General features: G+C 36.3%; 4 protein-coding genes, 1 long non-coding RNA gene, 2 other non-coding genes and 1 pseudogene across 8 annotated transcripts; 4 read left to right on the plus strand and 4 right to left on the minus strand.

Moving 5' to 3' along the window:
* Window positions 1–7,939: 7,939 nt before the first annotated feature.
* On the minus strand, window positions 7,940–8,047 carry LOC112788258 (small nucleolar RNA R71). Its single transcript, XR_003195630.1, has one exon. It is a non-coding gene; the product is annotated as a small nucleolar RNA R71 (small nucleolar RNA).
* Window positions 8,048–19,001: 10,954 nt separating this feature from the next.
* LOC112783224 (protein NRT1/ PTR FAMILY 1.2) lies at window positions 19,002–31,957 on the plus strand. The gene is made up of 5 exons (XM_025826049.3): window positions 19,002–19,302; window positions 28,333–28,447; window positions 28,805–29,022; window positions 29,899–30,434; window positions 30,947–31,957. Exons 1-5 carry the CDS (start codon window positions 19,264–19,266, stop codon window positions 31,797–31,799), a joined length of 1,761 nt encoding a protein of 586 aa, XP_025681834.1. The 5' UTR covers window positions 19,002–19,263; the 3' UTR covers window positions 31,800–31,957.
* Window positions 31,958–32,254: 297 nt separating this feature from the next.
* On the plus strand, window positions 32,255–32,327 carry TRNAA-UGC (transfer RNA alanine (anticodon UGC)). The gene has a single exon. It is a non-coding gene; the product is annotated as a tRNA-Ala (tRNA).
* A 7,534-nt stretch (window positions 32,328–39,861) lies between these two features.
* Window positions 39,862–44,116, minus strand: LOC112783509 (bark storage protein A). Its single transcript, XM_025826482.2, has 5 exons — window positions 43,769–44,116; window positions 43,603–43,670; window positions 43,356–43,511; window positions 41,722–41,973; window positions 39,862–40,419 (listed from the first exon to the last, which is right to left on the minus strand). Exons 1-5 carry the CDS (start codon window positions 43,995–43,997, stop codon window positions 40,042–40,044), a joined length of 1,083 nt encoding a protein of 360 aa, XP_025682267.1. The 5' UTR covers window positions 43,998–44,116; the 3' UTR covers window positions 39,862–40,041.
* A 25,810-nt stretch (window positions 44,117–69,926) lies between these two features.
* On the minus strand, window positions 69,927–73,645 carry LOC112783510 (bark storage protein A). Its single transcript, XM_025826483.3, has 5 exons — window positions 73,355–73,645; window positions 73,129–73,196; window positions 72,617–72,772; window positions 72,001–72,252; window positions 69,927–70,432 (listed from the first exon to the last, which is right to left on the minus strand). The coding sequence occupies exons 1-5, from the start codon at window positions 73,584–73,586 to the stop codon at window positions 70,067–70,069; spliced, it is 1,074 nt and encodes a 357-aa protein (XP_025682268.1). The 5' UTR covers window positions 73,587–73,645; the 3' UTR covers window positions 69,927–70,066.
* Window positions 73,646–82,489: 8,844 nt separating this feature from the next.
* Window positions 82,490–85,648, minus strand: LOC112784780 (tocopherol cyclase, chloroplastic). Of its 2 annotated transcripts, XR_011878787.1 has the most exons (7): window positions 84,575–85,648; window positions 84,266–84,469; window positions 84,120–84,199; window positions 83,649–83,725; window positions 83,415–83,575; window positions 82,875–82,972; window positions 82,490–82,716 (listed from the first exon to the last, which is right to left on the minus strand). XR_011878787.1 is itself a non-coding variant. In XM_025828106.3 (5 exons), the coding sequence occupies exons 1-5, from the start codon at window positions 84,714–84,716 to the stop codon at window positions 83,566–83,568; spliced, it is 513 nt and encodes a 170-aa protein (XP_025683891.1). In that variant the 5' UTR covers window positions 84,717–85,648; the 3' UTR covers window positions 83,293–83,565. The 2 variants fall into 2 exon arrangements, 1 of the variants encoding a protein (XP_025683891.1); XM_025828106.3 differs by lacking the exons at window positions 82,490–82,716; window positions 82,875–82,972 and having other exon boundaries at window positions 83,293–83,575.
* Window positions 84,881–86,320, plus strand: LOC140182725 (uncharacterized). The gene is made up of 2 exons (XR_011878788.1): window positions 84,881–85,271; window positions 85,728–86,320. It is a non-coding gene; the product is annotated as an uncharacterized lncRNA (long non-coding RNA).
* Window positions 86,321–130,420: 44,100 nt separating this feature from the next.
* On the plus strand, window positions 130,421–139,097 carry LOC112784764 (pentatricopeptide repeat-containing protein At1g74900, mitochondrial-like; annotated as a pseudogene).
* Window positions 139,098–144,179: the final 5,082 nt, after the last annotated feature.

Below are 144,179 nucleotides of genomic sequence, written 5' to 3' on the forward strand. Positions count from 1 at the left end.
AATTGAATTGAGAATGGATGGAATTAAGGGATTAGGTGAAATTGGTAAAAATAAGACTTTTAGCCAACTTCGACGGGCCATAACTTGGCACTCAGAGTTTGGATTTGAATGAGATATGTCTTAATTAAAGCTAGTGGAAAGATCTTTAAAACCATCTAAGAATGAAAAAAAACAAAATTTTGTAAGAAAAGTTATGAGAGTTTGAATTTGTGGGTTTACAACTGAATTCTACAGAAGTTGCAGAAAACTGAGGTCATGCGTATGCATGTACATGATGGGTATAACAAAAGAGAAATGATTTTGTGCGAGTTTCATGTGCATGCACAAAAATGAAGTTGCACGTACGCACGAGGCATGCGTACGCACAACCCGCATTTCTATAATTGAATGTTTTTTGTGCGCATTCTACGCGTATGTGCAAAGGGGGACTTGTGCGTACGCATGAGGCATGCGTACGCACAACTGTCCTATTTTTCAAAGATGATAATTTTTAACTGTTTTTGCCTATCTAATCCATTGTTTCACTTCTGTAACTCCTATTTGAGATTCGATAACTAGTTTCTAGGATTTGGAACGAATCTTATGCCTTTAAACCATTTCCTTAACATTTCAAGCTTTCGTAAATCTTATAACGGGTATAGAACCGCTGAATGAGAAGGTCGAGAGTGTTGGGAAGGAAAATATTGAGTTGAAGTGAGTTGAAAGTGATTGCAGGAATAAGTTGATATGATTGAATGATAAGAATGAGTTGATATGATTGGATAATGAGAATGAGATGATATGATTGAATGATGAGATTGAGTTGATTCGAGATGATAACTAGAATGAGAATATATGATTGAATGATAAGATTGAGTTTATTCGAGAGGATAATGAGAATGAGTTTGATTGATAATTGAGCTTCTGGTGTAGATGCAAGGATTGTGATTTTGTCCCACTTGCTCCCAGTCGGTATTTGAGCTTCTGGGATAGATGCAAGGATTGTGGTTTTGTCCCGCTTCTTTCCAGTTGGTATTTGAGCTTCCGGGGTAATTTGCAAGGATGATGGTTTTGTCCCGCTTGCTCCCTGTCAAAATTGAGACTTTGTTGACCCTCCGTCACAAAATGTGACTGGAAACTTATACCTTCCCAAATGTTTTCCCTATGAACATTGATCAATGAATATGAGTTTGAGCTTGGGGATGCGCACACTGAGGAACTGTCCAAGATTAGCTACCGGACATGTCGGGTTTGGCTGTATAACCGACAGATGAGCTCATTGGCCGTTGGGCAGGCATATATCATTTGCATTTGTGTTTTATTTGGGTGTGCATCTTATATTTGACTTGCCTATTTGAACAATTGTACCTATATGATAATTATTTTATCTGTTCTCTCTATTTGTGTATTCTTTGTATTGTCTTGTATGTGTTTACATAGCTGAGAGATCCCTTATAATGACGGTGGTGAAGTTGAGGGTTATTCTTGATAAGAGGTGATGATTGAGAATTATGGAAAAAGAAAAAGAAAAAAACTGAGAATGAATTGATAATATTGAAACTAAATTTTAATATTGAATTATTAAATGAGTTAGGAATCTATGATATTAAGAGAGATGATGATTTGTATAAGGAGAAATTGAGATCTAAAGGTCACTAATATAGTTGAGATTTAGTGTATCTACCTTGATCGGATTAGTAAGAACCTTAGACTTGAACTTTGTGTGATTGGAGATTAGGATTGCCTAGCGAGTTCATGTGGATTTACATAGTCTCTATTTGGAATTATTGCCTTACTAAGAACCCCGTCTCATCCATTTTGGGAATTATTACGTTTCAAACGTAGGTCCCGGCGCTTCTCAGTAAGCGGGAGGTTTATCTAGAAAGACAGCGAAGAAGACCTTTTATTCTACTTTAATTTTAGACTCTCTCATTCTTTTGGAAACACTTATATTATGCACTTGTTTTGAAGAATTGCCTTTAGAGGCCTATGATGTATTTTGGAGAAATAGGTTATGTCTATCCAACTGTTTTACTGTTGTAACTCTAGCCCCTAATCTTCGCGGGCCGAAACTAGTTGATACTTATATATACTTATATATATCTCTTTACTCTTATTCTTCCTTCTAGCTTTTAATTATCTACCTTTCTTCCGACGCGTTTATATATATACCTTATCGAGTGTGAGCGATCGACGAATTGTCTTTTCCTCGAGTTTTAAATCCTTTCACAGTTGTTGTTGTTCACGTCGCCATCACTTTCACCGCTGTCACCCCCATGTTAAAGAGACCCTACAACCACTATCATCAGATTCATTGTTAGTATGGTTATTTTATTTTTCATATATTTTGTGTGTTTAGCATTTTGTTAGAGTTTTTGTTAAATTTGTTTAATGAAGTGTGTGATTAGGAGTTGTTGTATTAATTTAATGTAAGCAAAATTAAATAATGTTAGAGTAGGTTAAGTAAGGTGAGATTAAGAGTACTTGAGTTTTGGAAGATTTTAGTTGAGTTTAGTGAACGAGTTTCTTTCAATTGCATTAAACTTATGTTGCTTATTTTTGTCATGCCTCTTGTTAGTTTGGTAAAATTAGAATTAGGTTTTAATTAATTGGAATAATGAGTTTTACTTATTCTTTTAAATTAGTTTTTGTATAAGTTTCAGCTTGTGAATTTAATACGTTGTCTTTTTTATTAGGACGGTGCTATTTTCTCTGAGATCAGTTGAAATTTGCTTTTTTTGTTGTTTGTGCAGTAATATTCTAGGTTGGTTTTCTATCTTTGAATATAATGAATTGTTTAAATTTTATGTTGGACTTACTTTTCCTAGGATAGAGTTTTAGGACGGAAGTGGGAGAAGGTCGCATAGTGGCGCCTTCTAGAAATCCTTGTTTACTAGAAAATTGTGGAGTTATAAGGGATTGCGCACAAGAACAATTAGGATTTGATGTGTTATTGAATGCGTGTATGTTATAATTTATGCCTGTAGCTGTTTTCTCTGTGAAAATTGTTATATTATTTGATGGATGTCTCTGAATTAAGGAGAAGTTCTACCGAATTATTATTTAAATTGTTTAAAACATGTTTGGTTGTTAGGTGATAATTATATTTGGCAAGAGATTCTAACTATAGGGTACACTCTGCCGAATTTTTTAAAAATTTTAATAAGTAATATGTTGGTTGAATTTTAGGGTGTGTGTTGCAATATGATTCTAAGTCATCATCTATAGATGTATGATAGGGATAACGGTGGATGAGAGGGGTTTAAAACTTGAATTTTTTGAAGGGGTTGACGCGTTTGTTGTGCATATCTTTAGCATGGAACCATTTAAGTCTGAAGGGGTATCTAGGTGTCCGTGTCATAAGTGTCGGGTGACTAAGTGGTTAGGACCTGCGGACATAATGTTTTACCTCTACCGTAATGGATTCAAGGATAGGTATTGGATGTGAACAGAACATGGAAATGTGGACGGGCAGGGAATTAACCAGTCTTCCTTGAATTTGAATAGGTTCGATGGTCGATCAACGAGGGTTCGAGTGGTGAGAGAACTAAACATGGAAGAAATAAATTGGGAGGGTAACCAAAAAAGATACAACGATATGGTGTTTGATGCAACAGGTGTTATGGAATTGGAAGAGGCTGAACAAGAACCTAACCCGGAGGTAAAGAGATTTTATCATCTGTTAGAATCTACCACGAAACCTTTGTTCGAGGGGTACGTTCATTCGAAGTTGTCTGCATGATCTCACAGTCATGGACAAGAACATTTCCATCATACTCTGTAAGCTAGAGAGGATATTTCCTTCATCCTTTTTTGACGTTATGGAATACTTAGCAATCCACCTACCGTACGAAGTAATACTATGCAAGCCGGTCTAATTTAGGTGGATGTACCTGATGAGCGGATAATTTATACGCTTTTTGACATTGTTTTTAGTATGTTTTTAGTAGGATCTAGTTACTTTTAGGGATGTTTTCATTAGTTTTTATGTTAAATTCACATTTCTGGACTTTACTATGAGTTTGTGTGTTTTTCTGTGATTTCAGGTATTTTCTGGCTGAAATTGAGGGACTTGAGCAGAAATCAGATTCAGAGGTTGAAAAAGGACTGCTGATGCTGTTGGATTCTGACCTCCCTGCACTCAAAGTGGATTTTCTGGAGCTACAGAACTCGAAATGGCGCACTTCCAATTGCGTTGGAAAGTAGACATCCAGGGCTTTCCAGAAATATATAATAGTCCATACTTTGGCCTAGAATTGACGACGTAAACTGGCGTTCAACGCCAGCCTTCTGCCCAAATCTGGCGTCCAGCGCCAGAAAAGGATCCAAAACCAGAGTTGAACGCCCAAACTGGCACAGAAACTGGCGTTCAACTCCACAAATGGCCTCTGCACGTGCTACACTTAAGCTCAGCCCAAACACACACCAAGTGGGCCCCGAAAGTGGATTTATACATCAAATACTTACTCATGTAAACCCTAGTAGCTAGTTTATTATAAATAGGACCTCTTACTATTGTATTAGGCATCTTTGGACGCCTGGTTCTTAGATCAGAAGGGCTGGCCATCTCGGCCATGCCAGGACCTTCACTTATGTATTTTCAACGGTAGAGTTTCTACACTCCATAGATTAAGGTGTGGAGCTCTGCTGTTCCTCAAAGATTAATGCAATTACTACTGTTTTCTATTCAAATTCTTCTTATTTCCATTCTAAGATATCCGTTCGCACCCAAGAACATGATGAAGGTGATGATTATGTGTGACGCTCATCATCCTTCTCCCCTATGAACGCGTGCCTGACAAACACTTCCGTTCTACATGAAATAAGCTAGAATGAGTATCTCTTAGATCTCCTAACCAGAATCTTCGTGGCGTAAGCTAGAATGATGGTGGCATTCAAGAGAATCCGGAAGGTCTAAACCTTGTCTGTGGTATTCTGAGTAGGATTCAATGATTGAATGACTGTGACGAGCTTCAAACTCGCGAGTGTTGGGCGTTAGTGACAGACGCAAAAGGAGGGTGAATCCTATTCCAGCATGATCGAGAACCGACAGATGAATAGCCGTGCCGTGACAGGGTGCGTGAGCATATGATTCACTGAGAGGAGGGGATGTAGCCACTGACAACGGTGATGCCCTTGCATACAGCCAGCCATGGAAAGGAGTAAGACTGATTGGATGAAGATAGCAAGAAAGCAGAGGTTCAGAGGAACGAAAAGCATCTCCATTTGCTTATCTGAAATCCCTGCCAATGAATCTACATAAGTATCTCTATCCCTTTTATTGTTTATTTTAATCTAATAAAATATCATGTTTAAATCCGCCTGACTGAGATTTGCAAGGTGACCATAGCTTGCTTCAAGCCAACAATCTCTGTGGGATCGACCCTTACTCACGTAAGGTTTATTACTTGGACGACCCAGTACACTTGCTGGTTAATTGAACGGAGTTGTGTCCACACATAGTAGAGAGCCATAATAATGATTCCATACAATAACAAAGAGTACTACATTAATGTGATCACAATTTCATCCACCAAGTTTTTGGCGCCGTTGTCGGGGATTGTTCGTGTTTGGACAACTGACAGTTCATCTTGTTGCTCAGATTAGGTAATTTTCTTTTCGTTTTGTTTTCAAAAATCTTTCAAAAATATTTTCAAAAATCTCTCATCTGTTTTCGAAAAAAAAAATAAAAATGTTTTCAAAAATATATTTTTCTTCAAAATTTTTGAGAATGGATTCTAGTGTCTCATATAACATGTTTTAGCTTGGCTGGCTATTAAGTCATGTCTAATTCCCAGGATTTTGATTGAGGACTATGAATTCATTGCTTCCTTTTTCCCAAATATTTTCGAAAAAATAAAATAAAAATCCAAAAAAAAATTAGAAAATCATAAAAATCAAAAATATTTTCTGTTCCTTGTTTGAGTCTTGAGTCACATTATAAGTTTGGTGTCACTTGCATATGCATCTAGCATTTTTCGAAAATATCATGCATTCATAGTGTTTTTCATGATCTTCAAGTTGTTCTTGGTAAGTCTTCTTGTTTGATCTTGATGATTTTTGTGTTTTGTGTCTTTTCATGTTTATCATATGCATTCTTGAATTCTTAGTGTCTAAGCATTAAAGAATTCTAAGTTTGGTGTCTTGCATGTTTTCTTTGCATTAAAAATTTTTCAAAAATATGTTCTTGATGTTCATCATGACATTCAAAGTGTTCTTGGTGTTCATCTTGACATTCATAGCATTCTTGCATGCATTCATTGTTTTGATCTAAAAATTTCATGCATTGCATAATTTTCATGTTTTTCATAAAAATTTCAAAAATAAAAAAAAATATCTTTCCTTTTTTCTCTCATCAAATTCAAAAATTTGAGTTGACTTTTTCAAAAGTTTTTAAAATCAAATTGTTTCTCATGAGTCAAATCAAATTTTCAATTTGAAAATCTTATCTTTTTCAAAATCTTTTTCAAAAATCAAATCTTTTTCAAATTTCTTAGTTATTTTCGAAAATTTCAAAAAAATATTTTTCAAAAATATTTTTCTTATTTTTAAATCAAATTTTCGAAAATAACATAAGCAATTAATGTTTTGATTCAAAAATTTGAAGTTTGTTACTTGCTTGTTAAGAAAGATTCAAACTTTAAGTTCTAGAATCATATCTTGTGACTTCTTATGAATCAAGTCATTAATTGTGAATTTAAAAATCAAATCTTTTTTTCAAAACTAATTCCTATCATATCTTTTCAAAAATATCTTCTTATCTTATCTTTTTCAAAAATTTGATTTCAAAATATCTTCTCTAACTTCCTAACTTCCTATCTTTTCAAAATTTGTTTCAACTAACTAACTAACTTTTTGTTTGTTTCTTAACTTTTTCAAAACCACCTAACTAACTCTCTCTCTCTAATTTTCGAAAATATCCTCCCTCTTTTTTAAAAATATCTTTTCAAAATATCTCTTCTAACTTCCTAACTCCTTATCTTTTCAAAATTTGTTTCAACTAACTAACTAACTTTTTGTTTGTTTCTTAACTTTTTCAAAACTACCTAACTAACTCTCTCTCTCTCTCAATTTTCGAAAATATCTCCCCCCTTTTTCAAAATTTCTTTTTAATTAACTATTATTTTAAATTTTAAATTCTAATTTTCGAAAAAAAAAATTTCGAAAAAAAAATACTAACAATTTTCAAAAATCACTAACTCTTTTTCAAAATAATTTTCGAAAATTATTCCTCCCCCATCTCATTCTATTTATTCATTCATGTCCTAACATCTCATCTCACATTCCAATCCTCACAGTTGTGTTTCTTCCTTTACATCACATCCTTTATCTCCCCCTCTTCTTCTACTTACAAAGGGATCCCTATACTGTGGTATAAAGGATCTCTATTATTATTATCATTTTTCTGGCCATTCTTCCTTGTCATATGAGCAGGAGCAAGGATAAGAACATTCTTGTGGGAGCAGATCCAGAACCTGAAAGGACTCTGAAGAGAAAATTAAGAGAAGCTAAAATACAACAATCCAGAGATAACCTTTCAGAAATTTTCGAACAGGCAGAGGAGATGGCAGCCGAAAATAATAATAATGAAAGGAGGATGCTTGGTGACTTTACTGCACCTAATTCCAATTTACATGGAAGAAGCATCTCCATTCCTGCCATTGGAGCAAACAACTTTGAGCTGAAACCTCAATTAGTTTCTCTGATGCAGCAGAACTGCAAGTTTCATGGACTTCCATCTGAAGATCCTTTTCAGTTCTTAACTGAATTCTTGCAGATATGTGATACTGTAAAGACTAATGGAATAGATCCTGAAGTCTACAGGCTCATGCTTTTCCCTTTTGCTGTAAGAGACAGAGCTAGATTATGGTTGGATTCTCAACCTAAAGACAGCCTGAACTCTTGGGATAAGCTGGTCACGGCTTTCTTAGCCAAGTACTTTCCTCCTCAAAAGCTGAGCAAGCTTAGAGCTGATGTTCAAACCTTCAGACAGAAAGAAGGTGAATCTCTCTATGAAGCTTGGGAAAGATACAAACAGTTGACCAAAAAGTGTCCTTCTGACATGCTTTCAGAATGGACCATCCTGGATATATTCTATGATGGTTTATTTGAGTTATCAAAGATGTCATTGGACACTTCTGTAGGTGGATCCATTCACCTAAAGAAAACGCCTGCAGAAGCTCAAGAACTCATTGACATGGTTGCTAATAACCAGTTCATGTACACTTCTGAAAGGAATCCTGTGAGTAATGGGACGCCTATGAAGAAGGGAGTTCTTGAAGTTGATACTCTGAATGCCATATTGGCTCAGAACAAAATATTGACTCAGCAAGTCAATATAATTTCTCAGAGTCTGCATGGAATGCAAGCTGCATCCAACAGTACTCAAGAGGCATCTTCTGAAGAAGAAGCCTATGATCCTGAGAACCCTGCAATAGCAGAGGTTAATTACTTAGGTGAACCTTATGGAAACACCTATAACTCAACATGGAGAAATCATCCAAATTTCTCATGGAAGGATCAAAAGCCTCAACAAGGCTTTAATAATGGTGGAAGAAACAGGTTTAGCAATAGCAAGCCTTTTCCATCATCAACTCAGCAACAGACAGAGAACTCTGAACAAAATGCTTCTAATTTAGCAAATCTAGTCTCTGATCTATCTAAGGCCACTGTAAGTTTCATGAATGAAACAAGGTCTTCCATTAGAAATCTGGAAGCACAAGTGGGCCAGCTGAGTAAAAGGATCACTGAAATCCCTCCTAGTACTCTCCCAAGCAATACAGAAGAGAACCCAAAAGGAGAGTGCAAGGCCATTGACATAAGCGCCATGGCCGAACCTGTGAAGAGAGGAGAGGACGTGAATCCCAAGGAGGAAGACCCCCTGGGACGTCCAGTGGTCAATAAGGAGCTTCCCTCTGAGGAACCAAAGGACTCTGAGGCTCATCTAGAGACCATAGAGATTCCATTGAACCTCCTTATGCCCTTCATGAGCTCTGATGAGTATTCCTCTTCTGAAGAGAATGAGGATGTCATTGAAGAGCAAACTGCCAAGTTTCTTGGTGCAATCATGAAGCTGAATGCCAAATTGTTTGGCATTGATGCTTGGGAAGTTGAACCTCCCTTGTTCATCAATGAACTAAGTGATCTGGATCAACTGACATTGCCTCAGAAGAGACAGGATCCTGGAAAGTTCATAATACCCTGTACCATAGGCACCATGATCTTTAAGGCTCTATGTGACCTTGGTTCAGGGATAAACCTCATGCCCCTCTCTATAATGGAGAAACTGGGAATCTATGAGGTGCAAGCTGCTAAAATCTCACTAGAGATGGCAGACAGCTCAAGAAGACAGGCTTATGGACACGTAGAAGATGTATTGGTAAAAGTTGAGGGCCTTTACATCCCTGCTGATTTCATAGTCCTGGATACTGGAAAGGAAGAGGATGAATCCATCATCCTAGGAAGACCTTTCCTGGCCACAGCAAGAGCTGTGATTGATGTTGACAGAGGTGAAATAGTCCTTCAATGGAATGAGAACTCCCTTGTATTCAAAACTCAAGGATCTCCCTCTGCAACCATGGAGATGAAGCTTGAAAAACTTCTCTCAAAGCAGAGTCAACCAGAGCCCCCACAGTCAAACTCTAAGTTTGGTGTTGGGAGGCCACAACCAAACTCTAAGTTTGGTATTGAACTCCCATATCCAAACTCTAAGTTTGGTGTTGGAGAGTTTCAACAAAGCTCTGCACATCTGTGAGGCTCCATGAGAGCCCACTGTCAAGCTATTGACATTAAAGAAGCGCTTGTTGGGAGGCAACCCAATGTTTATCTAATTCTTATTTTTATTGTTTTTCATGTTTTCTTAGGTTCATGATCATGTGGAGTCACAAAATAAATATAAAAATTGAAAACGGAATCAAAAACAGCAGAAGAAAAATCACACCCTGGAGGAGCATCTGTCTGGCGTTCAAACGCCAGAACAGAGCATAGTTCTGGCGCTGAACGCCCAGAATGGGAGCATCCTGGCGCTGAACGCCCAGAACAAGCATGGTTCTGGTGTTCAACGCCAGAAATGGCAGCAAAGGGGCGTTGAACGCCCAAAATGAGCACCAACCTGGCGCTGAACGCCCAGAGTTGTGTGCAAGGGCATTTTGCATGCCTAAATTGGTGCAGGGATGTAATTGCCCTGACACCTCAAGATCTGTGGACCTCACAGGATCCCCACCTACCTCCACTCACTCTCCTCTCTCTTCTCAATCATCCTCTATTCCCAATAAACACTCTTCCCTAACATCTCTTTCCCACCCAATCCCACCCATATGGCCGAATACACACTCCCATCCATCTCCTCCATATCTTCTTCAGTCTTTCTTCTTTTGCTCGAGGGCGAGCAACATTCTAAGTTTGGTGTGGTAAAAAGCATAGCTTTTTTGTTTTTTTTCCATAACCATTGATGGCACCTAAGGCCAGAGAAGCCTCTAGAAAGAAGAAAAGGGAAGACAAAAGCTTCCATCAAGGGTCTATAGCTCAGTGGTAGAACATTTGACTGCAAATCAAGAGATCCCTGAGATACCTCAGGGGATACATCTTCTTCCACACAATTATTGGAAGCAACTAAGGGTGGAACATCAAGAGCACTCCATCATCCTTCATGAAATCAGAGAAGATCTAAAAGCAATGAAGGAGGAGCAGCAAAGACAAGGAAGAGACATAGAAGAGCTCAAGGACATCACCAAGGTGGACTCATTCCTTGTTCTTACTTTCTCTGTTTTTTCGTTTTCTATGTTATGTGCTTATCTGTGTTTGTGTCTTCATTACATGATCATTAGTAGTTAGTAACTTTGTCTTAAAGTTATGAATGTCCTATGAATCCATCACCTCTCTTAAATAAAAAATGTTTTAATTCAAAAGAACAAGAAGTACATGAGTTTCGAATTTATCCTTGAACTTAGCTTAATTATATTGATGTGGTGACAATGCTTCTTGTTTTCTGAATGTATGCTTGAACAGTGCATATGTCTTTTGAAGTTGTTGTTTAAGAATGTTAAATATGTTGGCTCTTGAAAGAATGATGACTAGGAGACATGTTATTTGATAATCTGAAAAATCATAAAAATGATTCTTGAAGCAAGAAAAAGCAGCAAAGAACAAAGCTTGCAGAAAAAAAAAAGAAAGAAAAAAATAGGCGAAAAAAAAAATAGAAAGAAAATAGAAAGAAAAAGAAAAAGCAAGCAGAAAAAGCCAATAACCCTTAAAACCAAAAGGCAAGGGCAAATAAAAAGGATCCCAAGGCTTTGAGCATCAGTGGATAGGAGGACCTAAAGGAATAAAATCCTGGTCTAAGCGGCTAAACCAAGCTGTCCCTAACCATGTGCTTGTGGCGTGAAGGTGTCAAGTGAAAACTTGAGACTGAGCGGTTAAAGTCAAGGTCCAAAGCAAAAGAAGAGTGTGCTTAAGAACCCTGGACACCTCTAATCGGGGACTTTAGCAAAGCTGAGTCACAATCTGAAAAGGTTCACCCGATTATGTGTCTGTGGCATTTATGTATCCGGTGGTAATACTGGAAAACAAAGTGCTTAGGGCCACGGCCAAGACTCATAAAGAAGCTGTGTTCAAGAATCATCATACTGAACTAGGAGAATCAATAACACTATCTGAACTCTGAGTTCCTATAGATGCCAATCATTCTGAACCTCAATGGATAGAGTGAGATGCCAAAACTATTCAAGAAGCAAAAAGCTATAAGTCCCGCTCATCTGATTGGAGCTATGTTTCATTGATAGTTTGGAATTTATAGTATATTCTATCCTACTTGATTTTCAGTTGCTTGGGGACAAGCAACAATTTAAGTTTGGTGTTGTGATGAGCGGATAATTTATACGCTTTTTGACATTGTTTTTTAGTATGTTTTTAGTAGGATCTAGTTACTTTTAGGGATGTTTTCATTAGTTTTTATGTTAAATTCACATTTCTGGAATTTACTATGAGTTTGTGTGTTTTTCTATGATTTCAGGTATTTTCTGGCTGAAATTGAGGGACTTGAGCAGAAATCAGATTCAGAGGTTGAAAAAGGACTGCTGATGCTGTTGGATTCTGACCTCCCTGCACTCAAAGTGGATTTTCTGGAGCTACAGAACTCGAAATGGCGCGCTTCCAATTGCGTTGGAAAGTAGACATCCAGGGCTTTCCAGCAATATATAATAGTCCATACTTTGGCCTAGAATTGACGACGTAAACTGGCATTCAACGCCAGCCTTCTGCCCAAATCTGGCGTCCAGCGCCAGAAAAGGATCCAAAACCAGAGTTGAACGCCCAAACTGGCACAGAAACTGGCGTTCAACTCCACAAATGGCCTCTGCACGTGCTACACTTAAGCTCAGCCCAAACACACACCAAGTGGGCCCCGGAAGTGGATTTATACATCAAATACTTACTCATGTAAACCCTAGTAGCTAGTTTATTATAAATAGGACCTCTTACTATTGTATTAGGCATCTTTGGACGCCTGGTTCTTAGATCAGAAGGGCTGGCCATCTCGGCCATGCCAGGACCTTCACTTATGTATTTTCAACGGTAGAGTTTCTACACTCCATAGATTAAGGTGTGGAGCTCTGCTGTTCCTCAAAGATTAATGCAATTACTACTGTTTTCTATTCAAATTCTTCTTATTTCCATTCTAAGATATCCGTTCGCACCCAAGAACATGATGAAGGTGATGATTATGTGTGACGCTCATCATCCTTCTCCCCTATGAACGCGTGCCTGACAAACACTTCCGTTCTACATGAAATAAGCTAGAATGAGTATCTCTTAGATCTCCTAACCAGAATCTTCGTGGCGTAAGCTAGAATGATGGCGGCATTCAAGAGAATCCGGAAGGTCTAAACCTTGTCTGTGGTATTCTGAGTAGGATTCAATGATTGAATGACTGTGACGAGCTTCAAACTCGCGAGTGTTGGGCGTTAGTGACAGACGCAAAAGGAGGGTGAATCCTATTCCAGCATGATCGAGAACCGACAGATGAATAGCCGTGCCGTGACAGGGTGCGTGAGCATATGATTCACTGAGAGGAGGGGATGTAGCCACTGACAACGGTGATGCCCTTGCATACAGCCAGCCATGGAAAGGAGTAAGACTGATTGGATGAAGATAGCAAGAAAGCAGAGGTTCAGAGGAACGAAAAGCATCTCCATTCGCTTATCTGAAATCCCTGCCAATGAATCTACATAAGTATCTCTATCCCTTTTATTGTTTATTTTAATCTAATAAAATATCATGTTTAAATCCGCCTGACTGAGATTTGCAAGGTGACCATAGCTTGCTTCAAGCCAACAATCTCTGTGGGATCGACCCTTACTCACGTAAGGTTTATTACTTGGACGACCCAGTACACTTGCTGGTTAGTTGAACGGAGTTGTGTCCACACATAGTAGAGAGCCATAATAATGATTCCATACAATAACAAAGAGTACTACATTAATGTGATCACAATTTCGTCCACCAGTACCCATTTGAGAGGATGATTATTTCATTCAAGTGCACCGTGAAGAATAGAGCTCGGATTGAGGGTAGCATCTGCGAAGCATTCCTAGCTAAGGAAACATTCATATTTTGCTTATTCTATTTTTAGCCTCATGTTGAGTCACGTAGAATAAGGGTTCGAGGGAACGATGAGAGGGGAGAATCCTCATCAAGTAGAATAACATATCCAATCTTTGCTCCGAAATGAGCCGCAATGGGTGCGAGCAGTGACTACTGGTTAGAGCAGAAGAAAATCGATGCTGCACATCTGTATGTGTTCCTTAACTATGACCAGATTTCACCCTACCTCATGTGAGTTTTTTAAGTCTTCGTAAATATTACAATCAGTAAGATACTAACTTCTTAATCTAATCAAAAAAATTTTATCCTATTCTATCATATAGGTTATTCTAAGCGGCAAATTCCGATACCTCATTGAACAATTTTTCACATTGGTTCAGAGAATACGTCAACGTGCATCTAACTGACACAACAGATTGGGAACTAGTTGCACTTAGTTGGGCCCAATGAATAAGGACATTAGCTATCCGATATACAATGTTAATGGATATCAATTCCATTCTTTACAATGGTCAATTGAAAAAAAAATAGATAATCCTGGAGTCTAGGTTTGTGGGGATTTAGGCGGTGGTCATTTTGATTGCTTTGGTGTGTTGCACAACATAATTCAATTAGAGTATTTCTGTTGCACTACGTATAAGGTGTGCATGTTTAAATGTGAATAGTATGATCCAAGTTCGCGACAAGAAACACGAAAGCACAAGGACTACGATATCACTGAAGTTAATGTAACCAGAAAATATAGGCACTACAATCCTTTTATTCTACCTCAAAATATATGATAGGTATATTATTTGTCTTATCCGGGTTCATGCAAGTCTAGTTGAGTGGTTGTGTTTCTGCATCGAGTCTGATAGGACAGAGGGTCTGAAACCTTACTAGATTGATGACCCAACTCCTTCGAAAATGGTGGTTGATACCGATGATTCAATCATCCTTAGGTCGGCTATTATGGATGATGACACCATTGACCTTGGAATAGATGATAACACAATACGCCAGAGGATGATGATCTTTAAAAAGAAGACTAGATCGATGGTGACAAAGAAGAGGAAGACGAGTTCGATGATTAGGAAACTACCTCGAAAGAGGAGGATGGTGAACCAGAGGAAGATGATGAATCTGAATAGGGTTAATGCAAATATAGTTCTACCATACATATTTCTTTACCAAACTTTGAAAAGAATGTAATATAAGTAGCATTATTTCAGATATTTTAATTACCATCATTCCGTATTTTTAATTTGTATATTTGATATTTCATATCAGGTTTAAAGCATTATTTTTCAATTATTAATTATCAAGGTACATTATAGATGGACGAAAAAAGATTATTAAAAAAAATCTACCGTCGGAATTACCGTTGGAATATACCGACGGTAATAGCCCAACCAATTTTCCAAAAAAGATTTAAAAAAATACTTCCATCGGCATTACTGTTAGATTGATCCACCGGTAAGATGGCGCGAAACTTTGCTTTGGTGCCAATGTTACCCTCGGAAAATTTCCGACGGTAAGTTACAATAGATTTTGTTTTCTTGATAAACCATATTCCGTCGCTAAATTCGACACAAATTACCGTCAGATGCATAAATCCGACAGTAATTTGTTACCAGCGAGATTTATTCCATCGGATAAATATCGACGCAAAATACAACGGTAAACATTGTACCGTCATATTCATAGTCACTCCATGAAATATCACTCCCTGATCCATCACTATTAGGCTCATAATCATCATCATCCGAGTCATTCTCACTCCCTTCTTCATAGTCATTATCACTCCCCTCTTCATGGTCATTATCATTCACAGTAGTTTTTTTTATTTCAATGTGGACAATTTTGTTTTAGGCTTTATGAGCTTTTTTGCCCTGTTTTGAAGTTTGGGCCTTATGCCCAACAATGGGCCTTCTCCTAGGTCCAACAATTACCCCAATCCTAGGCCCAACAATTGCCTCACTTCCTTCAATAGATCCAACTATATCTTTCGCCACAATTTCCTTAATTGTACATGATTTGGTACATATATCACATTTGTGAACTACAAATAGCTCCACATATTCCTCCCTTGTATTAATTTTTGCCATCTCCATTGCATCCATATCAATTCTAACTATATTTAACTCTTCCTTTATACTTACTTTAAGAGATTTGATCCACACTGCTGCTATGACATTATCCAAGATCCCTTGTTTAATGACAATGTCAAGAGCCTCAATCTTACTCCACCGATCTTCATCACAATAATCAATAATTGTAGTCTCCCCACCCAAATAGTGCAGGAGTTCTCCATCAAAACCAAACTTACCATGGTAATGTATCTTCACACTAAAATAACTTATTCCACTGTCAACTTGTCAAATATTTCAGAACACAGTCATAACATGCATTAAACATTGTAAAGAAAGTTAGCAACAAACAGCATGCATCAACATTTTTCATCAAATGCGAGGTCACACAATATTAGGGAAGAAATAAAAAAACTCTTCAAAGGCCACTTCGAAAATCCTATCAACTAAGCGAAAGAACACCACCTTTTAAACAAAAACACCCAAAACAATTGTTCTTTAAGCACCAACGTAATGCATCCACATAAACGAAGTGAAGAAGCCTGCATACCTTCAAAGGTCACATTTTAGTGACCCGTAACTCTCGATTCTACTTAGAAGTTCAAATAATCCACCAACGAGCACTATGGTTCATGTAAAGTGACGACGATGATTGTGAAGTGATAATGATTTTAACTTAGGGCTGGGTTTTGTAATAGAGAGGGAAGAAGAAGTGTTTGCAAGCGTTAGTTTTTTCTCAGACACGAAAATGAGCATATGTGGCTTTAACTACAAACGTGGTTAAAGGACATGTTAGCTCCTCCGTTAAGTGTTAGTGTGGAATTTGATGACAGGACAATATTAATGTCATTTAAATTTTTTTGAGACAAAAATAAGATGATTTAAACGTTAGGGATCAAAATAGGATTCACCCTAAACCTTGAGGACTAAAACAATACTTTATCCTATATTAAAATAAAGAAATATCTATGTTCGACAAAATAAAAAAAAAGTATTACAATATTCAATGTCTTGGTTTAGATAAAAAGTTAGAAAAAAAAGAGACAAAAAAATACTATTTAATCAAAACAAATAAAAATAATAATTTATTTTACAAAATATATCTTTCACATGACTTATAGCAATACCAAACTATGAGTTATATATATTGCTCACAATAAAGAAGACCTAATAATGCTATTCCAAGTGAATTCTATAGCAAGTGAGTATTTTTTTCCTTAAATGAATAGACAAATTATTATTTTCTAAAACAAAAAATAACACTTTATTTATCAAAATTAATATTTTTTTTAAGTTAGACACATATCGGATGAATCAGACCTGATTTATTATACGTCATTAAAATTTAGTCCGATTTGCTATCAACTCAAAAAATCTCTAATACACTCTTATTTTGCTGATTTGTCAGTACTTCACATAGCTATAACAATCACATACACATTTGCAACATCAATTTAGTAGATCACTTTTTAAACATTCATAACCAATTATATTATATTTAAAAAAAAAAATAGTAATATCACTATTTAAACAAATATAAACAAACAAATCACTTGTAATTAAAATGTGAAGAATGAAGGTTATACTTTATCTATATATATATATATATATATATATATATATATATATATATATAGATGTCTATTTTTATTACTACTTGAGTCTTGCATTCTTTTTTAGTAAGTAATCTACTTTAAACTGCAATTCATTTGTATATGCTTGAAATAATATAATAAATAACAAAACAAAAAACAACAAAAAATAAAAACCTGAAGAAGGTAGGTAGTGCACCAAGATAATGAAGATGATGGAAATGATTATGATAATGGTAGTGGTGGTGGTTGTGATTAATAAGGCAGTGATGAAAATCAAAGATGAAAATCGAAAATGAGAATAGTGAGATTGCGGCTGTAGAAGAGAGGAAGAGCGAGAAGAAAAGGGAGAGGGAGAAGGAGAGGGGGTGAAGTAAGAGGAAGTGGGAGGGAGGATCATCGTTGTTGGTGATGTTAATGGTGAAAGGACAAGCGAATAAATCTTAGAAGATGATGACAAGGGAGCACCCAGATTGAGTGAAGGTTTCTTGAAATGCCGGCAAATCAGACTGGTTTGTAACGAAGCACAACATATCGATAAGGCCTGATCTATCCGACCCGGAAAAAATGTTGATTTTGATAAACAGTGTTATTTATTTTTAAGAAATAATATTTTTTCAACTTTGTTAGGTAACCAAATAGGAGTGCAACTAACTACAGTCAACTAGTGAAAAAAATGAGCTCATTAACGAAAAAAACAGTACTCGAACTCAAGAGTCACCCTAATTTTACTTTCACTCTCATTCACAATTAAAAAAATCACAAAAAACCGAAATGTAACAAAAAGAAACATTCAAAATCATTGTGAAAGACTATTCAAAACTCTTTCAATTATAATAAAGAAGAATACATCACTTTTAGATATAGAAACATCCAAAACCTAACAAAAGTATCCAAAATCATTTAAAAAAAAATCAAAACTTAACAAAATGAAACATCCAGAATTATTAGAAAAAGAACATCTAAAAACTAAGAAAAGAAATATTCAAAACTATTTAAAAAATCCAAAACCTAAAAAGAAGAAACATCCAAAATATAAGAAAAAAAAATCCAAAACATATAACAAAAACACCTTCGAAACCTAAGAAAAAGAAACATTCAAAAGTGGTAAAAAGAGGAGCAGGAGAAAAAGAGGGCACAGCATCGCGGGACGACAAGTTACAGGGAAAGGCGTCATGACACGAGAAATTACAGCGGAAGGTGCGCATATCGCAACAAGAGGGTTCAAAGAAGAAGAGTGCAGCGTCGTGAGATGATATGTTACATGGAGAGACATGATGATCTTGGAGGAGGAGGGGCTTGGTGCTGCGGAGAGAAGAGAGAGGGGGGGGGAGGGAGGGAGGACACAGCGGTGCACGAGAGGTGATGGACCTTGAGGGCGCTCGAGTGGAATTGCAAAGGGAGGTCACAGCGTCGCGAGAGAGAAAAATTGGAGAGGAATGTCACATTAAGAGTTGAGGTTTGATGACGCGTGTTTCTAAATCTAATCCTATTTTTTAAAAATTTCAAAATCAGAATTTTTTAAACATTTTTAAAAAATTGTTCAAATTGACTAATACATGGAGTTAATTACCTATAATTTTTACTTATTTATTTTATTCATTTCATAAAAAAATTCTACAGTGATGGCATGGAATACGTCATAGGGACATCAACTTATCAAGTTGTAAGTTGCAACCAATTTTTGCAATGACAAGTTTATCCTTTGAGAAGTAGTGAATTAAATCCTTAAAATAATTTGAAGGATCACCGCGTGATCCTCGAGTGGTATCATCAAACCTGAAATCAAATCAAATAAAATATCATTAAAATTGATGGTAAGTATTTAGAAACGCAGAAATCAATGGTCCTGAGTTCTTTGCATTCTCTCTGAACCCTTTAGCTTTAATTCCTTCAACACCGATCTTCATCCACATTACTCTTTGGATTTTTCATGGAAACCTCAACGCTTCATCATAGCCCTAATTTTGGGCTAATTATGTTACCAAATATGAATTTGAACATAGCCACAACCTACCTTCAATATGATGTTTATCGCTACTTTTGGTACACTATTCATACTGGTATGTATTCATAATTCTCCTCTCTTTTTGCACTTTCTCCAATTTTATATAGTATTGTATTTGATTTGTTGAGAAATTAATTATTCCACACTCATTATTATAACCAAGAAACCTTTCAAACAATTAACTTGTAAGTTTTAATTGGAATTCTTTTGTCGCACCTAATTATAATTAAAGACTATCACGTTCTTCATTTTTAGCTTATTATATATATATGGCGGGGCGCTCAGTACCAAACTCTTAACAATATTCTATTTCTTCCACTAAAAATTAAAAAAAAAAAATTCATCATATATAATCTATAAAAAAATAAAATTATACTATATTAACCAAATTTATATTCATAATTAATACACATATTTAACTTATAGAAATGTAGAATATTAATACACTAGTAAAAAAGTAAATTAGGTACCCTCCCATTGATCATGCAAGTGGTGTATGACTTCAAATTAACATAAGATTAGTGAGTATAAGAAAGAAAGAACCAGAGTTACAATCTAATTCAAGAATGTAAATAATAACATGAAAATAGAACAAAACTACTATTTTTTATCGCAAAAGATTTAAATGTCAATATTAATTATGACTATAAAAGATCCAAATTAACTTGATAGTAATTAAAGCTTGAATTGGTCACAAAAAAGATTGAATTATTGCGACAAAATTACTCAAAAATGATCAACGAAACTATTCAATGAGTTGCCCATTTTAGTTAGTTGTGTCGAATTAATCCAATATGTGATGATATCTTGTTATTTTATGTTTTTTACTGTTAAAATAGTTAACAATATGATCAGAAATAGCAGTTTATTTAAGGATAAAAGAAACAAAAAGAAAAAAATGAAAAAGCAATCTTATTCAGTCTTCTTGCATCAATCACGTAGTTTCTTCTAACAGTAGTAATAACATTTTTTTTAGACGTGTAACAGTAAAAAATTTTATTTTACTTAGATAGATTGAATAGATTGGATAGCCTCCAATTTTAGGTATTATATCACACACTTACACATACGTTTAAGAATTTTATTTACTATTTAGTCATAGCCAAAATTCAAACTCAAATATAGTATATTAAGAGGTAATCTAACCACTCAGTTAAGTATTTGTTTGTTTTATTAAGTTGATGATAAAATAAGATTTTTTTTAATGAAAAAAGACTTTTTTTTTATTTTTTAGTATGTTTAATAAATTTTAATAGTAAAATTAAAAATATTTAAAAAATAAAAAATATATCATTTTTGAGAAACTATAATTTACATCTTTTTTTTTTTTTAAATTTTCATGTAATAAATAAATAAAAAATTACTTTTATACGATTATACTTAAACATAATTGATAAATAAAAATATTTTTTTATATAAAATATCTAAATATAAAATTACTTTTATTTTTCTATAAGATCTTTTAAAAAAAAATAAGTTTTCGTAAAAACTTCCCAAAATAAACCTAAAGTCCCAATTGTATCACTTGCATGTAACAGTAAGAATTTATCCAACTCCCAAATCCTATTTTTCTTTAATTTTTTGGATGGATCCAATTCCAATATTCAAATAGTGTATTATATATAGTCACCAAAAAAAAAATAGTGTATTATATATTTGGGCTAGATTTTGGTATAGGCCTGCAAACAGGGACGGACCTATATATATTGTAGTGGGGCGCTTGCCCTCACTACAATTTAAAATTTTTTTTAGTAGTATATGATAATAATATTTATTTGTTCTATTAAATTATTGAATTTGACCCCACAATAATTTTTACTTAACTTTTGGTACTTAATAGTCAATTTAAAAATTTTATATTAGATGTTTATTAGAATGATCAATTTTTAATTTAAATAAGATTGATGTTCTTTCTTAGAAATGAACTCAAAAGATATTATTTATCTTTTCTTAAAATTAGTTTTAGTTTTTCCTGTAATAATTACATTATTTGAAAAAAAATTTTCAACTATGAATATCATTGAGAGTTGACTTTTGATTGTATGAAAAGTAAATTTTTAAATAATTATTTAATGATATATATAGAAAGAAGGATATTTTGATTGTATTGAAAAAAAAAGATTACTCAATTTTTTTTAAAAATATAAAACCTAATAAATAGAATTCTAAATTATATATTATTTTTTAAATGACTATTTTAGTGTTTTAATTTTTAAATTATATATTTTGAAGGTTAATAATATTTTTACAATAACAAAATATAATTATAACAATAATTATGCTATATGTACATAAAAAGTAACTATCCGTATAGAATACATATTAAAATACAAAATACACATTGAAAATGAATTAAACAATAAATATATTTATACCCAAATATATAATGGCTAATGAATAATTTAATAGCTAATTTTTATACACATATAATATTTTTATTATAAAAATTATTAAAATTTATCTATCTTGTATCCTAAAAACACATATTAAAATTACAAACTAAGAATATTTTTTATGAAAATATAAAAAAATTTAAGTTTTCAATGCATTTATTTTGTAATTATTAAATAAAAAATTTTAAATATTTCACTAATGATAAATTTGTCAAAAACACATATTAACTAAATCTAAATTATTATTATATTATATATATTTTCACTCCACTGTCAGGGCCTGCAAATTATGGATCTTACAATCATATACCACCAGCCCAACTAGGTTGTTCCATTCGGACCACACTTTTCATTACGTAGTTCCGCTGTGCTGTATCTTGCTAATTAAAATAAATAAAAAAAAATTGCAAGATGTAAATGATACATGTGTTAGTGTTCGTGATATAATGACTATAATTAGGGGTGGCAACGGGGCGGGTAGGGGCGGATTTTTGCTCTACCCGACTCCGCCCCGCCTGACAAAAAATTCGCATAAAACCCGTCCCGCCTTACCTGCGGGTAGTAAAATGTTAAACCCTAATCCGCCCCTGCGGGTACCCGTCCCGCCCCTACCCGCCCCTATAATTATTAAATCCAACAAATAAAATAAAATTTTAAAAATTATATAACCACCATTTACATACATAACATAAATTAAAGTAAAAATTTATATATGATATAATATTATTAATCATTTTACTAATTATTTTATATATGTTACATATATTATATATTAAAAATATATATATTTATATATATATTATATATACCGGGGCGGGTAGGGGCGGGTTTAACCTAAACCCGACCCCGCCCCGCCCCGCCCAAGAACCCGCCCCGTTAAAATCCGCCCCGGTGCGGGGGCGGGTAATTACCCGCCCCGAATGGGTAGGGGCGGGATGGGTACCCGCGGGTTCGGGTAGTGTTGCCACCCCTAACTATAATTGAGAGTTATTGATTCATTTGACAAAAAAAATAATGCATATTATTTATACCAAAATAAAAATAATAATAAATGTTATGATATCTATGTTATAGTAATTATAGTATCTAAAAAAATATTGTTAAAATTAAAGTAATACTTTTTATTATTTAATAATATTTTTAATTAAAAAATAAAAAAAATTAGCAAAATGTAAAAAAGAAATTAATTTCTAACAATACTTATATAATAATTATAACCACCGTAATTATTGGGCACCATAAACTTTACCTACATAAATAGATTAAAAATATGTGTTTTATATTGTTCTAAAGTCTCTTTTATTTGGCAATATGTAGCGGCTATGTGAACCTAGAGACATATTCTACTAGTCTTGGCTATGATTTTCTGATCAAGCAATTAGCACCGATTCACAATGCTAATCACACATAGGTGGATGATTTGTCACAAAGTTGGTCAGGTGGAACTAGATTGAATTTTAGAGAGGGCCAAAATTTAATTTTGCAATAAAAAGAAAAGTAAAATAATTTTTTTAAGAAAATTAAACTAAGATTTGTATACAATTTATAAAAAAAAATTAAAATTTGAGGGGCATTATCCTTTTTTTTGTTGCATGAGGTTTCGCCCTTAATTTAGAATAATTATCTTTATAAAATATATATTAAAATATAAAATATTTTAAATAATTATATATTTTTATATAAATATATAATAATTTGTTTGATGATTAATTTTTTATATATATAATAAGTTTTAAATAAAATTAAAAAAATTCTATTTAATTTATGCCATCAGTTTGATTTATTAAATATTAACTTAACAGGTTAAATATTGATATTTCGTGTCTTATCACATCAACCATTTACGTTGTTACTATAATACTTAATGTAGCAAATTAATGACAATAGTTAAAATAAAATAATGACAATAGTTAAAATAAAAATATTTTAACTTTTATTGAACTAATAAAACTAAAAGATATAACATTAAAAAATGGGCAAAGCACATTAATAAATTCTTTGAATCACAAAATTACATAGATCTCTTAAAATTAAAAACGTTACATACATATTTTTATAGACATTTTTATGTATATCAATCAAATTGATTAAAGTCGATTTAGTCATTGTAATAGTAAATCGAATCAATTAAATTCGAACTATTAGGATTATGCATAGATCGAATAGACTAGATTCGATTTAGTTGATTTTAAAGTCCATCCATAGTAAATCAAAATTATTCACTTCGAATTACACACGGTTTTTGCTCCTAATAATTCAAATTGAGTGGATTCGAATTAAGCACTAGTAAATCGAATGGACTTACTTCGATTTACATTGAATGAAAGCTAGTGGTAAATTGAATCTACTAGCTTCGATTTAGTGTTTATATACTTATATAAAGAATTCGAATCAACTTGCTTCGAATTACATTTCACCAAATCTCACCTCCTAAAAATAAATTTCAAAGAAAATTTGCGCCAAAAAATCGTAGGATTAAAATTGTGAAAATGGAAGACAATCCGAACCATATCTATCAGTTAGATGACGTCGCCCATATTGATGGTTCCATCCATGAAGAGGTTAGTTTCTGAAATTGAATATCTATAAAAAAAAATACGTAATAATTTGTGATGTTAAATCGCTTATAATTTTGTTATATGCACTACTGAGATTTTTAAACAACAAATGGTAGTTAGAGTAGTGGTTTAATATTTTGCTAGAATTTTAAAAGTACCAATGCACGATGAGATAGTGATTAACAATGCTTAGTTAGAGTAGTGATTAACAAGATTAGAAGTTTTTTAGGAGTTTAGGTAAATCTAATTTAGATTTCTAATGTTAGATTAAATATGCAGTAGAAGTGACGAGAATTCCTAGAGATCACGAGAATGCCCAGCTGAGGAGTGATATGCTACTGTAAGTAAGACAAGAAAAAAGATAATGACTCCGTATTTTCACCCTTCACTAGGAAAAATGCAATAGGAACGATATTAGAATTTCCATCCTGATCGGAACCAACAAAGTTCCCCCATATTTGCCGCACAAATGGGTCCTGTCAATACTGACCAACAGCTTACAATACTTGAATGTCTCGATGCACGGTGGGAACGACTAAAAAAGATAGTGAAAAAATGTTGACTCCTCGTCAACCTAGCCTCCAACTCGCATAAGACTCATCTTCAGAACTATGACACTGCCTGGCATCATTATTTGCACACTAAGCAGCCATCTTGGTAGCTCATTGTAGGCCTCCTCCAAATTTCCATATATTTGCGCGACGACCTTCTGCTTAGCCAACCACACTCTCCTGTACGTAGGTCTGAACCCAAAATATACCTCAGTCACATTCTGCAGAACCTTGATAGACACAGCCGCATCAGCTCTGATCATAGGAAGGATGAAGGCAAATATCACATGATAGTCAAGCTTCCTGTAATCACTTGAGATCGAGGTCGCCAAACATGTATGAGGTCCGTTATACCGTCTGACCTCCCAGATACCCTTCCACCGCCGTAGAGTGATCTGAATCAACTATCTGTAACTATTTCTGAACTCCTTGCACTTGCCATAGTACTTGTCATGGTCTAATTCTATTACTTTGTACTCAACCCCACGGCAAATGCTATAAGCCTTCACACATAAGACAAGTTTCTCTTTATTCTGAAACTGCTGCCCGACTTAAAACTCTGCTAGACTTGTGGTGTCCTGTGAATCTCTAGCGCCAAATCCGGATTCTACATCCAGTAACCCCTCCGGTCTCATCGCATATAAATCTAGAGCAGAAAAGTGCGGTGGATACTGCTGAGTTTCCGAACTCGATGCTCCACCAGCCCCAACAGAAATACTCCTTTCTAGTTGTCATCATCAATCGTGCTGGCTCGACATCATCGTCATTCCCAAGGACATATTTTACCGCATCCAGTTCTCCAACTGTCCCAAAAATCGAAATCATAACAGGGGTATTTATGTTTTAACAGGAGTATTAAATCTAATGTTTTTTATACGATAAAAACATAATTACAAAATTCAAAATTATGTAAGGATCAAATTAAAAGTTTTTAAATTATAAAATTTAATTACAAATTTGATAAAATTATAAAGATTTAAATAATTTAACCTATAGTAATGTTAGGAGAACGAGTTAAATCCTAAAGTGGTCCCTGAGACTCACGGAATGCACTGATTTTGTCCTTGACTTTTCAATTGCACTATTTATATCTCCGAGATTTAATAGAACGCACTTACTTGGGGGAGTAGATCCTCTCCAGTGAAAAAAAAAACTGGATGGTGTACAGTGTTTAATCTAACCATTCATTACTCTTTCTCTCTTATTTGTTTCTGGTCCCACTTATAGAATCAAAGGTGAGAGATCACATTAGATTCTGTCAAGTGTTAAAAAAACTGGAGAGGATCAATTTCCCTTAGTTGGTCCCTTGTCTATTTTCCAGCTAATTTGTTTGCCGTCGAGAATGACATGGCAAATGATTGCCACTGGACAACGTGAAATATTGTCGTATTGATTTTGGCGCTAAACCCCTAATGAAACGACATCGTTTTCAAGACTAAGAGAATTAAAACATTCAGATTTTCCATATCAAGATGTTAGGATTGAGTAAAATATTTTACTTTTGAAGAAGATGAAGACAAAATGATCACTTTGCTAGGGGGTTTGAATGTTTTAACTTTTTTAGTGTTGAAAACTATGTCATTTTATTAGAGGTTTAGCACCAAAATCAATACAATAACATTTTACATTTCTAACGTGGCCATTTGCCATGTCATTTTCGGTGGCAAGTAACTTGGCCGAAAAATAAGTAAGGACCAACTAAGTATATTTTATTTAATCTTAAAGATCTAAATAGTGCAATTAAAAAGTTAGGGTGTATTTTATAAATTTCAAAGACCACTTTAGAATTTAACTTTAGAAAAACTCATATAGAAGTTCTAAAATTAGAATTTGCAGTGAATTTTTTTAATTTTTTTAATTGTTTTATAAATTATGATCTTTTATCATTTATTTTTTTATATATTTTTTTATCTTACTTAAAAAATATAAAATAAAAAATTACACTTTACCAAATAATTAAAAAAAGAGAAATTTTGGGAACCAACTATAACATAAGCCAACTCGATTAACTCTTCTTTGTTTTTACTTTTAAAATTTTAGAAAATAGAAATAGTGAAAAGTTGTTTTATTTTTTTTATGTAACTAACATATTTTTCAGCTAGTTGACTATAATTGACTATATCCAAATTGATTCTCTAGTGAAATCCATAAAAAATAAATTAAAAGCATCCATTCTCATTAAAAAAACGTAATTGTTAACAGAAATTATTTTTAAAATAAAAATAAAGATGATATTTTGGTTGAATATTGATATTTAAAGAGTATTATAGTATTGTGAATGTATAAAAAATTTGTCAATTATCAAAATGATGATACTAGGGGTGGCAAGCGGGAAGCCCGCCCCGCCCCGCCCCGCCTAGTGAGGCGGTCCCAGAATCCCAGCCCGCCCTGCCTAACGGCGGGCTGGCGGGCTAAACCCGCCAAATATCCTCTTTTTTTTTTTAACTATTAAATAATATATATAAAGGTATAAAAAAATCTCTTCTGTTTTTTACTTTTAACTATTATAATTTCTAAAAGTATAAACAAATTATAATTTTTATATTCACAAACATTAAAGTCTTTGTAATTATAAATATCTAATAAACATAATTAAAAACCAAATTTTCATCCAAAAATAATTATAAATATTGTTCACAAAACAAAATAAACACAATCCAAAACATAATTATAAATATTATCTCTAAAACAAAATAAACATAATCCAAAACACTTAATTTTCATCTTTATTCTCTTGTAAGTTGGGTTGGGGGAAGTTGGATTTTGGCAAAAAAAATTGTAAAAATACCCCTTGCAAAAGAAACACTAAATCCGGCCGGGAAGCCCACCCCGCCCCGCCAAAGCCCGCGGTTTAAACGGTGCGAGTTAGGCGGGCTTTTACTATTTGGCGGTCTCAATTGTCCAGTCCAATCCGCCTTTTTTGGCGGACCGATCCGACAGATTTAGACCCGTTTACCACCCCTAAATGATACATGTCCAATAGATATCTTGCGTGTTGCAACATGTATAATTACACCAAATAATCTTATTTTCAAAAGAAAAAAAATAGCTGATTTTTAAATTATAGAAATTAAACGCCATCACATGGCACACGACGGAATCATTTTGCACCGAAAAACATGGTATTAATGAATGGTTGTTTGTTTCTCCATTTTGAGACTTAAACACACGTATCGATTGAAGGAAACTAAAGAAATCTTTTGGTGCAGTGAAGAAAACTATATATTTTAGTAAAGCGTGTATTAGTTATTATTTAAGAGAAGATTTAAAACAATGGAAAAGGGTAGCGTGTCCTGTTATCCGATGTAATGAAGCAGATAATAACCAATCATCTTACGAAATTAAGAGTGCACTCGGCAGTTACGGAAACCGTTTATATCATATTATATATACACGTGTATGTGTAAGATTCTGTTTATAGAAACAGGTGGAGGAACGAGGGTAACAATCTTTTTATGGAACTGTCCACATCCTGCGCCATACAATTATATGAAAGCACTCAATCTACTTAACTGTTTCAGTGTTTAGTCTTCAGTGATTCAGCACCACTCCAATCTCTTTCTTCTGAATTTGGCATTTGCAGATGGGAAGCTTCCCAGAGATAGAGCATGTGGTGGAAGTTCCACTTCTCTCCAAGGCCACTTCCACTACTTCCCACAACCACAAGGGTGGCTTCAGAACCTTGCCTTTCATCATAGGTAAACAATATCAATGGTGCTAAACTCCAAAGTAGTTAGTGAGATTGGATTCGATGCGTGCACTAAAATAGTCTTCCAAATCTCAATTATACTAATTATGTCTCGGAATTGACAAAAGTGTGTCATATTAGTCCTAACGGCAGGATGAGTCATTTGATGAAAAAAAAGGTTGAGAGAAGATGGTGCTTTTTTGTCGATCTAAAAAACGTAATTGGTGCAATTGAGATGTCAAAGACTATTTTACGTTACGCGATCAGTGCCATTTGGGGCTTAACTCTGGTGAATGATGTAGGAATTTCATGTTTGATATAGATGTAGTTGGGTCTAATAATTAATTGATGTGTGATTTTGTGGCAGCAAATGAGGCATTTGAGAGGCTGGCTAGCATTGGACTAATGCCTAACATGATATTGTACTTGACAAGAGAGTATGGGATGGAAACTGCTGCTGCCACCAATTTCCTCTTGTTATGGTCTGCTGCCACCAATTTCACACCCCTCATTGCTGCTTTACTTGCAGACTCTTGTGTCGGTCGATATTCCATGATTGCTTATGGTTCTGTTACTAGCCTGTTGGTAATTTCCGTTTCCTTTTCATCCGTTTACTACCCATCAAATATTAGGTTACTACTCAGTTTGTTGGATAGTTTTGTCGAACTAATCCAATCTAATCGAGTTAGATTGTATCTTTCATACGCAGCTATCAAAGTAAAAAATGACACTTTCCTTTAATTTGGAAAGTGAGTGATATTAAGTATATGAAAAAGTACTGGAAGCCAATTGTAAAATTAAAATTTAACCCTCATTTTTTTGGAAGATTTAGTATTTAGAGTTAGAATTTAGAATATAAAATTTAGGATATAAGTTTGAAATTTAGTGTTTAGAATTTAACGTTAAAAGGTGTTGGCTGATGTTGGCCGAAAAAAGGTGCCTATCTAGTTGAACTCGAGGTATATTTAGTAATTGCTGGCACTCATATGTTACTGAGTACTTAGTTTTGGAAAGTTTTCAAGTATACCGATATACTGGTGTTTCAGTGTTTTTAATCGTTGATCTTAATTATATATATTATATACATTTTTTATAATTAAAATCAACGGTTAAAAATCACTGAAACACCGGTGTACCGGTACACTTGAAAGTTTTCCCTTAGTTTTACTCATAAGAGTGTTAGCGTAATGGGCTAATGGCAGTGGTATGCTATGGCCTCTGAGAGAATCTGAGTTCTATTCTTAAATAGAACACCAGTTGGAGGGATTGTATCTTGGAATTTATTTTGCCAATTTTTGTGTCTTTAGTTTTTATTTACCAAAACCAACTTTTACCTTCAGAATCACTTTTACAGGAACTACTAAACATAATTCACTTTATTTTTAAAAAATCATTAATTCTATCATGAAGCAGTGATACAAAGTTAGAAGTTTAATTGTTTTTATCATCTGGATTGAGTAGGGAATGGTTCTTCTATGGTCAACAACCATGATTCCAAGGCAAATTTCTAACCAATTAACCAATGTCTATAACTCCACTTCAACAATGCAACTTTTGATCTTACATTCCTCTTTTGCCCTTATGGCCATTGGAGCTGGAGGCATAAGATCATCCTCTTTAGCCTTCGGTGTTGATCAGTTAAGCATGAAGGACAAAGATGGGAATGTTAAGGAAAGTTACTTCGGATGGTACTATGCTTCGGTCACATTGTCGATACTTCTTGGTCTAACTGGTGTTGTTTACATTCAAGAAACCATGGGATGGAAAGTGGGGTTCGGAATTCCTGTTATCTTAATGTTCATATCGACTATATCGTTTTTCTTAGCTTCTCCATTTTATGTCAAGCTAGAGACCAAAAAGAACATGGTGAGTGGGTTAGCTCAGGTCATTGTAGCCTCTTATAGAAATAGACTTGTTCAGTTGAATCAGGAATATGGAAATTTGACATACTACCACGAGAAGGATTCGATTCTCCTAGTGCCAAGTGAAAGTTTGAGGTATGATTTGGTTCCTTTTGTCTTATTTATCATCATGCATTGGATAAGATCAGATTGCTATGGACATAGTTACTAATTGCATCAAATCAGAAACTTTTTTTTAATCATGAAATTCTGAAATTGTTCGCTAGCCTCTTGATCTGACTTTATGGAAGATAAATTCATGGACTAAAATGAGCACATTTGAAATTTTAGGAAATTTTACACTGTACGGAAGCATCAAACTGAAAATGTTATATTATATAAGTAGAGGCTTATATAGGGAGTAATGAGGCTCGAATCAGTTAATATGGTTGCAACTGATCTAACAGACTTTGGTGACTTAGGGAACAAGTTGGAATTATAACGTGTTAGTCTGTGATCTCTAGGTAGTTATAAATACTCTTATGTTTTGAGTGATAGATACATTGAGATATACTCAAATACTAGTGTGAATCACAACTGTCGTCAATATTAAATATTCTTAGTTTTCTCTATGTTTTCATTCTTCTTTGCTGTACAATTCTGACTAGGTTTCTCAACAAAGCATGCATGATTAGAGATCCCTCACAAGATCTCAAACCAGATGGAAGGCCTTTGAATCCATGGAATCTTTGCACAGTGGATCAAGTGGAAGAACTAAAGGCACTTCTCAGGGTAATTCCAATTTGGACAGCAGGAATCATGCTCACTGTGAATGTTAGCCAAGGTTCTTTCCTGGTGCTCGAGGCATCGTCCATGGACCGCCACATCACTTCAAACTTTGAAATTCCTTCAGGCTCCTTTGGAACATTCATGATTATATCGGTAGTACTTTGGGTTATACTCTATGACCGTGTTTTAGTCCCGGCTGCATCGTTGATACTGGGACGGCCGGCATGCTTAGGATCAAAACAGAAAATAGGACTTGGCCTATTTTCATCTTGTGTTTCAATCGCATCATTAGCAATAGTAGAGAACATTAGGCGTGGGATTGCAATCGATCAAGGCTATTCGGAACAACCACAAGCCGTGGTGAACTTGTCCGCCCTATGGCTCCTGCCACGGCAAATCCTTGACGGATTGGCCGAGGCATCAGCCTGCATTGGACAAAACGAGTTCTTTCTGGCCGAGCTTCCCCAATCGATGTCTAGCTTGGCGTCCACGCTAGGTGGCCTGGGAATGTCTCTGGGGAATTTGGCAGCAAGTTTTGTTCTGAGTGGTGTTGATGGTGTTACTGGAGGAGGAGGAAATGAGAGTTGGCTTTCAAGCAACATAAACAAGGGTCATTATGATTACTATTATGCATTCATTTTTAGTTTGTGCTTTGCAAATTTTGTATATTTTATTTACTGTAGTAAAGCTTATGGCCCTTGTAAGGGTAATGGAAAGTATAATTTTAAGTAGATAAAGATAGATAGAGAGATATACAGGTGATTGCATCTTAAAGTTATCCATGGCCTGATGCTATTAGCTTAGATGAATATTATATCGTTAATGTACCAAAATTAGCTATAGTAAATATAAAAATAAAATAAGAAAATGGATGATATCCTTTCTACTAAGTTGATTTGTAGACTTGTAATCTTTCTAATCATGTTTAGTATATAAAGCCACACATATTGTTGCATTAGAAATATATTATCGGATAACATTTAATAGAGGGGAAAACAGCAATTTTATTAGGGAACTAATCTTATTAATTAATAACCCATGAGCAAAGATTAAGAGAGAAAATTGAAAAAAAAAAGAAAATTTTAAAAAGAAAAAAAAAATGTTTTTAAAAATAAATAAACAAACAAACCAGCTAGAAGGCATTTGAAATCATATAAAAATTATTTTAATTTTGAGTTGCCCAAAACGGGGATGTAGCTCAAATGGTAGAGCGCTCGCTTTGCATGCGAGAGGCACGGGGTTCGATCCCCCGCATCTCCACCGCAAGCTTTTTGTTTTCTTTTCTTTTTTCGGTCATGGTTTTCCTAGTTCAATAATCAATACTGCAACAAATTACTATTTTTGTTTATTATGTTTTTGGATGGTGCAGCAAATTCTTTCTTTTCTTTTTGGACTTTAGTTCAACCAATTAGGCAATTCTGTTCTAGAATCAATACTTGATGGGTTGGGCTTAGGGATCAGGAAATGGGCCTCGATGATATGCTATATTTCCCTGAAGGGGAAGGCATTATGACATTTTCATTATCTCTTTCTTTACACAACGTCTTAGATTAGTGGTCATCATTTATGCCTTATAATAAATATATTTAGATTCAAAATATAGCTGAAATCAAATAGTAGATAGAATTCATAAATATTGGATGTATGAGTGTAATGTAAGTAAGTTCGTAATGTATAAAATTGAGAGTTGTTTAATTTATTTGACAAAAAAATTTTTTTTATTATTTTTTTAAATAAGATTTTAACTTCTTACTTTTGTTCTTTTTTATTTGATGGTCTTATCTTTTTTTCTCAATTAATTGAGGAACTCGACCACAAATAAAGAGTAAAGTTCAAAGACTCAACGAAAGACATGATGAACCAACAAAGCAACATCTAGATAAAATAAACACAAACCAACACATCCAAACATGTAAATAAAACAGCATCCCTCCTAACCAACAAGACAAAAACAAAAGAGCAAACCACACCCAAAAAACAAAACAAACACGAGATCAAAACAACCATGAAGTATGTTATTGAGCTCCTCAAATATTAAACTTCATGCGCTCCATCAACTAAAAAGGTTTTGGTATCTAATGCTCTTCATCTTTTGTCGTTTTTTGAATTACACTATCCTCTGTTTTGATATTTTTTTTAAGTCTCCTTTCAACTCCCTCTTGTTGGGAAAAACTCAACACAGATTTAAAACAAAAACCTATTTAACAGCGGAAGCACCATAAATAATTTTTCCACAACCTGTGCGATTAAATAGGCAATACCAGAGATACTCAAAGCAGCAAATATAATGGCAGAAATTAAATAATCAGACACCAGAATTTTAATGTGGGAAAATCCCCAAAAGAGGGACAAAAAACCCACGGGACCTAGTCCAGAAAAATCTTCCACTATTAGAATAATGGGTACACAAACAGTCTTCCTAGTAACACTAGGGTATCTCAACAATCAACAAAATACATCATCAAAACTGATGGAATCAACATAAACCCTCCACAAAGTGGGTATCTCAAATCAGGCAAAAGAGAAGGCAATACAACTAACAAGTTATAACCTAATGTTCATCTCTACACCAGGAATAACATACTAAAATTTCATAAGAAATGGAGCAAGTTTACCGGTTTAATAGAATCAAAGTTGGCTTGCTCTTTTCCCCCAAATTCTTCTCCTCTTCGCTGAAACCCTACTGCTTCTTTTCTTTCATTCAAAAAAAATGAAGGAAGCCCCTGCATCTCTCTCTCTTTTTCTCGTGGCTTAAAGCCTTTCTTTCTTTTATTGTTTTATTTATTTATTTTGTTTCTTTTTTTTTTTGTTTTAATATGTGTGGGTCCCACTTGAGGTTGGGGACCCACCAACAAATCTCCCCCTCACCAACTCAAGTGGGGATAGGCTGCTCCACCAAGCCCGCCTTCTCTTTGCAGGAATCAAACTTCACTGCAAGTAAACTCTTAGTCATCATATCTGAACCATTATCATCAGTATGGATCTTCTCAAGTGCATATGACTTCATCTCAAGCGCTTGACGTATCCAATGATACCTCACCTCTATGTGCTTCGATCTGGAATGAAACATCGAATTTTTGCTGAGATGGATAGCACTCTGACTGTCACAAAATAACACAAACTTCTCTTGATTGATGCCTAACTCTTGTAGAAATTTCTTCATCCACAAGAGTTCCTTAGAAGCTTCAACAACAGCAATGTATTTTGCCTCTGTAGTAGACAAAGCAACACATTTCTGAAGTCGAGATTGCCACGACACAGCTCCCCCTGCAAAAGTCATCATATAACCAGAAGTAGACTTTCTTGAATCAAGATTCCCAGCCATATCTGCATCTGTGTAACCATCCAATACAGGTTGGCCACTCCCAAAGCATAAACAGACTCTGAAAGTACCATGAAGGTATCTGAGAATCCACTTCACTGCTTGCCAGTGTTCCTTGCCAGGATTAGAGAGAAACCGACTAACAACTTCAACAGCATGAGCAATATCCGGCCTGGTGCAAACCATAGCATACATCAAACTGCCAATTGCAGATGCATATGGAATCTTCTTCATTTCCGCTTTCTCTTTCTCACTTGTAGGACATTACTGCGAACTCAGCTTGAAATGACTAGCAAGTGGAGTACTAACAGGTTTGGAATTACTCATGCTAAACCTCTTTAAAACCTTCTCAATATACTTCTGCTGCGACAACCACAGTTTCCCATTCTTCCTGTCACGAGTGATACTCATGCCAAGGATTTTCTTTGCAGGACCCAAATCCTTCATAGCAAAGGATCTGTTCAAGTCTTTCTTAAGACTTTCAATCTTCTTAGTGTCATGACCAACAATCAACATGTCATCAACATAAAGCAAGAGAATTATAAAATCACCATCAGAGAATTTTTTAACATACACACAATTATCAGAAGAAAGTCTTACTATACCCATGACCTTCTATGAAGGAATCAAACTTTGTGTACCACTGCCTTGGCGCTTGCTTTAGCCCATATAAACTCTTCTTCAACTTGCATACAAGGTGCTCCTTTCCTTTAACCCCGAAACCCTCTGGTTGCTCCATGTAAATTTCTTTATCTATGTCACAGTGAAGGAATGCAGTCTTCACATCAAGCTGCTCAACCTCTAAATTCAAGCTAGCCGCCAATCCAAGCACAATTCGAATAGAGGACATCTTCATAACTGGAGAGAAAATCTCCTCAAAATCAATACCTTTCTTTTGCTCAAAGCCTTTCACAACCAATCGAGCTTTGTACCTTGGCCATGAGACATTTTCATCCGCTTTCAATTTGAACACCCATTTATTCTTGAATGCTCTCTTACCCTTCGGCAACTTCACCAATTCAAAAGTATGATTCTCATGCAAGGATTTCATTTCTTCTTGCATGGCCTTCAACCAATCTTCTTTATGCTCATCAGACATAGCTTCCTGGTAGCTCTCTGGCTCCCCAGTCTCAGTGTTCATCACATACTCATGAGGAGAGTATTTCTGAGAAGGAAGATGCTCTCTAGTAGATCTCCTCAATTCAGGCTCAACTGGTGGTTCAGGTGGAACTTCAACATCTGGCACCTCAGGTTGAGGTGTAGGTTCATCATGCAAATCATCACCATCATTATCAACTTGTACATCTCCCCCATCAACAGGAGGTCTAGTGGAAGGACCAGGTTCATCATCAACAGAACGTCTAATAGTTACTGTTGGCTTATCTGTCTTCTCAAGATCTTCAATAGTTTGCTCTTCAAGAAAAATCACATCTCGGCTTCTAATTATCTTCTTGCTCACCGGATCCCATAATCTGTAACCAAAGTCTTCGTGACCATAACCCATGAAGATACACTGCTTTGACTTTCCATCAAGTTTAGACCTTTCATCTCTTGGAATGTGAACAAAAGTCCTGCAGCCAAACACTCGCAAGTGACTATAGGAGACATCTTTTCCTCTCCAAACTTTCTCTGGAACATCACCATTAAGTGGAACTGAAGGAGAAAAGTTGATCAAATCTACTGCAATCCTCATTGCTTCACCCCAAAAGGATTTAGGCAACTTTGCATGAGAGAGCATACACCTGACTCTATCATTGATAGTGCGATTCATTCTCTCTGCAACTCCATTATGTTGAGGAGTCTTAGGAACCGTCTTCTCAAGCTTGATCCCATGTCCTTTACAATACTCTTCAAACGGACCCCTGTATTCACCACCATTATCTGCTCGAACACATTTTAATTTCCTTCCTGTTTCTCTTTCAACACTTGCATGAAAGTGTTTGAAGATTCCGAGCACCCGGTCTTTAGATTTCAAAATAAAAGCCCACACTTTTCGAGAATAATCATCAATAAAAGTAACAAAATATGATGCACCACCTAGTGTCTTAGCATCCATAGTGCAAACATCAGTGTGAACTAAATCTAGAACATGTGTTCTCCTATGAGGTCCAGAACTATGAAATGATACTCTAGCATACTTTCCAACAAAACAATGAGTGCAAGTATTTAAAGTTGCACCTTTCACTGGAAGTGAGTGCTTCTTGGCCAAGACGCTTAGTCCTTTCTCGCTCAAGTGACCAAGACGTATGTGCCACAAATCAGAAGAGGAATCATCAGCTACATTCACATCTTCTTTGCACAACTTTGCTTACAACCGGTAGAGAGTAGTGAGACTATTGTCTTCTCTAGCAACAATGAGAGCTCCTTTGGTAATCTTGCATTTTTCACTACCAAAGGAAGTGCAATACCCCTCTTGATCCAATGCCTTCACTGAAATGAGATTGAACCGCATATCTGGCGCATGCCTAACATTCTTCAACTGCAACTTGCATCCCATGTTGGTTTCAAGCCACATATCACCCATACCAATGATATCACACACTCCTTTATCTCCCAATTTGATCTTGCCAAAATTTCCAGCAATATAAGAAGTGAAAAATTCACGCTTCGGAGTGACATGACATGAGGCACCAGAGTCCATAATCTAAGTGGAATCATCACAGACAAGATTCACATAATTTTCATCATATGTGATAAGAACATCTTCATAAACAATAGCAGCAGTTTCTTTATCACTATCTTTACCTTTGTCTTCGTTTCTTCCTCTTGATTGTTCTCTTTTCAAGAACCTACAATACCTCTTGATATGTCCCGGCTTGCCACAATGGTGACAAATGAACTCTTTTCTTGGCTTGTACTTTCCTCTTGACTTGCTTCGACTCTCTGACCTGTCAAAACTGTGAGGTTTTCTACTTTGACTTCTCCCCCGTGACTCTGAAACAAGTGCTTCTGACTGGGAGGAGGCATTAGTCAAAACTCGCTCTCTTCTTCTGGCTTCTTAATTCAACATGCTCTCTTTAACCATTGCTAACGTCAACTTTTCTTTTGGAGCTGAGTTAGTCAGTGTCACAACCAGAACTTCCCAACTATCAAGCAAAGAGCTCAACAACAACAAGGCTTGCAACTCATCATTCAAAGTGATTTCATTATTTGTCAGTTGGTTCACCGTCTCTTGAAAAATGCTCAAGTGCTCCGGCATTGATTTACCTTCAACATACTTCATATTGACAAGCTTCCTGATCAAGAATGCTTTGTTTTGAACATTCTTCCTCTCATATAACTCCTTCAATTTCTTCCACATCTTCTCAGCATTCGTTTCAGTGTCAACATGTGGATACACACTAAGATCAAATCATTGCCTAATCAAAGCAACTGCCTTCCGATTCAGCTTCTTCCATTCAACATCGGATTTAGTACCTTTGGATTTATCTCCCTCCACAGGATCATACAAGTCCTTACTATACAACATATCTTTCATGAGGGTCTTTCAAATTAAATAATTTTGGGAATTCAATTTGACCATATTCGGTCCATGAGTATTTTTCTCTATTTAATCAGCACAGAAATAAACAACCAAAGCTCTGATACCACTTTGTTGGGAAAAACTCAACACAGGTTTAAAACAAGAACCTATCTAACAACGGAAGCACCAGAAATAATTTTCCCACAACCTGTGCGATTAAATAGGCAATACCAGAGATACTCCAAGCAGCAAATATAATGGCATAAATTAAATAATCAGACACTAGAATTTTAACGTGGAAAAACCCCCAAAAGAGGGACAAAAAACCCACGGGACCTAGTTCAGAAAAATCTTCCACTATCAGAATAATGGGTACACAAACAGTCTTCCTAGTAACACTAGGATATCTCAACAATCAACAAAATACATCATCAAAACTGATGGAATCAACATAAACCCTCCACAAAATGGGTATCTCAAATCAGGCAAAAAAGAAGGCAATACAACTAACAAGTTATATCCTAATGTTCATCTTTACACCAAGAATAACATACTAAAATTTCATAAGAAATGGAACAAATTTACCAATTTAATAAAATCAAAATTGGCTTGCTCTTTTCTCCCAAATTCTTCTCCTCTTCGCAGAAACCCTACTGCTTCTTTTCTTTCATTCAAAACAAATGAATGAAGCCCCTGCATCTCTCTCTCTTTTTCTCGTGGCTTAAAGCCTTTCTTTCTTTTATTTATTTATTTATTTATTTATTTATTTTTGTTTTAATATGTGTGGGTCCCACTTGAGGTTGGGACCCACCAACACCTCTTTATGTAAATATTTTCTCACTACTTTTTTATTACTACAATGTAAACCAAGATGAAATTTAAATTTTTTTTCTGAGTCTTTGATATCACTATTGTCATTTGTTTTTTGTCTAACATCCTCTTTTCTTCAAATTATCAATTGAATCTATAAATATTGGATGTATGAGTGTAATATAGGTGAGTTCGTAATGCATAGAATTGAGAGTTGTCCAATTCATTTGACAAAAAAAATTATTATCTCTTAAAATAAGATTTTAATTTCTTATTTTTGTTCTTTCTGATTTGATCCCTTATCTTTTTTTTTTTTCTCAATTAGTTGAGGAACTCGACCACAAATGAAGAGTAAAGTTCAAAGACTCAACAAAAACAGTCATGATGAACTAACAAAGCAACAACATCCAAACAAAATAAACACAAACCAACACATCCAAACATGCAAACAAAACAACATCCCTCTTAACCAACAAGACAAAACCAAAAGAGCAAACCACACCCAAAAAACAAAACAAAACATGAGATCAAAACAATCATGAAGTATGTTATTGAGCTCCTCAAATATTGAACTTCATTCGCTTCATCAACTAAAAAATTTTGGTATCTAATGCTCTTCACCTTTTATCGTTTTTTAAATTACGTTATTCTTTGTTTTAATATTTTCTTTCAGCCTCCTCTTAGCTTCCTCTTTATGTAAATATTTTACCACTATTTTTTCATTACTACAATGTAAACCAAATTGAAATTCAAATTTTCAAGTTTTTCTTATTTTCTCCTTTGAATTTTTGATATCACTATTGTCAGTTGTTCTCTGTCTAACCTCCTCTTTTCTTCAAATTATCTTTTAACTTTTTCTGCAGCCACCATTTTTTATCACATAATTCACCAACGAATACTGATGTAAACAAATGATGTGAAGTAAATGTGAATTTAGCCTAAATAATTACAGCAACGTTCTTTGACAAAAAATGACTACAGCAATGTAATAATATCATGTAATGTAACTAAAAAATATATATACTTGTTTGAACTGTGATTCACAAACATTTGATGAACTTTTTATACTAACAACTAGTTTCAAAGTTATGAAGTTTATATTCTTAAATTCATTTATTCCACTAATATAGGACATTAAAATCAAAATATTATAATTTATTTTAGACATCAAAAGTAAATTACTATAACACAAAGCATCATGCATCATGAATCTTTCTTTTTTTATTTTATATGTTTTTTCCCCCACAAATAACATACTCCAAAAGTTCTGTTTCTTATTCTTATTGACGAAATTAAAGATAAGAGGTCTACATTTGCATCACTCACATACATAACGGTTCATGAAATTAGACAACACTGACGCAGACACCCCAACATTATTACATGGGTGACCTCTTAATCTTAGAGCTTGATAATGATGATGGCAAGAGCTTGACAAACTCAACAACCACTTTCACCGAATTGGTGGCGGCGAGGGGCGCAAAGGTGTCAGCCTCGTTGGAATCTTCTGAGCTGCCGCCGGGCAAGTTGGAGAGAGCCCTAATGACAATAAAGGGAACATTTTGTTGACGGCATATAAGTGCGACGGATGCACTTTCCATGTCCACTTGTGTCACCTCAAATTGTTCACGAATGAAGCCTCTATATGCTGCATTGTCTAGGTAGATGCTTGCACTTGCTCCTTTTGACACAAATTTCAATTTTGGTGTATGTGATAAGCATTTTGTTGAGTTTAGACACTTCTCAAGCTTCATGTTCTGCCAACATATATATATGTATCAGTTATTTTCACTTAAAACAACATTGTTTTGAGGCAATAATGTTTTGAATTTAATTTGGATGCATTATGAGTGTAAAATATATGTATCTAATTATTATATAATGTCACACTAATAAAAATAACTATTTTTTATATTGATAGTATATATAAATGATCATCCAAAAAAATTGTTATAATTGTAAGATTGTATAAAATGTTTTATCTAAAAAAACTAAATATATATCACATAATGAATTATTAGATGTTATAGAAAAATAGACAAAAATTGAGATGATATTTGCTGGCATATAGTTGTTTTTATTAAAATTAATAGTTAGAAAATAATTAAATAATAATTTAATTAAATTTGTTAAATTATCTAACAATTATTAAATATCAACTGAAAATAAATTTTCACATATTTTCTTGTAATATTATTGACGGACACGGTGCAAAAAGTTGTTGAGTAGTACATATCACAAAAGCCTTTTTAAATGTAAAAATGGACGTAACATACAAGACAGGTTTCGTTCTATCTAAAGCAGCATGTACCATTGTACCTACATTATTTTTAAAATAAAAAATTTAAAAGTAAATAAAATTTAATTAAAATAATGCAATTTTAAACGAAAAAATCTAACTGTATATCTAATACATACTCAAAACATATCCAATTATCCATACAAGAAGACAAGTTTCGTTCTATCTAAAGCCTCGTAAAATTCAAATTAGATACAGATTAAATCTGCAAATTGAATTTTTTTTTTGTGCAATTCTACTTTAGAAGATGAACAAATACAAATATTTTCGGAAGATTCGAAGAAAAAATACTATAAAAGTAAGATTTCTTTAATATATTGAGTAAAAAAATTACTTTGGAAAACTTAGTCAATAATTTTCATAAGTATTTCTTAAGTGGTAAAAATTAATTATATGATATCATAAAATATTTATTTAAAAAATTTAAACTAGTAGGAGAAATTCTTTACTCAATTCTTTTTTTGAAATTTACGTTAAAATTGCATTAGTTTTTTTTGTTTTGAAATTAACAAGGATCAAATAATAAACTTTTTACCATAAAAAACTCTAATACCATTTTATAAAACTACTTATTAAAAATTAAATTAATAAAAGGAAGTATATAAATAATTATAAGTCGCTTAATTAAAAAATATTCACAATAAAACAAAACACATCAACATTATTTTTTTCCAAAATAATAATAATCCCTCCAACCATAAGTAAATATAATAAAATTAGAATGGGGGTGAGTAAATTATTAGACACTAAATTAAATTACCTTGAGTCTGCTAGCAGTGTTGTAGTAAGTGGTATCAACCTGAACCCAAAAAGCATGTTGCCTTTGTTCAGGAGTGCCATCAATGGGGAAAATCTCTTCTGGTTGGTAAAAAATATTGTTGAGAAGGTTGTCATATGAACTATCCGCAGTAACATTTGATGTGTAATCTGCAAATTTTAAGTGTCCATATTTTCTTGTGTAGTCTCCGTTTGGTTCTAAGGGTAGTTCATTCTCCGGCCCTAGCCCATACCTCTGTTATATATATATAATATAATATAACAAATTAATAAATCCATTTTTAACTAACTTTTAAATAGATTTCAATTGAAGAGGAAAAATTTTTATATTCTACCAAAATATGCATGGTAATTAAACAGCATCTATTATTATTCCATGCAGATAAGTAGTAATGATTAATATATATTTTCATTAGTTTTATAATTTGACCTTCAATTTTTTTTTATAAATGCCGAAAATAGTAAGATTTTAACAGACATAAATAAAGAAAAATGTTTATAAAAGAAAAAAGTAATTAATAAATACATTTCTCCAATGTATTTACTTGAGTCTTGTGTGGAAGAATTGAAGAAAATGTTATGAAAAAGTAGCAGAAGTAGTGGTAAAAAGTAAATTAAAATATAATAATTTTTTTTTTTTTTACCGTATCTTTAAATTCGGCTAGTAAAAGATTAATATGTTGTGAATTTAAGTTGGTGAATTATATGGTAAAGATGTAAGTTTACAGATTTTTCCTTTAATAGAATGAAGGTAGAAACTCAGGTGCAGTCGACTTCATGTGAAGTTGATAGCTGAGAGTCGTTAGATGATTTGACTGATTTGACTAAATTTTCATCTATCGATTATCATTTATCAACTTCACATGAAGTCGACTGCATCTGAGTTTTCACCTAGAATGAAAGGGAGATTAATAAAAGTACGACCTATATTTTGAATAATAATAAAATAATAAAAAATAACTATAAAAGGAATTATATTCTCTCTATACCATTCCAGTCTGTACAGTAAAGTGCCCAATTTAAGTTTTATTTAAGGGTTTGTTATTAGTCAATGAATTAATGCATACACAAAGTGAGATTCGAATTTTCAACCCTTATTTGAGTGAACGAGTGAGATTATCACTTGACTAATCCAAGTTGGTTATAATATTTCTTTTGTTTTTGAATCCTGCTAGGGAGCCAATGGAGTATCTGTACAATGTGTACGATGGGCTATTTATTTGGCCCAATATAAGTTAAAAATGAACATCTAAGGTAAAATACTACTAATTTATCAAACACAATACACCCATACTATCCAGAATAACCATCCGGGTATCAGGGATAATAAACATCTAATATCCTACTGAATCGAACACAATGCAGCCCATTGTACACATTGTACAGATACTCCATTAGCTCCCTATACTTCCTCTTTGGTTTTTCATGATATCTTCTAACTCTGTTGCTGGCCAATGAGTTGTTGAATGCACAATGTGAAATTCGTATCCCAACACATATAGATTTTTCTTTTTGGTTGTCCACAGTATCCCCCAACCTAATAGACAAAGAACTAATCCGTCCGCACATCAAAATTCCATTTAAGGGTCTACCGCCATGTCACATATAGATATATACCTGCCAACTCCAAAGGCCCAGATGACCCCAATAATGAGAAATAGCAACATCTCCAATATGAAGTTGTTCATTTGCATTTCCAGCTATGCCATAATGCACCACTCCTTCTATGTTGAAAAGGCTCAAAAGAAGCTGAGTAGTTATTCCTGCATTTATCTGCATATTCATACATGAGTATAATCAAAAGAAATTCCAATCAAAATAAAACACATTGCGAAACAATAGTAATTATTAATTAATTAATTACCATGCTTAATCCTGTCATGACCAATATAACAGGCTTGTCACCAATGGCTCCAAAGCGAAATCTCCTGCCTTCATTTAAAAAAAAAAAAAGGTTAATTATATATACGAATTATAATTACGAATAATTAATTAATTATGTCAAAATTTCTTTTAATTAATTATTTTACCTGAAACGTCTAGGACATAACCACTAGCAATGTAGTCTGAATTGCTAAGAAGAGGATCGAGTTCAAAGGAATTTGGTATGACCAAACCTATGTATGGCCCTTGTTCGTTGATTGCATTGATTTGTTCTTGCAATTCAGAACTCAAAGCACAACTTACTAATGCATTTTGGGCACTGAATAACATAAACAATGCTGCAACCAACATTTTGCACAACACTCTGCCACCCATGTTTATTGTTCTTCCCACACTCAAAATATAACAAGTGCAGGACCTCAGAAATGAACATCCCAAATACCTGTTTATATAGGCCGATGAGTCATGCCGCTTAAATCTTAAATATATAATTATGAGTTAACTACCAAAACTGTTCCAATTTTTAAATACGCCAACAAAAGTACCATTTATTTTTAATAATATTAAATATATATTCTCAACAAATATTTTAAAAATTAAATTTTGATGTAATTTTTTTAAGTATGATTTAAAAGATAAGACATTTTAATTCTTAAAATTTGATAATTTTATATCAAATATATTTTTTGCAATTTTTTAATGGTAAAAAATAATTTTAAAAAGTTAAAAAATATAAAGATCAAATTTTGATTGGTTTTTTTTATGTACTTTTTAAATAATTATCTAAATATTCTTATAAAATTTTTAATTAAATACATAAATACTTTGCTAAATATAAAAAATGAACAAAAAATAAAGATACTTTTGTTAGCATTTTTAAAAATTGAAAAGAATTATTTTAGTAGCCTACTCTATAATATTACTTGTGTTTTTATTTAATAATTTCAATTTTTAAAAAATAAACAATTTTATGATCATAATATAATATTAAAATTTTATGATAAAAAAAATCTAAATTTCGATTTTATCATGTATATAAAGAGAAAAAAATAACAAAATAAAAAGTATCACACTTCTTATTTAATAAAGAGTATATTTTAAGAAGAATTTTGGATGCCCTAATAAAATCATGTGCGGAAGTGCGTTTCGGTTTCATTTATTTTATTATTTATATACTAATTAAATATCTTATCTAACTATAATAATTTAATAAACAATTAATTTTAACCAAATTGGGTTGGTCTAGTGGTTAGCTCACTAGTCCGCTTAAGCAAGTGTCGGGAGTTCGAATCTCGCCTTGTGCATGCAGCAACCCATTGGCCAGCGGCAAACCCTTAAATGGAGCTCAGTACCGCGACGGATTAGTCCTTGACCTGCCGGGTTGGGGGATACCGTGGGAAACCAAAAAAAAAAAAAACTATAATAATACTGCTTATTTAAAATATATTTTATATTACCATATAATGCATATCTATAAGTATATTTCGAACCTAAATTATAAATAGCCATGCTACACATTCATGTAATTTTGTATTTAAGTTTATTTAAGTTGGTTCAATACAAAAAAAAAAAAAAATTCAATACCATTAAATAAACATGAAATGCACGCACTCAACATACACGAAACCGCTACTTCATTCGCACTTTATTATGAAAAACATTCCTTCTTCTTCAACACACATGAAACTGCTTGTTCTCTTCGAATCTATCTCAAAATCACTTGAACTTCACTCACGTTCTCTACGGAAATTACTACTAGAGAAGAATCGCGAGAAGATTTCAGAAGTAAGAAGCAAAAACGAACCACCACAGCAACAGAGATTGACGAAGGTATAAGAAAAACTACTGTTCATTTTAATAAATATTGCAATCTCGCGTTTCTCCTAGTTGCAGTTTAGGTTTACTGGATAGAGTTGCTTCGTTTAGTAGATCGACGTATTCTGATTCCATTTTTACAGCATAGCTAGGGCTTGAAATGAAATGTGTTCTTATTTTCATTCAGTTCAGTGGAGTTGCTATTTTTTATTCACTTGATTGTTAGTACATTCAGTTGACTTCTTTTGCATGCAAAAATACTATTCTTGATGAATGAATATTTATAACATTTTATTCAGCACATGCATGTTGCTTGGTTCAGTGGAGTTACTCATTTTCATTCACTTTATTGTTAATGTGTTTAGTTGAGTCCTTTTGCATGCAGAAATATTTTCTTGATCATTAAATGTCTATCACGTTTTATTCAGCACGTGAATGGTGTTCGGTCCAATGGAGTTGGTTATTTTCATTCACTTGGTTGTTAGTGTGTTCAGTTGAGTCCTTTTGCATTCAAAAATGCTTTTGTTGCTGATTGAATGCTTATAACGTTTTATTCACAACATGAATGGTGTTCAGTTCAGTAGAGTTGGTCATTTTCATTCACTTGATTGTTAGTGTGTTCAGTTGGTTCCTTTTATATGCAAAAATGATTCTGTTGCTGATTCAATGTCTATTACGTTTTATTCAACACAAGAATGCCGTTCGGTTCAGTGGGGTTGGCCATTTTCATTCACTTGATTGTTAGTGTGTTCAGTTTGGTCTTTTTGCATGCATGAATGATTTTCTTGATGATTGAATGTTTATCACTTTTCAATGGAGTTGATAATTTTGATTCACCTAGTTGTTAATATATTCAGGCAGCTTCTTTTGCATGCAGAAATGCTTTTCTAGCTGTTTCATCATTTATCATGTTTTATTCAGTGCATCAAGTGAGTTCGGTTCAGTGGGCTGGGATATTTTCATTCACTTAATTAAGATATGCATGCTTGTGCTTGTTGGTGTATTGAGTGAAGTATTGACCAAATTTTTTTGTCCTTACAGCAAAAATGAAGAAGACAATGGTGACAAAGAAGGAGATGCCGCGCTATAACGTAAGCACATTAAATACATTTATCCGCTTTGATTCGAATAAAATCTATTTTGTATTATAAATATATCGTAACATTCTGTTTCGAAACCTTGCAGAAAACTCACGATTGCAGATGCCAAACAAAGACAATAGCAATAGTGGTCAAGAATTTGAGTCAGGAAAAGAAAGATATAGTTGAAGAAATGGGATTCGGTGCCCTAGCACATGTCCCGGAAATGAACGTCTCTCATGCCCTCTTGAGAGAATTGATTGATTGCTATAATGAATACCTTGGATACCTGAAAACTCTCCATGGAAAAATATATATAACACCTCGCAAGATAGCAGCTGTGCTGCGCATAAACCACACATCGGTAATACACTTTCCACTTTCTGCTTATTTTCGGTTCATTGATTCCTTTGATTTCGGTTCAAAGAATTAAAATGAGCCTTTTTGGCTGATTTCTTGCTATTAAAATATTCTAGGGAATCATTTTTCTGAAAAGGTTGAGTATGGTAGACTGAATGAGGTAGACAAGACAATATTTGACAGCCTCAAATGTGTTACATTGGCGTCTTTGACAAAGTCTGTCCTGGATATGAGTGTTGAAGGGGAGGAGAACTGGCGAAAATTCCGGAGGACTTTTGTTGTCTTTGTACAGAAGTACTTTTTGCTGCCGACGACGGTAAGCATGGCCTCCCCGATCCATAAGCCGCCTATCTTTCATGTGGACAATATCCGACAGTGGGATTGGGCAAATCATATGCTCAGCTTCTTGAGGAAGGGAATCGAGAACAAAAGAAAGGGAAAGAAATAGTCTGTTGACGACTGTGTTTTTATTTTGATGCTTATTTATTTTCATGAAACCAAGTTCCCTCGCTTGGATGGACCTGATGCTCCCCTGCCACCGTGGGTGGCCCACTGAACAAAGAAGATGATGCTCGACTGGATTACTCAAGAAGCAACGGACACAATGGTAACTTAAACAAAAATTCCCCCTAGTTGCAGATGCTTCTAAAAATACTCTGCTAACTAAATACTCTGCTTATTTATTTTCCTAGTTGCATTTTAAGTTTATTAGATTGAGTTGCTTCATTTAGTAGATCGACTTATTTTGAAATGTGTTCTTATTTTCTTTCTGTCTAGTGGAGTTTCTAATTTTAATTCACTTGATTGTTAGTGTGTTCATTTGAATCATTGTATATATAGAAATATTTTTTTTATGATTAAATATTTATCACGTTTTATTCACCACATGAATGTTGTTCGATTCAGTGGGATTTGTGATTTTGATTCACCTGATTGTTAGTGTGTTTAGTTTAGTCCTGGTGCATGCAGAAATAATGTTTATCACATATTATTCATCACATGAATGGTGTTCGATTCAGTGTTGCTGCTCATTTTGGTTCATCACATGATTGATGCTTCTAAAATACTCTGTTAACTAAATAAATTTGTGTTTTAGGGACTTCTGTATAGAAAGAAAATAAAGGAGAAAAAACAAAAAGAAAGAGGGTGGAGAAGAAACAAACTTTTTTGAAGGGGAAAGAGAAAGGAAAAGGGAAGAAAGAAGAAAAGAAAATTGTTGATCTGAATTATTCTTCGGAAGAAGACACTTTTTCCGAATCTGAATCCGACAAAACATCTCCAGCCAAGAGAACAAGACAACAGAGGCTGGTTAAAAAACAAAAGATTGTTGAGACGAATTCAGAAACAAGAGAAACTGAAAGCAGTCCCACAGATTCAGAAAACATAAGTGAATCCGAAAACCAGTAAGTTTGATGTTCATATTGGTATTGTTCTTATGTGCTTGTTCTTATGTATTGCAGAGAAGAAGAAATTTAAAAAACAGCAACAAAGAAAAGAAAACAACCACAGAAGGTAGTTACAAAAGAAAGCAAAAAAAGGAAGCTTGGGCCGACAGATTTAGATAGCACAAGCCAATCTAAAAGCTAGTAAGTATCGGGTGATGTTCATTTATGTGATTGTATGATATTGAACTGGTTTAGTTTTGTTTTTCTTTGCTGAAAATTATTTATGTATGCTTGTTAAGTAAATTACAAATATAATATTATTCAGTGGAGTTGGTCAAGTTGATTCATTTGATTGTCAATTGTTTAGTTGAGTCCTTTTGCATCCAGAAATCTTTTCTCTTGATAATTGAATGTGTATCACATTTTATTCAGCACATGAATTGCGTTCGGCTCAGTGGACTTTGTAATTTTCATTCACTTGATTGTTAGTGTCTTCACTTGTCCTTTTATATGCAGAAATATTTTATTGATGATTGAATGTGTATCACATTTTATTCAGCACATGAATTGTGTTTGATTCAGTGGTATTGCTCATTTTCATTCACTTGATTGTTATTGTCTTCAGTTGAGTCCTTTTGCATTAGAAATGTTTTTCTTACTGATATTTGTCTCTGGTATAAATTCGATGTGTTTGTCTGTGTTGCAGAGAAAAAGAAATCGAAAAAACACCCATAGTGAAAAGAAAACAACCGAGGAGGGTGGCCAAAAAATAAAGCAAACCAAGAAAGCTTGTTTTCACAGATTCAGAGAGTAAAACTGAATCTGACAAAGAGTAAGTTTCTTGAATCATATTTTCGGTCATTAATGCTTTCGTTTTAGGTTCATTGATACTTATTTTATGAATTTTCAGAACTGAACAAGAAAAGGACAGCGCTACAGAAAGAAGAAGACATGCATTGTAGATGTTAAGAGAAAAGAGATCAAAGAGAAGAAATGATGGATCTCAGACAGCAAACATTGCTCTAGATAGGTTTGACTCCACAGAGGCACAAAATGATTTCTCTGAGACGTAAGATTCGGTTTCTTATATTGAGTTCTTTTTCTTTGTTTGCTAACATTTGCTAGAACCTCTTCTAATTTCTCTAGATTCATTGAGTAATATTTATTTATCTTGCTTAGACTACTGACTGTAAATCTGGGTAGCGAACCTATCTTACAGACTCAAACGAGCTCCACACCTTCTGTGAATGCCCCGGACAATACCAGGTAAATTCGTTCATTGTAGGCTTTACTTTCGGTTCAGTGGATTCTAGAAATGAATTTCATGTGTTTTTAGATCTCTACTTTTAATCTTGGTTGCTGATTTTAATTTGGTATCTTTTTTATTAGGAAAAATACTCTGGAAACCCCGGTAAAAGTTTTTTGAAGAAAGAAAATCCATTAAAAAAAGAGTTTTAAAACTCCACCAGTATAAGTTAAAAATATTTATGTTGCTCTTTTAGATTTAGGTAATAAATTTTGTTTAATTAATCACACAAAAATCGTGTTTAAATGTCAGTAGCACTACACCTGATTCTGACCTATAAATAATTGAGGTTCGAGAAGAAACTCGTTCTCAACCTTTGAAAATGTGAGTTTTTCAATGTACAAATTTCGGTTTCTCATAACCTATTCTAATTATTCAACATTAACTTCTTCCTTCTTTACATTCCTTAGAGATCCTATTGCGGTGTCTCTTCCGAGTTCTCTTAAGGAAGAGTTACTCAAAGATGACTATATCTATGTCCCTTCTGATAATGAGTAAGTTGCACATAAAATTATTTTTATTAATTTTAATGGTATAGAATAATAATTTGGGGTCATTATTGAACTGTTTTCTATTTAATGCAATAGCCCTCTAGAAACGCAACAGCAGCTCTGCAAAGAAAGTATGGTTCAATTGATGTGTAAGTTTTACTGCTTGTACAAATCTTGATAATTTCGGTTCACTACATGGTTTAATTATAGTTCAGTTGCATCCAAAAATGAATTCAATATGTTCTTATTTTTGGACTCTCTTTTGTCTCTTACAGCTGCCTTGCGGAACCCGAAAAGCAGGCCGCAGAGGAATCTTTCCCGAGAAAGACGGAGCCAGAACCTCCGTTGAATGTGTAAGTTTTAATTAATATCATTTTTTATAATCTTATGTCTTATATATTGCTTTTTCATTGTTCCTTTAAGTTGTAATTAAATTCTTTTTATTAGTTTTAATGATACAAGATAATAATTCTGGGTCGTTATTAAACTCTTTTTTGTTTAATGCAGTATCCCTGCCAAATAACAATAGCAACCTTGCCAAGAAGTTTCGACTGCACGGCAATTGGAAGAAGATGCACAGCCTGATTTGTAGGTTTTCTACTTGTTTAAATCTAGATAATTTTGCTTCACTGCTTTGTTTAATTTCGGTTCACTAATTCGTTTAATCCAGAAATCAATAACTCTCTTTGTCGTCTTGCAGTGCTGCTCGTCCTAGGCAATGGGAAGATGATGTGCCTTCCTTCAACTTTGGGATAAGTCCCCCAACATCTCAACCAATAACTCTCCCATCTCAAGTGACAGTGACTCAACAAACTCAGCCTTCTGAGCCGACGGTGTCAGACCTTGAAGTCCTGGCAGACGCGATGGTAGATGTTGGAGTGACGAAGGCACTGAAGTTTGCTGAAGCAACGACTGTCGAGCTGAGCTTTATAGCTGCTGAAGTTTACAAAACTCCAGAGAAAGAGTGAAGGTTGTGGTAGGCTTAGAGAAGGGGGGGTTGAATCTATGCCTTCCTTTAATTTGCAGTTATTACCCTTTTAAAACAGATTTGCAATTCTGATTCTGTTTTAACTTAGCAGCGGAAATTTATGAGACAATTTATTTTTGTCTCATGAATATCAGAAAACAGAACACAGCAGAGAAGAGAAAAGCTAACACCAGCATGTATCCTGGTTCGGTTGCCTTGTGCTATGCAACCTACATCCAGTCTCCTCCACAACTATGGAAGAATTTCACTATAGTTAACAGTATTACATACACCAATAACACAGGATTAACCCAATTCTTTCATACTCAAGTTCTAACCTAACTTGACATTGGCTATGCTAATACCTAACTATTCACTCTTAGTGCTAACCCAACTAAGAAAGGGATACCTCACAGGTACAAGATACAAGACATAAACACACCTAAAGAAATCTGAAATTAACTCTAGGCTTTTCTCTCAAGTGTTTCACTCAGCCTTTTTCCACTCATGGCTTTTACTTGAGCTTTCTCACAATGCCTTTTCTCACAAGAAATTACAGAAAGATAAACATAGAAAAGTACATTACAATCTGTAAAACATGAAGGAGATTGACTTCATCAACAGCCTCTGTGCTATGCGAAAAACCAGATTGGCAAGCCTCTGATTCAGTTCTTCATACTGGCGGAATGCACCTTTGATTAGGTTACACTGTCCAGTTAGTTGAACTTCTTCAAAGAGCTCTCTCAAAACAATAACCTCTATTCTCTGGTTTTCTCTCCTTGCCTTCTGAATGAACAGCAAGCTTCTTTTTATCTCCTTGCATGTTGCTTGGTTCTTCTTCCAAGGTCAACACCTTGAGCCTTGAGCTTCACCAACCCACAAGCTTACTTTTTCTTCTCAAGCATCAAAGTAGAATCTTTTCTTCTGACTTCTCCAACTTGACCGAAAGCCACAAAACATCAACCATGGAAATCTTCCAGAGGTCAACTTAATCTGAGCCCTTGAACACCAACTTGGTCCCTAAGTCTTGATTAAGACCGTAGATACACAGCAGAATAGGGCAGAGAACAACTTTTCCTTCAATGCCATTTTCGGGTAGTGCATAGAGTTGGGAAGAAGGGATGAAGATCTGATGCATGCAAGATGAGATGGATTACCTTTCTTAAGCTTGATTTGGTTTGGATTTTCTGTTCTTTGCTTCTGTGCCTCAAGCTTCAATTTTCTCTTTCTTGCTTCTTTGGTCACTGGCTTATAGAGGAAGCTTTTCTTCACTTTCTCTTTCTTACTTTACTGAAGTTTTGATGTGACTTGATTAGAGAGGAAAAGGACGTTGCTTTTGGTTAAGCAAAAGAGAGGGATTTGCATTTCTGAAACCAGATCGGGCTTGGATCGGGTGTTGGTATGCTTGGCCCGATTTAATTTCTTTGGTTTCTTTCTTTGCTTTTGCTTGGGCTCTTTATTTTGCTTTCAGCCCAATATTCTTTGCTGAATGCTTTTTATTCCATTTGGGCTATTAACATTTGGCCTGCAACAATAAATAATTAGTTAATAAGTAAATATAATTAATCAACACTAATTATTTATTTTGCTCAAAAATAATGTTTGTCATCACTAATTAATTTAGTTAATTTCTTAACTCAACAATCTCCCCCTTGATGACAAATATGATTTAAGCTATAATCAAAAGGAAATGAGTTTGAGTCAGGTTTAGAAAATTCCCTTTGATTTTTGTCATTTGCTTTTATGTTGCTCCCCCTTTCCTTTTCAAGGTTAGCTCCCCCTGAATTTATGCTCTTCTCTTCTTTCCTGTTTACATATACTTATATGGAACTAAACAGATGCTATGTACCAACCAAAAGTATAGCAAACAGTGATAGTTTAAATGGCCAAAATAGAGCTTTAATACATCAGGGTCAGAATCAGATAGCAACATATCATAATCAGCCCACCATCAAGCTATTACCATCAGCAAACAGATTCAGCATGTGAAAACAAGTATTAATGCAGCAAAGATTATTCAACATGCAAACTCAAGTATGGATGCAGCAAAAATCCCAAAAAAATACTAGGATCTACTATCCTATTGCTATTACTCCCCCTTTTGTCATCAAGGGCGGATAATAAACAAGATCAACAAAAAACAGCACTATAAACCCTGCAAGAAAGGTTAGTGCACAGCCAAGATAACTGTCTAAATAACCAAAAGTGAATCAATGTTCAAAGTTATTACAGTTATCTAAGACAACAAAAGTATACCAAGCAGTAGCAAAATAAAACAGAGTTTATGAGACAAAAAATGAGTAGTCATCAGCAGATTTTATGAGACAAATCCTAGGCATCAGAACCATTCCCCTCCGAGGCAGCTTCCTCTTCAGCATCAGTGGCAATATCTTCATCATTTTGAAGGTTGTCAATGAAAGTCATAAGTACAGCCGCCCTATCCCTTGATTTCTTCAAGAAGTTCTCATGCTTGCTAGCCAGCTTCCTTTTCTCTTTGCTCAATTCAATCAAGTGATTCAATTGGGAGACAAACTCTTGAGCAACATCCCTGACCACATTCAGCAGAGTGGATTTCTTCCCAGTGGAGATGGAAGTACCCTCAGTGGAAGGAGCAGTAGAACCACTCTCTCAGATCGAGTTGGTCCTTTTTGCTGTTTCACTGAACCACCTCCCTTTAGATATGAATGTCTATTTTCATATTTCTCATTGGTCAAGTCAACACCAAAATACTCAAAAATGCAAGTTAGAAACATGCCATAAGGAAGAGCTTTGTCCTTTTCACTTCTAACAGAGTCAAACATGTATCTAACCATCAAATATGCAAATGAAATTTCAGTTTTGGTGAGAAGGGCATATAAAACAAGAGTATCAGTGTAGGAAACCCTTTGATATGAGCCGCTTTGAGGCAGAATAATATGATTGACTATTCGGTGCAGTTGATCACGCTCATATCCTAGGGCTTTGTGAGTAGGTGTAATGTCATCTATTAAGGAAATATGTTCACAAATACTAGCCAGGGCATCATTGTAAGAAACACCAACTCCTTCATCCCACTTAACTGACGTGTAGGCACAAGGCCCTACATCAGTATACTTCAAAGCGTCACTGATGGTCTCATTGTTTAAAACAATGTCTCGGCCCTTGACATACGAATGAGCAGTGCCTTCATGATAAGTCATGTTTGCATAAAACTCTTTGACCAACAAGGGATAAACAGGTTTTTTTATGTCAAAAAAATGATTCCAGTCCAGAAAAATCAAGTTATCAACAAAAGGAAAACCTTTTCTTTTCAAAGATGGCAAATCAGCGAGAAAAGAGGGACATAGGGTACGATACTGGATAACCTTCTCATAAAAATCATTGTTCATGGCAGATTTGAATCTATAAGGGTTATAGTTCGAATGAGAAGTCAAAAAGTGAGCTTTGTGATCAAAAGGTCCAATGTCTGGTTCTTTAACATTCTGGAGAGGGACTCGAGTGTTACCTCGTTGAGATCGCATTGGAACCGACCTGGATTTTGGTTGTGTTGGTTCGGGTATGGGTTCCTCAGTCGCCTGGCGTTTGCCTTTGGAGGAGCCAGGCTTTGCTGAACTTGGTTTTGAGGAGCCAGGCTTGGAAGGTGTGGCCTTTGGTGGTGGCGTCGGCTTGGCAGAGGCAGGGTACCTTGGTGTAGTCTTGGTTCGCGCCATGGGTGCTGTGCGAGGAGGAGAGGTAGGAGGAGAAGGAGAAGGGGTAAAGGTGCGGTCTTGAGAGCGAGTGGAAGGCTTTGTGGGTAGCTTGAAGATCTTTTCACGAGGAGGCCTTTTAGGAATGGTTTTCTTCCTCATTTAGTTAGTTTCAGTCTTTTGAGGGAAGAGAAGCAGTAAAGTGAGTGGGAAGAAACTGAAGAGTGTGTGAAGAAGTTATGGAGGGAAGAAAGGGAGTGTTGGTAACCGTACCCAAAAAGTGGATTTCCAAAACCATGCAACTGCATCACCATTTGAAAAGACTTGAAAAGACATGACCTCATTCAAGAAAGATTTTATTTGATTTTAAAAAATAAAAGGGAAGTTAATTTTAAAATTTGAGAAAAACAACAAAATTAACCTGGAACACCTTTTTGGGCCAAAATTAAATCCTCTTGAAAAACTTTTTGGGCCACAAAACATTTATTGAAAACCTTTTATGAAACACACAAGTCATCAAAAATAACAAACAAGATTGTAACATTCATGTTAGGGCCTTGAAGTGATATGAGATTAATGAAACACATTTGGACCACTCTTGATCTGAATATTGAGGTTGGCCCAGATAGGTTTATTTGAAATAAGCCCAGAACACGCTGACTTGATGGAAACATTCATCACCTGCCTAGAATTGTCTCATGCCTGTTTATGAGACAAAAAGCTCCAGCAAATACATCAGCATTTTTCAAACAAAGAATCATAACTCAAGATTCCTAGACAAGTCCTAAGCATGCAGAATCTATCCTCAGCTAATGGTTTTGTAAAAATATCTGCTAATTGCTCCTCTGATTTAACAAATTGAATACTAATATCCCCCTTTTGGACATGTTCTCTTATTGAGTGAAATTTCACTTCAATATGTTTAGTCCTAGAGTGCAAAACTGGATTTTTAGAAATATTAATGGCACTCATATTATCACACAGCAGGGGAATATTTTCAGCCTTTAATTTGTAATCAGCGAGCTGTGTTTTTAACCATAAAAGCTGAGAACAACACGAAGAAGCAACTATATACTCAGCCTCTGCAGTGGAAAGGGCCACTGTTGGTTGCTTCTTACTTGACCATACATTTAAGGACTTCCCAAGGAAGCAACATAAACCAGAAGTGCTCCTTCTATCAACTCTATCACCAGCAAAATCTGCATCACAATAACCAACTGCAGAAAAATCATCAATCTTAGGATACCAAAGACCAAAATTGGATGTGCCATGAACATATCTAATGATCCTTTTAACTGCAGAAAGATGTGACTCTTTAGGTTTGGATTGGAACCTAGAACACAATCCAACACTTTGCACAATATCGGGTCTAGAGGAAGTTAAGTACATAAGAGAGCCAATCATTCCTCTATACCTAGTCTCATCAACATCTTTCTCAGTTTCTCCCTTATCTAATTTAGAATTAGGATGCATGGGAGTTCCCATGGGTTTGGCATTTTCCATACCAAATTTCTTAACTAATTCCTTGGCATACTTCTCTTGATGAATGAAAATACCTTTTTCAGTTTGTTTAATTTGCAGCCCAAGGAAGAAATTAAGTTCACCCATCATACTCATGTCAAATTCACTTGTCATGAGTTTTCCAAATTCAGAACAAAGGGATTCATTTGCTGATCCAAAAATAATGTCATCAACATATATTTGGACTAGAATAAAAGAATCATTAGAGTTCTTGATGAATAGAGTTGTGTCAGTGGTGCCTCTTTGAAAACCATTTTTCAAAAGAAAAGAGCTAAGTCTCTCATACCACGCTCTAGGAGCTTGTCTTAAACCATAGAGAGCTTTAGATAGTTTGAAAACATGATCAAAATGCTCTTTATTTTCAAAACCAGGAGGCTGCTCCACATACACTTCTCTATCTATCACTCCATTCAAAAATGCACATTTCACATCCATTTGGTATAATTTAAAACCACAAAATGCAGCATAAGCTAAGAGAAGTCTTATGGCTTCCATTCGGGCAACAGGGGCAAAGGATTCATCAAAGTCTATTCCTTCTTCTTGGCCATATCCTTGTGCCACTAGCCTTGCCTTGTTTCTTGCAATGCTACCATCTTCTCCTAACTTGTTCCGAAAAATCCACTTGGTGCCGGTCACTTTCTTTCCACTAGGCCTTGGAACCAAGGTCCATACTTGGTTCTTTTCAAACTCAAGAAGCTCATCTTCCATAGCTTTAACCCAAGAAGGGTCACTGAGTGCTTCTTTGACGTTTTGAGGCTCTATTTGTGAGAGAAGGGCAATGTTTGATCCTTCATTAGCCTTTCTAGTGGAAGATCTTGTTTGCACTCCATGAGAGACGTCCCCAATGACAAATTTCTCAGGATAATTCTTCAAGAATCTCCATTCACGAGGTCTGGTGGACTTGGAGGCAGATTCATTCACCAAGGGATTCTGGGCGCTGCTGGCTGCAGAATTTCCTTCAGATTCATGAGACAAAATGGAATTGTCTCTTGAATTTTCAGCATTAGCAGTTTCTGGTTCAGCTTGTCCAGAATTTCCTTTTTCATGATTTTGAGCAGCTTCATCTTCCTTTTGAGCTTGATTTCCTGCATCACAATCTTTCAAAATACTTTGTACCAAGTTAGTATCACAAAATGTAACATGTATGGACTCCTCAATAATTCTAGCATCTTGATGATAAACCCTATATGCTTTACTAGTTGTGGAATATCCTACAAACAAACACTCATAAGCCTTTGGATCAAATTTTCCCAAATTTTCTTTGTTATTTAAAACAAAACATTTGCATCCAAAGATGTGCAAGTAATCTAAGTTTGGTGGGTAGCCTTTCCAAAGTTCATAAGGGGTTTTCTTCAAAAATTTTCTTATGATTGTTCTATTTAAAATGTGGCAAGCTGTGTTAACCGCTTCAGCCCAAAGGAATTTTGGAACATTGCTCTCACAAAGCATAGCTCTTATCATTTCTTGTATGCTTCTATTTCTTCTTTCCACAACACCATTTTGTTGTAGTGTTCTTGGACAAGAGAAGTTGTGAGATATTCCAAATTCCTCACAAAAGGATTCAAACAAATTATTTTCAAATTCAGTTCCATGATCGCTTCTTATAGAAGAGATTTTCAAATCTTTTTTATTTTGAATTTTCTTGCAAAAAGGCTCAAAGGCCGAAAAGGCTTCATTTTTGTGTGCAAGAAATAAAACCCAACCAAACCTAGTGTAGTCATCCATAATTACTAAACCATAATGTTTACCACCTAGGCTTTGAGTTCTTGTTGGACCAAATAAATCAATGTGTAGCAACTCAAGTGGTCTTTTAGTAGAGATGTCTTCCTTTGGTCTAAAAGAACTTTTTGTTTGTTTTCCCATTTGGCAAGCATCACAAGTGATGTCTTTGTCAAACTTTATCAAAGGAAGACCTCTTACTAATTCTTTCTTTACAAGTTTGTTTATTTGAAACATACTTGCATGGCCCAATCTCTTGTGCCATAACCACTTTTCAGATTCTTTAGAGTGAAGACAAGCTACATTTTGATTCTTTAGTTCATCAAGAGTAAGTCTATACATATTATTGAAACGCTTGGCAACAAACATCACTTCATTTGTCTTTTCATTAACAACACAGCATTCAAGCCTTTTGAAAACAACTAAATATCCTAAATCACACAGCTGACTTATACTTAAAAGATTGTGCTTTAAACCACATACCAAAAGTACATCATCAATGAAAGTAGATTGCTCATTACCTACTTTTCCAACAGCAATGATTTTACCTTTACCATCATCTCCAAAGGTCACAAAACCTCCATCATACTTATTTAGTTTGATGAAGTAGGTTGACCTTCCAGTCATGTGCCTTGAACATCCACTATCCATGTACCACATGTCCTTTTTGTTCTTGGATGCTAGGCAAATCTGCATGATGAGTTTCAAGTAGCCTTAGGTATCCAAATTAATTTGGATCCTTTGAAGTTAATCCATCTTGGTTGCCCAAGTGCATTGAAATCACAAACAACATTGTAGACTTTGTTTCCTACAACTCTCTTTTCAATGAAGCATTGTGCATATGAGTGACCAAATTTCTTGCAATTAACACAATGATTTTCTGGTGTGTGTTGCTGAAGCTGATGTGAGTTATATTGCTTGAAATGATTAAAGCTTTGAAATTTTCTAGTTCTTGGAGGAGATGCATTTCTTTTGACAAACTGATTTTTAGTAAAGTTATTCCTCTTTGCAAAAGCATTTTCACCAGAATTTTCTTGAATATTTTTGCCTTTCGAGAATGAGGTTTTGTTGTAAAAAATTGGTTTCTTGAAAGCAGCCTCATTTTTCGAAATATAACCCAAACCTGGCCGGTTTGAACTTGGACCAGTTCTTGGTGAAGGCTCAGCTACATTTGTGTATTCTTCATCAGATTTTTCTTCACATTTTGAAACATATCCGATACCTGATTTGTTTGGTATGGATTTGGTATTTGATGAAGAAGCCACAAATTTTATAGGGGATGTGTTAGAAACAACATCTTCCTTGGCTATGTAGCCTAAACCAGATTTTTCAAACAATGGTCTTTGACTTGCAAGTAATTTGTCCAAGTTGCTAGAACCTTGAGCAAATTTTGCTAAATCACCATTCAACATTTTAATCATATCATTTAATCTTTTGTTTTCAGCAATTAACTCATGTGAAGGATCCACAATGTGCTTTCCTTTTAATTTTTCAAGTTCAGATTTTAGAAATCTGTTTTCTTCAATGATGTCCAAAGCACATTCAGTTTCCTTCACTTTTTCTTTTAAAAATTCATTTTCAGCTCTTAACACATCTCTTTCAGATCTGCATCCATTGTATTTATCAAGCAGTTTTGAGGTGTTTAAGGTGAGATCATCAATAATAACATGCAAGTCCTCAATGGTCAAATCATAATAATTTACCTCATCAAGATTGTTGTTTCCAGCCATGAAACAGTCTTTGTCATCTCCTTCAGATTCTTCTTCTTCATTTGAGTCATTCTCAAGATCCTCCCAAGCTGCCATGAGTACTCTCTTCCTTTCCTTCTTGCCTTTGTCCTCCTTTTTGAGCTTTGGACAGTTTGACTTGAAGTGTCCAGCCTCCTTGCAATGATGGCACGTCACTTTGCTCAAGTCTATCTTGTGCTCCTTTGAACTTGAACCCTTGTATTTGCCTTTGTTCTTCATCATCCTTCTAAATCTCCTAGCAAAAAACAAAAGTTCATCATCTGAAATACCATCACTAGACTCACTCTCTTTCGGTTCTATTTGTGACTTGAGGGCTATTCCCTTTTTCTTTGAGTCTGTGTTTGTGTGTGTGGCTTCATAGGCAAGGAGTTTTCCTCTCAGCTCATCATAGGTTATGGGACTTATGTTGTTACTCTCGGTTAGGACAGTGGCAGTGTTTTTCCACTCTTTTGTGAGGCTTCTAAGGAGTTTTCTCACCAAGGTTTGTTCTGCATAGTTTGTACCCATAGCATCAAGGTTGTTGATTATGATTGAGAATCTCTCAAATGCTTCATCAATGCTTTCTCCATCCTTCATGCTAAACATCTCATACTCTTTTCGCAGCATATCAATCCTCGTTTCTTTGACTTGTTTAGTGCCTTCGTGTGTAACCTGGAGTTTTTCCCAGATTTCTTTGGCTGTCTTGCATCTAGATACCTTTCGGTACTCTTCAAAGCTGATAGCACAGTGAAGAAGGTTGATTGCTTTAGTGTTCAGCTCTATCTTCTTCTTGTCATCTTCATTCCATTCAGCTTCTTCTTTCGGAGTTACCACTCCATCAGCACTTATTTTTGTTGGGATCTTGGGACCACTCACAACGATCTTCCATAAGTTGTAGTCAATGGATTGGATGAAGATCCTTATCCTTTCTTTCCAGTAGGAGTAGTTCTTTCCGTTGAAGAAAGGTGGCCGGTTGTTTGACTGGCCTTCAGTGAGGGTGTAAGCAACTGTGGTTGTGCCCAAGTTGTTCGCCATTGGATCTTTGCTTCAAGCGGTTAAGCTTGTTTCTTGAGACCTTAGCTACTGATACCAATTGAAGGTTGTGGTAGGCTTAGAGAAGGGGGGGTTGAATCTATGCCTTCCTTTAATTTGCAGTTATTACCCTTTTAAAACAGATTTGCAATTCTGATTCTGTTTTAACTTAGCAGCGGAAATTTATGAGACAATTTATTTTTGTCTCATGAATATCAGAAAACAGAACACATCAGAGAAGAGAAAAGCTAACACCAGCATGTATCCTGGTTCGGTTGCCTTGTGCTATGCAACCTACATCCAGTCTCCTCCACAACTATGGAAGAATTTCACTATAGTTAATAGTATTACATACACCAATAACACAGGATTAACCCAATCCTTTCACACTCAAGTTCTAACCTAACTTGACATTGGCTATGCTAATACCTAACTATTCACTCTTAGTGCTAACCCAACTAAGAAAGGGATACCTCACAGGTACAAGATACAAGACATAAACACACCTAAAGAAATCTGAAATTAACTCTAGACTTTTCTCTCAAGTGTTTCACTCAGCCTTTTTCCACTCATGGCTTTTACTTGAGCTTTCTCACAATGCCTTTTCTCACAAGAAATTACAGAAAGATAAACATAGAAAAGTACATTACAATCTGTAAAACATGAAGGAGATTGACTTCATCAACAGCCTCTGTGCTATGCGAAAAACCAGATTGGCAAGCCTCTGATTCAGTTCTTTATACTGGCGGAATGCACCTTTGATTAGGTTACACTGTCCAGTTAGTTGAACTTTTTCAAAGAGCTCTCTCAGAACAATAACCTCTATTCTCTGGTTTTCTCTCCTTGCCTTCTGAATGAACAGCAAGCTTCTTTTTATCTCCTTGCATGTTGCTTGGTTCTTCTTCCAAGGTCAACACCTTGAGCCTTGAGCTTCACCAACCCACAAGCTTACTTTTTCTTCTCAAGCATCAAAGTAGAACCTTTGCTTTTGACTTCTCCAACTTGACCGAAAGCCACAAAACATCAACCATGGAAATCTTCCAGAGGTCAACTTAATCTGAGCCCTTGAACACCAACTTGGTCCCCAAGTCTTGATTAAGACCGTAGATACACAGCAGAATAGGGCAGAGAACAACTTTTCCTTCAATGCCATTTTCGGGTAGTGCATAGAGTTGGGAAGAAGGGATGAAGATCTGATGCATACAAGATGAGATGGATTACCTTTCTTAAGCTTGATTTGGTTTGGATTTTCTGTTCTTTGCTTCTGTGCCTCAAGCTTCAATTTTCTCTTTCTTGCTTCTTTGGTCACTGGCTTATGGAGGAAGCTTTTCTTCACTTTCTCTTTCTTACTTTACTGAAGTCTTGATGTGACTTGATTAGAGAGGAAAATAACGTTGCTTTTGGTTAAGCAAAAGAGAGGGATTTGCATTTCTGAAACCAGATCGGGCTTGGATCGGGTGTTGGTATGCTTGGCCCGATTTAATTTCTTTGGTTTCTTTCTTTGCTTTTGCTTGGGCTCTTTATTTTGCTTTCAGCCCAATATTCTTTGCTGAATGCCTTTTATTCCATTTTGGCTATTAACATTTGGCCTGCAACAATAAACAATTAGTTAATAAGTAAATATAATTAATCAACACTAATTATTTATTTTGCTCAAAAATAATGTTTGTCATCACTAATTAATTTAGTTAATTTCTTAAATCAACAAAGAGAAAAAATCACAAAGGAGTTGAAGGAGAAGTGTTATCATTTAATGACACATATCAAAGAAACCAAAGATAATATCGATGAATATGACCCCTTATTCATCTTGAACCATCAAGCAAATTTCGAGGGCTTAGACATCACTTCATGTCTCTAATGCCTGGACAACATGTGAAAAGTACGGTAAATTCTTTGCCTATTGCGTTAACATTAATGATTTTTCTAAAGACTCTAATACCGCATATCTCGTAAATTTTCTTCCTATAGGTGGTCAATACACATTGCATGATTCTCAACGACATGAAATGTCCCCGGTTTGAGAAAGATATATACTGTGTGCTGACGGATATTGTGGTAAGCCAAAATTTTTATTCCCTGCTGATTGAATGTGTATAACGTTTTATTCAGCACATGAATTGCGTTCGGTTCAGTGGTGTTGGTTATTTTCGTTCACTTGATTGTTTACGTCTTCAGTTATGTCCTTGTGCATGCAGAAAATGTTTTTCCTGATGATAAAATGTGTATAACGTTTTGTTAAGCACATGAATTGCGTTCAGTTCAATGGTTGGTCATTTTCGTTCACTTGATTGTTAGTGTCTTCAGTTATGTCCTTTTGCATGCAGAAAATATTTTTCTTGATGATAAAATGTGTATCACATTTTATTTAGCACATAAATTGCGTTCAATTCAGTGGTGTTTGTTATTTTAGTGATAAATCTAATACAATTTAACTAAATGTATCAAATTAAACACAATTCAAATACAAATTTAATATAATATCTTACATATAAAATTTTTAACATAAAATTTAAAACAAAATGAATTAAAATTACTTACATAACTTATATATACAAAGGTATTTAAGTAAATTTTTTATCGCGAAAATTTTATAGACCTTCGTAGACTAAATATCTCAATCTTCGTTTCCTTTTTATTTAGGTGAATTCTATGGTGTCTTTGTTGTGGTGTCTAAATTGCCTAACTTACCTTTTAAAATAAAATATAAAATGTTTAAAATAAAAAATAAATTATTTAAAATTTATTAAATATTATCTATTTATTTTTTTTAGTAACTTAGGCACAGTATTAAAGACAATATAGCACTCACTTTTTATTTATTCACGGGACAAGTCTCTGTCCTCGTAAAATTTTACCGATCCCTATTAACTTCTTTATCGCGAATAATTCCAACTAGAGTTATGCTACGTGTACACTAAAATCAGCCACTAAAATTTGTCATCAGTATAAAATACATGATAGAATACAAATATACATTGAAAGTAAATTAAACTACACATGTATTTATACACAAATACATTGGTGACTGATTTTAGTGGCTGATTTTAGTGTACAAATAGCATTTTTGTTCCAACAAATATCCACGAGGCAGTTTTTTTTCGTGAAAAATGCTACTTGTACAACAAAATTCAGTCTTTGGTCAGCCTTTAATATTATTTAATTATTTTTTAATTAAAACATATTCCTATTTTTTAGATACACATTTATAATTAAGATTAATTTAAATTTTAAAAACTAAAATTTCTCTAACTTCCTACCCACTTCATAGTTAGTTATTATTTTCTTCTTTTACGCTTCCTTCTCTCTATGTAACACGATTTTTTTTTCTTCTGTTCTTCTATCTCGTTCTGCGCTTCTTTCTTATAGTGACCATAATTTCTTTTTCAATTGTAACACATCTAAAATTGTTAACTTATAATTTTTGAAACACATCCAAAATCATAAATCTAAAATTTAAATTTAAATATTAAAAAACAATTGTAACACACCTAAAATTATGAAGTGATACACAAAATATTTCTAAAACACATTCAAAATCATAAATAAAAAATTTAAATTCTTGCAGTGGTCGTAATTACAGACAGTATTGACAATTTGAGGATTGTGATTCTTTAAGTTATTTTTCTACCTAAACCATTATGCCAATTAGGATGTTGTACATGGCATGCAAAATCAATGCGATTGAATAACTAAACAGATACATACGGTTAACTATGAATTACTTTCTCTTAAACACATCCAAAATACCTGAGATCCAATTCCGGCGAAGAAGAATTAGCGACATTGATGTGGACTAACGCGACGAGAAGTAGGACGAAGCGAGGCTGCAGACTGAGCGGCGAGGAGGAAGGCGATGCCAAGGACGAGCGAAGTGGACGACGGTGTTGTAGAGGAACGGCGAAGCCGAAGCGGCGCTGGGGATGACGTGGCGGCGCCGAGGAGAACGGCGGAGCGGACGAATAATCACACAGACAAATTAAAATCTTCAATTTTACTGAATTTATATTTTTAGAAGTGTATTTAAATGATAATATGTTAATAATTAAAAATAATAAAATTGAAACAAAAATTTTAAATTTTAAATTTTAGTTTTATTTTATATTTTAGATGTATATTCAATTTTAAAAAAACATTAAATCGATTTAAATGTGTTTGGTTTACTTTTTTTTAATTATTATAATAAAAAATTAAATATTGTATAATTTTAAAAAATACCTACTTGAATTGTTTTTGCATCGCTGTACACAAACACTGAAACACATGTTTGGACTATATATATTGGTTTGGTGCTTTTGGCATTTCATACCTTTCACGTTGATTCCCCGTCCCCATGCACTAAAATGTAACCACAACAATAATTATTATCCACCTTTATCACAATTGAAATGGATATCTTATTTGGCCCGGAGAATTATGTGGTCCATTTTCAATAATTAACAACTGCACGCCAAAATCTAGAAGGAGAAATTATACATGCGTTTGTGTACATTTTTGTTGTTGTTGGATATTTTATTTATTTATTATTATACATATTTCAAATTCAATATATCGTTCAAGTGTTTAATCGTTTTGTTATTGACCAAGTAGTTGTCCTTTTAACTTATTTGTTATGCCTTATCGTCCTAGATATAACAAGTTTATGTTGGAAAGTTTTTAGCACTTCACTTTAGGCAATATAATCTACTATGATATATTTATGGGCTTTAGTTAATGGGATATAATGATATATATTTGGTTAGCGTGTTTATTTTCAAACCCTTTTTTTTTAGTATTTATATATATTTGGTTAGCGTGTTTATTTTCAAACCCTTTCTTTTAGTATTTATATATATTTGGTTAGCGTGTTTATATATATGTATATGTGATTAGATAATGTTCAAATATATTTGTTCCAAAATATTTTACCTGAAAAGGAGATGGGGATTGGGTCTAGAGTAATGATCCAAGCGCCTTAATTAGAGTTGCTCCTTTAGACATTTTTGGGACGGTGATGAGTAAAAGTACTTGTAAGAAATTTTAATGTTTAAATCAATAGATATATGCATGGACAAATCCACATATGAATGTATGGGAGCAATTGTCTTTGTCTCCATTGAATTTTAGAAAAAACAAAAAACTAATAAGTATATATGTGTATATATATTGCCTTCATTTTAATAATGTGTTTGTCTTTATACAAATCTTATTTTAAATATATTACGTAATATATATATAAAATCAGTCATATATATAAAATATATATTCAAATTCTTATTTATTAAAAATGAGTTATAACTTTGATAACTAAATTTTAGTATATAAATAATATTTTTTATTTTATTTATATGTAAAAAAATTTATGTTACTAAATATCAACACAATAAAAAAAGTTATTACTTTATATAAATTTAATCTATATTAAAATTATAAAACAAATAATAATAATAATAATAATAATAATAATAATAATAATAATAATGTAATTGATATATATAATATATATTTAATGGATACGAAATATCTAACAAAGCACTACATATTAATGATAAACATATTATGACTAACAAAGCACTAAATATTAATGATAAACATATTATGTAATATTTTTAAAATATTGAAATAAAAAAATATTTTTGAATTCTATAATTTTTTATGTGTTAATTAAATTATTAAAAATTATGACTAACATGCTTTAAATTTTGGATATCTAATTATTAAATATACAAGTTAATTTTTTTATTTTTTTATATTATCTTTGCCTTCACTACTAAAATTTTTTAAATTCGTACTAGGTATATGAGTAGAATGATCATAACTTGAATCTAAAATTATTTAATTTGGATTGGCATGGTATGCATAGAAATGGAGTATACTGGGTTTAAGCTAGAATAACCCTGTTGGTCGTGTAGTGGTTATTACCTTCTTTTCAAACCATTTTGCTTGGTGGAAAGTTTTTTTTTTTTTTTTTTTTTGGTAGAATGCAAAGTGGCATAGTTATAAAAATTGAACCACATTGACCGGTTTAATTAGAAAATTAAAGACCAAATCTTTATTGGGTTAGTTGGATATTCTGACCACTTAAGATAAAAAATCAATCAAAATTAATATGAACCGTAGCTAAATCGAATTGATTAACCCGCAATCAACTGCGTGTTGTTGATGTCATCATGACATCAATGCGCAACTATTTTTTTAAAATATTGAAACAAGGATTCGAACCTTGCATATAAAGGTTGCCAAGGCCTTGACATATCTTAAGGCTTTAAATTTCTGATATCTAAATATACATGTTAATTTTTTATTATTTTCTTATATTATCTTTGCTCCTGTAGCTAAGATTTTTTGGATCCGTCACTAGGTATATGAGTAAAGTGATCGTAACTTGAATATAAAATTATTTGGATTGACGTGGTATTTATAGAGCTCGAAATGAAGTTTACTGGGTTTAGGATAGAATAACCATGTTGATTGTGTAGTGGTTATCACCTTTTTTCAAACTGCTTTGCTTGATGATTTTTTTTTTTTTGGTACAATGCTTTATGGCATAGTTATAAAAATTGAACCAGACCGATCAGTTCAATAAAAAAATTAAAGACCAAATTTTTATGCGGTTCATTCGGTTGGATATTCTGACCGTTTAAAATAGAAAACCAATCAAAATTAGTACGAACCACAGCTTAAACGAACCGATTAATTGCGCGCTGATGATGTCATTATGACGTTAGCACACAGTTATTTTTCCAAAATATTGATACAAGAATTTGAATCCTGCATATAAAGGTTGCCAAGACCTTGACATACCTCAAGACTTTAAATTTTGGATATCTAAATATACATGTTAATTTTTTATTTTTTATTTTTATATTATCTTTATCCCACTGTTAAAATTTTTTGGATTCATTACTAGGTATATGAGTAGAGTGATCATACTTGAATCTAAAATTATTTGATTTGGCGTGATATTTATAGAGCTCAAAATGGAGTATACTGGATTTAGGGTAGAATAACCCTCTTGATCGTGTAGTGGTTATCACCTTTTTTTCAAATCATTTTTCTTGGTGAGAATTTTTCTTTTAGTACAATGCTTAATTGACATAGTTATAAAAATTAAACTAGATTGACTCATTTGATCAGAAAATTGGAAACCGAACCCTTATCCGATTTGGTTGGATATTCTGACCATATTTAAAATAAAAAAATTAGTTAAAATCGATATGAACCATAATTAAACCGGACTGGTCAACTGTGCGCTAATGATGCCGTCGTGACGTTAGCGTGCAACTTTTGTTTCAAACCTTGCATATAAAGGTTACCAAAGTCTTGACATACCTCTCTATACCACTGAGCCAGTTGTCTTTTTAATATACAATATGTTTATAATTTTATATATTGAAATCTGGTGCAACTTAAAAAAAAATTTTTTTTGTTATATATTTGTTCATATAATATATATTATATAAAAATTCATATTATATTATAATGTATATATAATTTAATTAAGTTAAATTTAAGTTTGTTCAGGACGTCGGTTTTTGAATGGGTCGGAGATACCATGAGTGTACGTGTGGTTAGAGGAGACTTGGATCTAGGTTGCTGGTGCGTGAGTGGATCTCCTCGGCTAGTGTTGGTGAGTGAGGAATGGGGTTTCACGATCTCCCGAGTTGTTAGAGTAATGAGGGGGGAGTCATCTGCAAAAGGACTCTGACGGTCAGAATCCGTACAAGGTGGCAGGAAAAGTGAGGATATCGTGACGTACCTGGGGAGGGGTAGGATCCTCCCCTTATATAGTTTGTATCTAGGGTGGGTCCCATAAGAGCAGACCCACCTTCCAAGAAACTTCCCTCCTCAAGTGTCATGTGCCTCGTTGGAGGAGTGGTGGTGTCTCGAGTTTCCGCCTGGTTCGGGTGTGGCATACTCGTTGGGTCGGTCAGTCAGGTTGGGGCACTAGACTATTTGGGCTGGGCTGGAACAAAGTTATATAAAATATTAATTTTATTTTTTAATAATAATATTATATTTTTTATTTTTATTATTAATATTTTTATTTTATTAAAATTTATATAATTATTAAAAAAATATTAAATATTTTAAGGTGAAAACTCAGGTGCAGTCGAATTTATGTGAAGTTGATAGCTGAAAGTCATTAGATAAAGATTTTGTCAAATCAATCAAAATTATCTAACGGCGCTCAGTTATTAACTTCACGTGAAATCGAGTGCACCTGAGTTTCTACCATATTTTAAAATATTTACATATTAAAATATTAGTGAATATATGTATTTTAAATTTTAATTTTAAGATTATTTTAAATTTTTATTTATATGAGACCAAATTAACCAATTTAATTAGTAGTCTGACCAATTTAATTGTCGGTTCAATTCTAATAACTATGCTTGGTAGGAAGTTAATCCCCGTGTATGGTGCATGCATGGAATCCATATTGATATAACAGAGAGATAATTTTTGGCTTGCTCCCCAACTCGGATCGAAGGTCGGATTTGGGATCCAATTTGAAGACCTAGCTGGGTGGATGAGACCTATACAAAGTTCATGGCCCAAGTGGGTTTCACAGGCTCCAAGCCAGTGCTGTTGGACCATTCTATATCCAGCATTCCTTTCTTTATCAGCGGTTCCTTTTACAATTGTGTCTGGCTATTGCGAAGAACTCCTTTCAAGTTCTCTCTCTCTCTCTCTCTCTCGATCAAATCTTCATCAAGTCTTCAAGTGTCCATGTGAAATGTTAATGGGTTTTAATTTCAGAAGGGCGTTACAGGAGAGAGAAATATTCTTAGAGTAATTGTTGTTTTGATATCGGGTTGGGTTTTGATTGGAATGGGTTTTCTGACCCGGGCTCCATCCCAAAAAAAAAAACTTGGATAGAAACAATATTATTTTAGTTAGTAGATATCAAAGCTCTAATGACATAACTTAAATTTGTACAATCATTTTCGCTAGCTATTATATATACCTTTTATTTATTTTTCCATTTCATATATAATTAAAAATATTAATATTATTATTATTAGGAAAAGTATATGGAATCAAAAGTGACCAGCCAAAAAGTAAACAAAACCGTTTAATTAGAATCACTTTTTGAATAATATGTTTGAAAACCGCTCCTGGGATCACAGAGCACAAACCAAAACTCGATTTTTCATGGAACCCGAACATATTTTGACTGGTTTTTAGCTAATATGCTTTTGGTTCCTAGCATTGTTCTTATTGTTATTGTTTTGAAAAAAGGAATACTGAGTGTAGATAAGATATTGTTTTCAGGTTTCACTAAGATGCTTATTCTCAATTTAAAGCAGATACAAGGTCCACATTTTTTTGCATCAGGAATGCATGGAATAATAATATTAAAAGCCTAGAAAAACAAAGAAACATTATTATTGTTACATGGGCGACCACTTAGGGGTTTTTGATGGCAAAAGCTTGATAAACTCAATAACGACCTTAACCGAATTGGTGGCAGCAAGCGGCGCAAATGTGTCGGCCTCATTGGAGTCGGAGGAGCCGCCGCCGGCCAGGTCGGAGAGAGCCCTAATGACAATGAAAGGGACCCTTTGTTGGAGGCAAATGAGTGCCACCGATGCACTTTCCATCTCCACCGGGGTGACATGGAACTTGTTGTAGATGAAGCTTCTATATGCTGCATTGTCTATGTATATGCTTGCACTTGCTCCTCTTTCAACCAATTCCACTTTTGGTGTTGTGGACAAGCATGTTGTTGAGTTTATGCATTCATCAAGTTTCAACTTCTGAATAACATTTAAATCCAAAATCTCTTTATTACAATAATATTACATTTCTTAATTTTATATATATTTAATAATTAATAGGCAATGGAAAGAATAAAAAACCACAAATTATATATCATTGTCTTCATCTCATTCAATAAAAGTAACCTAATTTTTCCTTTTTTTAGTAATATACCTTATTTTCAGTTTAAATTTTTTTAAAAAGTAATTTTACGACAATATTTATATTGTGTCTGTTAATAAAATCTAAGAGTAAATAGCAATATGTTCAGTATTCTTGTATACTTCAAAAAGATAATATCTCAATAAATAGTCTTTTAAATATAATATAAACCTTATTTAAAAAAAAAAAAACTTATCTCCTTTTTTTGCTAGAAATAAAGTTTACCAACTATTGCTTTAGTTGGATCACGTTAATTTTATGCTAAAAAACACATGCAATCAGTAACCTGACACGTATGACTTCAGATATTATGGGCGCAAATTTGTAATATAAAAATATATAAAACAAAAGTAGAGTCCTATTAATTAATTTGGTACTTGTATTGATCAATTATTTAAACATATCAAAAGTTGTATTATTGTACTAAGCCACGAATAGAATATACTTTTACATCATCGCAAATATTTGTTGAAAATTGTCCACGAGCTCCACGGGGTGAAATGTCATTTTCAGAATTAGCATTAAAGTAAAAGTGATATTGATTTATCATTTACCTAATTTTCTTTTTCTCTTTTTCTTAATTTCATTACAGAAGATAAATAGACATTTTAAATTCATCAGTAATTATTATTCCAAATTAAAATCCATCCAATAGTCTCTTAAAAATCGAATAGATTAATTCACTTTGAACATTCTATTTATTGTATTTATGGTATATTTAAAATTTTTATTTTAATGTACTAATAGAGTAAAATATTTTACACTATATTATCTAATTAAGTTCATTCTTTTCAAACACTATATTTAAGGGCAGGTTCGTCTACCTATTTTTGCTAATGTGATAATATACAAATTATATCCTAAAATTAAAAGTTTATTATTATTATTATTATTATTATTATTATTATTATTATGTGTGACTAATGACGACATTACGCAAACATAGACTATCTTTAAGAATCAGAAGACAAATTTAAAACTTTTATTTAAAACAAAAAATTAATTAGATGTATAGGAGAATCAGTATGTACTTTTAAACTACCAAATTAATTAAGAGGAGTATTAGTAGGGTCAGTAAGTTTTGTAATTTGTAGTCATTAATTAATTATCATTAATATTTTTAATAGTATGAGATTACATTTAATAGTGTGGAATTACTCACTTTTCTTTTGATCTGGTTAAATTCTAATAAAAGTGCTGGCCTCCTAAATTTTCTCATTAATTAAACTATTCATTACTTAACAAATTAAGAGTGATTGTGTTGGCTAACGAATTATAGCTCAAATGATATAGTCTTTTCATACTCACCTAAAAATCGGGGGTCGAGTCTCACTCCTAACTTTAGAAAAAAAAAGTGATTGTACTGATTAATTTTAGGGTTTAGTTAAGATGATGAGTTATATACCTTCAACCTGCTAGCAATTTGGTAGTAATGGTAATCAACAGGAACCCAGAGAGCGTGTTGCCTCTGTTCTGGAATTCCATCAACTGGAAAAACCTCTTCTGGTTGGTACCATATTCTGTTTAGAAGGTTATCAAATGAATCTCCCCAACTTACATTTGACATGAAATCTCCAAATTTTAGGTACCCTACGTTTCTTGTGTAGTCTCCATTTTGTTCTAAGGGTAATGTATTACTAGGCCCTTCTCCATATCTCTGCATATAATAACAATAAGATTAAATTACCTTTTGTATAGTTATAATTTTATTATATTTATAATTAAATTTTTTCATTTTAAAAGTTTTGAATTAGATTTCTACACTAATTTTAAATTTGTAACACGTTTTTATTATTTCAAAAAGAGTTAATTTAATGGAATATATTGATACATATTTGTTAGTAGTGTAAGACAAATAAAAATAATTTTATATTATTTACGGTAAAAGGAATATAATTATAAAATTAAAATTAGTGTAGAGACTTAATTAAATATTTTTAAAATGTAAAGACTTAATTGTAAATTAAAAAAAAAATTATAATAATTTAACCTAATTAATAATAATAATAATAATAATATACCTGCCAGCTCCAAAGTGTCAAATGAGCCCAAAAATGAGGAATTGCAACATCTCCAATATTCAAGGATGGGTTTGCATTTCCAGCAATGCCGTAATGCACCACTCCTTCTATGTTGAAAATGCTTAAAAGAAGCTGTGTAGTAATTGCTGCATTTATCTGCAATAAATATTATATTCAAGTAGTGATGATGATGATGGTAAAAACATACAAAAATTCCAATAATTAACGATTAATAACCAAGTAATAGTGGCCAACTAATTTTTTTTTTATTTTGAAGTGTTTATAAAAAATTTAAATTTTTTATATATTATTTATTATATATCTATTAAAGTAATAAATGTAAATTTTTTTTATTAATAGTAATCTTAATATGTGTTTTAAAGACACATACATGTATTAGCTAAATTTTTATAATATTTATTGAAGAATATAGTGACCAAAAACTATGATATATCATCCACCCAAAAGTATTTTACAAATGCGATGAATTAAAAAAGAAAAAGAAAACATACCACACTCAATCCAGTCATGACCAATATAACAGGCTTATCGCCAATGGATCCAAAGCGGAATCTCCTTCCTTCATTATTATTTATTATCCATTAATAAAAAAAGAAAATGAAGCTAAATTGGAAATATAAATTGACAAATCTTAACTATTAATACAAGAGACCTAATTAAGGTGAATTATATATATTCATGAAGTTTATATTTTCTTTTATTCTTATTTATATTTACCTGCAAAGTCAATAATATTTTCACTGGGAGTGTAGGCTGGATTTTGAAGAAGAGGATTGAGTTCAAAAGAATTTGGTATGACCAAACCTATATAAGGCCCTTCTTCGTTGATTCTTGTTATTTCTTCTTGCAATTGAGAAGTCAAAGCACAACTAACTAATGCATTTTGGGCATTGAATAACATAAATAATGCCCCAAGAAACATGCATAAGCATAACACTCTCCTACCCATCTTAAATTCTTTATTGATCCACAACACTCATAAAAAGAGCACAACATGAGAATTGAACTACTCAATTATCGGTTTTTATAGGGAAGAAAAAGTTTAGCTGAATATAATATAAATTATTTTTATTGATTGTTTAAAAATTAACCTTTCACGTTGTCATTTAATTAATCGAGTAATTGATTATTTTAATTTAAAAATTATAAAGCTACAAATATATAGCTTTTGCTCTATTTTCTCCCTTATTTAATAATTAGGGTAAGGTAGGTGAGATTATTTGCAATCCAATATATTTATTTGCACTCATTATTAATTGATAATCATTATAATTCCCTAAATCATCCTCATCTAAATCAATTAATTTATTAAAATAAACATTTTAAAATAATATTTTTTTTGTCTAGCTCGCACTCGGATTCAATATTGATTCCAATATTTTCATAGTTCCAATATAAAAGTGATAAGTAAACACCATTTTATTTTATTTTTTTGTTTATATTTATATATTTATTCAAAACTTGTATAAAATAATAACAACAAATATTGTGACAAACGTCAACCGATATATAAGTCACAATGAATGTTTCACATCAAGAATGATAATAAAAAATCCCAATAAATTTAATAACCAATAATAAACAAAAACAAAATAAAATTATATAATTATGACTATAATAACATATGTGCTTGTAAAATGAGTTTAAACTTTTATACATTGGTGAAGAATATTTAAATATTTTATTAATAATGATGCAATAAAATCAAATCAATCGTGTTCTTGGCATACTTTCTCAATTTCTAATATAAAGATGGTTAGTATCATTCAAAAAGTTAAAAAAATGGTTAGTAGCTAATCAAGTAAGCATTACTAAGTACTGTCTACAGAGAGAGTCAGAATAAAATAACATTAACATATTACCTACTCTTTTGTCTCTTTATTTGACGTAGTACTAAAAAAATTCTATAATAATAGAAAATTGATGTGTTCAATTCCACGTTTATCTTGAAGCCTAATCATGGTTTACTACAATGATCAATTTGAATGTTTAAATTTAAGTGAGAATGAAATTTATTTCAAAAGGCTAATTAAGGAAGAGAATTTTATTATTTTGGATTAATAAAGTGTTTTTTTCAAATCATTTTATTTTGACTTAAATAAAATTTTGGTTCTTCGAAAATCATTTATTTTTTGTTTTGGTTTCTATAACTTTTATTTTTATTTTAACCTAATAAACATTAAAAATTTTATACATGGTCGTTTTGATAAGCTGATGATGACTCACCAATTAGTCAATCAGATGCAAGCTCCTCTTGGAGACAAATTTATCTTTTTACTCCTCATCTGCCATGATCTGTTTGTTAGTTGAAGAAAAAACTCATACAAATTAAATTATTTGAGGTGCATATTGAAAGAGAATTGAATTTGATTAGATAATATGTGGTTGATAAACAAGGTTTAATTTTAGCCAATTCTTTTTTTTTTTTTGGCAAATGGTCAAAACTGCATCTAGATTTAAATCTTACTAAGAGGTATACTAGAGATAAAAAATTACTAAAAAAAAAAAAACAATATATTTGTTTTGTTCTTTTTGGACATTCAAAAAAGTAAAAAAATAATTATCAGATTTGAGATGAGATATGACTCCAAGGACAAATTGGATAATTTTTATAAGATTTCACTCTTGAACAAAAATTCAATGTTGTCAATTGTTCTTTCTTATCTGATACTGCATATGAGTTTGAATCTTATTGAACTAGATATTAGAAATTGATGAAAAAAGAATAAGATATTTTTTTTTGTATTTCATCATAACTAATCAATTAAGTAGCAATTGTAGACCATCAAAAAAGAATATTTATTATCAACTATGTTAAGTATGTACTAAAATTAGCTACCAGTATAAAATACATATTAAAATATAAAATACACATTAAAAATAGGGTAAAGGACATTATAGTTTTCACTTTTCAGTGGCTAAGAGAAGGGGGGGGGGTTGAATCTTAGCCCCTTTTTCGCTTGATAACACTTGCTGGTCTTTGAAACAACTTCTGGAGACTTTTTGTCCTTTTTGTCTCGTATCAAGCCACGAGACTTTTTCTTTTGTCTCGTACCCAGCCACGAGACTTTTCTTTTTGTCTCGTCGAACAGCACGAGATATTTTTCAGTTTTATCTCCTGTGTAGCAGAAACATAAATGGAGTAGAAGAGAGAGAAAATTACACTCAGATATATCCTGGTTCAGCTGCTAAGTGCAGTGCAGCCTACATCCAGTTTCCATCACAAAGATGATGGAATTTCACTATAATCATCCTTGATTACAAACACCAATTCTCCCTATGAACTATCCTTCCTATCCGGGACAAGTCCATAATCTAAACCCAATCCTGAACTTGACTTGGTTACTGCCAAGCTTTCAACTGCTAAGTGCTAACCCAACTTGCAAGGGGATTCCCACAGAATCATGAAACACAACACAGATGTACAAAAGACTTCTAAGGACATCTATGGCTTTTTCTTTTAATTTTGCACTCTCTGCCTTTTTCCGCTCTATGGCTTTTTCATTACAAACCTCACTGTTTGCCTTTTTTCCATGAGACTCAAGACAGACAAAATTAAATAGAAAAATTACAAAACAGAATACATTGAAAGAGAAGAAATTCTGTTAGCTTAGGTAGCTCTGAGAATCTTGTGCTTTGCACTCTCACTCTTTTCTCCTTGAATTAAACCCTGACTGTTCACCCTTACTTATAGGGAGAAGCCTCCAAGGTTGAAACCCAAACAAACTAAGCTAATCTTCTTCTTCTTCAAAACAGAACCGGTTCGGCCAGAGAGAGAGAAGAGATAACCCATACAAAACCCAACATGCAATTACCTCTAGTCCTTCCTTGGTCACCAACAATCATCAATCTGGGCCTTCCATCTTGTCTTGCACTCCAAGATGAACTCCTAGCCCTTGATGCTTTATGATGATGATAGCTTCATCTGCTCCAATCTTTGCCTCCTCCATCACGTAGCTACTGTATTTACCTCCTGTGGTGGTTGAGCAGAATCAGAGACAAGCCATCCCTCAAAGGATCTTCTTCTCTGACCGAGATCTTCTCTTCCATTTTTGGGTATGGAGATGCCAAGATCTCTTCACCAAATCTTACCAAGTGATGAGAATCACAGCATACTTTTAGTTTTCTTTTTCTTGCCATCATTATGATGGTCTTGTGGCGTGCTTCTTCTTCTCTTCAGTGGGTAGCTTTAGCTTCCATGGTTTGATGTGTAATGACCGAAAACAAGAAGCAAGGTGAGAAAGAGAGGAGAGAGAAATTTGAACACTAACTAATGGATTTTGACAAAGTAAATTAAATTTCCACTTTCCTTGCATTAGGTAGCGTGTAGCATTGATGATGTCCATCAAATCAATAGCTAACTCTCTCTCATATTTCCAATGTAAGTTTAATTCAAGTTAAATGAATTTGAAATCTATATGATGAAAGAGTGAGATCCGTAGGAAGCATTGAAATTTTGCTTTCTTTGCATAATGGTTTCGGACCATGCAAGCTTGCCTTCAAGCAATTTAATTTTGGGCTTAGTTCAACATGGTTCTGGCCCAATTAATCACAAATTGCTTCAGCCACTTAATATAACATACTTTGAACAAGGCTAAAAAGCACATTGGGCTTGCAATAATAAATCAAACTGGCCCAATTAAAATAATTCAGCCAACATAATCATATTTAACATCAAGGCTGAAGGTAAGATGCATATATGGGCTTGCAACAGTTTTCCTTTATTTTCGACCCAATTAAAATTTGCATAAACAAATTATCAATTAATACATATGAATTAAAAACAAATTGATAATTTTGTAATTTAATTAAATTAATAATATTTGTTCATCATCAAATTAAATTTAGAGTTTTCCAAACTCATCAGGACAAATAGGTCCCTGAGCTTTTAATTCGTGGACTTTTAACTCCCTCAAGAATGGAAAATACAAAACGACCCCTGACCTCTCAAAACTCCGTACAAATGGGTCTTCCCGTTCAATTTGCTTCGCAACACGTTACGGATTCTGGTTACCTGGCGCCTATGTAGCGTGGAAATGTGCACGTGTCTTCAAAATGGTGTGAACGGGGCTGACGTGCTCACCTGGAGAAAGTTATGGGACATTGTAGTCCTTGGGCACTCGGACGATGTCGTTTCAGGTTAATGTTTTGCAACGGTTATTGTGACTTATGAGATATGCCAGTGCCCATATCAGTCATAAACAATTACAGGAAGCCCTAGCACTACTAACATTTTCCCTCCAAAAAATACAACGCTTCGTCTCCATGTTGTCGTCATCGCTGTTCCGTGAAGGAGTTCCATATTGAAGCTCTGTGGTTATACCTACGTCTGTCGTGGAGAGTAGTAAGTACATTGATGTTCAAAATTATTCTGCTTATGTTCGTTATTTGCTATGAATGTTGTAGGATGGGACTAATAGGGACTGTTAGTGATTGTCATAGGTGATTAGTTGTGGGGTTAGTCATTTGCCATGTATTGTTTAGAGAAATTTTGGAGATTTAGATAATAAGGGGTGGTTTTATGTTTTGTTGTGGATTGAAAAATTTTACAGATGGTTGATGTATTCGATGTTCCCGTGTTCCATCATGGGGGTAACTTTTCAAGGACACCTACCGGTGAGTTAGTCTATCTGCATGGTGAAGTTGAGAAGTTTCCTCCGATGGACTTGGATTTTGTCAATTTCGGAGATCTGATCACGATGTTCAAAGGACTGGGATATCAATCGTATAAGGAGGATTACTAGTATGATCCAAAAAGCAAAGATATGGAGTCAAGGTTGCATGTACTGAGGGGGGATGCATGGATCAACCAAATGCGACAGGCTAAGTTGAGGAATAAAGATACTGAAGAGTTTTACATTTTTTTGACCATCCTGTTGACCAACCTGAGATTGCAGATGATGATTGTGAGAAAAATGATGAGGTTGAGGAAGAAGTCGATCCAAACGACTTGGAGAAGTTGGATGACTCATCTACCGACGATGATAGAAATGACAGTGATGAAGATGAGCTGTATAAACCACCACCAGCTGGTTATGAAAGTGGGAGTGAGAGTGGTGAAGATGATGAGGGCAGAAGGGTTAGAGCTGCCAAAGAGAAGAGGAAACAAGTGTCTCCATCATCGAGGAAAGGGGTTGATCCCAATGAGAAGCCAAAAAAAAACAAGCAACACATGAGTTTAAAAGGCAGAGATTTAAAACAAGAAGGGTGGGCTCAGCTGTTGAAGGTTCCTCAAGGTCTACTGGGCCTGCTAAATAGCCTAGCACAAGTAGGCCAGAAAGACAGCCCAACAAATCTAGGCCTACTAGGGAGCCCAGCATGAGGCCAGCCGTTGCAGATTATGTTAGTGATGCAGACACTGATAATGAAGACATTGTGTTTGAGTACCAGTCTGAAGAGCTGCATACCCTTGTCTCATCAGAGGATGAAGGGAACAAACCACACTGAACTGAGTTTGATGAACACTATGGTTTGGAGAAGGCAGATTTGAGCTAGGCACAAGATTTGCTACAATAGAGAGGTTCAAGGAAGTTGTGAAAGATTCATTTATTGCTGAGGGGAGGGAGTTAGTCTGGATTAAAAATGATAAGGAAAGAGAGTTGGCTGCAAGGATGAGGATTGTCCCTGGATTGCTCATCTCTCATACAATAAACAGCTGCAGTGTTTCCAAGTGAAAACCTATAGGAGTGAACATACATGCGCAAGAGATTTGGGAAGCAATGCAGCTGACCAACACTGGATCAGCAAAAAGTGGAGAAAAGGATGACCACCCATCCTCATATGAACACACATGAGGCCATTGATTTTTTAAGAGAAGAGTTTGATCTAGTACTACACCCTAAAATGGTTTACAGAGCTGTGAGGGAAGCCAAAGACAGGATCATGGGAAACGAGATAGAACAATATGGGAAGTTGAGAAACTATCTAATGGTTATGCATGGAATCACTAAAGAAGACTTATGAGCACTTTATACAATCTGTTATTAGTGAAGAGTTCTGGACACGGTTTGATCAGACTAGGCCTGCTGCACCTGTTATTAAGCGGCCAATCGGTCGTCCAAAGGTCCATAATAGGCAGAAGGACCCAGCAGAAACTGTTATTGAAGGTGAAAACTGAGGAGAAGTTTCTATGTGACCTGCAGCAAGTGTGGTCAAACAGGACATAACTATAAGACTTGAAAGGGTGTGCCATCCAACCCAAATTGGAAACCTAAGACCAGGAAACCAAAGAAGAAGACCCAAGACAACTTTTCTCTTGTGGTTATACCATTATCACAATCAGCACCTGAGGTAGAGGTACTTGACTAGACGAAGGATCTTTATGTCCCCCCGATAAAATGTTTAAGGATTTAGTTGTCCATTTTAAAAGTGTTATAGGACCTATTTGTATTTTTTAAATTTGTCTCATGGCTTTATTGTCTTTCTTTATATCAGGGTGAGGAGCATAACTCAGCTACTCCAACCAACCAGAACCATTCTACCACTTCCACAACTTCAGATGTGGCCCAGCAACAACCTGCTCCACAAGTTACATCTGCGACCACTACTGCAGTCCCTGCACGACAAGGTCAGGTTCCATTCAAACCTCCAGCCAGAGTTCCAGCAAGGCCATCCAATAAAAATTTCAGACCAAAACAACTAATTAGAAGGAAGGGTGATGGCAAACAACATGTTTAGGAATCACAGCAGCCAAGTGTAGAAGCAGTTGAAGGATCATCTGATGAGACTCTGGCTGCAGCAAGCACTGGACCTAAAAGGATGCTTCAGTTTATCCCCACCCCAAGAGTTAACAATTCTAAGAAATGATGTTGATATTTTATGAATCTGATGTAAAATTTGGACAAACTTATTTTCATTTATTATGCATTGTGGTATGTTTTTGGCAAAATTATGATGCTCAGGTTGTGAGCTGTTAACAGACTGCATATCATGTTTTCTTAGGATTGTAATCCTTCGAACTTATATTTTGGTTCAATGTTTAATGATCCAAATTATTTAATGTCTTTTTCATTCTATTCCCATCAACATGATATTATATATAGCCACCCAAATACAAGATGTTATAGCAACAACATATCATCATTCATCAAAGGATAAATATAAGTACATTATGCCAACTGTTCTTCACTTTGCTGGATGTAGCATAATTTAATACAACACTTGTATTCTAAAAGCATAATTTAGACTGCTTTTCTACTTTTCAGCCAAGTTTGGCAACAACAGAACCTAAAATTACACTAACCACAACAACAATGACCAAATACAAATTAACATTTTTCCTCCTCTCTAGATGCAACAGCTTCTTCTCCAAATCAGTGAGTCTCTGTTCCACTACCTTCTTCCCAAGATACACTCTCAGATCATCAACCTCGTTCTCAGTCATAAACTTTTCAAGAACTCTTACTGTTGAAACATGATCATCCAGCCATAAGAAGAACTTGCAGTGACTGAAATTTTCAGCTGCATGTTCATCATGGCAAAACAAAAAATCCCCAACTTATAATCAAAATAAGTTCTTCTAACGCCCGTATAATCAAAATCACTCAAATAAAATCTCTAACTTACCTTAAAGAATGGACATCTAAAGAACAATCTATTGGGGTTCGTCGTCGTCCTCAATTTGTACAATATGGCGTACACTCCACATTTACACGTCGGAGAAATCTCGTCTTTCTCCTCTGCAGCTTCCACACATTTCACAATTGACGGTAGTGGAATGCACTTTGCGCTGGATGAAGCTCCATCGCTGGTCATTTAACACTGCACAGTACCACCACCCTCAATCTCTCACAGAAATGACAACGGTAATGGCGACATGGTTCCATTTGAAGACATAGGGCACACAACAAAAACGACGTTGTCCGAGTGCCCAAGGACTACAATGTCCCATAACTTTCTTCAGGTGACCACGTCAACCCCGTTCACACCATCCTGAAGACACGTGCACATTTTCACGCCACATAGGCGCCAGGTAACCAGAATCCGTAATGTGTTGCAAAGCAAATTGAATGGGAGGACCCGTTTGTACGGCGTTTTGAGAGGTCAGAGGTCGTTTTGTATTTTTCATTCTTGAGGGAGTTAAACGTCCACGAATTAAAAGTTCAGGGACCTATTTGTCCTTTACCCCTTAAAAATAAGTTAAACAACACATATATTTATACCTAGTAGCTAATTTTAATGTACCCAATATTTTTCATTTATTATTTGATTCATATCCTATCATAAGAAGTACAATCAGAACAATACTCGAAATAGAAATTCATAAAAAGACCACCGATATTGAGATCGAATAAAACAAAATTATATCCAAATCATCAGATCCTTTTCTTCGTTTGAGAATTTCACCTTCTTTTATTCTGTCTCGAACAATAACTAGGACCAATTCAATAATATTTTTTGAATCTCCAATAAAAATAAAAAGTCCATTTATAATTTTCTATTACTTGAATTAATAGATCATCTAATTAAAAATCATAACAAAATGCATATAGATAAACTATATGCAAATTGTATACTAAGTTTGCTAATATGACAATACATAAGTATTTAACCTGTTATATTGATACTTAATAAAGCAAACTAATGACAAAGATCAAAATAAAAAAAATTATTTAAAAAAAAACAAGTATTTTATAAAATAAAAGGATTAAAGGAATAACAATCTATCTCTGAACTACATATTAGAATATGTAAAAAGAAGTTTTAGCGCAATTAAACCACATTGTTAAAAGCATTTACATTAGATCTAATGCTCGTCTTGTTAAATGATGTCTAAAAATACAAGCTGGTTAGAAATCTGGGACTCCCTCAAAGTATTTTCATCCTTATGCATAAGTTTATGAAAAATAAAAATTAAAACTAACATGTTTCATTCAAATAACACAAGGAAGGAGAACAATCAAATATCTTGGTATTACAAAAAGTTGGAGTAAATATAATTACAAGAGCCACATGATGCAGTACAAAGTTACCAGTGCAGTATTTTCATAAATCTTTATTATTCCAAAAATTTGCCTCAAACCACCAGTAACTGTAAGTGCAATTTTTCCGCTACCACCTTCAAAGACATTACATTAAACCTGCAACATTGAAAACTTAAGATGAATAAATATAAACCTTTCCAAATAATGGTGGTAATAACATGCAACCATACATAATTGTGTTGCATAAAGAGCCGAATAATTAATGTCTTAATGAACAATACAAGATCATCTTTGACGAAGATTTTAATTTTTACCCAAAACCATCTTCTTAGGAATCCTCCACCCCTATTCTTTTCTGAATAAAATGGGGCATTATTAAACTCAATCTTCTCGCCATCCCACTCTATCCCACCTGAGATTTAATATTCATATAAAGTAAATTCAAGACGGCATAAATGTTAAATTTACAAACAAGAGTAACTAAATTTTAAAGCAGAAAGGTTATTCACAGATGACTATCAAACATGATGCTGTCAATCTAGTCTCAGCACAAATATGAAATGTAAATGACATCATTTTCTCTTTTCCTTTACAGAATCACACTGTGGCTCTAGCAACAATTACATCCTTTCATCACTACAATATAGTTGATGTTTAGTATTTTATAGGTAGCAAAAGACTATATATGTCAATCAATTTGGCAAATGACATTAGTAGTTTAGAACCATAATAGACTCATAAATTTGGCAAACTAAATTATCATGTTTCATTCAGCCCATAAAAGAAATGAAGAGTACTAGATCACGATATAAATTAACAAGTGAATAGTCAAACTAGTAAGTATTAGCACATGCTTGTTGATAATCCACCCGCCAAGCATATTTGTCAGTGAGGTTCAAAAACAGGAAAAGCTGCAAGCCAGCCAGCTGTAGACTTCTGTGCAGACCCAACATCGCCCCAACCATAAACAGAACGCGTACTATATTCCCAACGAGCTGTCTCCACTTAATTTGACCTATAATTAAAGTTTGTGTCAAGTATGAAATATAACATGAGAGACAATGCAAAAAGAGCAATTTCACTCCTACCTTCCATCATCACAAATGAAACCTTGATGCCAAAGCGGGGTAACTTGAAAACCTTCCATCATTTTATTATCAAATTCCTAAACAAGGGACCAAGTAGGAAGCAAAATAAGTGCCAAAAAAAGAGAGAAAGAAATAGGACATTTTGGCAATGTACACTTATATCCAACTGGTGACATGAGCATCTCAGAATATACACCCCATTTTGAGTTCAATTTTGATGCACTAACGGTGGCATAAAACGTTTTATATAATCGTCTAATAACATTTATTTTTTTTGGATAAACCATTCGTGTATTCGAGGTAAAAAGTAGTGATTGGATGCACATGTAAACATGTTTTAATAGTGCATTAAAATTAAATTTATTGATAGACATTTTAGTTATTTAAATATATTCTCGCATATTCTAGAACACTTAATTTTCTAACATTTAGGAATAAAAGGAGTAATAATTTCAACATGCATTAACAAACCTGAGGGGGAAGCTCCTTGTTTGGAGGTCTCAAATCATTCTTGGCCACAGAGGTGTTTCCCAGAATCAGTTCATGACCATCTACAACAATCTCAAATCCACATAACACGAACTTAACAAGAGATTAACAGAAAGCAGGCGACTGACCTCCCCAGAAGTTTTGCGATTCCTCTGAGAACTGGCAAATGTACTTGTCATCAGCACCAAGAATCTGCGCGCTGACGCCGGTGAACCTAGGTCCGTACTGTGTCACCTCGAAGGGCTCTCGACAGAGTAAATAAAATAGAAGCTCTGGCGCCGTTCGGGAATGGAGACCTTGAAGTACATCCCTCAAAGAACTTGTGAGCAGTCCTATCGAAATGGTACATGTAAAGTAAAAACAAAGAAAATTGCCGCAGTAAATAACTGAATTAAAATGATAAAAGAGGGAATGTGGAGTAGTGAGTACTGACTGACCCGCTGTGAGGGGTCCGAAGTTGGCGGTTGGGAGGAGTTGGGGAGTAGGTGGCAGGTTGCATGGGTTGTTGCAGTGCATAGGATAGGACGTGCTTTGGCCTTTGGGTGTTGCGAGAAGGTTGTTGAAGAAGGTGGATGCCATAGATGAAATTTGGAATTTGGAAGAAGGATGCTTAAGGAGGAATTAAAATTGGTTAATTAAAACAAAATTTAAAAAATTAATTTTTAATTGGTTAACTAAAACTAAAATCAAATTTGAAAAACCCCTAATTTCATTTAATCCCTAATTCCCTAATCCCTTCAGCATTCAACCCTCAACCTCAACCTCAACCTTACACCTGTTCCATCTTTCTCTACGCTACCGTCAATAGTTCTTCTTCTCTGCCTCTCGCCGGACCTCGTCGGTGGCTCGCCGGACCTCGTCAAAAACTCGAAATCCTATTCTCCTCTTCACTCTGATTCGCGCCTCTATCTCTCTGCCTCAACGGCTCTACCTGTTGCTGCTGCGCTATTGACTCAACTAGTCTCCGCTGGAGTATATCTTTTTGGATTCTTTTCTGCTCTCGCCGGAGCTCGTCGGTGGCTCGCCGAAGCTCATCGGTGGCTTGCCGAAGCTCATCTTCACTCTGCTTTGTGCCTCTATCTCTTTGCCTCGACCTTCCATTGTTGCCATTGTTCTGCCGTCGTATAAGTTGAGGTAAGCCCTCCTCCTTGCCCTTGGTTCTGCCATTAATGTCTTCTGAGTGAGTTTTTTCTGTTTTATATTGCTATTATCTCTGTTTCTTCTATTTTCTTATGTTCTATCAAATCTGGGTTTGAAGAACCCCTAGTTTTGGATTTTTTGTTAGCTGGGTTTTTCTATTTTTCTTCAGTTTGGATGTTCAATTTATGAATTCTGTTTTCTATCTTATTGCAATGTGACTAGTGTTGTTTGTTTTTGATAAGCGGTTCACTTTTTGATTATTTGGACTCCAGTCCTTATTCTTGTAAGCTTCTCTTGCTTATGAATTGTTCTCTTGCTTATTGTATATTGTATATTCTGTACCTTGTAAGTTTAATTTCATATTCTTGTAAGCTTCTCTTGCTTATGAATTGTTCTCTTGCTTATTGTATATTGTATATTCTATACATTGTAAGTTTAATTTCATTTCAGGATTAAGCATTGCAAACTGATAAGGTTTAGGCCTGGCAGCATGGATCCTATCCGCGGGTACCCAACCCGACCCAACCCGATCCGCTGCGGGTAGGGTTGGGCGCGGAGCGGGTTGGCCTGCGGAGCGGGTAAGGTGCGGGTTGAGCCTCAACCCTACCCGCACCCCCTATAATATGTGTTATATATGATTAAAAATGTTTCATATGGGAGTTGAATCAAGGACCTTAAGCATGTGCAAAAGCTTCTTGGCCACTAAACCAAATTTATAAATTTGTAAAATTTACTCATTTATTTTTATAAAACATATTTCTCATTTAATGAGATATAAATACAATTTTTAACAATCTAGTGACCTCCATTTTTGTCAACCTGCGGGTAGGGTCGGATACCCGCAGGTTGAGTGCGGGTAGGGTTAGGGTTGGGTATTTCTCAACCCGCGGGTAGGGTTAGGGTTGGGTTCAAACCATACCCTACCCTACCCATTGCCATCCCTAATAAGGTTTCTGTAATTTGATGCACTGCATTCAATTCTCTAGTTAACAAATATATATTTCTTTCATTTCAAGGGAGGAATCTTGTTTCTAAAAAAGTTATATGAATGGACAGATATGTGGTAAACATGTCAATGTGGTATTGGTACTGGACTTTACAATCCTTTTGTTATACTAAATTATTTTCGAAGGTCTGCATATCATGTAAAGTATGAATATATACATGTTTTATTATTTATTTTGAAATTATATGGTTGGTTAAGTTATCAAGAATGTCTTTGTGGACATTTTGTTCTTAATTTGGAATCCCTATCCTTAATAATAAGATCCCAAAAAATGAAGTGAACTGATCCGCATGCATGAACCTCAATAAACTTCCATAAAATGGAATTTGATGAAACAACATTCTTCATTATTTTTGGTTGAGTTGATGACTTTATTTGTTTTCTTTATTAGATGGTTGAAATCTTAAATTACAGTATCTGAATCTCACTACTATACATGTATGGCTAATTTGATGTGACATGGCTAAAGTCTCATTAAGAAAGCATTAATTGATTTATTCGGTGTAAAAATAATCGGTTTTTCTATGTAAAAAATTGATTTCGTGTAAAAACCAGTTTTTCAGTGTGAAAATTGGTTTTTTATTCTAAAACTGGTTATTTTTTTAAAACCAGTTTTTTATAATCGATTAAAAATCGATTTTTAAATTTCCTAACCAGTTAATAACCGGTTTTGTTATGTAAAACTGGTTTAGTTAATTAACCTAAACTAAATATTTGGTTAACCAAAAACAGGTTTGGTTTTTGGTTTAACCATAATGATGGTGCGCTCGTGGACTATGTCGGTAAAGATTTTCTCAATAAAGTTGCGTTGCAAGTATAGCTCTACCGACAACAAGCCTCGAGGATCAAATTTAGAGAGGGATTTGGTTGTCACAAGTTTAACCCCAATAGAAATAACCGAAGTATTCAAACCTCAGGTCGTCTCACAAGGAATGGGCAAACACGTGCTTCAACATTGGTTAGAAATCCGGAGTTGTGAGTCATGAGCAAGAATGTAAATTAAGAATCTTAACAAGCAAGCAATCTTACAATGCAAGAAACTAATTCAAATAACTAAGCAAGACATGAGCAATTCCAAACTAACAAAATAATATCCAATATGATTCTATTCTAAACTAAACAAGCAACTATAACTAAGACAAGTAATTAAGAATTTTGGATTTTCAAATAAGAATGATAAAAGCAACTCTTGGCTAGGCATGAAAATTGGAGTCACCATCCTTGTCTAATAACCATATCTTGACAATTATGAGGAACCAAACTCATTAAGTCTACTTCTATACTTGAAGTACGTCAAATGGTTTGGTCAACATCAACCCATAAGTTCTAACCTCACTACTAATTGACTTAATAGAAGGTTAGCGTCAATGGCTATCAAATTGACCACTAAGGGCTCTCAAATCATCAAATTCATTAGACCCAATGACTCAAGTTTACCCAATTCCCTTAGCCTAGGCCAAGAGTGAAAAGAACTACTCCATAATCAAGGTAAACAATTCATCAAACACTTGGTAAGCATTAATAAAAGACATGTTCAAATTGCAATTAAATTGAATTTAACAAGTACCCACTAACAATTATCAACATACAATCATCCAAACAATACAATTAATCATAGAAATCATCAATGTAACATCAACAAAGCAAGATTTACAACATTCATGAAATGGGTATAAGATGACAATTGATAAGAATTCATAAAACTAACACAAAATCTAAGCAAAATTATACTAAGGAATTCAAATTAAACTATCAAAACTAGTAATTAACAAGATCCAATTCAGAATTCAACAAGGGAAGATCAAATTAAAACTAGATCTAGAGTGGAACAAGGGTTTCTCTCTCTAGAAGAACAAAGAACCAAAAACTAGCTAAAATTGTGTCTTAGTGTAAAATGATTGATCCCCCCTTTCCCCCTAGCATCCTTGGGTCTTTTCCATGCAGAAACAGCTTGATTTTGGGCCTCATGAGCCTCAGGGCACGATTTCCTTTAATGAGGTCACGTGCAGCTTCACGCACGTGCGCACCGATTGCCTTTGTGATCCACGCATGCGCGTCAAGTGCGCGTGCGCGTCGATAGGAATCCTCTGATCCGCGCGGATGCGTTGGTACACGAAATTGTGATCATCAATGGCGCCAACAACTTGGTACGCACAATTGTAATCTCAACTCTTTATCACAACTTCGCACAACTAACCAGCAAGTGCACTGGGTCGTCCAAGTAATAAACCTTACGTGAGTAAGGGTCAATCCCACAGAGATTGTCGGCTTGAAGCAAGCTATGGTCATCTTGTAAATCTCAGTCAGGCGGATTCAAATGGTTATGGAGAATTGATAATTAAAAGATGAATAAAATATAAAATAGGATAGAGATACTTATATAATTCATTGGTGAGAATTTCAGACAAGCGTATGAAGATGCTTTGTTCCTCCTAAACTTCTGCTTTCCTATTGCCTTCTTCCAATCATTCATACTCCTTTCCATCGCAAGCTTATGTTGGGTTTCACCGTTGTCAATGGCTACCTCCCGTCCTCTCAGTGAAAATAGTCCAAATGCGCTGTCACCGCACGGCTAATCAGCTGTTGGTTCTCGATCATGTTGGAATAGGATCCATTGATCCTTTTGCGTCTGTCACTACGCCCAACACTCGCGAGTTTGAAGCTCGTCACAGTCATCCCTTCCCAAATCCTAATCGGAATACCACAGACAAGGTTTAGACTTTCTGGATCTCAAGAATGCTGCCAATTAATTCTAGCCTATACCACGAAGACTCTGATCTCATGGAATGGAAGGCTCGGTTGTCAGGCGAGGCAACCATGCGTCATGAACCAGAAGGCTAAGAGATACGCACTCAAGCTATTGCAAGTTGAACGGAAGTGGTTGTCAGGCACGCGTTCATAGGTGAGAATGATGATGAGTATCACGGATCATCACTTTCTTCAAGTTGAAGAACAAGTGTATATCTTAGAGAAGAAGTAGGCGTGAATTGAATAGAAAAATAATAGTACTTTGCATTAATTCATGAAGAACAGCAGAGCTCCACACCTTAATCTATTGTGTGTAGAAACTCCACCGTTAAAAATACAAAAGTGATAATGGTGGTCATTGGCTTCGGCCCCAAAGAGGGAACAAGAAGAACCAAGATGAAAATATAATAGCAAAAGGTCCTATTTATAAAGAACTAGTAGCCTAGGGTTTACAGAAATAAGTAATTAATGTAGAAATCTTCTTCTGGGCCCACTTGGTGTGTGCTTGGGCTGAGCATTGAAGCTTTCATGTGTAGAGACTTTTCTTGGAGTTAAACGCTAGCTTTTGTGCCAGTTTGGGCGTTTAACTCCAGCTTTCATGCAAGTTCTGGCGTTTTGACGCCAGAATTTTTATGCTAATTTGGAATGCCGGTTTGGGCCATCAAATTTCGGGCAAAGAATGAAGTATTATATATTGCTGGAAAGCCCAGGATGTCTACTTTCCAACGCAATTGAGAGCGCGCCAATTGGGCTTCTGTAGCTCCAGAAAATTCACTTCGAGTGCAGGGAGGTCAGAATCCAACAGCATCTGCAGTCCTTTTTCAGCATCTGAATCAGATTTTTGCTCAGGTCCCTCAATTTCAGCCGGAAAATACCTGAAATCATAGAAAAACACACAAACTCATAGTAAAGTCCAGAAATGTGATTTTTATTTAAAAACTAATAAAAACATAATAAAAACTAACTAAAATATACTAAAAATAATGCCAAAAAGCGTATAAATTATCCGCTAATCACAACACCAAACTTAAATTGTTGCTTGTACCCAAGCAACTAAAAACAAAGTAGGATAAAAAGAAGAGAATATACAATAAATTCCAAAAACATCTATGAAGATCAGTCTTAATTAGATGAGCGGGGCTATTAGCTTTTTGCTTCTGAACAGTTTTGGCATCTCACTTTATCCCTTGAAGTTCAGAATGATTGGTATCTATAGGAACTCAGAATTCAGATAGTGTTATTGATTCTCCTAGTTCATTATGTTGATTCTTGAACACAGTTACTTTATGAGTCTTGGTTGTGACCCTAAGCATTTTGTTTTCCAGTATTACTACCAGATACATAAATGTCACAGACACATAACTGGGCGAACCTTTTTAGATTGTGACTTAGCTTTGCTAGAGTCCCCAATTAGAGGTGTCCAGAGCTTTTAAGCACACTCTTTTTGTTTTGGACCACGACTTTAACCGCTCAGTCTCAAGCTTTTACTTGACACCTTCATGCCACAAGCACATGGTTAGGGACAACTTGATTTAGCCGCTTAGGCCAGGATTTTATTCCTGTGGGTCCTCCTATCCACTGATGCTCAAAGCCTTGGATCCTTTTTATTTTACCCTTGCTTTTTGGTTTAAAGGGCTATTGGCTTTTTCTGCTTGCTTTTTCTTTCTCTTTTTTTTCTCTTTTTTTTTCGCCTCTTTTTTTTGCATATATTTTTTTCTGCAAGCTTTTCACTGCTTTTTCTTGCTTCAAGAATCAATTTTATGATTTTTCATATTATCAATAGCATTTCTCCTTTTTTCATCATTCTTTCAAGAGCCAACAATTTTAACATTCATGAATAACAAATTCAAAAATATGCACCGTTCAAGCATTGATTCAAAAAAACAAAAAGTATTGCCACCACATCAAAATAATTAATCTGTTTTAAAATTTGAAATTCATGTACTTCTGTTTCTTTTTGCAATTAAAAACATTTTTCATTTAAGAAAGGTGATGGATTCATAGGTCATTCATAGCTTTAAGGCATGGACACTTAGACACTAGTGATCATGTAATAAGACACAAACATAAATAAAACATAAAGCATAATTTTCGAAAAACAGAAAAATAAGAACAAGGAAATTAAAGAATGGGTCCACCTTAGTGATGGCGGCTTGTTCTTCCTCTTGAAGATCTTATGGAGTGCTTTAGCTCCTCAATGTCTCTTCCTTGCCTTTGTTGCTCCTCCCTCATGACTCTTTGGTCTTCTCTAATTTTATGGAGGAGGATAGAATGCTCTTGATGCTCCACCCTTAGTTGTCCCATATTGGAACTCAATTCTCCTAGGGAGGTGTTAATTTGCTCCCAATAATTTTGTGGAGGAAAGTGCATCCCTTGAGGCATCTCAGGGATTTCATGATGAGGAATTTCCTCATGCTCTTGCCCATGAGTGGGATCTCTTGTTTGCTCCATCCTTTTCTTAGTGATGGGCTTGTCCTCATCAATGAGGATGTCTTCCTCTATGTCAATTCTAGCTGAATTGCAGAGGTGACAAATGAGATGAGGGAAGGCTAACCTTGCCAAAGTAGAGGACTTGTCCGCCACATTGTAGAGTTCTAGAGATATAACCTCATGAACTTCTACTTCCTCTCCAATCATGATGCTATGGATCATGATGGCCCGATCTATAGTAACTTCAGATCGGTTGCTAGTGGGAATGATAGAGCATTGGATGAACTCCAACCATCCCCTAGCCATAGGCTTGAGGTCATGCCTGCTTAGTTGAATCGGCTTCCCTCTTGAATCTCTCTTCCATTGAGCGCCTTCTTCACAAATGTCTATGAGGACTTGGTCCAACCTTTGATCAAAGTTGACCCTTCTAGTGTAGGGATGTGCATCTCCTTGTATCATGGGCAAGTTGAATGCCAACCTTGCATTTTCCGGACTGAAATCTAAGCATTTCCCCCGAACCATTGTAAGCCAATTCTTAGGGTCCGGGTTCACACTTTGATCATGGTTCTTAGTGATCCATGCATTGGCATAGAACTCTTGAACCATTAAGATCCCGACTTGTTGAATGGGGTTGGTGAGAATTCTCCAACATCTTCTTCGAATCTCATGTCGGATCTCCGGATATTCACCCTTTTTGAGCTTGAAAGGGACCTCGGGGATCACCTTCTTCTTGGCCACAACTTCATAGAAGTGATTTTAATGCACCCTTGAGATGAATCTCTCCATCTCCCATGACTCGAAGGTGGAAGCTTTTGCCTTTCCTTTCCTCTTTCTAGAGGTTTCTCCGGCCTTTGGTGCCATAAATGGTTATGGAAAAACAAAAAGCAACACTTTTACCACACCAAACTTAGAAGGTTTACTCGTCCTCAAGCAAAAGAAGAAAGAAAAGAGTAGAAAAAGAAAGATGGAGGAGATGGAGGGGGTTTAGTGGTTCGGCCAAGGGGGAGAAGTAGTGTGTATGATGTGTGAAAATGAATGAGTGAAGATGGGTTTATATAGGAGTGAAGAGAAGGGTAGGGTTCGGCCATGTATGGGTGGGTTTGGGAGGGAAAGTGGTTTGAATTTGAATGGTGAGGTAGGTGGGGTTTATGATGGATGGATGTGGATTGGTGAAGGGATTATGGAGAAGAGGGTAGGATTTGATAGGTGAGGGGTATTTGGGGAAGAGGTATTGAGGTGATTGGTGGAGGGTATTTGGGGAATAGTGTTATGGAAGGGTGTGAAGAATAGAGAGAGAGAGATGAGCTAGGTGGGGATCCTGTGTGGTCCACAGATCCTGAGGTGTCAAGGATTTTGCATCCCTGCACCATGTTGGCATGAAAACGCCCCTTGCTTGCCAATCTTGGCGTTAAACGCCAGGTTGTTGCCCATTTCTGGCGTTTAACGCTAGCTCTGTGCCCATTTCTGGCATTAAACGCCAGCTCTGTGCCAGACTGGGTGTTTAACGCCCATTCTGCTACCCTTACTGGCGTTTAAACGCCAGTAAGCTTCTCCTCCAAGGTGTGCTATTTTTAATACTGTTTTTCATTCTGTTTTTGCTTTTTCAATTATTTTTGTGACTTCACATGATCATTAACCTACAGAAAATATAAAATAATAATGGAAAATAAATAGATATAATAAAATTTGGTTACCTCTTAACAAGCGCTTCTTTAATGTCAGTAGCTTGATAGTGGGCTCTCATGGAGACTTACAACTACTCAGAGCATGATGATGGCCTCCCAACACCAAACTTAGAGTTTGAATGTGGGGGCTCTATTTGACTCTGCATTGAGAGAAGCTTTTCATGCTTCCTCTCCATGGTTACAGAGGGATATCCTTGAGCTTTAAACACAAGGGAGTCCTTATTCACTTGAAGGACCAATTCTCCTCTGTCAACATCAATCACAGCTTTTGCTGTGGCTAGAAAGGGTCTGCCAAGGATGATAGATTCATCCATACACTTTCCAGTGTCTAGGATTATGAAATCAACAGTGATGTAGTGGTCTTCAATCTTTACCAAGACATCCTCTACAAGTCTATAAGCTTGTTTCCTTGAATTGTGTGCCATCTCTAGTGAGATTCTTGCAGCTTGTACCTCAAGGATCCCTAGCTTCTCCATTACAAAGAGAGGCATGAGGTTTATGCTTGACCCTAGGTCACACAGAGCCTTCTCAAAGGTCATGGTGCCTATGGTACAAGGTATTGAGAACTTTCAAGGATCCTGTCTCTTTTGAAGTAATCTCTGCCTAGTCAAGTCACTAGTTCTTTGGTGAGCAAGGGGGGTTCATTCTCCCAAGTCTCATTACCAAATAAGTTGGCATTTAACTTCATGATTGCTCCAAGGTACTTAGCAACTTGCTCTTCAGTAACATCTTCATCTTCTTCAGAGGAAGAATACTCATCAGAGCTCATGAATGGCAGAAGTAAATTCAATGGAATCTCTATGGTCTCTGTATGAGCCTCAGATTCCCATGGTTCCTTATTAGGGAACTCCTTAGAGGCCAGTGGACGTCCATTGAGGTCTTTCTCCTCTCCAAGTTCGGCCGAGTGGGTAATATTGATGGCCTTGCACTCTCTTTTTGGATTCTCTTCTGTATTGCTTGGGAGAGTACTAGGAGGGAGTTCAGTAATTTTCTTACTCAGTTGACCCACTTGTGCCTCCAAATTTCTAATGGAGGATCTTGTTTTAGTCATGAAATTTTGAGTGGTTTTAATTAGATCAGAGACTATGGTTGCTAAGTCAGAATGGCTCTGCTTAGAATTCTCTGTCTGTTGCTGAGAAGATGATGGAAAAGGCTTGCTATTGCTAAACCTATTTCTTCCACCATTACTGTTGTTGAAGCCTTGTTGAGGCCTCTGTTGGTCCTTCCATAAGAGATTTGGATGATTTCTCCATGAAGGATTATAGGTGTTTCCATAGGGTTCTCCCATGTAATTCACCTCTTCCATTGCTGGGTTCTCAGGATCATAAGCTTCTTCTTCAGATGAAGCTTCTTTGGTACTACCTGTTGCTGCTTGCATTCCAGACAGACTCTAAGAAATTATATTGACTTGTTGAGTTAATATTTTATTTTGAGCCAATATGGCATTCAGAGTGTCAATCTCAAGAACTCCTTTCTTCTGATTCGTCCCATTATTCACAGGATTCCTTTCAGAAGTGTACATGAATTGGTTATTTGTGAGCTTCTGCAGGCGTCTTCTTCAGATGAAGAGATCCTCCAGCAGAGCTATCCAATGACATCTTGGACAGTTCAGACAGACCATCATAGAAGACACCTATGATGCTCCACTCTGAAAGCATGTCAGAAGGACACCTTCTGATCAATTGCTTGTATCTTTTCCAAACTTCATAGAGTGATTCACCTTCCTTCTGTCTGAAGGTTTGGGCTTTCACTCTAAGCTTACTCAATTTTTGTGAATCCAACCATATCCTAGCTCTGTCTCTTACAGCAAAGGGGAAGAGCATAAGTCTGTAGACCTCAGGGTCAACCCCATTGGTTTTAACAGTATCACAGATTTGCAAGAATTCAGCTAAGAACTGATGAGGATCTTCTAATGGAAGTCCATGAAACTTGCAATTCTGTTGCATTAGAGAAACTAATTGAGGCTTAAGCTCAAAGTTGTTTGCTCTAATGGCAGGGATAGAGATGCTTCTCCCATAGAAGTTGGGAGTAGGTGCAGTAAAGTCACCAAGCACTTTCCTTGCATTGTTGGCATTGTTGTTGTTTTCGGCTGCCATGGCTTCTTCTTGTTTGAAAAGCTCTGTTAGGTCCTCTACAGAGAGTTGTACTTTAGCTTCTCTTAGCTTTCTCTTCAAGGTCCTTTCAGGTTTAGGATCAGCCTCAACAAGAATGTCTTTGTCCTTACTCCTGCTCATATGAAAGAGAGAGAAGAAGAAAGTATGGAATCCTCTATGTTACAGTATAGAGATTCCTTGAGATGTCAGAGGAAAAGAAGAATAGAAGGAGGAGGTAGAGATGGGAGAATTCGAACTTATAGAGAGAGGGAGTCCGAATTGCACATTGAGGAAGAGTGCTAGTCCCTTAAATAGAAAAATGTGAGAAGCGGGGAAGAATTTTCGAAAACAAATTAAAAAGATTTTGAAATAATTAAAAGAAATTTTGAAAAATTGATTGATGATTTTTGAAAATTAATGTTGAGATAGTAGTTAAGTGATTTTGAAAAAGATTTTGAAATTAGAAATCAAAAAGATATGATTGAAAATTATTTTGAAAAAGATGTGATGGAGAAGATATGATTGAAAATCGAATGAAAAAAAAGAAAGTTTTAAAATTAAAGTTGATTACTTGACTAACAAGAAATTAGAAGATATGATTCTAGAATTTAAAATTTGATCCTTTCTTAATAGGCAAGTAACAACTTGAAAATTTTGAATTAAATCATTAATTGTAGCAAGGATTTTCGAAAATAGTAAAAAAAATATAAAATGGAAAGAAATTGATTTTGAAAAGATATGATTGAAAAGATATGATTTGAAAAAGATTTGATTTTGAAAAATTATGAAAATTTGCAAAAGATTTGAATTAAAAACAAAATCTTACCTCTTGTGCCATCTTGGCATTAAACGCCCAGAATGGTATCCATTCTGGCGTTTAACGCCCAAAATACTACCCTTTTGGGCGTTTAACGCCCAGCCAGGTACTCTGGCTGGCGTTTAAATGCCAGTTTTTCTTTTTCACTGGACGTTTTGAACGCCCAGCTTTTTCTGTGTAATTCCTCTGCTGCATGTTCTGAATCTTCAATTCTCTGTATTATTGGCTTGAGAAGACATAATTTTGAAATTTTTTTTTTTGAGTTTTTTAATGATGAGAAACAACAAAATGAAACTAATCATGGAAAACTAAGATCAAATAAACAAAGCATGCAAGACACCAAACTTAGAAATTTTCATATTAGAAATACCAACAGATTAAGAATGCATATGAGAAACAACTAAACACACAAAACAAGAGAATTTAAAGATAAGAGCAAGGAAATCATCAAGAACATCTTGAAGATTAATGAAGAACATAATGCATGTAATTTTCGAAAAATGTAAGAAGAATTCAATTGACACCAAACTTAAAATTAGATACTAGACTCAAACAAGAAACATAAAATATTTTTTATTTTAAGATTTAAAAATTTTTTTGTGATTTTTCAAAAGTTATTTGGAAAAGAAAATAAAGGGATTCAAAATTTTTAATAAGAATTCCAGGAATCATGCAATGTTAGTCTAAAACTCCGGTCCAGGAATTAGACATGGCTTACTAGCCAGCCAAGCTTTCAGTGAAAGCTTCGGTCTAAAACACTAGACATGGCCAATGGCCAACCAAGCTTTAGCAGATCATTACTTTCAATAGCAAAATTGATAGAAATCAATAAGCTCTTGTGATGATAAGTTGAAACCTCGGTCCAAAAGTTTAGACATGGTTTCACAATCAGCCAGATTTCAATAAATCATCATGAAACTCTAGAATTCATTCTTAAAAACTCTGAAGAACAAAATAGAAATTTTTTTTTATTTTTGAAAATTTTTTTCGAAAATAAAAAGTAAAAAGCTTAAACAAAAAATAAAATTACCTAATCTAAGCAACAAGATGAACCGTCAGTTGTCCAAACTCGAACAATCCCCGGCAACGGCGCCAAAAACTTGGTGCACGAAATTGTGATCATCAATGGTGCCAACAACTTGGTACGCACAATTATAATCTCAACTCTTTATCACAACTCCGCACAACTAACCAGCAAGTGCACTGGGTCGTCCAAGTAATAAACCTTACGTGAGTAAGGGTCGATCCCACGGAGATTGTCGGCTTGAAGCAAGCTATGGTCATCTTGTAAATCTCAGTCAGGCGGATTCAAATGGTTATGGAGAATTGATAATTAAAAGATGAATAAAATATAAAATAGGATAGAGATACTTATGTAATTCATTGGTGAGAATTTCAGACAAGCGTATGAAGATGCTTTGTTCCTCCTAAACTTCTGCTTTCCTATTGCCTTCTTCCAATCATTCATACTCCTTTCCATCGCAAGCTTATGTTGGGTTTCACCGTTGTCAATGGCTACCTCCCATCCTCTCAGTGAAAATGGTCCAAATGCGCTGTCACCGCACGGCTAATCAGCTGTTGGTTCTCGATCATGTTGGAACAGGATCCATTGATCCTTTTGCGTCTGTCACTACGCCCAACACTCGCGAGTTTGAAGCTCGTCACAGTCATCCCTTCCCAGATCCTACTCGGAATACCACAGACAAGGTTTAGACTTTCTGGATCTCAAGAATGCTGCCAATTGATTCTAGCCTATACCACGAAGACTCTGATCTCATGGAATGGAAGGCTCGGTTGTCAGGCGAGGCAACCATGCGTCATGAACCAGAAGGCTAAGAGATACGCACTCAAGCTATTGCAAGTAGAACGGAAGTGGTTGTCAGGCACGCTTTCATAGGTGAGAATGATGATGAGTGTCATGGATTATCACTTTTTTCAAGTTGAAGAACGAGTGTATATCTTAGAGAAGAAGTAGGCATGAATTGAATAGAAAAACAATAGTACTTTGCATTAATTCATGAAGAACAGTAGAGCTCCACACCTTAATCTATTGTATGTAGAAACTCCACCGTTGAAAATACAAAAGTGATCATGGTGGTCATTGGCTTCGGCCCCAGAGAGGGAACTAGAAGAACCAAGATGAAAATACAATAGCAAAAGGTCCTATTTATAGAGAACTAGTAGCCTAGGGTTTACAAAAATAAGTAATTAATGCAGAAATCTTCTTCCGAGCCTACTTGGTGTGTGCTTGGGCTTAGCATTGAAGCTTTCATGTGTAGAGACTTTTCTTGGAGTTAAACGCTAGCTTTTGTGCCAGTTTGGGCGTTTAACTCCAGCTTTCATGCCAGTTCTGGCGTTTTGACGCCAGAATTTTTATGCTAATTTGGAATGCCGGTTTGGGTCATCAAATTTCGGGCAAAGAATGGACTATTATATATTGCTGGAAAGCCCAGGATGTCTACTTTCCAACACAATTAAGAGCGCGGCAATTGGATATCTGTAACTCCAGAAAATCCACTTTGAGTGCAGGGAGGTCAGAATCCAACAGCATCTGCAGTCCTTTTTCAGCATCTGAATCAGATTTTTGCTCAGGTCCCTCAATTTCAGCTGGAAAATACCTAAAATTACAGAAAAACACTCAAACTCATAGTAAAGTCCAGAAATGTGATTTTATTTAAAAACTAATAAAAACATAATAAAAACTAACTAAAATATACTAAAAATATACTAAAAACAAATGCCAAAAAGCGTATAAATTATCCGCTAATCACAACACCAAACTTAAATTGTTGCTTGTACCCAAGCAACCAAAAACAAAGTAGGATAAAAAGAAGAGAATATACAATAAATTCCAAAAACATCTATGAAGATCAGTCTTAATTAGATGAGCGGGGCTATTAGCTTTTTGCTTCTAAACAGTTTTGGCATCTCACTTTATCCCTTGAAGTTCAGAATGATTGGTATCTATAGGAACTCAAAATTCAGATAGTGTTATTGATTCTCCTAGTTCATTATGTTGATTCTTGAACACAGTTACTTTATGAGTCTTGGCCGTGACCCTAAGCATTTTGTTTTCCAGTATTACTATAATACATTACCTAGCTACCCTTGAGTTTCACTTTTTTTTTTGCATACTCATGCATTCTTTTCAATTCACACCCATATGCATTGTTTTCTTTATTACTTTGTCTTGGGGTTTCTTTGTCCCCTTTTATTGCTTTGTTTGTTAGTTTTTTTATCCCCTTTTCTTGGGGTTTTATGTACAAAAATTTCATTGCATATAGTTCAATCATTCAATACATGAACATGTTCCCAAATCCTAGAATTTCAATTACACTACAATTATACACCTATATATCTACCCAAATTTCCCAAGTATACCTTCCTAATTGAATGATACGCATCCTAACTTACCTAAGCTAATCAAGGATCCAAATTTAGGGACATTCATGGTTTTTCGCTTAGGGTTGTTGATGTGCTCTATTTAAGAACAAAAAAGGTTTATCATTGGTTAGCAATGGTAGATAAAATGGTTAAGGCCATTTGGGAAAAGTGACTATTGAAATTATGGCCTCAATCATGTAGATGCATTCATACACAAAGTAATGGATATATAGAATCAGACAAATCAAGGATCACAATCATAGAGAGAGATATGCACACAAGAATGGAAATTAATGGTTAGAAGATGTAACCATGCAATAGGCTCAAAACTTACATGCTTGTGTTCTTAGCTCAATCACTATGTTCCAAAATACATTCTTAAAGCAAGTTTACTGCAAAAATTTTCAAAATTTGGTAGGGTACCCCAAAACACAGTTTCTTGGGGAAGAAGTTATTGTTTCGACCAAGCAACTCTATAGAAACTAACTATCATGCAAGGAGTATTTACAAGCAAAACTAACTACACATGCAATGTACTAACTACTAAGCAAAAGATAAGTCCATGGGTATTGAAAGGAAGATATTGTTACCCATGGAGATCGGTCGGACGACCTCCCCACACTTAGAAATTAGCACGGTCCTCCGTGCTACGAACAATGCGCAAAGGGCGATCGAGACCGGAATCGTCACTATCCCCTCCTTCAGAGCTCCCATCACTTGGGTTTGAGGTGGATGTGAATATTTCGGGTTCCTCCATGCTAGGGGTAACACAACACAAAAGCTTCTTGATGTAAGTGTATCGGCGTTGATTGCGCCGCTCATATCTATCAAGCTTCCGGTGTAAATCTTCTATCCTTTGAAGTGTGGATCTTTGCCCTGGTGGTGATGATGAAGTGGAAGGAATAGTAGATGGGAGGGCGATGTCAAGGCTTGGGTTGTTCATGGGAAGATGTAAGTATTTTCCGCTTGGGACCACATCGCCCTTAGCCGGAACTATAATCTTCCTGTCCTTGGCTTCCCAAGGAACACCCACAGCAGCAACTAAATTAGATACCAATGCTGGAAATGGCAAATTACTCCGGGCGTGAACTTGACACATCGCTTGCTTGACAAGAAACGGAATGTTCACCGGCCTCTCTGATAAATCCATATTTTATGATATGTTTTGTGCTTAATTTGAGTGATTCATTCAATCCTTCACCCACTCAATCATATTAATTGCATGGTTTTACTTTCCCTTCCTTATTATGTGATGTATGCGAAAACATGTTTCCTATGCTTTAATATTAATTATTTTAATTACCTTTATTCCCATTCGATGCCGTGATTAGTGTGTTGAGTAGTTTCAGATTTTCTAAGGCAGAATGACTTAAAGGATGGAAAAGGAAACATACAAAAATGGAAGGAAAGCACAAAATAGAGCTTCTGAAGAAACTGGCATCCACACGATCGCATGGACGAAGCGATCGCGTGCCAAGCGTGAATCAGCAGCGACGCGGCCGCATGACTGACGCGACCGCGCGCCTTAAGCAGAACGCACATGACGCGGTCGCATGACTGACGTGACCGCGTGGCAAGAAAAGCTCCGAATGATGCGACCGCGTGACCCACGCGAACGCGTGACAGAGGCCACGCACCAGAAATTGCAGAAAATGCTCATAGCGAATTCTGAAGCCCTTTTTGGCCCAAATCCAAGTCCAGAAGGCATAGACCAGAGGTTACAAAGTGAGGGAATGCATCCATTCAGAGGGAGCTCGCATTTTTACTACTTTCCATGATTTAGATTTAGTTTGAGAGAGGTTCTCTCCTCTCTCTCTTAGGATTAGGATTAGGATTTAGGACTTCTCTTAGTTGTAAGAGTGACTCTCGATCCAGGTTTAATATTTACTTTAATGCTTTTATTCGAACCTATAAATGTTGCCAACTTGACTTATGAACCCTTTCCATGTTATGATTTGAATTAATGATTATTTGAGGTATTTCAGTTATTGATTGCTTTCTCTTTAATTTGTGTTACTATTGCTTTCCGTCTAAGGATATTTTATTCCAACAATTTTACTTTTTCCCTTTTGGTCTTAGTTAAGGAATCAGTAACTCAACATTATTAAACTCAGTATAATTGATAATCGTTATCTTGCTAATTGAACTGAACTTCAATAATCCCAACTTTTTCTTAGGAAATAAATAGGATTCGAAGGTCAAACTAATTAGTCCCTTGACTTTCCTTTACCTTAGTAAAGGTTAACTGAGTGGAATTTAGATTCAACTTTCATTATTGTTGAGAGAGATAACTAAGTTGGACTTCCAATTTCTCTTACCTTGCCAGAAGTTTGCTTTACAGTATTTATTTATTTTAATTGCCATCTACTTTACTTGTCATTCAACTTACTTGCTTCTCACCTTCTAAACCCTGATTACAACCTCTATAACCAATAATAAGAACACACTTCCTCGCAGTTCCTTAAGAAGACAACCCGAGGTTTGAATACTCGGTTAACAATTTTTAAAGGAGTTTGTTACTTGTGACACCCAAAACGTTTGTACGAAGGGATTTCTGTCGGTTTAGAGACTATATCTACAACGCGACTGTTTTTATGAACTTCTTTACTGGCAAAAATCCTAACGTCAAAATGGCGCCGTTGCCGGGGATCGAACCCGGGTCACCCGCGTAACCGGCGCCGGTATGAGAGATTGGAGCGTCGCAGCCAGCGACGCTATTCGCATCTGAAGCTGATGATCCGCCAGGGTGGTGACATCCCCTCCGAGCCCGACACACCATCAGAGCCATCAGAGGAGGAGGAGGATGAGCCCAAGGAGGAGACTCATTTTCAGGAGGAGACCCATCAGCAGGCAGCCACAGAGCAGGCTGCCCCACATCAGGTGGTTACGCATCAGATAGAGGCTGCAGATCCGGAGATCCCGATACAGTCAACACCGCCTCTACAGCAGCCAGACCCTCAGCCCACCACCACCACAGAGCCTCCAGCTACCATCCCTACCAGTGATGACACCCCTTCACACCCGGCTTGACTGAGCATTAGGGACGATGCTTCATTTTAAGTGTGGGGAGGTCGCCATCTCTGGCGTTTTATTTTGGTGAACCACTACATCTCTTTTTTCTTTTATTTTGGATATTTTTCTGTATTTTTCTTTTTACTGTTATTTTCTGAGTACTTATACATTGCTGCTTTTATGTATTTTTACTCTATTTTTGCATTTTGCATTTTTAGTTCATATTTTTTAGTTATTTAGTTTAGTTGGCAATTCTGACTTATTAGTGGATTCATTAGTATAGTTTACCCTTTTTAGCATAAGATAGCATAGTTTAAATTGAAAAATATAAAAAGGAAGTAAGCTAGGAAATTGAACATAACAGATTTAAATCTATAAACCTTGTATATATAGCATTACATCATATAGTTAAGTTGACAACATTTCATCAAGGAGGAACATTAAAACTTTAAAGGCTACCCTAAATAATTTTTTTATGAGAATAATGGGAATTTTTAACTAAACCTGCATAACATATATGAATGATATATGATGCTTGAGTTAGAGAACACACAGCCTGTGAGTCTTGAGCTTAGTTGTATGGTTGCATTCAAACCATAATTTCATTTCTGTGTGTTTCATTTCTTTTTATTCTTACTTTCTATAACTTTGTTCTTCATCTAACCAATCAACAATTATAGAGTACACACATACCAAAAGTCATGAGGTCTTTAATTCTGGTGGTCCCTCTTCATCCACAGCTGCCACTGCTGCCCCTGCTGCTACCACTGCACTTCCACCTGCCTCTGAGCCCATATACCACCTCGTGCACCGCCTATTCCGACAGCTTGATCAGATGGAGCACGGTAACCGGCACCGGTATGAAAGATTGGAGCGTCGCAGTCAGCGACACTATTCGCATCTGAAGCTGATGATCCGCCAGGGTGGTGACATCCCCTCCGAGCCCGACACACCACCAGAGCCATCAGAGGATGAGGAGGATGAGCCCGAGGAGGAGACTTATTTCCAAGAGGAGACCCATCAGCAGGCAGCCACAGAGCAGGCTGCCCCACATCAGGTGGTTACGCATCAGATAGAGGTTGCAGATCCGGAGATCCCGATACAGTCAGCACCGCCTCTACAGCAGCCAGACCCTCAGCCCACCACCACCACAGAGCTCGCCAATTTTCACTTTCCATGATTTAGATTTAGTTTGAGAGAGGTTCTCTCCTCTCTCTCTTAGGATTAGGATTTAGGACTTCTCTTAGTTTGTAAGAGTGACTCTCGATCCAGGTTTAATATTTACTTTAATGCTTTTATTCGTACCTATAAATGTTGCCAACCTGACTTATGAACCCTTTCCATGTTATGATTTGAATTAATGATTATTTGAGGTATTTCAGTTATTGATTGCTTTCTCTTTAATTTGTGTTACTATTGCTTTCCGTCTAAGGATATTTTATTCCAACAATTTTACTTTTTCCCTTTTGGTCTTGGTTAAGAAATCAGTAACTCAACATTATTAAACTCAGCATAATTGATAATCGTTATCTTGCTAATTGAACTGAACTTCAATAATCCCAACTTTTTCTTAGGAAATAAATAGGATTCGAAGGTCAAACTAATTAGTCCCTTGACTTTCCTTTACCTTAGTAAAGGTTAACTAAGTGGAAAAAAGAAAAAATAGAGTGAATAAACCCAATAAATACTGAGTGACTAGAGGGTAAACACAAAATCCAGTGAGGGTTCAATAGCTCATCAGCATATATCTGTGCTTAAATTACTAATTGTTTTGTAAGTTTGTACAATATTTCCCATCTCATTTGCTAAAATGCTTTATTATTTAAGGGTTGGCTATATATATATATATGACTCCTTGAGAATGTGAATTAATTTGACTACATGTAAGCTTTATATATGAGTGGATAAATTGGAATTGCATGACTCATTTAGGTAGATGCATTTAGAATAGGTTGCATTGCATAATATTCCACCACTTTAACCTTACTTTTTACCTTGGATTTAGCATGAGGACATGCTATTGTTTAAGTGTGGGAAGGTTGATAAACCTATATTTTATGATATATTTTGTGCTTAATTTGAGTGATTCATTCAATCCTTCACCCACTTAATCATATTAATTGCATGGTTTTACTTTCCCTTCCTTATTATGTGATGTATGTGAAAAACATGTTTCTTATGCTTTAATATTAATTATTTTAATTACCTTTATTCCCATTCGATGCCGTGATTAGTGTGTTGAGTAGTTTCAGATTTTCTAAGGCAGAATGACTTAAAGGATGGAAAAGGAAACATACAAAAATGGAAGGAAAGCACAAAACGGAGCTTCTGAAGAAACTTGCATCCACGCGATCGCATGGACGAAGCGATCGCGTGCCAAGCATGAATCAGCAGCGACGCGGCCGCATGACTGACGCGACCGCGTGGCAAGAAAAGCTCCGAATGACGCGACCGCGTGACCCACGCGGATGCGTGACAGAGGCCACGCACCAGAAATTACAAAAAATGCTCATAGCGAATTCTGAAGCCCTTTTTGGCCCAAATCCAAGTCCAGAAGGCATAGACCAGAGGTTACAAAGTGAGGGAATGCATCCATTCAGAGGGAGCTCGCATTTTTACTACTTTCCATGATTTAGATTTAGTTTGAGAGAGGTTCTCTCCTCTCTCTCTTAGGATTAGGATTAGGATTTAGGACTTCTCTTAGTTGTAAGAGTGACTCTCGATCCAGGTTTAATATTTACTTTAATGCTTTTATTCGTACCTATAAATGTTGCCAACTTGACTTATGAACCCTTTCCATGTTATGATTTGAATTAATGATTATTTGAGGTATTTCAGTTATTGATTGCTTTCTCTTTAATTTGTGTTACTATTGCTTTCCGTCTAAGGATATTTTATTCCAACAATTTTACTTTTTCACTTTTGGTCTTGGTTAAGGAATCAGTAACTCAACATTATTAAACTCAGCATAATTGATAATCGTTATCTTGCTAATTGAACTGAACTTCAATAATCCCAACTTTTTCTTAGGAAATAAATAGGATTCGAAGGTCAAACTAATTAGTCCCTTGACTTTCCTTTACCTTAGTAAAGGTTAACTAAGTGGAATTTAGATTCAACTTTCATTATTGTTGAGAGAGATAACTAAGTTGGACTTCCAATTTCTCTTACCTTGTCAGAAGTTTGTTTTACAGTATTTATTTATTTTAATTTCCATCTACTTTACTTGTCATTCAACTCACTTGCTTCTCACCTTCTAAATCCCGATTACAACCTCCATAACCAATAATAAGAACATACTTCCTCGCAGTTCCTTGAGAAGACGACCCGAGGTTTGAATACTCGGTTAACAATTTTTAAAGGAGTTTGTTACTTGTGACACCCAAAACATTTGTACGAAGGGATTTCTGTCGGTTTAGAGACTATATCTACAACGCGACTATTTTTATGAACTTCTTTACTGGCAAAAATCCTAACGTCACTCTCCGTGAGAACACACCAAACAAGCAAGGCGAGATCCGCCGTGAAGGATGACTTGTGGGTGCTAGGTAGCACATAGTGAGATAGGATCTGAGCCCAAGCTCTAGCTTCTACAGTGAGGAAGCGAGCGTCAATGGACTTAGGCCTCATCCGGAGTCGACCTTGTGTCCAAAATGTCTCTGGCTCAGCAATGACTCGGAGGATCGAGTCCCAATCAAATCCAAACTTCTCTCACTGACATAATATTTCTTGGTAGCCATCCATGTCACTCGGTATCGGTAGGACATTAAGCACTTCCTGAATAGCCTCTTCTGAAACTGAGACTTGCTTCCGGCGCATGTATACCGATTGAAGAGAGGAGAGATGGTAGTTAGTGTAGAATTCTTCCACCCAAGAGAGGTTGATTTCCCTTGGTTTCCTCAAAAGAAACTCTCATCCTCGCTGTTCAATACGGGGTAGAATATAAGGAGCAACCTTGTCCGGCGGAGCGAGTAGATGCTCAGGATGACAGTTCCTGACAACCATGGAGGGGAACACACGTTCACAGAAGTGGTTGGAGAACCTTGAAGAATCCTTTGCCGGTTTGCTCTTTTCTTTCTCATCAATAGGAGTGGGTATCTTAGCCTTCTTGGATAGGGGTTTGGCTCCTAACGAAGAGTGCACCTTAGAGTTGATCTTTGGGGTGTCCTTTTTTGCGGCCGGTTTCCTTGGAGCTTTCTCCTTGCCTTTCTTGGTGACCATCCTGAGAAGGGAAAAGAAATAAGAAAACATTAAACCCAAAGAATCATTTTAGCAAAAACATGCAAGTGAAAGGTAGTGCCCAAAAGGAACATTGCAATAATCTAGTCATAAAGACATGGGTCATAACACTTGGCATGGGATGCAAGAGGAAGTGAAGCATGCAAAGTGGCATGAGAAGTATAGTCTCAAGCATCCATAACAAAGAGCAAGTTATGTTCAATGAGTATCTAATCAACAAGCAAAGTGGACTCAATGCGTATAGAAAACAACAAGTGAATGAGGGGAAGCACCCAATTGAAAGCACATTGTTAAAAGAAACCAAAGTAGCATTGATGCATTTCCTCAAACACTTGGTGTGCAATTATCAAACAAAGAACAATTATAAGATACTCAACCAATTTAAAGCCCAAAATAAAATATCAATCATCACATAAACATCACATATTGGCAAAGATAAGGAAAAAGAATGTCAAAAGATATATTAAAGCAAATTAAACTCACATTCAACATCCATGGAAAAATAAAGGAAAAGGAAAAGTAAGCAAACAAAAAGTAAGAAATATCATCATGCAACTAAAATAGAAACTAAGTAAAGCAACAAGAAGAATCTAACTAGAAGAAGAAATAATGCAAAGAAAATAAAAGAGAAGAAATGGAAGAAGTAGAACCTTGAGAAGTGTAAAAGAACAAAGTTGAATTTCTTTTGTGAGGATGAGAAAGAAATAGGAGAGATGTAGTGCCACCGGAAGAGGTGGTCATCACCGGTGAGTGGCCGGAGACGGTGGTGGTGGATTGTGGGAGGAGAAGAGGAAAGGTGAAGTGATGGAAAAGGAAGAAGAGAAAGAAGATATGAAAGGAGGTGAGAAAGAAAAACAGAACAAGGTACGAATCTTTAAAACTTATTCGCGCAACCGGCACGCGCGCGCGCAGTGCACTGGCGCATCGGTAAGGTTTTGGCAAGGGACACGTGCGCGTCAGTGGCACGCACGCGCGAGGGGAGTTGTGCCCCTGGCGCAAAACTGGCACAAAGTTGGCATGAGTCTCTGGATTTTGTACCAGAGTTGGGAAGTGGTGCAGGCGCGCGGATGCACACCTTGCGCGGACGCGTGCCTTAAGGAATTCGTGACCGGCGCGGACGCGCGCATCGCATGGACGCGTCAATTCTGGCAAAAGAGTGGCACAAGTGTGGCACAACTCTCTGGTTTTTGTACCAGGGAGTCCACATATCACCATCGGCGCGCACGCACAGTGCGCTTGCGCGTCGATGGGTAAATTGCAATGGTGCACGTAGGCGGCAAGTACGCGGACGAGTGAGTGCCTGGCGCGAGATGGGCATGAAGTGGGCATGACTCTCGAGTTTTTGGCCCAAGAGTAGGAAATGCACCACCGGCGCGCGCGCGCACAATACGCTGGCGCGTCGGTGCCCATTTTTTCTTTTTCTTTATCTTTTTTTTTTCAACATAACAAGACCTATTCTAACACATTCTTGGTAGGTGCTTAAGCTAGTAGTCAAAGAGAATACTTCACAATTTTATGCATTATCCAAAACATAGTATTCTCCCTACTTCAACAATTCATCCATACCAAAATGATGAAAACTATATGAACATTCTATCTATTCACAAGAAGAATAAAACTAGCATTCCTATGCAATCAATCAATCATCAAGAAATCACAAAATTCACAAAAATTTAAGGTTACAAACTAGATGGTATGCACAAGAAAGATCTTACCACGGTGGGGTGCCTCCCACCAAGCACTTTTCTTTAACGTCCTTAAGTTGGACGGTCCTTTTCTTAAGCTTCCTCTCTCCTTGGCGCATCCTCCAATAGGAACACCTCTAGCTCTTTTGGGGGCTTGTAGCCATGATACTTCTTCACTCTATGTCCATTCACTTTGAAAGTTGCTTCACTCTTGGGATCAAACAACTCCACCACTCCATAGGGCTTTATCTCCTTCACCTTGAAAGGTCCTTCCCATCTAGAACAGAGTTTGCCGGGCATGAATCGAAGCCTTGAGTTGTAGAAGAGGATCTCAACACCTTCTTGAAAGTCCTTCTTCCGGATGTGATGGTCATGGAATGCTTTAGTCTTTTCTTTGTAAATCCAGGAATTCTCATATGATTCGTTCCTCAAACACTAAAGCTCCTTTAGTTGTAACTTCTTGGCTTCACCCGTCTTGGCTAAATCCATGTTGCACTACTTTACCGCCCAATAGGCTCGATGCTCAATCTCCACCGGAAGGTGGCATGCCTTACCATAGACGATCCGGAAGGGGCTCATCCCTATCGAAGTCTTGTAGGCCATTCTATACGCCCATAGTGCATCTCCTAACCGGAGGCTCCAATCCTTCCTTTGCGGATTGACCACTTTCTTTAAGATTCTCTTAATCTCCCGGTTGGACACTTCCGCTTCTCCATTTGTTTGCGGATGATAAGCAGTAGCAACTTTATGCGACACTCCATAGCGCTTGAGCAATGCCTCTACCTTCCTGTTACAAAAGTGGGATCCTTGGTCGCTCACAATTGCTCGTGGCGACCCATAACGGCATACAATGTTATTCCTAATAAAAGAAACAACGGTATTGGCGTCGTCAAGGCGGGTAGATATGGCCTCTACCCACTTTGACACGTAGTCAACCGCTAACAGAATATACAGATACCCACTAGAGCTGGGAAACGGTCCCATAAAGTCAATCCCCATACATCAAATATCTCACAGAACAACGTAGGTTGTTGAGGCATTTCATCCCTTTGGGATGTGTTTCCTGACTTCTGACACTGATGGCAAGACACACAAAACCGGTTAGCGTCCTTGAATAAGGTTGGCCACCAGAATCCACAATCCAACACATTTTTAGCGGTCCTTTGTGGGCCAAAGTGGCCACCACATTCGGACGAATGGCAAGCTTCAAGAATTGGTTGGATTTCAGACTCCGGGACACATCTTCGAATTACTTGGTCCACTCTCTTCTTCTACAAGTGAGGGTCATCCCAAATATAGTATTTGGAATCACTCCTCAACTTGTCCCTTTGATTTTTCGAAAAGTTGGGAGGGAAGATTTTCGCAACCAAGTAGTTCGCCATTGGGGCAAACCAACGAAAGCTATCCGACACAGCATGCAAACTATCCAATGGGAATGAGTCATTGATCGGAAATAGATCAAATTTCAAATTCTCAATGCGGCTTAAATGATCCGCAACCAGGTTTTGAGATCCACTCCGGTTCCTAATCTCAATGTCAAATTCTTGCAAAAGCAAGATCCAACGTATGAGTCTAGGCTTTGACTCATTCTTTGTCAATAAGTACTTTAAAGCTGCATGATCCGTGTATACCACTATTTTTTATCCTAGCAAATAAGATCTGAATTTATCTAAAGCATGAATAATAGCTAGGAGTTCTTTTTCAGTAGTGGTATAGTTGGATTGTGCTGCATCCAGTGTTTTAGAAGAGTAAGCAATGACATAAGGGAGTTTACCATCGTGCTGTGCAAGCGCGGCACCTACAGTATGGTTTGACGCATCGCACATTATCTCAAATGGCAACGTCCAGTTGGGGCCTCGCACAATCGGTGCCGTGGTAAGAACTCTCCTTAGCTCTTCAAAAGCTTTCACACATTCACTGTCAAACTCAAAATCCACATCTTTTTGGAGTAGGCGTGACAGTGGCAAAGCAATCTTGCTGAAATCTTTGATAAAGCGCCTGTAGAATCCTGCATGTCCCAAAAACGAGCGGACCTCCCCCACAGATGAGGGGTGAGGTAAAGTGGTGATAACATCGACCTTGGCCGGGTCTACAGAAATGCCTTCATGAGATACTACATGTCCTAACACTATACCTTGTTGTACCATGAAGTGACATTTTTCAAAATTTAAGACAAGGTTAGTGTCAACACATCTAGCTAAGACCTTGGCCAAGTTCTCTAGGCAACAATCAAATGAAGTATCATAAACGCTGAAGTCATCCATAAAGACTTCCAAACAATTCTCTATTAGATCGGAGAAGACACTCATCATGCACCGCTGAAAAGGAGCGGGTGCATTACATAGTCCAAATGGCATCCTTTTATAGGCAAAGGTGCCAAACGGACAAGTAAACGTGGTTTTCTCCTAATCTTCAGGAGCAATATGAATCTGGAAGTAGCCAGTAAATCCATCAAGAAAGCAGTAGTGAGATTCACCTGCCAAACGGTCTAACATCTGATCGATGAAGGGCAAGGGGTAGTGGTCGTTTCGTGTAGCGGCGTTCAGTCTTCTATAGTCAATACACACTCGCCACGCATTTTGTACTCTTTTAGTGACCATTCACCGTCGTCCTTTTTGACCGTCGTGATGTCCGACTTCTTGGGGACAACCTGGACTGGGCTCACCCACTCACTGTCGGAGATTGGGTATATGATACCCGCATCCAGTAATCTGGTGACCTCTTTCTTCACTACATTAAGGATGGTTGGGTTGAGCCTCCTTTGCGGTTGCCTAACCGGCCTAGCTCCATCTTGGAGAAATATCCTATGCATGCGCTTGCGGGGTTCAATTCCCACAATATCCACTAGACTCCATCCTATTGCTTTCTTGTACTTTCTTAGAACATCTAGGAGCTTTTCTTCTTCTTCGCTTGAAAGCTCACTAGCAATAATGACCGGAAACCTTTGGTTGTCCTCTAAGAAAGCATACTTCAAATGAGATGGAAGGGGCTTCAGTTCACTATTTACCTCAAGCTGAGGTTCCTTTTCATCAAGCTCATGGAGTTCATTCTTAACAACTTTCTCATGTTCATCCTCTTGGTCATTCGTCTCCTCAACAATATGGTAGCACAACTTGTTGTGGTTTTCTTCTTGCACTTCTGCTACCACTTCATCAATTACATCACACCGGAGCACGGAATTTTCTTCGAGAGGATATTTCATGGCTTCTTCCAAATTGAACTTGATAGTCTTGTCTCCAACCTCAAAAGAACATGTGCCGGTGAAGGCATATAACTTGAATTTAGAGGTCTTGAGAAAGGGTCTACCAAGTAGAATGGAGGATGAGCTTATATTTTCTGTTGGAGGCATTTCAAGGATGTAAAAGTCAACCAAAAAAACCAAATCCTTGATCGCCACAAGTACATCTTCCGCTATTCCCATCACTGTGATTACACTTTTATCGGCTAAGGCAAACTTCGCCGCCGACTTCTTTAATGGAGCTAAATTCAACCGCACATAAATAGAAAGTGGCATGATGCTTACACAAGCTCCCAAGTCACACATACAATCATGAAAAGTGCGTCCGCCAATACAACAAGACACCAAACAAGGTCTAGGGTCACCACATTTCTTTGGAATAGGTTCCATCAAGGAAGAAATTGAACTACCCAAGGATAATGTCTCCAATTCCCCTATCCTATCTTTGTGTGTACACAAGTCTTTCAAAAATTTGGCATACTTTAGAATTTGTTGAATAGCATCAAGAAGTGGTATGGTTACCTCAACCTTCTTGAATACTTGAAGCATGTTCAAATCAAATTTCGGTGTTTTCTTTGCCTTCTTCACCATGGAAGGGAATGGAATAGGAATGGACTCATCCACTATAGCTTTCCTCTTGGGCTCCTTGAGGTTTACTCTTTCTTCCTCATGCCTTTTGTCTACCACCTCTTCTTCCTGTGGAGCTTTAACGACCACTTCTTCCTCATAAATGTCTCCCATGACTCTTGGAGGTATCTCCTCCAATGTAGTCCCCGACCGTAGAGTGATGGCATTGAGACCGCCCTTTGGGTTTGGTTGGGGTTGGGATGGAAGGTTAGAAGAGCTTGAGGGTTGGTTGGTGTTATTGTTGGGAGTTGATGGTTAGTTTGACATGGTCATCTTTGAAAGCATGCTGGTGAGGTTAGCCAATTGAGCGCCCAAGGCATCGAATTGAGCCTTGTTACTCTCATCTCGTTTCTCTATGGTGGCTCTAAGCTCATCAATTTGATTGTTGGAAGATGGAGGAGTTTGGTTAGATTGTTGTCTATGGTGTGGTGCTTGGTACTTGATGTAGTTGTTTTGGTTTTGGTTGGAGTGGCCTTGGTTGGCTTGGTAGTTGGTGTTGTTATGGTGGTATTGGGATGAAGATTGGTTATTGTTGTGGTGAGAAGAAGAGTTGTTCCATCTTTGGTTTTGATTGTTCCCTTGTGCATTATACCTCCACCCTTGATGTTGGTTACCACCTTGAGGGTAATTGTTTTAGCCTTGAGAAGGATAGGGTGGATGGTTGTTGTAATTCATATTGGCTACTACAAGAGCATGTTCCTCTTAAATTTGATGGCATTGATCAGTGTAATGTGTGGTGCTAGAGTACAAACCACAAATCCTAGGAGGGCCTTCAAGTTGAGCAACTGGAGGTGGGGCTTGGATGGCTTAGATGGAGTAGTATTCCTTTTGATCCTTTTGTATTTGTGTAAGGATGGTGGTCATATCCCCAAGTGCTTTGGTTAGGCTTGATTCGGAAAGGGATGGTTCTACCACACTCTTGAGAGGATTACTTCTCACCCTTGTATGTTGTGTAGCCTCGGCAACATCCTTTATCAAATTCCAAGCTTCTCCCTCCGTCTTATTTTTCGAAAGGGAACCACCGGTAGAGGCGGTAAGCAATCTTCTATCTTCCACACAAAGACCTCTGGTGAAGTAGCTAATGAGCAAGTGAGTGTTCATTCCATGGTGTGGACAAGATTCCAATAGCCTCTTGAACCGAGACCAATACTCATACAAACTCTCTTGGTCTCTTTGCATTATACCCGAAATCTCCTTTCAGATGTAGTCGATCTTCTCCGGTGGGAAGAATTTATCTAGAAACTCTCTTCTCAAGAAATCTCAAATAGTAACAATCTCATCCGGTAGCAAATAAAACCATGTCTTTGCTTGCCCTTCAAGAGAGAAAGGGAAAGCAAAAACCATGATAGGCACCTCATTGGCTCCATGCCTTCGAGCCGTAGAACAAGCAACTTGAAAATCCTTTAGATGTCGGATGGGGTCTTGACCCGGCAACCCATGATACTTAGGAAGCAAATTTATCAAGCTACTCTTCAACTCAAAGTTTGGATCAAGGTTAGGATACCTCGCTTGCAACGGTTGAAGTATGATATCCGGAGCTCCTTGCTCGTACAAAGTGATCCGGCGTGGCTGACAAATAGATTTTCGCCGGTATAGAAATTATCAATTGATCAATCGTAGTATAGTCTAAACCGACGCAAATTCTTCATCAAACAAATCTATAATCTATATCTGAGAGTACTAGTCTCCCGAGTCGTTCTCCCTTGGAATTGCCAAAGTGTGCATCTTATTGATTTAGTAAGCTTTGTTGGAATCCCTTGAAGGTTTTAGCAAAGCAATGAGAAACAAACAATCAATTATCAAAAGACTTGGCTTAGGGTTGGCGTCGGAAATCCTATCCTTATAGTCCATTCAATGTTGACAACAATTAGGCCTTGCTCCATTTAGTTATCCCCTAGGTATAGAGGAAGGTCAAATGAAAGTAATTAACTTGAGTCACAAGTCCTAGCTTCACCTTATGGGAATCTAGCTTTAGTGCACTCCAAGCCAACTAGCAATCCCTAATTCCAAACCAACTATTGATACACTATTCAACTTCTTCCAAAGACCAAACCCTATGCCAAGTGTGAAAATTCTACTCCATATCTAGTGTTGTCATTTTATCAAACATGTGATGAGCAAGAAGGAAAGGCATAGTAAAATGAGAAGAAAAGTCAAATTGAAAGTATTGCAACACAAATATCTAACAACATGTCTCAAAGAGTAGCAATGAAAATCCAAAATAGAGATGAAATCCAAAATTACAAAGTTGAATTCTAGATCTATGAGAATTGATCAATTGCATCTACTACTTGAAATTGGAGAAGAAAATCTATGTCATGAACAAAATGGAGTGAGAATTGTAGTGGATCTCACCAAAAAGTCATTGAAAATTCAGAAATTAGAAGAGGATGAACCCTAGTGAAGCTTGGAATCTCCCTCTTCTTCTCCCAAAAAAGTGTAACTAACTCTCTCTTCCCTCCAAAAAAAAGAAAAATATCTAGATCTAGAAGAAATGAACTCAAAGTGTCCTTAACCCTTGTTCCTTTGGTCTTCTTAAGCTTTTCCCGCCAAGGTGCTTCTCTAAGAGTGGAATCCTCAACTGCCTCCACGCCTAAGTCACGTGACTTCTTAAAAAATCATATTCGCAAATCGGCGCGCACGCGCAAGGCACGCGCACGCGTCGTTGAGACGTCTTGCAATGTGCGCGGAGGCGTGATGTAGGCGTGCGCGCCCATGAAGATCCTGGCTTAGCCGCTTCTCAAGCCGGCTCTTGGCTTCGGCTCCACGTAGCCGTATCCGCGCGGGCGCGCCAGGTGCGCGCACGCGCCTATGCGAGAATTCCCAAGGCTTAATCTTCATGCTTCCTTTCTTCGTACCCGTCTTCTTTCTCTCTTTCGGTCCATTCCTACTCTATATCCTGGAACCACTTAACACACGAGTCACGGCATCGAATGGCATCAAGAGAAGATTAGAAATGTATCTATCTTAGTGCAAAACAAGCATGTTTTCATTCATGAGGCAAAACTAGGAGAGGAATGCAAAATCTTGTATTTTCATGTAGAAAGTGTGTGAAATCATTGATAAAACCCCTGAAATCAGCACGAGATTGATCCTCGAATTGGGGTTTGTCAACCTCCCCACACTTAGATTCTAGCATGTCCTCATGCTTAGAGAAATGCAAAGAAGCACGGAAGACCGAGGGATCACAAAAGTATAGGACTCATGAAGTGCAACCTACTTATATGCATGCAACTACGACTTGGTGCTACTATCCACTTGGTTGGGAACAAATTAGCCTTCTTAGGACATATGCGAGCATATGGGGCATGATGGTGGTCAAAGCATGGGATTTGCCACTTTCTAAGCATCAAATGCAATATGCGCAACCTTGCATGAGGAATGCTCGCGAGAGCCGGGAATCAAAGGATTGAGCTTCGAACCCTCACCGGAGGTGTTTTTACTCTAATCACTCGGTGTTTGGGGTTTATTCTCTCAATTCTCCCCTAATCATGCTTTCCAAGATTTGTTTTTCATCTAACAATCAACAATTATTCAATGCATGCATACACTTATCATGGGGTCTTTCCTTAGGTTGTAATGGGGTTAGGGTCAAGGTAGGGTCATATATGGCTAGTGGACTTAAGATTTGAATCTTTGATTAACTTAAACTTTCCCACCTAACCTATATAATGACCTATACAATTAGGTACTAACCTAGCTACCCATTCCTCACTTTTCCACATACTCATGCATTTTTCTTTTCGTTTCACAATACTTATGCATTGATTCCTCTTGAGCTTCACTTTGGGGCATGTTGTCCCTTATTCATTATATATATTCTTTTTCTCTTTATCTCTTTTTTTTTCTTCTTTTTTTTTCTATACTTTTTTTTCTTTTCCATATTGTTCTTCTTTTTCTTTGTTCTTTTGTTTTTCTCAAATTTTTATATACAAGAGCATCAATGCACGAGGTTTTACATTTGATCAATTCATGAGTATGTACCCAATTCCCAATATTCCAATAATAATACAAAATACCCTTCTATTCACCTAATGCCCCAAGGTCCCCACACTTGAATGATACTCACACACACTAGCCTAAGCTAATCAAAGATCCAAATAAGGACTTTTATTGTTTTCCGCTTTAAGGCTTGTAATGTGCTAAATTAAGAACAAAGTGGGTTAATCGTAGGCTCAAGTTGGCTAACAACGGAGGATAGAAGGTACGGCCGTTTGGGTGAGTGAGCTAATGAAATGATGGCCTCAATCATATAAATGCATGAATACGCCAAATAATGGACATAAAGAATCAAACAAATCAAAGATCACAATCATAGAGAGAGAATAATGCACACAAGAAGGAAAAATAAGTGGTTATAAGATGTAACCACATCATTAGGCTCAAATCTCACAAGCTTGTGTTCTTAGCTCAAAACCATGTTCCAAAATATAATTCTTCATGCAACTTTTGCATCAAAGCATTTAAAATTTTTGCAATGCCATGGTTGCCCCAAAGTGTTGGTTTTCCTAAGAAAGAATTTCATTGTTCCAACCAAGCGGACTTATCATGCGAATGTTGCTAACTAAAACCTAATCATGCAACCTATCCTAATTTATTCAGATTTATTTAGGTGTTACCTACGGATATCGGTCGGTCGACCTCCCCACACTTAAAACTTAGCACGGTCCTCCGTGCTAGAGGTTAGGCGCAGTGGGTGGTGGAGCTCCGAGTGTGCCACATCTCCAATGCCATTGCTATCTCCGCTTGAAGTTGCGGTGGAGGTGGAGATATCGGGTTCCTCCATTGGCGGGGTGATCATGCTTAGAAGCCTCTTCACATGAGCATAGCGGCGTTGGTTACGCCTCTCATAACGGTCTACTTTGTTGTGAAGGTCTTCAAGGCGTTGGGCGGCCGGTTTTTGTGATGTAGATGAAGTGGTAGCGTGGCCAGTTGGTGCGGGTAGTTCAATGTCCATGGTGACTTCCGGAGGCTTGAGGCATCTCTTGGTCGGAATGATATCACCCTCGACCGGTATTGAGGTTCACCTATCTTTAGTCTCCCGGTTGACACCGGCTTTCGCAACTAATGCCGTCACTAAAGCGGGGAATGGTAGATTACCCTTGGCATGAATGCGCCCCATGGATTGGCGGATGGCATGCGGAACGTCGACCGGTTTCTCGGTCAAGATGCACCATATCAATAAGGCAAGCTCGGCGGTGATGGATGACCCATGTGTGCTTGGGAGCACGTAGTGAGCTAGAATTTGGGCCCATGCCGTAGCTTCTTGAGTGAGGTGGCGAACATCTAGACCCTTGGGTCGTCGCTTTATGGTTCCCCGAATCCAAAATGCGTCGGGTAAAGCAATGACGCGGAGGATCGCGCTCCAATCGAATGTGCGGTCAACGCATGCAGCCAAGACTTCTTGGTAGGCGTCATACGCGTCCGTTGACGGTGCAATCCCAAGGACTTCTCGGATGGTTTCCACGGTGACCGACACTTGTTTCCAGCGCACAAATATTGATGTGAGATGGGGTGAGTGGAAGTTGGAGTAGAATTCCACCACCCATGAGAGATTGGCCTCCGTAGGTTGCCTCAATAGGAATCTCCAATGCCTCCGGTCAATGTGTGGCATCACCATCGGACTGAGGTGAGCCGGTAAGACTAGGAGGGGTTCCGGATGGTAATTCCATTCAATAATTCTGGAGTAAACAAGTTCGCAGTAGCGGTTGGGAAACTTGTTCGAATCCTTTGGAGGGTTGTCCTTCTCTAGAACGTCAACGGGGCCCTTAGTCTTCTTTAGGAGGGGCTTGGCCGTTAGTTCTTGGCGGGCTTTATTGGAAGCTGGCTTCTTGGGGCCTTTTCCGTTGTCCTTTTTGATAACCATCCTATGGAAGCAAGAAAGGAAAATATCAAACCCAAAGAAGCGGAGATACATGAGCGCTATGTGATGAAAAGTTATGCCATAGAATATGGGTGTCTTAGTTACATGACAGCTGCAACATGTAACTAGGACAATGTGTGAAGCGCAAGGCAAAAAAAATTTTCTTGTGGTGCAAGGGTAGTTTAGGCATGCACGGAAGAAGCATGAGAAGCATACACCCTTAGGGACCATAAATGGGAGGCAAGCCAAGAAAATGGAAAGAATGGTTAGTGGAAAGTGGGGATGCACTCAAAAGTGATTGGTGAGAGGCAAGGTAGTCACAATGGGTCCAAAATTCAAGTATGCCTTTCATCGAACACTTGGTGTGCAGCCTTCAAGTAGTATGTGATTGTGTGAAAATGAGAGCAATGTAGCTTTCCACAATCCATTATTAATGATTAAAGTGCATATTGATTGCAAGAAAATGAAGCACACCATTCATCTATTCATGTAAGTGAGGTTGAGACCGAAGTGCTTATGAAGAACAAAGAAGAAAGAAGGAAGTAACTAGAGAGGGGAGGAAGAGAGAAATAAAAGAAGGAGGAAGCCTACCTAAAAGATGGTGCACTTAAATGAGTAAGAGCTACAAGAGATTAATGGACTAAGATGGAGCTTAGTATAATACCTTGTGAGATGGAGAAGGATGTGGAATAAGAAGAGAGGTGGAATGAGAATGAAGGGGTAAGTGTGTCCCTTTTATTTATTTTTTTTTTAAGTCGTCGATCACCGGCGCGTGCGCGCGCGCTGCGCGCTCGCGCAGGGAGCGAGGTGAGCTAGGGGCGTGCGCGCGCACAGGTCGCGTGCGCGCCCATACGCTTGGGCTGGGGGCACAGGGGTGGCATAGGGGTGGCCTAACTCTCTGGGAGAAGTACCAGAGATGGCTGCGGCGTGCTTTGGCGCGTGCGCGCACAGTGCGCGCGCGCGTCCTCGTAGTTGTGCTCCAGGCATGGAAGGGGCCTGGAGGGGGCTCAACTCTCTGTGAAATGGCCCAGAGAGAAGTGCTGAGTGGAAGGGCGCGTGCGCGGCGGTGGCGTGCACGCGCATTCCGCGCTTGTTTTGGATGGACGCGTGCGCGCCAGGTGCGCGCACGCGGCAATGGTGTTGGGCTGGTGGCTTAGTGTAGGCATGAGAGAGGCTTAACTCTCTGTAGAATGTACTAGGGGGCAGCAAAGCAATCGGCGCGGACGCGCGCCATGCGCTTGCGCGTCGATTGGTGGATTTTGCTTATGTGCGCGCACGCGCAGAGGGGCGGGATTTTTCTAAATTTGCAAGTGGTTACACCATTTTCAACATTTCAAAACCCCTTTTTTTTCATACAGCCACTTAAGCACTATAGCAAATGAAGTCAATCAAAATGAAGGGGAGTTGTCATTAAAATCTAACTAGCAAACATAAAGTCAAGTGTCTATGTACAAGTCTCAAAGGAAGATCTTACCATGGTGGGGTGTCTCCCACCTAGCACTTTTGTTTAATGTCCTTAAGTTGGACTTTCAGCAGCTTATAGTGTTTATTCAAGAGTTGCATCCCTCAAGAGGAACACTTCAAATTCCTTGACGTTCTTTCTTTGCTCACCATGATACAATTTGAGACGGTGCCCGTTTACCTATAAGATGTCCGGGCTTGATGGGTGGCGCAAGTGATAGACTCCATAAGGTTCTACTTTCTCCACTTGGTAGGGTCCATCCCACCTTGATATAAGCTTTCCGGGTAGCAATCTCAACCTTGAATTGTAGAGAAGGACTAGGTCACCGGGTTGGAATTCTCTTCTCCTAATGTTCTTGTCATGGATGGCTTTCAACTTTTCCTTATAGAGTCGAGAGTTGTCATAAGCTTCCAATCTCATACATTCTAATTCAGCCAATTGAAGCTTTCTCTCTACTCCGGCCCCACCCAAGCTCATATTACACTCCTTTACGGCCCAGTAAGCTTTATGTTCAATCTCTACCGGTAGGTGACATGCTTTGCCATATACAAGCCGGAAGGGGCTCATGCCAATGGGTGTCTTGTAAGCCGTTCGATAGGCCCACAGGGTATCGGAGAGTTTAGTGCTCCAATCTTTCCTATTCGGCTTTACAATTCTTTCTAGCACATGCTTGATTTCCCGGTTAGAGACTTCGGCTTGGCCGTTTGTTTGAGGGTGGTAGGCCGTGGCGACTTTGTGGATGATGCCATATCTTCTCATGAGGCCGTCTATTCTTTTGTTGCAAAAGCGGGATCCTTGGTCACTTATGATTGCTCTTGGGGTGCCAAAGCGACAAATGATATTGTTCCTCACAAAAGAATACACAACATTAGCGTCATCCGTTCGGGTGGGGGTTGCCTCAACCCATTTTGACACATAATCGACGGCTAACAAGATGTAGAGAAAGCCATTGGAATTTGGAAATGGTCCCATGAAGTCGATTCCCCATACGTCAAAGATTTCACAAAAAAGCATATTTTGTTGGGGAATTTCGTCCTTCTTGGAAATATCTCCAAACCTAATACATTGGGGACAAGATTTGCAATAGAGAGAAGCATCTTTGAGAAGAGTTGGCCACCAAAATCCGCAATCAAGGATTTTTCTTGCCGTTCTTTGGGGCCCATAGTGGCCACCTCCTTCGGAAGCATGGCAAGCGTCCAAGATTGCTTGGAATTCGGTTTGAGGTATGCACCGGCGCACTATTTGGTCCGCTCCACACCTCCACAAATAGGGATCATCCCAAATATAATATTTGGATTCGCTTTTCAGCTTATCCTTTTGGTGTTTGTTGAGATTGGGAGGGAAAGTGCGTGAAACCAAATAGTTTGCTATTGGGGCATACCAAGGAACCACTTCCGAGATTGCATGCAAGGCATCTAAAGGAAAGGAATCATTGATAGGAGTGGTGTCGCCGTTTGTGTGTTCGAGGTGACTTAAATGGTCCGCCACTAGGTTTTGGGAACCGCTCCTATCTTTGATTTCCAAGTCAAATTCTTGTAATAAGAGCACCCAACGAATTAATCTCGGTTTGGATTCCTTTTTTGCCAACAAGTATTTTAGTGCCGCGTGATCCGAGTACACTACTACCTTGGAACCAAGAAGATAGGCCCGGAACTTGTCCAAAGCAAAAACAATAGCTAGAAGTTCTTTTTCGGTAGTGGTGTAGTTGGATTGGGCTCCGTCTAATGTTTTGGAAGCATAAGCTATGACATATGGAATCTTACCTTCGCATTGTGCTAACGCGGCTCCTATCGCATAATTCGAAGCATCACACATGATTTCAAAGGGTTGAGTCCAATCGGGTCCTCGTACAATAGGGGCTTGTGTCAATGCTACCTTGAGTTTGTCATATGCTTCCATACATTCCTTGCTCATCTCAAATTCGGTGTCTTTTTGTAGTAATCGAGAGAGAGGTAAGGCCACCTTGCTAAAGTCCTTAATGAATCTCCGGTAGAATCCTGCATGTCCAAGAAAAGAACGGACTTCCCTCTCGGAGGAGGGGTAAGGTAAACTGGATATGACATTTATCTTTTCCGGATCTACGGAGATGCCTTCCTTTGATACTATGTGTCCCAAAACAATGCCTTGTTTGACCATGAAATGACATTTTTCAAAATTTAAGACAAGGTTTGTTTTGGTGCACCTTTCTAGGACTTTTTCAAGGTTACCTAAGCAATGCTCAAATGACTCACCATACACGCTAAAATCATCCATGAAAACTTCCATTGATTGCTCTAGAAAGTCCGCAAATAGGCTCATCATGCATCTTTGAAACGTTGCCGGTGCATTGCATAGGCCAAATGGCATACGCTTGTAAGCATACGTTCCAAAGGGGCAGGTAAATGTAGTTTTTTCTTGGTCTTCTAGAGCAATATGAATTTGGAAGTATCCGGAGTAGCCATCAAGAAAACAATAGTATGATTTACCAGCTAACCGATCAAGCATTTGATCGATAAATGGTAGTGGAAAATGGTCTTTTCTTGTGGCCGCATTCAATCTTCGGTAGTCTATGCATACTCTCCAAGAATTTTGCACTCTTGTTGCTATAAGTTCACCACTTTCGTTTTTGATGGTTGTCACTCCAGACTTCTTTGGCACTACTTGGACCGGGCTTACCCATTCACTATCCGAGATAGGATAGATGATGTCCGCCTCAAGTAGCTTGGTGACTTCTTTCTTTACCACCTCAAGAATAGTTGGGTTGAGTCTCCTTTGAGGTTGTCGGACCGGTCTTGCTCCTTCTTCAAGAAATATGCGGTGCTCGCATACTTGGGGGCTTATTCCCACTAGATCCGCCAAACTCCACCCAATTGCCCTTTTGTTTTTCCTCAATACATTCAGCAATTTTTCTTCTTGTTGAGGAGTTAACTCTTGTGCAATTATCACGGGTAGCTTTTGGGCTTCATCAAGGTATGAATACCTTAAGTGAGGTGGTAGTGGTTTCAATTCCATCTTCTTGTCATTCCTTGAAGTTTGAGTTTTCGGATGGTTTGTATGGTGTGTGGTGTTTAGTTCGCTCGACTCTTCATTTGCTTCTTTGACCATGCACTTCTCATCCAATCTTGCAAGATGCACTTCGGCTACTATGTTATCGATTGGGTCACACCGAAATAGAGAGTGGTTCTCCGGTGGATGCTTCATTGCTTCCTCTAGGCTAAAGCTTACAATTCTTCCATCTATTTCAAATGAGTAGTTCCCCGAGTAAGCATCAAGCTTAAATCTAGAAGTTCTCAAGAAGGGCCTTCCAAGTAGAATAGAGGATGCTCTCTCGGTTTCGCTTGACGGCATTTCGAGGACATAGAAGTCAATTGGAAACACCAACCCCTTTATATTCACCAATACATCTTCCGCAACACCCGCTACGGTTATTATGCTCTTATCCGCTAGGACAAATCTTGCCGTCGACCTTTTTAGTGGGGGCAAGTTCAATACCCGATAAACGGAGAGCGGCATGATGCTAACACATGCTCCGAGGTCACACATACAATCTCTAAACTGAACTCCATTGACGGTGCAAGTGACCATACAAGGGCCTGGGTCATCACACTTCTCCGGTAATGTTCCCATCAAAGCGGAAATAGAACTCCCCAATGGGATGGTTTCCAATTCAAGAATTCTATCCTTGTTTATGCATAAATCTTTGAGGAATTTAGCATATCTAGGAACTTGATGGATGGCATCAAAGAGGGGGATGGTTACCTCAACTTTCTTGAACATTTCTACCATTTTAGGGTCGAGTTCTATGCGCTTTTTAGCTTTCTTTGCAAGTGTTGGAAATGGAAGTGGTTGAGCAATTCCTTCTTCCAAGGTTCTTTTGGTCTTGGGTGTCTCCCTTGTTGGTTGGGCTTCATCTTAAACTATGGCTTGTGGTGTCTCCTCTTCCACTACCTCCTCTTCTACTACCTCCTTTATATCTATTCTCTCTTCCTCTTGGGCGGTTGAGATAGGACTTGGGTCCTTTGCTTCCTTTTCTTTTAGTTGTGTACCGGATCTAAGGGTGATGGCATTGATGCCCCCTTTTGGATTTGGTTGAGGTTGAGAGGGAATGACACTTTGGATTGGGGGTTGAGGAGTAGAGGTCGATGGTGTGTCCATACGTGCAAGAAGAGCTTGTAGTGTAGAGGTGAGGCCGGAAGCAAGTGTGTTTTGTAAGTCCTTTTGGCCTTGGATAATGGTCCGGAGTGTTTCGTCTTGGTTGGAGGGGGTGGTTGCATATGTGAGTTGAGGAGCTTGTGATTGGTTGGGTGGTGGTCTTTGATGTGGTGGTTGATATGGTTGGTAGTTTCTTTGTGGGTTTTGTTGGTTGTATGGTTGATTTTGTGAGTTGTATGGTCGGTTTTGTGAGAAATTTTGCGAGTTGTTATTCCATCTTTGACCTCCTCCATTGTTGTTGTTGTCCCTATTCCCTTGTTGATGATTGTCTTTCCAATTTTGATTATTGTGTCCACTACCTTGGTTGTAGCTTCCTCCTTGATAAGGGTGCCCTTGGTTAGGATTACCTCCTTGGTAGTACCCTTGATTAGGGCGGTCATAGAAATTATGGGTGGCCGCCAAAGTGTTGTCTTCTTGAAGGTTTGGGCACTCATCCGTGTAGTGAGAGTAGCAAGAGCAAATACCACATACTCTTTGAGGGACCAATTGTTGTTGGTTGTGTTGTTGAGATGGTGGAGGTTGTTGAGATGGTGGAGGTTGTTGTTGATATGATTGAGGTTGTTGTGGTTGTTGTTGGTTCAATTGGAGTTGCCTCAAAACGGATGTCATCTCATTCAAGGATTGAGTTAGAGCGGTGGCTTCACTACTAGTTGATACCTCGTTCACGGTCCTTGGACGGTTGACTCTTCGCCTCATATGTTGATTGGATTCGGCTAAGTCAATAATAAGTTGCCATGCCTCCTCCGCGGTTTTGTATTTCGACAAAGAACCATTGCTAGAAGTGTCCAAGAGGGTTCTATCTTGCTCCCGCATCCCTTGACATATGTATCCAAGCAATACTTGAGTGTCGAGCATGTGATTAGGGCATGCATCTAGTAGTTTGCGAAACCGTTCCCAATACTCATAGAGTGGTTCCGTCTCACCTTGCACAATACAAGACATTTCTTTCCTTAGCCTATCCATCTTTTCCGGGGGCAAGAATTTGTCCAAGAATCCCCTTCTAAGTAGGTCCCAATCGGAGGTAACTTCACTAGAGAGAGTGTAGAACCATTCTTTGGCCTTGTCCTCAAGAGAGAAAGGGAAAGCAAACAACCATATAGCTACTTCATCGGACCCTTCCCGTCTAGTAGTCGAGCATATGCGGTGGAAGTCCTTGAGATGTCGAATAGGGTCTTGTGCGGGAAGCCCGTGAAACTTGGGTAGGAGGTTGATCAAAGCGGTCTTCAATTCAAAATTCGCATTCAAATTGGGGTGAGTTACATGGAGGGGTTGAAGGACATAATCCGGTGCACCCGCTTCCTTGATGGTAACTCTCCTTGGAGCATCCATAGTATTAGTACCTAAAACAAAAGAAGAATTGTTAGTGAGGTTGATGGGAGTATGATTAATGCCTTCTTTGAGTGACGGTTCAATGTTCACTTCTAGTAAGGTGGTTGAGGTGGTGAAAACCTCTTCCTCTTTTCCAAATCTTAGCCGCCTCCGAGCTTGTCTAATATGAAACAAAGTTCGTTCTATTTCCGGATCAAAAGGGGCTAAGCTCGGATTCGGTTGTGAACGCGTCATGCAATGAAGGAGAAATGGAATTCATTGTAACGATGAGAAGTTAATCAATTGAGCAATTTACAATGAAGTGCAACTATGTACATATATACATGCTTGATCCAAAATAATAACATGGCACACTAAGCAATATCCCCGGCAACGGCGCCATTTTGACAAATAGATTTTTGCCGGTATAGAAATTATCAATTGATCAATCGTAGTATAGTCTAAACCGACGCAAATCCTTCATCAAACAAATCTACAATCTATATCTGAAAGTACTAGTCTCCCGAGTCGTTCTCCCTTGGAATTGCCAAAGTGTGCATCTTATTGATTTAGTAAGCTTTGTTGGAATCCCTTGAAGGTTTTAGCAAAGCAATGAGAAACAAACAATCAATTATCAAAAGACTTGGCTTAGGGTTGGCGTCAGAAATCCTATCCTTATAGTCCATTCAATGTTGACAACAATTAGGCCTTGCTCCATTTAGTTATCCCCTAGGTATAGAGGAAGGTCAAATGAAAGTAATTAACTTGAGTCACAAGTCCTAGCTTCACCTTATGGGAATCTAGCTTTAGTGCACTCCAAGCCAACTAGCAATCCCTAATTCCAAACCAACTATTGATACACTATTCAACTTCTTCCAAAGACCAAACCCTATGCCAAGTGTGAAAATTCTACTCCATAGCTAGTGTTGTCATTTTATCAAACATGTGATGAGCAAGAAGGAAAGGCATAGTAAAATGAGAAGAAAAGTCAAATTGAAAGTATTGCAACACAAAGATCTAACAACATGTCTCAAAGAGTAGCAATGAAAATCCAAAATAGAGATGAAATCCAAAATTACAAAGTTGAATTCTAGATCTATGAGAATTGATCAATTGCATCTACTACTTGAAATTGGAGAAGAAAATCTATGTCATGAACAAAATGGAGTGAGAATTGTAGTGGATCTCACCAAAAAGTCATTGAAAATTCAGAAATTAGAAGAGGATGAACCCTAGTGAAGCTTGGAATCTCCCTCTTCTTCTCCCAAAAAAGTGTAACTAACTCTCTCTTCCCTCCAAAAAAAGAAAAATATCTAGATCTAGAAGAAATGAACTCAAAGTGTCCTTAACCCTTGTTCCTTTGGTCTTCTTAAGCTTTTCCCGCCAAGGTGCTTCTCTAAGAGTGGAATCCTCAACTGCCTCCACGCCTAAGTCACGTGACTTCTTAAAAAATCATATTCGCAAATCGGCGTGCACGCGCAAGGCACGCGCCCATGAAGATCCTGGCTTAGCCGCTTCTCAAGCCGGCTCTTGGCTTCGGCTCCACGTAGCCGTATCCGCGCGGGCGCGCCAGGTGCACACACGCGCCTATGCGAGAATTCCCAAGGCTTAATCTTCATGCTTCCTTTCTTCGTACCCGTCTTCTTTCTCTCTTTCGGTCCATTCCTACTCTATATCCTGGAACCACTTAACACACGAGTCACGGCATCGAATGGCATCAAGAGAAGATTAGAAATGTATCTATCTTAGTGCAAAACAAGCATGTTTTCATTCATGAGGCAAAACTAGGAGAGGAATGCAAAATCTTGTATTTTCATGTAGAAAGTGTGTGAAATCATTGATAAAACCCCTGAAATCAGCACGAGATTGATCCTCGAATTGGGGTTTGTCAATGGCTCCGCCATGTCTGGCTCACCTGTAGGATGCAAAGATGTATTATTAGTGCCAACAGAAGAATAGGAAGTAGCGGACTCCAAGTCACTCTCGGTACCGCCTAGTGATTCGGTATGTTCCTCAAGAGAGGCCGAAGTACTAACCGTATAATCCAACCTCCGTCTAGCTTGCCGAGTATGTAACAAATTTCTTTCAATCTCGGGATCAAAATCGGCTAAGCTAGAAATCGGTTGAGACCGAGTCATCAAACTTGAGAGTCATAGCACAAGTGTAAAAGAAATCTAAACTATAGCTAAGTATAGCAATTAAACTATCTACAATATTCACATATTCACATAACCAATATCAAGGCATATGTTGTAACCATTCCCCGGCAACGGCGCCAAAAATTTGATGGTGCGCTCGTGGACTATGTCGGTAAAGATTTTCTCAATAAAGTTGCATTGCAAGTATAGCTCTACCGACAACAAGCCTCGAGGATCAAATTTAGTGAGGGATTTGGTTGTCACAAGTCCAACCCCAATAGAAATAACCGAAGTATTCAAACCTCGGCTCGTCTCACAAGGAATGGGCAAACATGTGCTTCAACATTGGTTAGAAATCCGGGGTTGTGAGTCATGAGCAAGAATGTAAACTAAGAATCTTAACAAGCAAGAAATCTTACAATGCAAGAAACTAATTCAAATAACTAAGCAAGACATAAGCAATTCCAAACTAACAAAATAACATCCAATATGATTCTATTCTAAACTAAACAAGCAACTATAACTAAGACAAGTAATTAAGAATTTTGGATTTTCAAATAAGAATGATAAAAGCAACTCTTGGCTAGGCATGGAAATTGGAGTCACCATCCTTGTCTAATAACCATATCTTGACAATTATGAGGAACCAAACTCATTAAGTCTACTTCTATACTTGAAGTACGTCAAATGGTTTGGTCAACATCAACCCATAAGTTCTAACCTCACTACTAATTGACTTAATAGAAGATTAGCGTCAATGGCTATCAAATTGACCACTAAGGGCTCTCAAATCATCAAATCCATTAGACCCAATGACTCAAGTTTACCCAATTCCCTTAGCCTAGACCAAGAGTGAAAAGAACTACTCCATAATCAAGGTAAACAATTCTCAAACACTTGGTAAGCATTAATAAAAGACATGTTCAAATTGCAATTAAATTGAATTTAACAAGTACCCACTAACAATTATCAACATACAATTATCCAAACAATACAATTAATCATAGAAATCATCAATGTAACATCAACAAAGCAAGATTCACAACATTCATGAAATAGGTATAAGATGACAATTGATAAGAATTCATAAAACTAACACAAGATCTAAGCAAAATTATACTAAGGAATTCAAATTAAACTATCAAAACTAGTAATTAACAAGATTCAATTCAGAATTCAACAAGGGAAGATCAAATTAAAACAAGATCTAGAGTGGAACAAGGGTTTCTCTCTCTAGAAGAACAAAGAACCAAAAACTAGCTAAAATTGTGTCTTAGTGTAAAATGATTGATCCCCCCTTTCTCCCTAGCATCCTTGGGTCTTTTCCATGCAGAAATAGCTTGATTTTGGGCCTCATGAGCCTCAGAAATTGCCAGGAACGATTTCCTTTAATGAGGTCATGTGCAGCTTCCCGTGCGTGCGTGCGCGCCGATTGCCTTTGTGATCCACGCGTGCGCGTCGATAGAAATCCTCTGATCTGCGCGGATGCGTCCATCCTTGCGCGCCGCTTCCAGCCATCCTCATCCACGCGTGCGTGTGGAGTGCGCGTGCGCGCCAATGCTGCTTTTCTCAAAAATTCAAATCTTCATGTTCCTCCCTTTTGTGCATGCTTTCTTTCTCTCTTCTAGTTCATTCCTACCCTATAACTCCTGAAATCACTCAACAAATACATCACGGCATCGAATGGCAATAGAAGAGGATCAAAATATGGTAATTTTAATGCAAAACAAGCATGTTTTTCATCATGAAGCAATATTAGGAAGTGAACACAAAACCATGCATTTCTTGTGAATAAGTGTGAGAAATACTGACAAAACCCCCCAAATTCTAACAATATAAACTACAAAATTGGGGTTTATCACATAACCATGTACATCTCTAAATATATGGGGGTTTTGAAATGGAAAAATGGGATTTGCACCTGGTTCTTTTTCTCTGGTGTGGAACAACTAATTTGTCTATATGCACATTGATGATCATGCTAGGCGCTTCAATTGAATTTTTGGTTGGTAGAGTTAACTCATATTAGATTATATGATATGTTATGGCACTGCAATGCAAGGCTTTTGGGAAGGATTACTAATCATGCTGTACTTTTAGCTGTTCTAATTTTATTAGCTCCACACCACCTTTTTTTTGTCACTTTGTGTCCTTTTTTCTTTGTGTAGCATTTTGATTTGGCATTATTATTACTTACTAGGTTGAAGAATTGACTGGACAATTAGTGTGATCAAGGGAATGGGAAAGAAGGAATAAAGAAAGAAACGAAACAAACATTTTTTTCCCATAGCCTGCAGCCACAGCATCCCCCGCAGCCCTGCTCGTTGTCATCGCCACTCTTTTCCGTTGGGTATAGGCATCGTGTGTGGAAGCTCTGTCATAGTCTCCTTTATTTGAGCTCTTTCTCTCTCTCTCTCTCTCTCTCTCTCTGTTCGCCTGTGTCGCCGTCTCCTCTGTCATTGCCGTCACTCCCCTTCCTCCTCACCGCCGGTAAGCACTGTGATAATATTGTGTAATTTTGTTAATAATTTTTGCTGTGTCCCCTTTCTCTTCTATGGCCCTCTCAATTTTGTAACTTCTACGGTATGCTTTGATTTCCCGTTCTCACATGCATTTCTGAATATTTTCATGATTTGGTTATAATAAATCAAAATAATTAAATTGGCAATTTTAGTACTTCTCTTTCCTGCCATCATTACTAGCACGATCCAAGCAGCTTCAGAATTACAATCATTGGTTTAAGTTTCAGTTGCTTTGAAAGTTGTGGTCACATTTGATTCATCTTAGTTGGTGCTATTTATGTCGATAATAAACACCATTATTACACCTTTACTTTTTGCATACAAGGTTCTATAGTCAACTTAATGATATGATTTCTGCTGCATTTTATAATGATTTATTTCTCATATTGAAAGTTTAGTCCAACAATTTTGTTTAAATATGTGTTTTCTACTAGAAGTTGTAAGATATCATTCTCAAGAGCTATTTGTACCTGCTTTAAGGAAATTTTCCTATAATTCTTAAACGTTTATATAGGATATCTTTGTGGCATCAATGCATTTCCTTGCATCTGATACAAATTATTGTGTTTTGTTTGCAACATGCATTGGGGTATCTTCAATTATTGTGTTTTAATTAAACTGGTGAATTCCGATTAAACTCTGGTCGAACCATTAAATCAGTGAACCAGTTACTTTATCGGTTCATTGACCGGTTCGGTTCTTACAACCTTGACACTAACACACACTCACCTTCAACCTTCACACTCTCATAGAGCTTCACCCAGACATTCACTCTCACCTCTCTACCTCACTTACCGCACGGTAACCGCCGACCACATCAGCCAACGACGGCGGAGGTCATCAAACGTCATTCTCTTCGCCGACTCCTGTGCCTCGTCCCTGCACTGTTAGTGTCTGCTCACTCAGTTCAGACCAAAACGGTAAAAAAAAATGCTCACTCGGGCATTGCCCAAACTCCATAAACCAAAATCCTCATTCTCGCTTCCACCTCGAACATTTTCTTCCTGCACCCACTGTCCATCGCCACCCCAACTGGCAGCAGAAGAAGATACTAATGCCGTAGCCAAACTCGTCCTCCAATCAGATCCTAAAACCCTCTCCAAAGCCCTAGCAAAGCCCACCTTCCAATGGTCCTCGCACCTTGTCGACAGGGTTTTAAAGCTTCTGTGGAACCACGGGCCCAAAGCCCTTCAATTCTTCAATGCCCTGTTCCGCCACCTGACCTACGTCCACTCTCCTTCTTCGTTCGACCACGCTATTGACATCGTAGCACGCATGCACGACTATCAGGCCGCGTGGGCCCTTGTGGTTTGCATGTGCTCCCTCCACATTGGGCCCACTCCCAAGACCCTTGCCATGCTAGCCGAGCGCTATGCCTCCGCTGGAAAAGCCCATCGGGCTGTTAATGTGTTCCTGTCCATGCACCACCACGGCTGCCGCCAGGTATCACTATGACATTGTAGCATAAATCCCGACTAGTTACTAGTTACTCACGTGATAGTTACTTACTGGTTGTAGTTAGTTATAAGTTAGTTATTAGTTAGCTGGTGGTAGTTAAAGTAAGCTATGAAGATACGAAAGAATACTCAGAGTAGAGTACAAAACTCAAGGACCCGGTTGGTTTGTGAAAACATTTTCTATTTTCAATATTTTGTGTTTAAAAAAAAAGCGAGAACTGAGAAAACTTCTTATTTTGTTTTTCTATTTTCGATTTTCCTTTCACAAATCCCTGCAAATAGAAAACAATAGAAATAATATATAACTTGGAAACACAAGCCAAGCACGCCCCAAGTTTTCTCATTCTCTATTTCACACACATACAATTCAAAGCTGTCTTGTTTCTATTAATTTTTGTTTGATCTCGAGAATTTAGTTTTGATGATAAAACCAGGACCTTGCCTCTTTCAACACTATCCTTGACATTTTGTGCAAATCAAGGCGCGTGGAGATGGCTCATAACCTCTTCAGACATTCAGGAGCAGGTTTAATTGTGACAGTGTCACCTACAACATAATCGCCAATGGTTGGTGCTTGATTAAGCGACCCCCTATGGCGTTGCAGGTGTTTAAGGAGATGGTTGAGAGGGGCATCATGCCAACGCTGGTGACATATAACATAATCTTGAAAGGGTATTTTATGACTCGTCAATTGAATGAAGCTTGGGAGTTTTTCTTGGAGATGAAGAGGAGGAAGTGCGAGATTAATGTTGTTACATACACTACTATGATTTATGGGTTCGGGGTTGCGGGAGAGGTTAAGAAATCAAAGAGAATTTTTTATGAAATGGTTGGAGAGGGGGTTGTTCCAAATGTTGCTACTTATAATGCTTTGGTGCATGTTTTGTGCAAGAAAGATAATGTGGAGAATGCTGTCTTGGTTTTTGAAGAGATGGTAGTGAAGAGGTTTGTGCCAAATTCAGTTTCTTACAATGCTGTGATAAGAGGTTTCTGTCATGCTGGTGAGATGGAGAGGGCATTGCGGTTTATGGCTAGAATGGAGAAAGAGGGGTGTCAGCCAAATGTTCAAATGTATAATGTGGTGATTTGGTATTTATGTGATGCTGGAGATATTGAGAAGGGTTTGGAGTTGTTTGAGAAGATGGGGGACGGGTCATGCTTGCCGAATCTAGATACGTACAATGTTTTGATTAGCGCAATATTTGTTAGAAAGAAATATGAGGATTTGATGGTGGCTGGAAAATTATTGTTAGAGATGATCAATAGAGGGTTTTTACCCCGGAAGTTTACTTTTAATCGTGTGCTAAATGGGCTTGTCCTAACCGGCAATCAAGATTTTGCAAGGGAGATTTTAAGTATGCAGAGCAGGTGCGGTCGTCTTCCTCGTCAGTTGAAATTGTGAGGCCCTTAATGTTAGACTTGAGTTTGGAAAAACATTGAACTCAAAATTTGGACAATGTATTTGATGATCATGCCATAGAGAGCCTTCATCCACACAAGGTTCGTTGATTTTGTTCCCCCTTCAGCTTCTGTTTATTGCATATAATTCAGGCTAAGGTGATATTGTCTATATTATGTTAAATCTATGTTAGTTCTACATATGTTATTTTCTATTTTTGGTTGTGGTATAGTGCCTGAATGGAGAAAGAATGCATGATTAATGCTGTAGCAAAATTGGAATCAATCACTTTTTGAAATTGATTCCGAAAACTCATCTTTTTTGTGACTTGGATTTGTCAATATTTAACTCCTTAATTCTTACTAGTGGTTTTGTGTGTCATTGTTTCGTCAATACAGATAATCCTTCATCCATAATTTTTTATTCTTTTTCCCTTGTATGTAGATTCAACTTATATGTAGATACTATGATTTAGGAATGTAACCAAAACTAAGAATGAAACTATTATAAACAAGAGGTAGTATTATTCCGCCAAATTCTTTCTCTTTTAGCTTATACTATTGTTGATACATGAAAATAGGTCATGGAACATTTTGCATCAGAGAATATTGTGTATTTAGAGTTGAGAAGTACTCATATGGTGATTAAACTTATGCTGACAAAACTGACCATGAAAAATTGAGTAAACTTACTCTGACAAAACTGACCATAAAAAATTGATTAAACTCTACTCTCTAGCTTGTGAATATGAGTATTCTTTTGTATCCTCATAGCTTACTTTAACTGGGACCAACTAACTCATAACTAACTAACAATTAACTACAACCAGGAAGTAACTATGACGTGAGTAACTAGTAACTACTCGGGATTAATGCTACAATGTCATAGTGATACGTGCTGCATGGACAGGAATACATTAACATCCCGATAGACTTTTCCAGCGGAGGCATAACGCTCGGCTAGGATGATGAGGGTCTTGGAAGTGGGTCCACGCGGCTTGATAGTCACGCATGCGTGCTGCGATGTCAATAGCGTGGTCGAACGAAGAAGGGGAGTGTATGTATGGAGAGAGTTTTGGGGTCTGATTGGAGGACGAGTTTGGCTACGGCATTGGCGTCTTCTTTTTCTGCCGGTTGGGATGGCGATGGACAGTGGGGGCAGGCTGAAAATGTTTGAGGCGGAAGCAAGAATAGGTTTAGAGGGTTTGGGCAGTGCCTGAGTGAGTATTTTTTTTTTTTTTACTGTTTTGGTCTGAACTGAGTGAGCATAGCGCAGGGACGAAACACAGGAGTTGGCGAAGAGAGTGAGGTTTGACGACCTCCGCCATCGTTGGCTGATGTTGTGGTCGGCAGTTACCGTGCGGCGAGTAAGGTAGAAAGGTGAGAGTGAGTGTTTGGGTGAAACTCTGTGAGAGTGTGAGGTGCGGTGAGTGAGCCAGTGAAGCTTTGTCTGAGAGTCAGTTGATGTTAGGGATGAATGGGCTTGGGGGTGCCGTTCAAATTAGGAATTTCTCTCTTTACTCAAAGAAAAGTATGGTGGTTGACTTGTTTTGCACAGTTTAAGTCTCAGTTATTTTTTATATTTTAAAGGAAAATATTAAGAGTTATCAAAATTTGTTATATTTGATCATCAATTAATTATCAATATTTAAAAATATAGGTGTTTCACGGGTTATCTGAAACTAGATTGCTTTTGGGTCTGAATGTGAGGTCCAGACTCCTTTTGGGGTAGCGTCCGACTTCTACTTGTGCCGAGGTGCTGAGTCTTAAGTTAGCAAGGGTTTAAAGCAGGTTTTTATTAGATTGGGTCCTGAATATACCTGAGGATATCAGTGTATTTATAGTAGAATAGATAACCACCTTTTAGTATAGTTCCACATTTAATGGTGGATAACCTTTCCCTTTTTCTAGGGGAGTTGTTGAACCAAACTCTATGAGGTCGGATAGGTGTAGATGATGCCAGCTCTTTTGGGTGGACTTTTATTTATTTTGGGCCTGACTATATTTTTGGACTAGGGTATGAACAGTGCCCTTGCTTGAGTCCGAGCTTGACAAGGTCGGCCTCCAGCATTTGTAGATCGCGTTGCTTCCTTGTGCGCTTAATAATAGATCATGTCGAATACATCGGCTTTTTGGAAACTAAGTCAGGTACTGGACATGTTTTTGTGAAAATTTTGAAATGTAACGTCTTTTCGTAGTCTTTGTACGTTACTTCTGTGGTTACCTTGGTAACCGTGCGTGTCATAAATGAGGAGATATGAAATGACCTCTTTGCCTTTAGCATCTTATAAATACCAAAAATCCGTTCTCTTTCTTCTTTTTCGCTTTTTTTTCTGAGTTGCTTCATCTTCATTTTCTCTCAAAAAGTTCTTTGTAACCCCTCTTCTTTCAAGATTTGTTTTTCTTGAATTCCTGTTTGGGTGTTTTTGTTCGTTTATTTGAGGTTTTGGGTCGTACGTGTTTTGCTGTTGTTGTGCATCCTTTCCGCTTCGCATTCCTTCGAGGTTGGTTCCTTTAATCTTTTGAACTTCTCTCTGCGTTCTGGGTGTTGTGCTATTTGATAAATCCATATTTTACGATTATTTTTGGCTTAAAAAGAGTAGATTTTATTAATTTATCTTGCATTTATTCTTTGAAATTGCATGTTTTTGTGAATATCTCCCTAATTGTGCTTAATTGTAAAAAATATGTTTTTTATGCTTAAATTTACCAAATTTAATTCACTTTTCTCCTATTCGATGCCTTGAGGTGTTTACACCACGTATCAAAATCTCGGCTGAAGCCATTATTCAATTAATATTCTTAGCCATTTGAAGTCTCATTGTTAAATGCAGGCATGGTTTCTTAGCGATCAAAGAATGACTAGAAGCCGGTCGTCCGAATTGAGGAGGTATACTAAAATGCAAAATGCAAAGGCAGCACAAGGTAATCTATGTGCATGGTGCCTCAACATGGTGATGGTATTGACACTATGAAACAAGAAGCCGCAAAATTTAACTGGGATTGATTATCACTCGATGTATGAGCTTCCAAACCAGCAGCGATCATTCATGACTCCATCCAACTCATCTTCATCTACCTTCAAGATACTTCAATTTGGTGATGCAGATAAAGTTTCATCTTCTGTGAGCATACTAAAAGACACACTGCAACGCAAGAGAGCCGAGAAGGAAGCCACAGATAAAAGCCTAAATAGAATCTTTTGTCCTCAAGAACCTGTTTTCCACAGAAAATTGGAGTCATCAGAAGCCAGTGAATGTTCAAGCTATGTCCAATGGCCAAGTTGATCACGGAGTCCTGCAAACGCTCAAAGGATCCATGAACTTTGTTATGGATAGCTTTGCTAATCAGACAAACCAAATGTATTTAGGGACAGCTTCACAAGAACCTTCTCAAAGTGAATCCTCTGCTGCTGCACCTGTTGTCTCCTCTGGTTTAGATGCTTGTGAAGGTCCTAGCAATTAAAATCAAACTCTCGGCGAAAGCTCATGGAAACAAGTGGGAGCGAGTAAAAGTTCAAAGAATTCTCAAATTAAAGTCAAAGGTATAAGTTTTAACTTTTAACAATGATTATCCTAAATAACTTTTCATTTGACTTCCTTCATCATGTTCATTTTGTTTGATATAAAAAATAAACTAAGTCAGTTCATTATGGAAGCTCTTTTATTTGAAAACTGATCCACCAAAAGAAGCGACTCCAATGTACTAACTAGGAGTCCGCACAATTATTATGTCCAATTTATAATTTGCATTCAAATGTCATTTTATCTCAGAACTCAGAATATAATATTTCTTGATTATTTGGTTTTCAATCGGTATAAAATATTTTTTATATTATTTGTTTTTTTTTTAACAAATTTCCATCTTTTTCCCCATTAAACTACAATTGTGTTTTTGTGGACGTGCAGGTTTCAGAGAATAGATAATGGATAATCTCAAAGATGACCGAAAGGTATAGCCTACTCTCATATCGTAACTTACTTCGATAGAATTATGGTTTCAACAATAGTTACTATTTATATCATTTTTTCTTTAAATCTTGTTAAATTGTGCAGAGGAGAAGTCTGGACAGATATGGATCTGTATCGTCAGCAGTCTCAGGTAGCCATTTATTTTTGGATTACCATGTTAATGACTACTTTTTTAGATTCTACTTTCTACAATATCATATGCATTTAGATAATTGTAAATCCATGGATCTTAATATAACAAAACATACTAGTTAGATGCTCAAGGTAATGTTAACGAATACAGGTAGACGCATATTAAGTATTGGAATTAAGATTTACCATGTGAAATTCTAACTTATGCTAAGACAGAGATTTTATGTCCGAATCACAACTCACAATTGCTTAATCATTTTGACATGATTATGTGGATCACATGATGGGAACTATAGGGAAAATGATGAAAAAATGATTGAGTTGAAATTATGGCTTTTTGTTTGACTCTCTCTTATCTCTCAAACTAAGTGGTTGTGCAGAGGAAAAAGTAGACACTACAAAAAAGCGCAGGGTGGAACGTTCAAGGAAGTATGTAGATCAATCCTTAGAAACAAATATAATGGAGTTTCTTCCTATCTCATATTGTATTCGATACCTGTTTCATTTGTAAAGCCATGTTTTTATTGACGATATACAGATAAAAGTTAAATATAAAGGAAAGAAAGGAATAAGAGAAGATACAGAAAAAAAAATTGTGGACAATATTAATATTAGAAGAATCAAATACAAGATAATTACAATATATTTTTTCTTTCATTGTTTGTTTGCAAATGAAGATTATACTTTTTAAATTTCGATTAATATTCACGGAAAAAAGAAAATCATATCAATGAATATCATAATCTAAGAACCAAACAAAGTTTGGGTCTACAGAAAAGAGAAAAAACTATCTCAGAAAACATAGGTTCCATTGATAATGATATTAACGCAAGTTAAATGAGGCATCCCAACTGCCACCTTTTTGCCACCAATAGAAAACCACAAGATAAAGAGATTTTTATCATTGTTCTGAAAATTGAATCGGATCAGCTGGTTTGACCGGATTAATCAGGAACCGGTTATTTGTCCGATTTGATTGCTGTGAAGAACCATCCTACAAAAAATCGACTTAAAAATTGGTCAAACCAGCGGTTAATTGGTGAACCGCCAGAACCATTCGGTTTTTCCTGGTTTAGTGATATATATATATTTAAAAAAAAGATTCAAACGTTCAGAACCCCTCAGGCCCTCACCCACCCCTACCCCTTTCTCTCTCTCACACTGGGCAAACCCAAACCCTAACGGCAGTAGGAACCCAGCCCCATCCCATCGCCGAGCTCTTCTCTTCCGATAGACGGTGTTGTCGCCGCCGGCAGAGACAGACTTGGGTGCCGTCTTCGCTCGTGGAAGGTCTGCTCACTTCTCGATCCTTTGCTCCTCGATGTCGAGTGCTTGTTCGGAACTGTTGGCGACGCTGCCGCGAAGGGCTTCTCCATCATCGTCTCTGCTCGATTTGCTGGTGCTCATCTGTCTCTTCGAGTTCTCTCTCTATTCGAGGCTCCGAGCTCTCTCTGTCTCTCTCTTTCTCACTGCGACGTGTCTCTTTGCTCGGCTGTGGAGTATTCACCACGCCGTCACCTTCTTTCCTCCCTCGCTGCCGGTAAGCACTACTGCCTCAATTTGTTTTTGGTTATTTTGTTAATTTTATTTATTCTGATTTTTGAGTTGTTGGCCGTTGATATTTCTGATTTTGCGTTGTTGATGAATATTGTTAATGCTAGAATTTTTTCTGATTCTGAGTTGTTTATGTTAATTCTGAGTTGTTTATGCTGCTTTTTCTAATTCTGAGTTATTAATTTTGGTTGCTGATTTTTGCTGAATCTGAATTGTTGATGGTGGTATGGTAAAATTGTTTTTCATCATTTCACATCTTTCAGGAGCACAAATTACATTTCTTTCTTGTACATTTTTTGTTCAAATTTATACGCTTCTTTGAACTTTGAAGTATGCTGAAAAGAGTGTTTCAAATTGTTTTGCATTGAAAATTCCAAGCAAGTTCCTTTGTACTGGGTTTGTCAAAGTTTCTAATTTCAATGTTGGTGAAATTCTCAATGCAAGTGGATAATAATAATAATAACTCTTGCTTTATATCATTTATAATTATGAATATTTAGTTTATTTGTTGTTATTCTTTGTTTTTGTACTGATTTTTCCAATTGATGTGATTTGAAAATTTGTAGGAGAATGAGAAGGAGAACATCACAAGCAATTGTATTCAACAAATCTGATATTGTTATTGTAGAACATTATAATTTTTATTGTTAATTTCTTTTATTCTATTGATATTTTTTATTTTTATAATTTTTATGAAATTGGAATAATTGTTTGTGGTTGAACATTATTAATTCTTTATCATTTAAGTGCATTTTGATTTTTATTAGTTATAAAGATTGATGTTTGAAGTTATTTATGAACTTTTAATTATAAATTATGGACAATTTATTATGTAAAATTATAAAATTTTAAATTTATTATACCGGTTGAATCTTGGTTGAATCTCGATTAAACTTTTGAACCATTGAACCAGTCACTCGATCGGTTTAATGACCGGTTCGGTTCTTGCAACCTTAATTTTTATAATGAGTTATTATCATGCTCTTCCTCTTAATGCAACCTCCTATCATAATTATGTGTGATTAGTTTAGCCGAGACTTAGAATAATTTTAGTGAAAATTTAAGCGAAGATATAAATAATGGGGCACCATATATTTGTTTAAAAATGTTAGTTTAAGCTGAAATATTACCATTGTGATTTTTAAGAATGAACACTATATAAAATATTAAGTACATATAGAATTTTAGCTCAAATTCAAAAAAAGTATAACAATGTGCAATGAAAAAGAAATATATTTTTTGTATAAAAAATAAAGTTTGCTATGTATATTAGCATTTGTAATTGAAAATTGATCTAATGGAATTTTTTTTTCTTTAGCATTGTGGCAAGTTTCTTTGTAAAATGGAATAGCGACATTGTATTTTTCGTGTCTGCTTCTAAAAGTACAGAATCTATGAGGAGGGTTGTTACCCTGAATCAAGTGTGGCCTTCGGAAGAAGCCCGTCATAGCAAGTAGGGGAGGGATTCTCTCTCTCTCTCTCTTTCTCTCTCTCTTCTCTTGTTCTTGAATGTTTAGTGTTCATCCCTTGTTGCGCATAATTTTAGGTGACTAAGGATGGCCTGATAGTCGCGCATGCGTGCTGCAATATCAACAGCATCGTCGAACGAAGAAGGGGAGTGGACGTAGGTCGGGTGGCGGAACAAGGCGTTGAAGAATTGGAGGGCTTTAGGCCCGTGGTTCTACAGAAACTTCAAAACCTTGTTGACAAGGTGCGGGGACCATTGGAAGGTGGGCTTTGCTAGGGCTTTAGAGGACGAGTTTGGCTACGGCATTGGCGTATTCTTTTGTTGCCAGTTGGGGTGGCGATGGACAGTGGGTGCAGGCTGAAAATGTTCGAGGTGGAAGCGAGAATGTGGTTTTTAGTTAAGGGGGTTTGGGCAGTGCCTGAATGAGTAGTTTTTTTTTTTTCTATTTTGGTCTGAACTGAGTAAGCAGATACTAACAGCACAGGGACGAGACATAGGAGTCGGCGAAGAAAGTGACGTTTGACGATATCCGCCGTCGTTGACTGACGTTGTGGTTGGTAGTTACTGTAAGGTGAGTGAGGTAGAGAGTTGAGAGTGAGTGTCTAGATGAAACTCTGTAAGAGTGTGAAGGTTGAAGATGAGTGTGGGTTAGTGTTAGTCTCATTGAATTTAGGAAATTGGTTTCTTGTTCATAATATTATTATGTGAAACTCTGTAAGAGTGTGAAGGTTGAAGATGAGTGTGGGTTAGTGTTAGTCTCATTGAATTTAGGAAATTGGTTTCTTGTTCATAATATTATTAGGCTTATTTTTTTATGATGGTTGTTTTTTGTGGCATGTGTTTGGGTCCAGATATACCAAAAAAAAGGAGGACTTTATGCCAATCAAAGCTCCAATTTCAAGAACAAAAAAAAAAGCTCCAATTTTATGTAGGGAACTCCAGCACCAGAACAACTATGCAACTGGTATTAGGCACTTAGAAGTTAGAAACCATTCTCATCATGGAGCTGCTTATGTGAGAGCCCAGATCTTGGAGCTGCTTATGTGAGAGCAGGCTCATCTTTCAACAATTTTCTATCTTACTTTACACTCACCCCATATATAACATACATATTTTATAAAAGTTATATATATAACAAAAGAGGTGAGAGTTGAACTCACAATTTCTCTCATATGATAGCTTAAAATAAGTGAATAACCACTAAACTAATTAATTAATTTAACAATAATGCTAGGAAATCATGATGGTTCTAGCCAAAAACCAGTCAAATGCCTTTGGGTGAATTCAAAACCTCTACGTGAATGGTGCTTATACTAGGCATTAGGATATTTCTTTTCTTTGTAAATTGGATAGTTCTGAATCTGTTTTCTGATTTATCGTGTTTTAGGCATTTGGAGAGAAAATGAGAGTGAAGAGACGGAAGCTAATTGAATCAGTTTCCGTGATTCACGTTGCAATGATACATCTCCTCCTAATTTGAATGTGGTAAAACATTTAATAACCAATATTTTAAATCATAAATAAATAAAACTAATTACTATATTTATAATTAATTAAGTTGTTCTATTTTTGACTGATTTGGAGTTGTTCCATATACTTTTTTTTAATTTAATAATTTAGAGCATTTGTATTTTTATAAAGTTAACATAAAATAAAAATAAATAGGGTCCGGGTAGGATAGAGTAGAGTAAGATTTGGAACTTTAGAGTGCGGATAAGATTAGAGTTGAGAGATTCTCAACCCGCAAATATGATAAGATAAAGTTTTAAGAAAGTTTTCAACCCGTGAATAGGGTTAGGGTTTGGTTCAAACCCTCCCCTACCCTATTCATTAGCCTACACCTGTCATAAAAGTGACAAGTGGAGGAGAATGAATATATTGCTATCCTACACTACCCATTGACCCTACACCTGTCATAAAAGTGACCCGTGGAGGAGAATAAACGTATTACTAACACTTACATCTTCACCAACACCTACATTTATACGAAACTCGGTAACTACTTCCAGTGGATCCTCTCATAAAATTTAGATAAATTTGAATTTTTTTTTAATGGAAAAAAAATTATGTATTTCAGTATCATGGTTAATTAATATATTTTTTTATATAAATTTAATTTTTTATTTTAAATAATAAATTGAACCCTTGTATTTGAGAAATATAGAAGGTTAAATTTTCATAGTGCACAAATCAAAGGGTCCAATTTATGGTGAGATAATTTTTTTCGCTCTCAAACAAATTGGACTCCGATTAGTATATTTAAAAAAAATTTAACATTAAAATACAAATCTGATCCTCAGATTTATATTTTTTAAAAAAATTAAAAAGTTAGATTTGTAGTATCCAAAAAAAAAAACCACAAATCTAAACCTGAGATCTATAGTATTCATAAAAAAACACACCAAGTTTTCATATTGTTAAAAATCAATACTAAAATTCCAACACTAAAAGTGAAAAAAAACGGATAAATTCAGCTATAACAGTAAATAATAACATTTATAATTTAGTTAAGTTGTGGATTAAAATAATATTTTAAAAATATAAAATTTGTTTAAATTTTTTAATATATTTAATATATTAAAAATGTTGGAAAAAATGATCTTCTTAATAATTTCTAATAAACTACTTTCTTTTATAAAATTCTTAAAACTAGAATAAAAGAATATTTTAAAATTTAGTATTTAAAGTAACTTTTTAATTTTATTTTATCCCAAATACCTTATTTCATCTCATTTCTATCTTTAGATTAAAACCAAAACTTTTTCTTCAATAACACCTTTTTTCTCAATTTTTGTTTCTATTTTTCTATCAATTTCACTATCAAATCATTACAATTGTCAAAAAAAAATTTAAATAGTTTTAACTAGAATTAAATTAAAAGAAATAAGACATTTGATTAAAAAAAACATTTCAGATATTAGTCAATGAACTAAAAAGTTAACACAAATATTAAAAATTCAAATAATATTTTACCCCTTTAAAATATTCACAATTGATTTGGTCCAATAATTCATTCTTAAATCTTTTTTATCAATAAAGAGTGTTATACTAATGGTTAATTAAATAAATTTAATTTTTTATTTATTATATTTTATATTAATATTTCAAATTTATAATTTATAATTTAATTTTAAGATTTATAATTTTGAATAAGAACTTTAGAATTTATCATTTAAAGTTTAAATTCAGAATTTAAAATTTAATATTTAAGAATCAAGCACTACTAAAATTCAAAGAATATTATACTTCTTACTTTCTTCGAAATGCTAAATTTAAAATTTAATATTTAAGAATACTAAAATTCAAAGAATATTATACTCCTTACTTTCTTCGAAATGAATTAGCATTCATACAGACACAGTGAACATGTCAATCGTAAATAATATCATTTGTAGACATGAGTATTTGAAAGCTATTTCTTAAAAATAAATATAGACAGTGAAATAAATAAATATATGGGCTAAGTATTGTTTTGGTCCCTAAAATTTAGGGTTAAAATCAAATTCATTTCCAATTTTATTTTGGATTTAAAATCGTCCCCAATATTTTATTTGGTATCAAAATTGTCTTTTTGATCTTTTATGGACAAAAATATCCTTCACTACTACCACCACCTTTATCACTATTACTACTTACCTTACTCCTATCAAATACTAATAATCAGATTTAAGAACACCAACAATAACACATTATTCAAATTCCGAAATTAACAACAAATTTAACAACAAAATCAACACACAATAACAATAAAATCAGAAAAATAACAAAGCAGACATAGTTGCAGAAGCAGAAGAAGAAGAAGAAGATGCAGAAATAAAATCGGAAGCAGAAGAAGAAGCCGAATCGACGAGGTGCAGCAGCGAGGACGCGAAGTGGCGGCGAGGTCGGTAGCAGCAGCGGCAGTGGTGAAGCGCGACTCCCTGGCTCGTGTCTCCTCTCTCCCTCACGAGCTCTCTCTCCCTCTGGTTCTAATTCCCGACGGTGACGGCGGTTCCAAGCTTCGTTGACGCCGTCCCCCCCCCCCTTTCCCCTCATCTTCCCCTCCCCTCCCCCTCCCTTTCCCCTCCCCCTTCCCCCTCTTCCTTTCTCGCCCCTCCTTCGCGTTCTTTCCCCTTTTCCTTTTCCCGCCGCATTTTTTTTAATTTTATAATTTTTTTTTATTAAGGTAGGGGTAATTTAGTAATAAAATTAAAAATTTTATTAAAAAAGATTATTTTAAATAAAAAATAACATTGGGGACGAATTTGATTTCGACCCTAAATTTTAGGAACCAAAACAATACTTATCCTTAATTATAAAGATGGAAACTGTTGAAAACGTATGTTTAATTATAACTTTAACATTTAGAAATATTTCCCAATTCAATCCCGTTAGGTAACGAACAAGAATTTAGCCAAAAATAAGCCAACAAATATTTTTGAACTGAGTAATGCTACACATTCAAATTTTTTTATAAACCAAGTTAAATAATAAA

This window comes from Arachis hypogaea, chromosome 20 (genome assembly GCF_003086295.3).
Source record: "Arachis hypogaea cultivar Tifrunner chromosome 20, arahy.Tifrunner.gnm2.J5K5, whole genome shotgun sequence".
In the NCBI taxonomy this organism is placed as follows: domain Eukaryota; kingdom Viridiplantae; phylum Streptophyta; class Magnoliopsida; order Fabales; family Fabaceae; genus Arachis; species Arachis hypogaea.

Coding starts and splice junctions, on each gene's coding strand:
- LOC112783224 (XM_025826049.3), top strand. CDS start 19,264: ATGATGTTTATCGCTACTTTTGGTACACTATTCATACTG. Junction 28,448..28,804: donor AACCTTGCCTTTCATCATAG/GTAAACAATATC, acceptor ATTTTGTGGCAG/CAAATGAGGCATTTGAGAGG. Junction 29,023..29,898: donor GTTCTGTTACTAGCCTGTTG/GTAATTTCCGTT, acceptor TGGATTGAGTAG/GGAATGGTTCTTCTATGGTC.
- LOC112783509 (XM_025826482.2), bottom strand. CDS start 43,997: ATGGGTGGCAGAGTGTTGTGCAAAATGTTGGTTGCAGCATTGTTTATG. Junction 43,671..43,768: donor TTATGTCCTAGACGTTTCAG/GTAAAATAATTA, acceptor TTTTAAATGAAG/GCAGGAGATTTCGCTTTGGA. Junction 40,420..41,721: donor ACACTGCTAGCAGACTCAAG/GTAATTTAATTT, acceptor ATATGTTGGCAG/AACATGAAGCTTGAGAAGTG.
- LOC112783510 (XM_025826483.3), bottom strand. CDS start 73,586: ATGGGTAGGAGAGTGTTATGCTTATGCATGTTTCTTGGGGCATTATTT. Junction 72,773..73,128: donor TCATGACTGGATTGAGTGTG/GTATGTTTTCTT, acceptor TATTTATTGCAG/ATAAATGCAGCAATTACTAC. Junction 72,253..72,616: donor TGACACTTTGGAGCTGGCAG/GTATATTATTAT, acceptor TATTATATGCAG/AGATATGGAGAAGGGCCTAG.
- LOC112784780 (XM_025828106.3), bottom strand. CDS start 84,716: ATGGCATCCACCTTCTTCAACAACCTTCTCGCAACACCCAAAGGCCAA. Junction 84,470..84,574: donor CTTCGGACCCCTCACAGCGG/GTCAGTCAGTAC, acceptor CCATTTCGATAG/GACTGCTCACAAGTTCTTTG. Junction 83,726..84,119: donor ACAAGGAGCTTCCCCCTCAG/GTTTGTTAATGC, acceptor TCCCTTGTTTAG/GAATTTGATAATAAAATGAT.